At 44.1% G+C, this 109,230-nt stretch overlaps 2 protein-coding genes and 1 long non-coding RNA gene across 5 annotated transcripts; 2 read left to right on the top strand and 1 right to left on the bottom strand.

Annotated features, from left to right (window-relative positions):
* Positions 1 to 50,531: 50,531 nt before the first annotated feature.
* LOC118229645 (transcription factor IIIB 90 kDa subunit-like) lies at positions 50,532 to 107,506 on the bottom strand. Of its 2 annotated transcripts, none has more exons than XM_035421800.1 (19): positions 107,169 to 107,506; positions 106,373 to 106,584; positions 89,694 to 89,774; positions 86,098 to 86,271; positions 83,913 to 83,944; positions 81,625 to 81,697; positions 73,040 to 73,189; positions 71,507 to 71,600; positions 69,871 to 69,997; positions 69,607 to 69,643; positions 67,997 to 68,089; positions 64,476 to 64,712; positions 62,044 to 62,105; positions 60,996 to 61,077; positions 60,807 to 60,862; positions 59,562 to 59,836; positions 53,603 to 53,654; positions 52,311 to 52,494; positions 50,532 to 52,167 (listed from the first exon to the last, which is right to left on the bottom strand). In XM_035421800.1, the coding sequence occupies exons 2-19, from the start codon at positions 106,554 to 106,556 to the stop codon at positions 52,127 to 52,129; spliced, it is 2,034 nt and encodes a 677-aa protein (XP_035277691.1). In that variant the 5' UTR covers positions 106,557 to 106,584; positions 107,169 to 107,506; the 3' UTR covers positions 50,532 to 52,126. The 2 variants fall into 2 exon arrangements, with proteins under 2 accessions (XP_035277691.1, XP_035277689.1); XM_035421798.1 differs by having other exon boundaries at positions 107,180 to 107,498.
* LOC118229646 (BTB/POZ domain-containing protein 6-B-like) lies at positions 76,496 to 80,675 on the top strand. 2 transcript variants are annotated; one of them, XM_035421802.1, is made up of 5 exons: positions 76,496 to 76,681; positions 78,203 to 78,497; positions 78,640 to 78,730; positions 78,831 to 78,949; positions 79,235 to 80,675. In XM_035421802.1, the coding sequence occupies exons 2-5, from the start codon at positions 78,292 to 78,294 to the stop codon at positions 80,265 to 80,267; spliced, it is 1,449 nt and encodes a 482-aa protein (XP_035277693.1). In that variant the 5' UTR covers positions 76,496 to 76,681; positions 78,203 to 78,291; the 3' UTR covers positions 80,268 to 80,675. The 2 variants fall into 2 exon arrangements, with proteins under 2 accessions (XP_035277693.1, XP_035277692.1); XM_035421801.1 differs by lacking the exon at positions 76,496 to 76,681 and having other exon boundaries at positions 76,720 to 78,497.
* LOC118229647 lies at positions 99,242 to 99,728 on the top strand. The gene is made up of 3 exons (XR_004765708.1): positions 99,242 to 99,348; positions 99,452 to 99,569; positions 99,665 to 99,728. It is a non-coding gene; the product is annotated as an uncharacterized LOC118229647 (long non-coding RNA).
* Positions 107,507 to 109,230: the final 1,724 nt, after the last annotated feature.

Genomic DNA, 109,230 nt, shown 5'->3' with positions numbered 1-109,230 from the left:
TTTTGATGCCCTCAGTGCTGTTGACTTTAAACCTAAAATAGTTTGCTTAACAGTATGTGCCACTAGTCTAGTCAGAAGAGGTTCTTTGAAGTTTACTCATCTCCATTTCCATTTAGCTGGCTAGCAACAGCACCTATGAGAGGATGTTTTGCTTCTCGGTCATACTGTAAACTAATGACACTACCCTAATACAAAATTCTCTGTTTACAATGAATATGTGCAGTGTTGTTATGGTCACATTTCCTTCTACAACTCATAACCATAATGTTCTAGTACTATTTTCTTTTTACTGGATGACAGAAACTACATTATGTATTTAAAATGTTAAAACTTAATATTTATGTATATTTACACTGTAAAATGAGAATGACACATTCCAGAGTGGGACCAAATGTTATCTGTTTAGAGTTGAATTAACACAGTCAGTGTTGAATTAACACTGGACATTTTAGGCTTAGTTTCAAAACATGAGTTGATTAGTCAGACCAGTTAATATGCTAATCGGCATTGTAATGCACATGATATGTAATATTGATCTGTTTCAATTTATCACAGACGTTACCATAGTCAAGGGTACCACAGTTGTGCCCAATCTCTGATTCAAAGCTTAAGTTTTCTGAATTATAATCACTAGGATGTGTACGCAGAATTCTACATATTAGCACCGCTTATATTGTGTTAACATTGTATTCTGATATTTTTTCACTTAAACATCATAGATGTTTTATGACATTTTTTAACCTACACACCTGCTGTTGTTATCTAAGAATCCTTTTTCTCTCTGATGCTTTCTGCCTCACTGCCTATCTCACCGTGTACCTTCTGAGTGATGTTCTCTTTCAGCAGTCAATGGCTCATATGAATCATACTGTAAGTGTGCATTCCTTTCCCGAAAGGAAGTCTTTCTTTGAACCCTTCCGACATTCATGTTGATTTCCATTTGATTTTAACCCTAACCCTAACCCTAACCCCTTGCACATGCAATTCTGCCCGGGCAACTGTTCTCCCGTTATTTTCCCTGGGCCAGAAATAAAGTTGTATTGCAACAGTACCATCATTGCATGGCTGCAGCACCTCTTTCGAAACAGGGAGAAAAGGCAAACCTGTTGTTTCTAATAATAAAAAATAAATTATGAATAATAATAATAACAATAATAATAAAAATACTAATAATAATAATAATAATAAGAAGAAGAAGAAGAAGAATAATTCCCAGTGCAGTAATGGCTCTGGCTGGGGTGTGTGCAGGGGTTGTAGAGCGTTGGTTTGGGCATGGCGGTCTAAGCTGGGGCTCGGGGAGGTGATGTCACCTGGCTTGGATCGGTCCGCTCCCGTGCTAACAGCCCTATCTCTGCAGGCCAGCTTCCTGCCCTGGCCCTGACCTCCCCTGCCAAGCGCAGGCAGGATGAAGCAACTTTCGCTGCCAATCTCCGTGTAGGTAAACGCTGCCAGGCAAAACAATGCTACTGGTGGCCGGGGCCTCACCTCCCCGACGGCCGCATGCAGTGGGGGGGGTGGGCTGCCGAGCCTGATAAGCGCCAGAGAAACCCTGTGCACCCTCGTGTGCTCGCATGAGTGCTCGAGCAGGGAGTGCACTTACCATATGTGTGCGTTTGCATATGTGCATGTGGTAATGTGTGTGATTGCATGTGTATGCATGTGTGTGTGTGCATGTGTGAGGTTACGTGTCAATATGTATGTGTGAGTGTGTTTTTTGTGTATGTGTGTGTGTGTGTGTGTGAGCATTTTTTGTATATGTGTGTGTGTGCGTGTGTGGGTTTGTGTCTGTGTGTGCGTCTGCGTGCACATGTATGCACACGTGTAAGTGTGCTGAGGGTAAGTGATGAAGTAGTTAAAAGCTAAACATTATGGAGAGAAGAGTAACGATTAAGTACAATATCACCAGCAGGGGGCGCTAGTGGTAGTCCTTCCACCCCTTTGCTTTGTGCTGATAACTCCCATCTGGTCAGCTACCCCCGCTGGGACCCGGTCCAACCATATCTGCTTCTCATTGGTGCTGTCTGGGGGCGCGGGGGCCCTGACGACGTGCTAATCCCAGACCTCTGCGTGCTCTTCTGGGACTACCCGGCTCCCCTTGGCGTGGTCCGCGCCCACCAGCCAGGCACCACGGCCCGTAAAGGACTGGCTCCGTCATCCCCAATTACGCCGCAGCTCTCCTTGACACGGGCCAGGCCACTGGAGGGATGGGGTCGGGCTTAGCGACAGGCCGCAGCCAGAGCCGGAGCGTAGCCTCACCCTCTCGCCCCCCCCCCCCCCCAACCCCCCAACCCCAAAACTGTTCTTTCCACTGCAGGTTTATCTCCAGGGGTCAAGCGTTGGTCTCCAGGGCCGGGCTGTAGATGAGAGGGCCCAGCCTGGAGGAATGCACTTAAGGAGATGCCTGCAGTCTCTCTGGGGCCGTTCTCAGTGCCCAGGCCTGACAGTGTCTCCCCGGCCTGGTCTCCCTCCTCAGCACAGCCTTCACCCCGATGACCCAACACCGTCACCATTATCTCTCCGCCATGAAACATCAGAAAGACTTTTAGACTCTTTTCCTTAAAACGACAGCGATGCGACGGGCAGTGGGTAACGCGTGCTTGAGCGTTTCGCTTTTATTCACTTTTATTTAATTTCAGTATTTGAAAGCATTGTTGTGAGGGCACTAAAATTCTGACCACTGTCGTCACTGGAAGCCAACCTGGACACAGGGAAATCTCTCATGTCAAAGGAAAGGTCTGAAGCCATGCTAAATAGTTTAAAAGCCATCCTCAGAATCACAGTGTACTGTAGGTTACTAATAACAAAATGCTTCCACAGCATAGTGAATAGTTGCTTGTCCATCATATGATAAGTCCTTAAAAAGCATGGGATATGTGTGAAGTGAATGGCAGAGCTGTTTCATGAGCGGTATATTGGTGGGTGGGGTAGTATAGGAGACACAAAGACTGCTCCCATGTTTTAACCCGGAAGGCCTTCAGGACCACGGACAGCGGCAGCCCCCCCTACAGGCACACTTCTAGGGATGATCAGAACAGTAAGCAGCCCAGGTGTCAAATGATGTACCTTCTTCAGACTTGATATAAAGGTGCTCTTAATTGGGCAGAATTATTTTGTATGAATATGTTAATGAACATTATTATGTCATACATGCAGTGTTTAATATACATTTTAAAGTACATGGTGTACCAGTTCTGTATTTTCATTCAGCCCATGATGAATTGTTTTTTATTTATTTATTTGGCCTCCATTATATTATATTATTTTCCGTATATTCCGTATATTATTTTCACTGTACTTTACCATATATTTTATCGAACTAAACACGTCTGACATAGATCCATAGTAGGCTATTCAGTATCACGTCTGAACATGCTTCCATGTACTAGTAGCCTGTTGTGGGTGTTGGATAAAGGTTTCAACAATTAATAATTTTAGAGAGGTAAGGAACCTCAGCCAAAAACACAATGTCCTCAAGAATAAAGGTGAGAGAAGTGGGTGAGAGCATTGGGGTGGGCCTGGTGCCCTCTACAGGTGGGTATGGACAATGCAGCTGCTTGCGGATGAGGACAGCGACTGACCATCCAATCAACAAAACTCAGCCACTCCTCTTTGCAGGTAGGCTTTAAATAAAGGAAACCTGATAGGCACTGAGCTTGCATGTCACACAAATAGCCCCCAAAGCAGCGGACATCATTCCCAGATGAGGCCTCAGTAATGGAAGCAACTGCTATTCTGTCCCTTTTGTTTTCAGGAAGGGCTATTGTTGTTCTCCTAAAATGTTTATAGATGTGAACATAAAAACTCCCCACTATCACCACCACCACTCCACACACAATATGCATTTTCCCTTGTGTTGATATATATATAGCATATACTGTATTATATCAGCTAAACATTCTATCAGTCATTTTAATTTATGCATTTTTGTTGACTACACTGCACAATTGTGTATTTTACATTTCAAAAACAATCACGTAAGCACAACATATTTTTATAGTTTCTTTGCTATTAATTTTAATGCCGCAGTTATAATTAAGGTGTCTTTACATCTACAGTATAAGTTGAAAAGCGGGAGCTGCAAAGATGTGTAAATAGGCTTCTATAGGACCTGTGGCTTGCTGGAGTGGGGTGGGGGGGGGGGAGTGTAGTCCTGTTCTGTAGGTGGAGGCACTGCCAGCCAGACGGCAGTGGCATGGAGCCACTGAACTCTGATCCACCTTCATTTACCACGGGACAGCCCCCCCCCCCTCCCCCAGAACCCCATTGAGAAATGGCTATTTTAACGACACTGAAACCCAAAGCTAATTTCAATGTTTTGGATGTGGGGTCAGGATGGCCCGAGGGGGGGGGGGGGGGGGGGGGGGTTCTGTCTTACTTGCCTGTCTGTCATGCAGAGGGGTGTTCCAGATATCCGGAGGATTTCATTTCTGGACTTGGCGCTGCCCACAGGAGATAGGACATAAAGATAAGAAAAGCTTGAAGGGGTGGCCTGCCGAGAATGGCCTTCCAATAAAGTCCAACACACACACGCACATGGACACGCACACACACACACACACACATGCACATGGACACACACACACACACACGCACATGGACACACACACACACACACGCACATGGACACGCACACACATGCACATGGACACACACACACACACAGACATGCACATGGACACACACACACGGACACACACACACAAGCACATAGACACACACCCACTCGCTCTCCATCACACACACACACAAATCCCTGTGAATACGCTGAACTACCAATGACAGGGAGCTGTCGGTCCCTGCTTTGATTTCTGGCCCATCGCACGATCCCTGAACAAAGGGAGTCTACTCCTTCAATTAGGAGGACAAGAATAGAGCTATTTACATCTTATCTGAGGGTGCCGGGGGCAACAGGGTCAGGTGACACCCCGCCTCGTCCAATGACAGCAGGCCTCATTGCAGCTGGGGTCTTATAACTGCAGGGTAGGAGAGCTAATTAATGGGTTTTGTTGTGTTGTGGTATTTTAATGACGTGTTGTGCAGCAGCCTTTTCGAACCTCAGAACCCCTGCATGCACAAGATGAACCAAACTGAGGAGTTGCTTAGGAATAGCTGCTTTGGCATTTTTAATGATCATTTTATTTTCATTATTATTCTTTTTTTTTTTTTTACTGGAAAGCATTTACAGGACCATACAAATATGAACTGTGTACTTGTGTTTCACTGGTTATTCACTTTTTGAATGTCATAGATAGACAAGTTTCCCTTTTAGTCAAGGTAACTTGGTTTTTTCCTTGATTTAATTTGATGTATTTGCCTCAATGGCTGATTAGGAAGCATCATCCGCTCTGGCTCCTGGTAAGCTTAGTCACGTCCTTACGATAAACAGTTGGCTTTCTCGGAACCATCAGGCTCTGATTCATCTTTCGCCACTTCTGCTATACCACATCAACCTGGGTGTCTCCCTTAAAGCACGTGAGTTCTCTGAAATTGCGCTCAACTACGGCAACATCTCTTTGACGGGAACCACTGACTTTTCTCCTCTGGATGCAGCCAGATATAGGTTATTAGGTCAGCGTTACCTGAGCTGGTCAGATTTCACTTCAGAGGGGAATTGGCCACAGCTATCAGGGTGTAACATGGCTAAAAATACACAGCTGTTACCCCCCTACACTGTGCTTGAATGTGGGAGGGACAGATGCCGTCCCACCAGGGTAATGTTATCCGTCCTGTTGATCTGAATTCTAATGAGCGGGGAGATGATATTCTAGCCTAGCTCAGGCCAGCCTGGGACACTCTGGTAGTACATAAAAATGCAGTGGTGAATTTGCCTTCCAGAAAATTCTATTCATAATGCCCTTGCACTTGAATAAGGAGGGGCTTTGACGGACATTGTGACACATCCGTGCACTGGTGCCTGACCGGAACTATCCACGCGTGACTGATTCATCTGTCTTATTAATGCTGACCTCTATCCGTTGATTGATTGAAATGGAAAGGTCCATATCTCTGCCCGAAGAAATGTAAGCCAATCAGTGGATTTGCAGAGCTGGGATTGTGCTTTGGTGGGTAGAATCAAAGGTGCTGACTCATCCTCTGAATTTGCAAGCCGCATACCTGTGTTCAAATTCCAACACACCTCCCACAAGAAAATGTTCTGCTGCACCTACTTGTCAATGAAAGGTGGAGCATCCCTGTGGGCTGAGTAAGGACCGCTAGACAGGAACTCACTCACCACTGTCTGGGTGTTGTGGAGGGGTGTACGGTTGCTCTGCACATGGTGTGATCGACTCATTTAGGAGAAAACGGATCACTCGTGCTAGAGCCGGGGGGATCCGGTTTCCCAGAGACACATCCTCCCAACCTCCGGACGTAATCTCTCCTATCAGCCCCTGTCCCTGTCCAAAAAGGTCTTCCGTCTCAGCTTTTTCTTACGGGATGTGCGCTAAATGCATATGAGCACAGTTTTGTTGCGGAGCTTTAGGGCGCAGTCTTGGAAACTTTTTGGGTGTGAGGGAGTGGGTACAACGTTACTCTACCTGAGGTGAAGAATGGGTCCATTGTATGGAAGACACAGTGTACTTACCTCTGGACCTGCTCTGATTACCCAATCATGTTTTATTTAGAATGTCTCAGTGAATGATCAGTGCTAGGTTCTGTCCAATTCGTGCCACATGCAAGACTGTTTTCATACATGCTGTTACAGCAAGAGCTATTTAGAAAAGTGATTTTTTGTTTTTTACTGTTTTTAACCATTCAAGGAAACATCCTGATTCTTGCTTTTAATCATGGACTGGAATCATATATTGGTTTGAATAAATAACATCTCCAATGCTCTAGGTTATTCAGTAAAATATTGGTGTATGACAAACAGTACATTGTGTTGCAAATTTGTATGAAATGTGCTCTATAAATGAAGCCTGATTTATTGATGGATTGATATGTTTTTCAACAGAAATAATTTGTTGATTAAGTTGAAGTGGGATTCCTGACAGTGGTGTCTCCTGCCAGGATAGATTCCCATGCGCACATGATACCTTTTGCCTGACAGGATATTGCATCATCCAGACACAATGACATATCCTGTTACCCATAAACTAACGCACATGAGTGTTACCTGTGAATTGTGTTGGGCCTTCTGACACATCTTGAGTGCACTGACACAATCCAGAGGGTAAACCCTCACATTGGCATGCTCCAGCATGTTCTACACAGTTGGCACATTCCAGTATGTGTCCACCCATCAGTATGCTAGCCGACATGTTGCCTTTACCTGTATACTGATAAAATGTACTGTTGCTAACCTTTACAATGACACCCTCCAGTGTGTCCAGCTGTAGACAGACACATTCCAGTGTGTTAACTTACGCAGAAATGCAAACAACATACGCACAAACACAATCAAGCTTATTGACAGTTTCATTACATTACATTACATTACAGGCATTCAGCAGATGCAAACTCCAGTCTGTTAACCTCTGAACAGACACACTTCAGTCTGATAATTCCTGGACAGACACACTCTAGTCTGTTAACATCCACACAGACACTCTCCAGTCTGTTAACCTCCATACAGACACAGTCCAGTCTGTTAACCTCCACACAGACACTCTCCAGTCTGTTAACCTCCATACAGACACAGTCCAGTCTGTTGACCTCCGAACAGACACACTCTAGTCCGTTAATCTCTGAACAGGCACACTTCAGTCTGGTAACTCCTGGACAGACACACTTCAGTCTGTTATGCGACACGCAAACACTCTCCAGCATTGCACTTTCAGAAGCCCATCACACAGGACCTGGCTTGTCAGAAGGTTTACACAGAGAAGCAGAGGAAAGGAGCGTACTCGAGCGAGAGCTTGTCTGCGTGATCCAAAGGGAAGTGCAAGTGAGCGGGTCCCGGTAAATAATCTCCTCCCACTCCGCAAGGCGCTTTCTCTCAGGTAAAGCCTGGAGACGGGCAGGGTCAGGAGGCCACAGGTTCCTCTGCCAGGTGCGGTCTTGCCATCGCGCTCATGGGCGTGGTTATACGCTTGAACTGCGTCAAGAAGCACCCTAATGAATAAACAGAGGGTGTGGTTTAAACACAGGCTTGCTAAGCCACACCCTGAACAGGGGCTTCTGGGCTGCGTACAGACACAGCGTTTTACATAATTTGGCACATCTCCATTTGAGGTGCACTCCTGCTGGCATGGCAGAGGATGAGGATTTGGGGAAGGGGGGGGGGGGGCGGGGCTGTGCTCACAGAGTGTGTGGGCGGCACTGAATATGTTCTCTCCTGCAGTTTGAAAGAATGCACCAAGGCCTCCTTTTCAGTTGCGTGCATTTAGCGGAAATTGAATTCTTAACAAAAAGTGAAAAAATTGCGAGGTCCCATCCTGTTGTACACAAAGCTACTTTTTTTAATGTTCTTGGACTAACCTTGAAACAAGCCTGATTGCAAACAACTCCTGAAAACAGTACAGTAACATAGGTATAAGGAGATTTCACTGAAACTGAAATTCTTCCAGCTTCAGTGAGAGAGAATGTCCCTGTACCTCCCTATACCCTTAACTTTCACAGCACATGCAACACACAAACATACAACACAGTATGTAGTCATATTTCTCTCTCTGCACATACTGTGATGAAGAACATAACAGAGTTAACTATATACTATATGTGTTCATGAAAAAAAGATATGTAAAGCAAATGAAATATATATTTTTAATGACTTTTTGTTTATTTGATTTGTTGTATTTAGAATTTAGTTATCCACTATTGTGACATAATGTCGTACAGATTGAATGTCACGACTGCGTTGAAGAATAAAACGTATAAATAGCCTGTCCGAAGCTACTATGGTTTAGGAACTGTTTCCGGCAGCCACAGCGACACCAGCCGCTAAAAACGCCTGGCCTTCCAAGCAGGTCTGTTGTCTCTGGTAACCATGATGCCTCTAGGGCTGGCAGTCAGACATCTTTCAAGACGGTTGCACATCATAATTCCACCGGAAAATGGCTATGTGATTGGTTCCAAACGGTTCCAACCAACAGGAAGGAGATGACAAAACTTGTTTTGAAAAAGGCCATGCTGAGCTATTTATATGTATCCTTTTTTCACTCTCCTATTCTCTTGCAAAGGATTTAATTACAGGGTGATTTCTGTGGCTTATTTTTTTCCTACTGTGAATCACTCATTTGCTTGTTTTTTAATTGGTTCAGGTTAAGCACTGGGCCTCAGAATATTATCAGAGATCAATGAGGTGGAGGGATCAGGGCAAGAGAGAGAGAAGGCCAAGAGTAAACCATTCATTTAATGGGGTATTCATATCAGGTCTTAAATATGACAGCTGGGCTAGCATTCAAGCACCGAGAGGAAGCACTGCATCGAGGTTCACTGGAGGTGAACTCTAATGGCTGATACTGTGAGATGTATGGTGAATGGCAAAAGGTGAATGGTGAATGGTGAATAGCAAATGGGACCCACAAGGGCTCTGTGTGTTTTTTATTTATTATTTCACTTGGAACCTGTTTCCAATGCCAATGGGAAACCCAAGCAAAGGCATCAACTTCAAGGCAGAGTGCAGATAAACCAAGGAGACGCAGCCCATAATAGTTCAAAATGAAATATGTAAGCAATATGGCACAAAAGACAGCACTGTATCGTGAATACAGTCATGGCTACAGGGGTGTTAGGTACAATGCTATGCAGAGAGCCGGCAACCTCCTGTAGCCAAGTGCTGTATTGCTTTTACAGTTACAGCATATAAAAACAATTAATTGATGACAAAATATTATCTATTTTATAATATTATTTATAAGTAACGGTTTGTACCCAAAGAGTTTGATTAACCATTATTGTTTCAGATTTACAATCAAACTGTACAAACTGTAGAACCCGGTCTCTGTAAATCAGCATCCACCATCAAAACAACCTATTTTATATGTCAGAAAATCTGTCAGATGCTGAAATTTACACAACAGAAAATTTAATATGCCAAACAGCAGAAAACAGTTTTCATTTGCATTCCTCCCCTTTTATAATACATTGTTGCAAGGGTTCAGTACCTAAGTTATATTTCAGTGTATAGGTCCCCAGTCACCCCCTGCCACCACCGCCCCCCAGTAGTGGCGCTGTTTCACATTGACCTTCACGCTAACAGCTGAAGGGCTGTGGGTTCAATTTCCAGCAACATTATTATTATTATTATTATTATTATTATTATTATTATTATTATTACATTGATACTGCTTTGTAATCGTCAAACGACTGTGATGTTCAACATTTGAGAATTAGTAGTGCAGTGGTGACGGACAGATCCGCGAACACTGACAATGCACAGCACCATTTATGCTGTTTCATACGCTGAGATGTGTCCGACCTCATGAATCCCTGTAGTTGAGGCTCGTCCTGCAGCACCGCGCGTCAGTCCGGATGCCGGGGTTCTTGCTTTATAACTCGATTGCGGAAGGCCATTAATCGCGGATCGGGTTCCGCTTAAAGAGCCGCACTCCGATGGGAGGTGCTGCCTCACGCTCTGATTGGAGAGCTGGACCCGCGCGAGGATGGCACCACACGCTGGCGCCTGCATGTCTGCCGCTAGAGTGCACTGACCCTCTGCGGGTGGGCAACAGTGCCTCCTGGTGGCAGTGCCAGGGTGGATGAGCAGGCTTCACAAGGGGGTCCATTTCATTAATATGAGTGAAATTCAGGAAATCAACACACCTGTGATTATTATTATTATTATTATTATTATGCTATTATTGAAGTGCATTTCATTTTCACAGCACCTCACTGAGCTGAAACTCTTCAATGTGGGAGTGAGGCTTATGCACTAACTCTGTGCAGCCCCTGCCTGAGTGATGCACAGCAGCCATTTTGTACTGGGATGGGGTGGAGAGGAGGACTTTTATTCAATGGCCCCTCAGATAAATATAGGCTAAATATCAAATGTAGCTCCTGCAGGTGCATGCAGAGGGCACATATATGGGACTGCAGTTTGCAAACTGGGCTGGATGGTGCCGAAGAATGCTATCGTACATTAAGCAAGGATCCTAAATGAATTGCTTCAGTAGACATACAGCTATGAACGTTGGTAAAATGTAATTGATGCTAGTGACTCTGGATAAGGGATCCTACTGTGTCGCCACAATATTTAGTGGTGTAACAAGCGCCAAACACCGTATTTTAATTTAGTAAATGAAAAGTAGCCTCCCCTAAAATATGTAGCCTCCGCTATATATAAAAAGGGCTGTAATTCCTATACGAATGGCACAAGTTGGATGTAAATACCAACTGGGTCCCAATTTTGAAGCTGACAGTCATAGCCTCATATCCATTGCTTTATTTCAAATTCACTGTGCTAGACTACTGAGCCAAAACAACAATAACCGTGTCAATGTCCCAATACTTTTAACTTTTAACTATATGTAATTTGCGAAAATAATGGATTGAACTGGTAATCGGGAAACTCTGTAAGTGAGAAGTAGAGACAAATCAGAAGACTATGATGTCATATAACCGCGTGATGTGACAAACCAAAAAAAAAGCCTTAATTGCTTTCTGTCTGCACAGGCCTCCTCTATTTGTACTGATACAAAGGCTTAGTGGCAGCCGAATGTGGACTTGTTCAGGTCCCCCATGATGCTCTTCAGGAAGTTGTACAGACCTGGGTTTATGGGCAGCATGTGACCCTGATCTCCTAAATAAAACCTTCCTCTCTCCTGGACCCCACTGGGGTCAATAAGCCTCCTGTGGTGCAACGAGACAGTCAGAAGAGCACTTTCCTCCTCCTTCTCCTCACACACTCCTGTCCCATCAATGCTCCCCTGTCTGATCCAGTTGTATTCACCCCGCTCACTCTGAAAGGGGACTCTTGTTTGTGCCACTCGCTGAGGCTGGCAAACAGGAAATGTTCCGCCGGCGCGACAACATGGATTGAATTATGGGAAAATCGGGTTACCCTTCCGAGGGTCACGCTCGGGTCGCCCGTCTCACGACCCACCGTCGGGCCGGATCATAAGATCACTTATTTTGCTGCGTTGACATGACAGGGGTATCTGTTTTCAACCAATAAGCGATCAGTGATATCCTTTTAATCCATTTAATTACAGTTTCATTAGTTCCACATGATGATGTCACTTCCTGTTGCAACTGAGGTCTCATAGAAACATGTCCGACTGACTTGCACATGTTTTGGGTCCAGATTAACCTTGAAAGGGATTAGGATGCTGGATATGGAAATGTGGGCAAAACCTATGAATCTGTGAGATTAGGGGGTAATTCAGAAAGCCCCCCCTAGGGTCAGCTACAGTATTATGATAGATCGGAAAGTTTCCATCTTTTGAAAAGCAAACCACCTCATTGGCTCATCAAACGTGACAAATATAAAGCTAAGGTTTAGACAGTAGAAACCTGGCTTGAGTCAAAGCATTGCTGGATATTGGTTGAAAATATTTCCCACACTGATATCAGAAAGTATGTTCTTACATACAGAGTTGTCAATGCAGTGAAACGTTTACCGTGTCAGGCAGTAGAATCTGAGGCCACCGTACAGTTGGGCAGTTGAAGTCAATGCTGGATGCTCTTGGTAAATAACATGTTGAGATGAGCTAGACATTGAATGTTGCAATAAAATGTTGTATAATTCTAAAATCATGCTACTGAGATGCCTTGCCCTGGCAACAGCTCACATTCTTTTTTTGATGCATAAAAAGTTTGTTCTGATCCAGAATAGAAATGACCACAAGAGGGCACAACACCCCAGTATGAGTCTTTCATTACAAAGCATGCCGTTGACTCAGACATTACAAAGGACCAATACATTTGTTATTTTAAAGTAAAGCATTTCGAATGGTACTTTAAAATATTCTAGTTATTCTTTAGATCGCTCATGATTTATCATTGGAAATAACCTCAGACCTGACTTTTAAATATCAGTGCACTACAGAGCCATGTCCCATAATGCTACAACAATACTATTATTGTAATCATTTAAATATAATTTTTTAGCATTTATTTTTTATTATTACTTCCATCTATCCGGTGGAGTAATGTGGAGTGGGCAGGGTTGGAAATCATCCATCCAGGGTGGCTCTTTTGATGGTTTTTTGATCTTGTGCGCTTAATAATGTACTATGCCAGCTTTCACACATACATGCACACACACACACACACACGCACGCACACAAATACTCACGCACACACACACACACACACACACACACGATATGTATGAAAATTCCACAGTGCATTTTAATATGATTTAATCAGAGAAAATTGGAAAAGCTTATGTATCCCACTACTGTGATCATTAAATCTATTAGCTTTTCTGTCTGCTTTGTCTGTCCAGTAGATGGCAATATTATCACAGGTATCGTTGTTCTTTTGCTAAATTAAAAAGAAAAATGCTTTTTAATTTAAATGTTCCAAAATTGTTCAATGTCAAACAGCAGTTGAAATGGCCGTGTATATAAACAGTGCTGTATATAAACCCATTGCCACTACTTCAGCTTACAGTTAAGTGTTATTTGTAATTCTGCTCAATACTTTGCATTTGTTTATTCAGGAACAGTGCAGAGGATAGCACTGTTGCCGCACAGCAAGAATCTCACCCAATGCATGCTGGAAGAGGCTCCAGCCCCACCACAACTCCAACAAGGAATAATCGGGTTAGATAATGGATGGATGGATGGATGGATGGATGGATAGAAAGGTGTCTGCCAAATCGTAAGTTCAAGCTGCACCAGAGTTTCTCCATTCTAACCCTTTTTTATGTTGTTAAAGCTAATTTCACAATGGATAGCCCAATTTAATTTAAAAATAGGAGATCTATTTCTGTGCCTTAATCTGATGTGCACCGTTTTCCCTTAGTGGAGAATGCATTAAAACAGACTGCAAGAAGATATAATAGGATTTGCTGTATGGTGGTGCAACGTATTTCAGTTGCCCCAAGGCAACAGTGCTGCTTAATGGACGTGGCTCTAGTTTTTGCAGTGTGTTGTGATGTTCTGTGCTGGTGGCTACCCTCTTTAGATTCAGCATTCATCTGACAGAATAATTAGAATATATTTTTTAATGTTCCTTTTTAATGCTATAATGCCGTAACTTTTCCTAACCCTTTGAAAACCCAGAATACCACCAGCAATTAAAAATCACCAACCCCGTTGGATAATTAAACGTTGTACTTGATTAAACAACGGAATTAATTAAATTGCAATGGAGGCAAAGAGGTTTTAAAGCATCTGTCGATCACTGTAATTGCTCTCTGCCTTGTTTGAGTGAAGTATATAAACTGCAGGGGAGCTATACTGGTTTTGATGGGGGAGGGGTGTGCAGCCTTCCTATTGGCCCCGACAGTCGGGGGGAGGGGCCACCTGCAGATGCGGGGAGGTGAGCGATTGGCACCTCGCTCTCTCTGCTGCCGTCTCAGTGCCACGACTACCTAAGCGGGCATCTGCTCTTTAACACAGCATAAATCCAAGCCAAACCCATCCGCCGCGTAATTACCTATGCCAGTTACCGTCCGCCATCAATAAAGTACGACCCAGAGACGAGTCACATGACTCCAACGCACCACCGGGGGGCAGCGGCCCTCGTGAACAGGAGCATAAAATATTTATATCCCTTTATTCATAATTCAGGACTACAGGCTGCCTCTGGACCTGGCAGAGCCTGGCTTCATAATCACATTTGCAAGGCAAGCTGCCCGCCCTCCTCCCTTCCCTCCGCTGGGTGGTACACAGTGTTCCGGCCTTGCTGGAGAAAAGCATTTCTGAAACATCACTGCACACGGCCGGCCCGAGTGTGATTCACTCGGGACCAATTCAAGTTTGGTGCTCCACAGCCAATGGGGCCCCCCAGCAGCTCCTGAAATGTGGAAAATGACAGAAGGTCAAACCCCTCTCTTGTGTAGCGCTGACCACACGAGCGACAGGAAGTTAGGTCACATTCGGATTTTTAGGTGCCCCTAAACTGTAATGACATTCTTCCCACCTGAACAAATGCTTGAGTGTGTTCTGTGCAGACTGCGGCTTACATCAATTCAGCAGCTTGGAACACAGTGTTTTATCCCAAGAGATAATACCCTGGGAGAGAGCCAGCGCATTCATCAGTGTACTTTTGTCTGCATGTACTTGTGTCGCCTGCCTGTTGTCCACAGACAGAAGCTTAATAGACAGTTATGAAACAGACAAGTGGCTGGGTACTGTCCCTGTCAAATAATAAATGAATAAATGAAAGAGCCTGCAGGTCTTTACATGATCTCCTAATGTCAGCTTACCAAAAGCCCTGATAGCAGAGCCAAGCAAAGGGCTGGGCCTTGGTCTCAGCCATGGTAACTCTTTCTGTTGTCGCGGCGATGGATTGTTCACAAGACCAGTCTCCACCATGTTTTGTTACGATGGAGAAGTCTGGCGCTGTTTGGCTCAGACAGCCTGATATGAATGGTCATATCGTTATAGCAATAACAGAATGGCCCCGCCCCCTGCTTCTCCCTCAGCCAGTCCAGGTCAATAATAGTTTCTCTAAATGAAACCCTGCTGGCAGCTGACTAGCAGGTCTGGAGCCATTTTTCCTGTCTCTGTGACGGCCACCTACCGCTGCCCCCCATCGGCATCTGCACATATGGAAATGGCGGAGGCCAATTTTCTTGTTGCCCTCTTCCAGGACGAAAACATACAGGACAGACATGCAGCCAGCCTCCGTCTGACAAATCATCATGCTGACCAGAAAGACAGGGCATAACGTGGTATGGGAGCCAAGTATCTAATAGCGTTGCAACTCATTCGGATCTCGTGAACTAGCTGACCTGCCATACCAGGTGGAAAAGATGGCCCTCTGTCCCTGGGCCTGTACCCACAATCCATCAGTGACCACAAAGCCACTGAACCAGCACATAGCATAAACTGGAGAAGGAGTCAGTGAAGGTTTTTTATACAACTTCTACTCATTTCATCTGTTTCTGTGGCCCGGGGAATAAAAGGAGTGCCACGTGCGCCAGAGACAACAGGTCCCCCGTTCTGACCGATAAGCGACAGCGAGCCGGGGAGGACAGATCTCCGAACGGCACTCACGCGGACGGTAATGGAAGCAGCGAGCGGTTAATGAGAGCGGCCCCGCGGAGCGACGGAGTTCAGAGATACCGGCGAGCCTCTCGGAGATAAGCGGCGCCCCGCGAGGCGCCGGGAAACGACGCGCCTCGGATCGGGACGAACGGCGGGACGGGGAGATCAAAGGCGCTGGGGAACAGCGGGAGAGTAATTACCGTCCGATTCCCCGTTAATCCTGCTCCTGTTTTAAAAAAAGACGTCGGCGGCAACTGCCGATGATTAACTTTGGATTGCGAGGGGAGGGTATTATGGAGATGTCGCGCAGTTGCAGCGTTCTGGAGATTAGCTCTGCCCTTGACAAATTAGGTGAGATATCAGCCTGGACAGTATAATTGCGGTCTAGTGGTTAGGGCAATTGGCTGTGGATCTATGGGCAACGTGCCTGTTGTTGTATCCTTGACAAAAATGTTAACAAAATTATAGGGCTGTTTAAACGTGCTAATGAGCAGCATGTGATTCTATCAGCGAGCACTGATATATAAACAAAAATGTGCGTGTTGGTGTGTGTGTTAGTGTAAGCGTGCAAGAGAATATGTTTGTGTTTGTGTGTGTGTTAGTTCAAGTGGGCAAGAGAATATGTTTGTGTGTTGTGTGTGTGTGTGTGTGTTGGTGTAAGTGTGCAAGAGAATGTGTGTGTGTGTGTGTGTGTCAGTGTAAGTGTGCAAGAAAATATGTGTGTGTGTGTGTTAGTGTGAGTGTTGCAAGAGAATAAGGATGTGGTGTATGTGCTTAATCTCTGTGATTGTATTTTATGAGCACGCGGGTGTGTGTGTGAGAGAGTACATATGTGCTTAGTTATTAATATTCCGTTCAGTTCCCCATTGCAGCAGCGCTACAGTAAATGTCAGCGTGCACATACTGCACTGCATAGAGGACAGAGAGGACATAGGGGATGCGTCTCTGTGTGATGCATGATGGGACACAATGTTCAGGCTCAATAACAGGACCCTGGGCTGTGTACTGCCACCTCCTGGGGGGTGGGGCTTATTATAAATGGCTTTAATTACAAAGCTTGGCAAAGCATCAGAGTGTGAGGAGAAAGATCTGTCCACTTGCAGTGCGGTGGGGAACAGAGGATCGGGCTTTGGGTGGGGTCTCCAAAGCAGCATCTGCAGCAAGCAGCCGGTTGGTGGCCCTGTGTACGATATGACTCCTGCATATCCCTTATTAAGAGGCTGCAGCCTGGAGATAAACCTGCCACTGAAACACTAACGCTCCACAGAGGAAAGATAGACCAGCATTGTGAGAACTGCAGTGATAAAACCTGCGTGCTGCATACCACCTATTGACAGTACAAACATACAAACACACACACGCATGTACAGTACAGTATGTACACACACACACACAAACACACAAAATATGTATACCAATTCTACAGTACATTATAAACACACACGCATGCTTGCACACATGTATGGATACACTCTTCAAGAAACCAACACAGACGCACATATGCAAACACACACATACATGTACCCCCCTAATACACACAACCACACGTGCACACACACACACACACACACACACACGTACATGGTCATGCACCCACTCATGTACATGCACACTTACACACACACATACACACAGATCTCAAAGTGGTCTTAAGTGGACAACAGTTGTTATTATTTATTACCATCTACTGCATGCATTACCATTATGTTCTCTTCTTTTGTTGATGAATACATTGTGCTTTAATACCACATTTTCATTCTGGTGCTGAAGGGAACATTTCCAGCTCATAGCTGTTCTTCATCACTACCCACTCTGCTGAGGTTTGCCAATGCTAAACAATAATCAACTTCTTTTCACATGTAAGCAATGGCCAAAAGAAAGAGCTCTATATTAGAGCTACATACTACCTTTGTTAGGTATATTTGTGTAAAACAGGGGCGGCAGTGTAGCACAGTGAGTAAGGAACTGGGCTTGTAACCGAAAGGTCATAGGTTCGATTCCTGGGTAGGACACTGCCGTTGTACCCTTGAGCAAGGTACTTAACCTGAATTGCTTCAGTACATATCCAGCTGTATAAATGGATACAATGTAAAATGCTATGTAAAAGTTGTGTAAGTCGCTCTGGATAAGAGCGTCTGCTAAATGCCTGTAATGTAATGTAATGTAAAACCAGGCAGGGTAAATATGTGCTGGATATGCAGAAAATAGGAAGTATTTGTCTCAAATATCCATGTGCATTTTTTCCTCCTCAGCAAGCAGGTCAAGAGGCCATGATAAGGGTTGGAATTAGGGTTATGATTACAGTTATGCCTGTGCGATGAGCTCCACCCTGCAGCCATACCTCGCTCAACACAAATCTTGGGCTTTCCACCGGTTTATGCCCTCCATGAGTGAGGCAGTAATGCAGGATTTCTAGCTCACCTGCTGTCAAAACTCGACAATGTGCCAGAGAGTGGAACTATCCGCATCGTGGGTGTTAACTTTCATGAATGCATCCACTGATGTCCTATGTATATGCACAGTAAAATGTCCAGTGTTAAATCAACTCTTACAGAGTCAGACTTGTGTAAGCTCTGTTAGAGTTGAATTAGCAGTGGGTATTTTACTATTGATCAAACCAAAACTATGTTTTATGTGAAATATTTGCATTTGCCAAAAGCACATTTTGACAACTGCTAGTCCTGTATATGTATATGTCCCTGTATGTCCACTGTACTTCAAACATACATGTACTCACCACTGGGCAGACTGCTTAAGATTCAAACCTTCTCTCAAAGAGCCTCAGTGTGAGGGGAGTAGGTCTTTAAAGCAGGAAGGAAGGAGGGGTAAGATAAGAGAAACAGTGGGAAAGAAGGATGCAGTCCATTTTGAAAGTACATAAAACACTTCAGCAACTCGCTGTAAAATGTTGCACTGAGGGTGACTCACCATCAGTCTGACATCATCCCCTGCATCAGCTACAGCTGCCTTCCAGCAAGCCAAACCTCTGGTCTGCATTGGAGTTTAGGTGGAGGAATAGATTCATCTTCAGGCAGATTTACTTTGGGTCCTTTCCTTCATATAAAACTATAAGGTGTGTTGCCATGGAGACATCACTCCTGCGTCAATCAATCCCATCCGCTCAGCTGAGCCTGATCGGGGTTCACAGGCTTTTTCGTGCACAATTCTCTGCAGGTTATGCAACCTGGTGGAGACTCTGTCTGGAACAGAGTGACACAGTTCTCTTTCTCTCTTCCTGTAACTGCAGCTGACCCTTTTGCCTGTGCTTGACAATGGAGTGGTCCCTCCGAAGGTTGGGCCAAAGACCTTTCATGGCCAAAATGTAACTCTGAACTGATTGTCTCATTGAGACGACTCAGAACGGATTGAGCCCCTGCATCAGCTTCAGAAAGGGGATTCAGCTTTTGCCTGTGGTGCATGGGTGAGCTTCACAGTCCCGAATCTGACTGTGGCAGGGCGGACTACGGCCGATAAATACTCAGGGCAACACGCAGTTGGTAATGCACCTCCCAGGGTATGGAAGGGTTCAGTAGGCTTGTGGTCCCCTTTCATTGCTCTCTATCTACCCCGCTAATCTATCAGGCGCCTACATGCTAAAGCCACATATGAAAGGTCTTCCTCTGACTCCACTCTATGCAATCTTAGTTGTAGTCTGCGGTGTGAAAACCACCACTTGTTTTTGGAGGAGAACCATGGATGTCGACGGCATCCCGAGTGGGGTTTGCACATGTATGTGGCTGCAGTTGCAGGTACTTGGCCATTCTAAATTAGGGTGGAAATTGAACATGCTCACCCCCATGTTGGGTGTTTTTTATAAAAAATATAAATTAAAGAATGTCAAATTGCTTCAAAATGTCCATTTTAAATGCGCAACCTGTTCTATTATGCAACAAGTGAAAGAATAAATAAATAAATAAATAAATAAATAAATAAATAAATAAATAAATAAATAAATAAATAAATAAAGCAAGTTGTTTGCAACAGGTGCGAACTGTGAGAAGCAGGGACAGAAGTTTAAGTAAAAGAAGAAGTTCAGTCCCCTACATTTTGTTGTTAAATTTAATCACCATCACCATCTGTGCCTTCTTCCTTCATGGATAGACACTGATATTTGAAAATCTGCCCATAAGAAGGTACATCAATCTTGGGATCAACAGAATTTGTAATGATTTACAAATAGCGTCTGGCCTTCTGTGTTAAACCGGTAAACATTGTTTCAGCTATAACTCATTGATCCAAAGACATTTGGATATTTTGCTCCTATACCATTGTGCCATTTTGAATGAGTGACAGTGCTCATCATTGCCTGGAATAGAATCAAGTGGGAGGCATTCTGCTTCCAGACTGCAAATTCACTTTGGGTCACAAATTCTCACTGCTTCCGAAATGAGATCAGGAAAATGAGCTGTCTTGGCTGTATCTTTTTCAATTGATCAGGGTTGCAATATTCTGTGAACCTTTCTATACCTTCTTTGAATCAGTTAATATACTGGTTAACATGCTGAGAATGTATTGTTCGGTCTGCACTGTGAACTGTGCCAGTACTCAGTTTGAATTCGTCAGCGGCACGAGTTCATTGTCGGTTTCATGAATTTTGTCTTCCCAACTCTCAAACCGGAGCCTTGAATATAATCAGCCTGAAAATCGGCCTCGAATGCATTCGAACATTTCACAATGCCTTCTGCCACAAAGGAGGAATTCATGGTGCGTGGATAAAATGTTTTTTATCAAGACTCTGACCCCCTTGTGTAGCTTGGCAGTATAGCTCTTCAAAACAAAAACTGAGTGGAGATTAGGTAATGATGACAGTGATGGAAGCACAGTTGTTAACCAAGACAGTAAAATAGCTTTATTTGAAGCTATCGAACAGCTAACAAGAATTTGTGATCTGGTACAGAAAAGCACAGTTTTGTAGCACCATTCAAAAGTAACATTGATAAAGGCAGAATTTCAGCTAGTATGATTCAAAAATAGTTCTTGCAAAAAATCCTAAATATAATTAAATATGGGTATTCTTAATACATATAAAGTGTTGGTATATTGGCGACCGGGGGGCTGGGGATGGGGGGTGGGGGTCGGCGGGAAGGGGGGGGGGGGCGGGGGGGCGGTGGCGAGGGTGCTGGCTGGTGTGGGCTCAAGGAATTTCATGTTATGCATTCAAACGACAAAGCGCTTCTCATCACATTAATACCGCTAATTAAATCAACCGGCAGTAAACTACTTTGGAGAAATTCAACTCCTCGCTACACAAAACAATGCACAAAAAAATTATTCACGGCAGTCATTTTGGTGTCACCCCCCTCTGATGGTGTCACCCGGTGCGGTCGCCGCCCCCGCCAGCACCCCCTTAGTGATGCCTCTGTTGAGAGCCCAGATGGTCACTGTGGTGTGGGGATGGCTGGTGTAAGCAGCCACACCTGCCCTGGGTCAAGCTAATTAGACCTGGCCAATTGGATAATTGGTTAAGAATTAGATAATTGGCCAGGCTAATTGGACCCAGGAACAGGAGTGGCTGCACCTGTGCGTAGTGAGGTAATCACTGCGCACAGGTTAAATCTGCCATCCCCACCCACACCAGGGAGCTTCGGTCATGACTGGGTTACATCTGCTCACTTTGGCTGTTACCATCTTGCCAAACCCTCGTGAAATAAATCTGGACTGTTTGAACATCATCTCCCTGTGTCTCTGTGCTGGAGGGCCCCAAAGAAAGCCACTTCGGTGGCCTGTGGCAGGCGTGTTTGCCACAGTCACATGCTCTGGATCCGCAGTGCAAACCATGACTGGCCAACGAGTGGGCACCAAAAGTCTGGGCTACCAGGTCATTGTCCAAACAAGCACAAAACCGTCCAGACCCACGGCGCACCTGTACAAAGTGTGATGAGTAAAACTTGGCTAACTATATAGCTAGCTAGCTATGGCATGTCCTCACCTCTGTAACATTATTTTTTTGTGTCCATACATCTGTATCGGTGTTACGCGCTAACTAGGTTAACTAAAGTAAGCGAAACGCTAACATGTTAGTGTTAGCTAAAGTAATGTTAGGCGACCACAATTTGCCACGCATATGATTTGATCAAAAATGATTTAAAATTAAACAAAAAGGAAAAAAATAACATAACACTATATTTGCAAACGACCAGGTGCTTAGGGTGGTGTCATATTCCTTGGTCATTATGTGAACATGAAGTGCAATCATCAGATGCAATGACTCCCCTGAGATTGCTGCCATTACAAATCCACCAACATGTTAAGCAGCTGGCAACAGACAATGTTGGTTGAAGGCTTCCTTTGGCTGTCTCCATACGTTGGAAAAAGATCTTTGATTTTATGGAGTTGTTTTGCATCTCCACACACACACACACACACACACACATGCACACACACCCATACAAACACTGTATATAAATGCAGAAATATTACATCAACATGCAGCTATTGAAACAAATGCTGCCTAAAAGACAGATAGAGTTTTACACACAGTAACAGGCAACAATCTGTCATGAAGATTTTGTTTATGGAGGAGCAGATCATCTTTCCTAGCCCGTATTTTTCCATCAGGCAGTTCTGTATGAGTGAATGTGTGGGAAAAATAAACATCAAACCTTTCAGTTTTTTATTTTTTTCACACACCAATGCTTAGAGTTATTCCTAAGCACCAGCTGTGATGTGCTTGTGTGCTTGAATGTTCTTTTCTTTTCTGCATCCTCCTGGATGGGAAATGTAGAAAAAAAACACAGTGATAGAAGTCAATTCAGTACAGTAATTATCCAGGAAAAAACATTCCCTCAAGAAAAAAAATGTCATACATTTGTTTCTAATTTACACAAGACAAAGCAGTTTACAGATCTGGGGTCTTCCTTTGGTCATCCAGTCTAGGGGTCTAGGGCTAGGAGTATCACCTGATTATATTATCAGGCCTTCCTGGGGTTGCTCGGGATAGGTAAGAGAATAATACATCCACCTGTACTGACACTGACACTAATATCTGGTTCCCCCACTGACTTGTACTGCTTTCCTCACTCTCCGCATACACAAGAACAGATAATAAGTAGCGGATGATGGGAAATATCTGTTGTAGGGTGTTGTAAGGTCTCTCCTACTGAACTATAAAATGGAAATGATGAAAGCTGTCATATCAGTTACACTTTTCAACATACAGGTAAATCTCTCTTGATCAGAAGTAATGAATACATAATTTTTTCATAAGTTTCAGTCGAGTTAAATAAATGAATTATTTGGCAGATTAAAGGAGATAGAATATGCAAATGTATTAGTTCATCATGATCATTCTGTGTCTGTTCATGAAAATCTTTATATATTTATCTCATTTTTTCATATTCTTAGGTATAAATACATGAGAGAGAGACAGAGAGAGAGTGTGTGTGTGTGTGTCTTTATGTGATTGCGTATGTATTTTTGTGTTAATGTTCATGTGCTTGTCCAGAGAGATGAGGCAACCAAACAATTTTACAGTACAGTTTTCCATAGTGTGATCTCCCCTTGACTAACATTCAATCTGAATATTTCTCTTAATAGGGCTATCCATTCTGGAATGTGCCTCCTGTTCATATGTCACAGACCCATCCATCTCCTTGATTTCCATGGAATGCCCGGGAGCTGGGAGCACTGCCAACAGGATGGCGTGATAAGGCAGAGGAAGCAAAGACTTGATGGAGATTTTTTCTGGAACAATTCCTCTCCAGGAATTCTTGGAGAATATCATGGAAGTAACAGCATTTATAAGAGTGTGAAAAAAGGGTGTGAAATACTTATGCGTTGATGTTATTTTAAATGGCAGAATGGCCGATGGATACTGTCAATATGTATTATGTTTTGATAAACAGAAAGTGGGGAAATGGCTTATCAATGCACAAAGTGTAAAACTCTCACCATTTCATTAATGAGGAGATCATTTTGAAGTTGTAACTGTAATGGTTTGGGGAGGGAGGATATGACCGCACGCAAACAAATATTCAGAATATAAGAGGGGCTCTTTAAGTTGAACGGGGGGAGAGTGTTCAACCACTAGGTCTCGTGAGAGACAGGGAAAGGAAATAAACAAACAAAAAAAAAGTAAGATAAATGAACAGAAAATTCAACCTCACTCTGAGGTAAGGTAAGAAAGAAGCAAAACAAATGAGGCTGACTGATAGTGGCGTGAATCAAGTCACCAGAAACAGTATAACAGCTAACTCAAACTTTGCTCTAAACTATACCAACTTACCAAATCCTTCCCCTTCCCCTTCCCCTTCCCCTTCCCCTTCCCCTTCCCCTTCCCCTTCCCCTTCCCCTTCCCCTTCCCCTTCCCCTTCCCCTTCCCCTTCCCCTTCCATGCTAAGCACCTTACCGGCTCTTTGCGCAGTGAGAATTAGACGCAAAAGCAACAAGCTGTTCTTAGAGGGGAGTTATGTAGAATGACACCAGATGGAACTAATTGACCGTAATTAGGACTCCACCAATAAGCTCAGTAGTAGGAAGAATGCTGCACAGGTATCAACTGATTGATTGTAATTAGGACTCCACCAACAAGCGCCGTAGCAGGAAGAATGCTGCACATGCATCAACTGACTACTCGTGCTCGTTTGCTGAATAGCTCTCGAAATGAGTAGCCGAGTAGCCTGGATAGCACAAAGGAATACGAAACCATGACAATAACCATTTATAATATGAGTGATGGCTGCCTGAGTCAATCAGAAGTGGATGTATCTTGATTAGCAAGCTGATTTACAGATTTTGTGAACACACACATTTGAGGGACAACCCACCAGAGTAGTTAGCTATATCTTGACCATGTAATTAGGGTAAATACCAAAAACAACTAAATTAATTCCCCAATTAAAGATAAGTTAAGTGACTTTTACAATAAGAATTATCCTTGGGACAATCCACACATGTGTCTATGATACCTTTCCTGTGTCTGACTTTGAATGTTTCTAAGCAACCAGGCAGAGTTGAAGGTGTGACTCAGCACTTCCTCTTTGAGATGAGTGGTGCTGGCCTTTTCCATGCCACAGAGTTCCCAGGAGGTGGTACTGTATTAGCTCCGACTACTATTCAGCCACACGCTCTGTAGTGAAGTTTTAAAGCGTTGGGTACATTCACCACGGCCTTGGCTGTAGGACAAGAGAGTGGGACCTGCACATAGACAGCAGAGTGCCTCTATTTGCAGTGACCTCCAGAATTATTCACATCCTTAATAAAGATGAATAAAAAAGGCTGTATAAAATAAAGAGAAATACGCAAATGCATAATGAAATATATTGAATGCTCAACATTTGGGAAAATATACTTATATAAGTATATATATATATATATATATATATATATATATATTCTTATATATATTTGATTGTATAGTACAATTTCTCAGAGAGAAAGATTTAATTTAACAAGCAAAATTTTTTCCATAAAGACCTGTGTTTTCAGTACTTTTCACCCACGCCCATTGCAAGAATAATAATGCTTTGGTGAATGGTGAATAGTATAGTCTACAATGAAAAGAGAGTTTTTGACACTGGTGAACATATTGAGTGGATCTTTGACCATTCTGCCACACAGAATCGTGCAAGATTCAGCAGATCCTTCAATCTGTCCTAGTGGACTACACTCTTCAATTCAAACCACAAGTTGTTGATGGTTGAAGTCTGGAAACTGAGTTGACCACAGCAAAACAGTAATTCTGTGGTGAGGTTGCCATGTTTTGAGTAGTTTGCCTGTACCTCCCAATATTGTTCTAGGAATGTTGATTAATTATCAAAACCAAAAAAGTTCTCTGAAGGTTGAGTTCATCTCAATCTCAATATGAGTGCAGAAAACCAACTGCAGTTACCAAGACAGTCAGTTGAATATGCCTACTGTACATAATTTCAAATAAACAACCCACACAACCCAAACCCAATTTATCCAAGAACAAACCAACCTTAAGTTCATCATTCCACTGTGTTTATAAACAAATGCCTCCAGTTTATCAACTTAGTTTTTAAAAAGTAAGCACTTCTGTCTTGGGAACCAAATGAGAGGTGTTCTCAATTTATCATTCTCTGCATGTTCAGTTCATAGTTTTTCCCAGTGGAGGTTCTCCTTAAATTTCATTGTATGCTGATCTAGTTTTCAGGCAGTGGAACCAGGTGTTTGAGGAAGTTTAATTTACATCTCTCCAGGACATTCAGGTTACAAGTCAGTAAATTCCATTTCGGCAGCGCTGAGATTGATGTTTTTGATGTTTCTGAATAGTGATTACGACACTACAGTGGGATATAAGATTTATATTTTTGTGAAAAGCCATGTACACTGAAAGTTCATTCGCTCATCATTCGACCATTCTTTGACAAAAACATAAGAAAAGTAATACCTGAATGGGGGTAGATCCATAGATGCACCCATGCCACATTTTGTATGAATTGTTAGATTTTTATTTGTGAAGAAGCATTCATTGAAAAAAATTAAACAGCAGAATATTTACCCACATTTTGTGAGTCATGTTGTGAGGCAAATTTATTCCTCATGAGAGGGATCTGTGTGCTATATTTTGTGCCTCTAGGGCAAAGGAAGCACAGGGACTAGCCTTCTTGTCTTGTCTTCTAGCCTTATTGATATATTCTTGTCACCTAGCACAGGTGGCTGATATTCTATTCCCATCATTCTCATGCAATAACTGACAAACACTGCAGATTATAGGTTATGTATTAGGTTCACAAACATTTCCTGATTCAGAATAGTATGCAAAACTTACTGTAATGAAACCAATATGAAAACAAACACATTAGATGGAAGTCAGAGAAAATCTTATTCCAGATGTGTGAAATGGATTAGTGTAAACATGTATGATGATGCTGTTGCATATCCATATGTCAAATTTTGTTCCTTTTAATGTGTGATCGAAATAAACTATATTCATTCATTAATTAATTCATTCATTCAGACAAAAAGAACAGTTTGTAACACTCCATCACAACATCAGCGGATGAATGTGTTCTGGGAAACTTTTAAATAAAGAAACTGTCATGGCATGTAAAAGCTGAAACATTGGGATCTGTGGGAAATAGATCTATTCTACTGACTCAAATGAACTATTCTATGACTGTATATTTCAGGGTGGCTTCACATGACTTCTGAAAATATGCAGTGTATGAATATAAGTTGTCAGGCCGTGCTGTGAGAATTCTCTTTCACCAACCAATCAAATTCAGTCAATCAAAGCTACAGCCACTTACAGCGCTCGATTCTCAACTACATTTTTTTAGCTACTTGGGTGTTACTTGTATCGAGTGTGATGTTTTAAATGAATTCTCACATTTTCCATTAATACAGCCGGATATTTAGTGAACAGATCTTGCTCGGGCAGGCAGGCTTACAACAGGCAGCCAGGGAAAGTGCAATTACGTGTAATCATATTCTGTTGTGGCAGGAATAATAGACCAGTTATAAATAAATTATAAATATATGATGAGAATTCCCCTGAGGGATTCAATAAACTACACGTGCAATGTTTACATTTTTAGGTAAAGGCAGAAAAACAAGGAAAATTATGTATTATAAGCTCATATATCAACTGGAGATGTTTCTTACAGTGTTGGGTATTGAGGGTGCTGTGTCTTCACTCAGAGGGAATTACAAATAGGGTGGTGAAGTTTGATGGGTAATAAATAAAATTAGAGATGGTTTGTTTCTTGTGTGTTTTTTACTCTTTTGTGTTTGTATCTGAAGTACTGTTCATTGGACATCTGACTCTAGATAGATAGATAGATAGATAGATAGATAGACAGACAGACAGACAGACAGGTAGATAGATCTTTGCTTTATTAATCCCCTTAGAGGAAATCCTTTATTATTTGCTGCATTGATAAACAGAGGGAATTTTGGCAGATGTAACCTGTTACTGTATTATTTTGCTTATCATTGTAAAAAGTATGATTTGGTGAAACTGGAGTACCTCCCAGCCAGTACTTTCACTACAACCTTGAGTGAGTCTTTGAGTGGCCCTGTGATGTCACAGCAGGAGGCTCTGCATGTTTACTCCCTCTGTGAAAATATCCTGATGCTCCCCTGCCCTGTACAAATGTGCTGATACAGACTACAACTGCATTAATATTTCATATCATCATCCCCACAAACACTCCTGCCTCCTCAGGGTTCTCCCTCTCTGTCTCTCTCTCTCGCTCTTGCGTGAACTCAGTTCTCGCAATTATAATATTATTATTATTATTATTATTATTATTATTATTATTACTACTATTCATGTTTCCAGAAATGCATCAGCCACCACAATCCATAAAAAGAGAGAGAGAGAGAGGGAGAGAGAGAGAGAGAGAGAGAGAAAGAGAGAGAGAGAGAGAGAGAGAGAGAGAGAGAAAGAGAGAGAGAGAGAGAGAGAGAGAAAGAGAGATGACTCATTTTTCCACATAAGTCTTCCATTCTGAAATGACAATGTGATGAAATTAAAATTTGAAAACAGCATCCCATGTTTTGATATCTGCTTGAAAGAGAACTGGGTAATTGGGGGCAAGGGGGCTTATCAAAAGAAGACTTATGATGATAACTGAGTGCGCAACTAATGCAGTAGCAGTGGAAGGTGGAGGAATGTCAAACATGAGCTCATGAGAGAGGGGCATAATTAGGCAGTAAGAATACAGCACTAGCGACAGAGGGGAGTGTGGATGGAGTCCTGATTTGGCAGAGTCTGTCCTTATACACACACACCACTAATGTAACAGAAATAACTGGATTATTATTCAGAAATCAAAATCAAAATGCTAATCTAGTTTTAAAATGATTCTACATTGGATTCTGAGGGCTAGCCAGACCAACATGCCTCAGATTTTTGGATTTTTCAGCAAGCACAAGAACTGGAAATCAGAATCTGTGAACAATGGATGGGAAAATGAGTCTTTGTTAGCCTCATAATAGGTTGAACTAGCGTGCGTGATGACAATCACTGACTTGTATAGACCAATCAAAAGACTTCCTCAGCACAGCAAGCACAATGAAAGCTTCATGTTACACACTGATAACATGGTGGCCACCCTCTTGGAGAACCTCAGCAGTGGCGGATCAAACAGGAAATTGTTACACAATAGAAAGAGGAAGACATGGGTGTGGAGCTTCCTTGGCTTATCAAAAACTAGCTCACATAAACAACTCAAGGGATAGCTCCCAAACTGTACTTGCATACCCTGGACCTGATGGAGAATGTCAGGATCTTCAGCTCTTAGGCTTAAGTAGGCAGTATACTTCGTATGAAGTAGAACTTTTTGGGCAAAACGAAGCAATCAGAACAACTGACGAATAAAAAGACGCGGTGTTGTGTGTTCGTACAGTGCAGTGTGCGACGGCCTCCAGGGAGAACTTTTCGAAAAGTTCTTTCTTGATCTCCAACCTCCCCCTCTCAGCTATTGGTCCAAATATCACAGTTGGTTACGTCACGGTTGAGAATTCACATGCTAACCTACGGAGAGTCAACGCCAATCTCTCTTCTGTAGAGATGGGAAGTCTGTGAGTTCCCGCATGTTTGATGAATGGTGCTACTCATTTCAGCAAGTCATCAAAACGCCTAGCACACATTCGGAAATAAGAGAAAGTGGACCCCCTCGTCTAAACTTGCATTTGCCGAATGTACAGGCAAAACTCTCCATTCTCCGTCCTACTCTGATTTGGAGTGCAAACGTACCATCTCCTTCGCCTTTTTTCTTCTTTTGCATAGCTAGATAAACTAAAGCCATTTAAAATTTTTTGTTTTGTGTTGTGATCTCGAGTAGCCCTCTTTATACATCCATGGCGTAGCCGCGAGACGGAGGTCTGGTTGAGGTTCCAGCCCCGGTTAATAGCTGCCTCGTAATTATTCGTAATTATTCACGCCCCAGCGGCGTGGAGTGACTTTAAACGGTGCGGTGTTCTCACTGAGTATACCGACAACAGTGTTCGTGGACATGTTCGCCGGTGGTTCTCAATCCTGAAGTTCTTTCTTCTTACTGAGTATACTGCCAGCTTTACAGACTGGCTGCGAGAAATGGATAAGGTTCTTCTGAACTAAAAATGAGCAACCGCACTGCAATATGGCCCATGTCCCCTAAACCCAGTTCCCTCTCATGCCTGAACCACTTTGAGGGAGATGAACCCTGTTAAATCCATTGCTACAGACACCCACAGGGTACACACAGAAGCACATGCAGACATTCTCTCATAAATACACATGCACACGCACACACTTACTCCCGCACACACACACACACTCACATAAACACGTACAGGCACACACACACACACAGATGCTGCCGCTTAGCCCCTTGTGTGTTAATGCACCAGGGGGCAGCAGCACCTTTGACTCCCTGTCATTTTCACTCATCACTCCTTCAAGCCCTGGTGCGTGTTACAGCCAGGAGATTCCCCTTCAGTGGCTGTGCAAAGAACACTGGATTAACTGTGTCTCTCTTCCATTCTCTCTCTCTATTCAACTGCAGTTTGTTTCACTGGCATGACATTCAATATGTATATGCTTCTGGTGCCAAAGCACATGGTGAAAGAATGAAATACTGAAATTATAAATAACATGAGATAATAAATGACAAATCACACTATAATAATTGTAGAATTACAGTATAATAAAATGAAGTGAACACATATATTAGATTGGTTTTAATTTTGTTTTTGTATCACTAGCTCACTGCATGAAAAGCTCAATTTTCGGATCATTGAATGCCTGCAGACTTCACTGATTCTCAGCCATTTCTGGGGATATACAGCCTGTGAAGTTCCCATTCATATGTGTCAAAGATTGACGGGAATGGACAAAAGGCAGCCGGGGGCAGAGGGGGGGTGATGATGTGTGGAGTCGGGGGGGGGGGGGGGGGGTTGGGGGGTGGGGGGGTGGAGCACGGGGGCTCGGGGGCTGAGAACAAAGGACTGAGATTGCAGACCCATGCCATTGAACAAGGTGAAACCACGTCCTGTCTGGAATTTACTCACGGAAGCTGTCACAGCATTGGATGAAACAACAAACTTTAAAAAGAAAAATCGCTTGTGATTGGCAGATAGATGGAGCATTAGGTTGTTTGATTGGTTATGCAGGCTTATGATAAATCCCTCCCCAGGGGTTTTATGGTAAACCCCTCCCTTGCTATTAATTTCTCTATTGTATATAGATATATAATATCAGTTATGATTTGGTATTTATATAATATGAAATATGATTTTTATATTTATATATACACCCTTGTCATAAAGAAATACCAAAATGATTAAAATAAAAGCAATTCTATTGAAAAAATGAAAAAGCAGTCAGTCAAACAAACATTAAACAATGAGGTAAATGCAACAACAACACAACATACAATAGGCTGTTTTACACTTTTTTTAATACTTCTGCGTAGTCTGCATAGTCCACGTAGTTTGCGTTGTGCGGCACTCGCGACTGGCTACGTAATTAGATTTTGTTACTGACCGGCGTATGTGGGCACTGGTTGCCAACTACGCGCTATTAATTTAATTTTAATTGCTAACTACGCGCTTTTTACGTGTACTATGCAGAAGTGTAAAACAGCCTTTAGGCAGTAGGCATATGCACAGTGGACTGAGGCATAAACTCCAGTTTAAAATGTCTTGTGGCTGCCTCTGGGTCGTAACAAATAGGTGGCTTCCTGTCTGAAAATGTATCAGTGTGCATCACGCTGATGATGTGTGGAGTTGCACTTTGGCTGAGCGTCCAGCCTACTCTGGAGCTCAGCACACAAATCAGTCCGTTCCTGGCTCCGAAATGCTGGAGGCTTCACTTTTCACAGACAGCCCCTCAAAGAAGCCGTCCTCTTCATCAGACATCATGTCCAATATAATACCCCTCCCGAAGTCCAACTCCTGGGCCGTCAGTGCTGCCCGTCTTGCATCCAACAACTGCAAACATATATATGCACAATCAGAACTGTGCATAATACACACTTTAGTGTAACTTAAAAGTCAAGTAATATTGCCAAACCAAAAATCTTACCCTCACATGCCGTTTCCTCTTGGCCTCCTCCACATTCGCGCTATGTTTTCCTCTAGCAATCTGTTCCAATGCCAGCAATCGACTCTCAATTCCATGAAGTCTCCGGTCCACCCGCTCACCTAGCTCTGTCACCAACTGTGCAGTCTGTGCTGCTTGCCTGGAGAGCCCACTGATAGCAGTCAAAATCTGTTTACTAATGTTAAAACTGCTATCTGAGGGACTTGCTGGTATCCCGCGGGGTGTTTCATGAGCCACTCCACTACTTTGCTTCGCCTCCAGGGATCCGAATCGCAGGCCTCGTCCACATCCGTACATCATGTTAAAAATTCAAGCAGCAAAAATGTTAGAGAAATACATTTTGTGCCTCTGCTCCTTTGTTTATATAGTCGTATTTTGCGGGATTTTGCCTGTACCGTCATCTTGCATGTCATTGGCCGAGCGCCTGAACATGATGACGCAAATATCTTCATCGGTGACTTTGCTGGAGGAGCAAAGCATACATTACATTACAGGCATTTAGCAGACGCTCTTATCCAGAGCGACTTACACAACATAGCATTTTACATTGTATCCATTTATACAGCTGGATATATACTGAAGCAATTACGGTTAAGTACCTTTCTCAAGGGTACAACGGCAGTGTCCTTACCCGGGAATCGAACCTGCAACCTTTCGGTTACAAGCCCAGTTCCTTACCCACTGTGCTACACTCCGTCCATCTTTTCCTTGAGTCCAGTGAGTCTGATGCAATGGAAGGTGAACAAACCGATGTCTCTTGTTTTTTGATAAGCAAAAAATGGAAATTAGTTGTTTCCAGTTCGTACACTTTGGTATAAATGCAAAGTTGTGACAGTTTTCTTCCCTCATGACCGTTTAACATAACAGAAATAAGTTACATAAATATATGTTTTACCAGTGTGCAAATGTAATGAACTATGCTTGCATGTTACATAGAATGAATATGCGAATGAGGAAAATGAAAAGGGGGAAAGCCTGGCAGAGGAGCAGAGTGAAGGTCATTACAGGCCATCTGGATGATGAAGAGGGACAACCTCCGTGAAGTCGGCACCCCATGTGATCAGAACATGAATACAAATATTGTCATTCGTTTGTGCCGATTTGTGCCGTAAAAATCATAATTTGTGCTTATGGTTTTTGATATAATTCACATTATATTTTATGAGCTGTGATGTCACTTTCCACCACAGGCAACTCCAAATCGCTCCAAAGTAGTCTCGGTCATTTGTTCTACGTTTGTACTCATTTGTGCCGTTGAAAGAAACAAATGTGTTATTTTTATTCTTTAGATATTAAACATTACTTTTTCACCATCATTGTCCAAAACACTCCAAAGTAGTCTCGTTCGTTTGTGCTGTATTTGTTTTGTTAAGTGCCATTATGTTTACATTACATTACATTATATTACAGGCATTTGGCAGAGCATTTCACTCTTATCCAGAGTGACGTACAACAAAGTGTATAACCATAACCAGGAACAAGTGTGTCAAAAACCCTAGAGAGAAGTACCGTTCCAATTGCAAGGAACAACCGCATAGTTTGACCTGGACCCTGTAGGTTACACTGATTAACACTAACACAAACAAGAACAGCAACAACGCAGTCTATGCAAAAATACAAGGAGTAGTTAAGACATTAACCATTAACTAAGTCAACTACGAAACAGCTACCTAGTTTCAACCCTAAGCTTACAGCCTTACATTTAGAGATTACAGGGAGGTAGGGAGGGATGGGGAGAGGTGCAGCCTGAAGAGGTGAGTCTTCAGTTGTCGCTTGAAGTGGGTCAGGGTCTCAGCTGTTCTGATCTCCACGGGGAGGTCATTCCACCATCGTGGGGCCAGAACAGACAGGTGACGTGGTCGGGAAGCGCAAGTGCAAAGAGGGGGAGGTGCCAGGCGTCCTGAGGTAGCGGAACGGAGGGGACTGGCTGGCAAGTAGGATTTCAAGATCTTGTGGAGGTATGCTGGGGTTGATCCCTTGACTGCTTGGTATTCTAGGACCAATGTTTTAAATTTGATGCGAGCCATAACAGGCAGCCAGCGGAGGGTAGTGAGGAGGGGAGTGACGTGGGAGTTTCTGGGGAGGTTGAAGGCCAGATGAGCTGCAGCATTCTGAATGAGTTGCAGGGGTCTGATGGCAGATGCCGGTAGTCCAGCCAGAAGAGAGTTGTAGTAGTCCAGGCGGGATAGTACCATTGCTTGGACCAGGAGCTGGGTTGAGTAGGTGGTGAGAAAGGGGCGGATTCTCCGGATGTTGTACAGGAAAAATCTGCATGCCCAGCTTACCGCTGCAATGTTCTTGGAGAGGGACAACCTGTTGTCCATCACCACTCCGAGATTCTTGGCACAGGATGATGATGTTACTAAGGTGTCCCCTAGGGAAATGGAAAAATCAAGGAGGGGAGAGGTTAGAACAGGAATGAAGATTAGCTCCGTCTTTCCCGAGTTGAGCTTCAGGTGGTGATTGTCCATCTAGCTCTGGATGTCCCTCAGGCAAGCAGAGATGCGGGCCGGGACCTGTGTGTCCGATGGGGAGAAGGAGAGAAAGAGTTGTGTGTCGTCGGCATAACAGTTATAGGACAAGCCACGGGCAGAGATTACAGGGCCAAGGGATCTGATGTATAAGGAGAAGAGAAGGGGACTGAGGACTGAGCCCTAGGGAACTTCCATGGCGAGGGGACGAGGCAGCGATACTTTACCTGCCCAGGCAACCTGGAAGGAACGATCGGAGAGGTAGGACTCAATCCAGTCAAGGACTATGTCACAGATCCCTGTTGCTGCCGAGGAGGACAGGAGGATAAAGTGCTGCACAGTGTCGAAAGCAGCGGAGAGGTCTAGCAGAATCAGGACAGAAGAGAGGGAGGCTGCTCGTGCGGCATGAATTGACTCACTGACCGAGAGGAGTGCAGTCTCTGTCGAGTGGCCAGGCCTGAAGCCGGACTGGTGGGGGTTGAGCAGGTTATTCTGAGAGAAGAAAGCAAAGAATTGGTTAGATGCAGCTCGTTCAAGCGTTTTGGATAGAAGAGGAAGGAGAGATACCGGGCGGTAGTTCTGGATGACTGAGGGGTCTAGTGTGGGCTTCTTCAGCACTGTATTTAAATATGAAGCCTTTTATTATTAGCCATGACGTCATCTTCCACCCCAACAAGCTCCGAATTATATAAATATATATATATATATATATATATATATATATGTGTGTGGTGTGGGGATGGCTGGTTTAAGCAGCCACACCTGCCCTGGGTCAAGCTAATTAGACCTGGCCAATTGGATAATTGGTGAAGAATTAGATAATTGGCCAGGCTAATTGGACCCAGGAACAGGAGTGGCTGCACCTGTGCGTAGTGAGGTAATCACTGCGCACAGGTTAAATCTGCCATCCCCACCCACACCAGGCAGCTTCTGTCATGACAGGGTTAACATCTGCTCATTTGGCTATACCATCTTGCCAAACCCTCGTGGAATAAATGTGGACTGTTTTAACATCATCTCCCTGTGTCTCTGTGCTGGAGGGCCCCAAGGAAAGCCACTTCGGTGGCCTGTGGCAGGCGTGTTTGCCACAATATATATATATATATACTCACCGGCTACTTCATTAGGTGACAAGAGTGGCACCCGGTGTGGTCTTCTGCTGCTGTAGCCCATCTGCTTCAAGGTTTGACGTGGTGTGCCTTCAGAGATGCTCTTCTGCATACCTCGGTTGTAACGACTGGTTATTTGAGTTACTGTTGCCTTTCTGTCAGCTTGAACCAGTCTGGCCATTCTCCTCTGACCTCTGCCATCAACAAGGCATTTTCGCCCAGAGAACTGCCACTCATTGGATATTTTCTCTTTTTCGGACCATTCTCTGTAAACCCTAGAGATGGTTGTGCATGAAAATCCCAGTAGATCAGCAGTTTCTGAAATACTCAATCCAGCCGGTCTGGTACCAACAACCATGCCACGTTATATATATAGGGTGTTAACTACTAGCTCTACCATTCAGATAGGCTTTGCCAGCTATAGCTAACTTGATGATATGCAAAGTTTGAGGTAAAAAAAAACATTTAAAGAAGACAAAAGACATTTCTAGAAATAGACGAGAACTTACTTGTATGAATAGAATGATTTTATACAACTTGGATAAGTAATGTATCATCATTTGGAGCAATATGCTTTCGTGTGTGTTTATCTATGTATACCCACTATTCAAATATGTATCCCCCCAGAAAAATAACAATTTCCTTAAGGGGGGCTTTTAGCTATTCTAATTGGCATTTTTTGAATTGATTAAATGTAGAGGCAGCAAAGAGGAAAACTTAACTGGAGGAAATAAAAGGAATTACCCTTTAGTTAGATCAGCTACCCCAGCTCTCCTCTAATGCAAACATTGTCCTTCACACCCAGTCTCTGCCTTGTTTGAATTTGTATAGCCAACAGTGTGGTCATTTACATATGAAAGGCTTCCCTACAGAACTGAATTGGTGGGGGTGGCAATTGAAGTTTTCGACCATGGATAACTGCCAGGCATTCCAAGTCAACAGCAATCAACAACAATTCACGGAAGTTTTCAGATTTAAGGGAAAATTTCTGTGAACCCGTCGTTAACCTCAACTTCCACAGGAATACACAGTGCTGATTACTGTCGATTATCTCTCTTTTCATGCAGTAGAGATCTGTAATTGGGGGTCTCTATTTCTTGGGGGGGGGGTGGTGCAGGGTGTATCCTATCATATATGAGCAGACTGTGTGCTGCATTGGAGGGCCATCTACCAGTACGTTTTTCTGCGCAATATCCCTGTTGATGAGGGGACCTTAAATCACACACTCAAACAGGTTTTCTCAATCACTGATTCACTAAAACTGGTTCTCTGAGCAAAAAATCCCAAACCATTAAATCTGCTACCAAAAGAAAGACTATTTTCTCAAAACTATAACTGTTATTCACCTGTTGTCATACATGTTTCAGATATGTTGAACCCTTTGTACAAAACACTACACACAAATATGTTTATGAAGCAAAGTACCATATGCTCATTTGGGAAGAACTGGCATTCATTACAAGTCATCAAAACCTGAACTCAATTTGCACACAATTCTCTAGAAGCAAAATTGTTACCACACCAATCAGAACCTCAGGATGAATAAAAAGAGCCAGAGGTGAGTTAATATGGTTTGGAACAATGGACCCAAATGATGCTGAAAGACCTGAATTAAGAGGGAAAGTACAACTGAGAGGAGGCAGAAGAGGAAGAGGAAGGGCAAGGAGAACATTTGTATCTGATGAGACCCGTGCTACTGTAGTTGACCATGTCCTTGGACTGACAAATTGCACAGCTGGCTCACTGACAATCCTAGAGTCCACGATCTGTTTCTTATGCCCTTTTCCCTGTTCCTAAACCCCATCAAGGAGTGTTTCACAGCATGGCAGTGGAAGGTATATGAAAGAAATCCATATGAGTGGGCAGACGTTCTCCAGGCAATGGATGAGGTTTGTGGGGACATTGCCTTGGAGTCTTGCCAGAGGTGGATAAGGCAAACCAAGGGGCACTACCCCTACCACCAGGGCAGGGCTAACATTGCATGTGATTTAGGTTAAAACCTCTGGCCTGACCCAGCCCTGAGGCAGAATGCTGTAAATGTGAATTTGTCTTTCATTAACAATGTGTATTAGCCTTTATTTTAGTTCAATAGTTTGGAATTATTTTTTCTTTAATTAAATTTTTGCTTGTTTCCAAGACTTTTCTTGTCTGTTGGAAAATTTGAATAAATTTTTGAACTTCGACATTGCATGCTGTTTTACTGTAACATTTGCACATTTACATAATATATGTAGATTATAATAACATGTTGTTGCAAAAGATGGTTACTGATTCATTAACAGCTTTTGCAGTACTGTTTTCGATTTATCTCAACAGTGTGTAATGTATATTCAGTAATGTCTTTCAGTAATGAGTTATCTGAAGGCTTTGAAGAAAGATGTATTTAGATAGAAGAAGATTAGATGTTTTTGAGTAAAGTGTTTAATTTTGTCTTAGAAATCTTAAAGGTTTGGTCAAAACAGTGTGAATTGTGTGTGTGTGTGTGTGTGTGTGTTTATAATTTTTGGAATATGGAGTATCATCTCAGGAAAGGTGTGTAAGCAGTTGTGAAAAACTGTGTGTACTGTAATACATCTATTTGTGTGCCTTTCATTTTCTGTTCAGGCTTTGGTAAAGACAAAAAAAAACCTGAGGCTGGGTAAAAGGGGACACTAAGGAACCCCTGTGGAAGGATGAGACTTTTCTTCTCCAGCACCAAGAATGTCAGAGTCTCATGGGCATGAAATAACATTTCTGGTCAGAACGAGATAACATTTTCAGTGTTATCTTGTTATCACAAAAAGCCTGGTGTACACACGAGAGAGAGTTTCTGGTGCTCTCTTGTGTGCACAAGATAACATTTTCAATTATTTTGTAAAAAAAAAAGAAGTAATCGTGTCACTTCAGGGGCTGTAACAGATCTTTGCTTTTTTGGCATATGTATGCTACTCTCTTATGGGTTAAAGTTGTATTCCTCTTGGGAGAGAGTGCCCCAATCCACAACGAACAACAGTGGAGAATCTTTAATATAGCCAGACATTTGTAGAACAGGCCAGAGCGAAGGGAGAACATGCTTTAATGAGTCTCTAAAGTGATTGTACAGAACAAGGCTTGACGGACCTGATCAAGCCAACCACCAACCCTCAGTAAAATAATCCATTCTAATATCTTAACCCAATAGACACAAGTAAAATTCCTGCAGACTTCAGACAATTTCAAAAGAAACACCTATTTTCGTCAATATTTACAACTAAATATTTTTTCATTTGGTTGCATGTTTTTGGCTAGTACCATGTTTCAGTGAAAATGCAGTTGAGTATTTCAAATGTGTATTTGACCCAGACTTGCCAGTCATTGAGTTCACATTTCATCCCGTTATGGGGTTTGTGAAGCCTCACTCTGATCAGCATTGGCACTCTGAGGCAGGGTAGCACATGGAGAGAGCCACCCTGTGGGAGTAGGAGTGGGAGTCATGTGTGTTGCTTTTGTAGAAGGAATATGGCTTTTGTCTTCGAGTTTATGCTCAGTGGGAGGCCCAGTCGCTGCCGTTGTCCCTTGGAGCAAACAGACATTAAGCAGTACCGATTTTATAGTTTTGGGGGAGGGGGAGGGGGGGGGCACCATATTTTTTTTAGCTCTTGCTTATTCATCTCTGCCCATGGCTTCACCGTTATCAAAATGAAGATGGGCACTAATTAAGACAGCTGGGTCGTTCGTCTCTCCGTTTCTTCCCAAGGGGGCCTTTTCAATGATATATCACGGCATATTAAAAAGCGCAGGAGCGGCAATGGGAATTAACAAGAGAGCCCGGCTCTTCTAATGCCAGTAATAATGATAATGAGGCCTGTCTGGGATAGACTCAAGGTATTTCTGGGTGACATCATCAATCAGACTGCTGTCTGGTGATGAGGGCCCAAGGAGGTCCTGGGACAGGTGGAAGGGTCAAGCAGTTCCCATCTCACCCCCTTTATTTGGGTTCACGTGTGTCAGGTCTACCTTCAAAAATAGATCACAAATCCACACCGCACTTCCTAATTTGACATTGTTCCCTCTCTCTCCCTCGCTCTTTCTCTTCCCTTTTTTCTTCTTCTGTCTCATGTTCTTCCTCCTCTCTTTTCCTGTTTTTTCCCCTGTCTTCACCCACTTCTCTTTCTTGCTACAGACAGTCTTCATCTGGGCTCAGCTATGTATTAATTGCCTCAAAGTTACCTGAATCCTCCCTGTAGATGCAAATTAATATTTAAAGGCCTGTTTGGTTGTTGACTTTTGGTCAATGCTCAGGCTATTCAGTTGGCTTGTGGGTAGCCTCTTCAGTTTCATATGTACGCATATTACTATCGTAGTAATATGACATAGTTGTAGTATCATAGTAGACAATCCACACAAGACTTTTTTTATGCACAAGATGAAAAATCCCAGAATAAGACCTAGCAAAAACAGACAATTCTTCTTCTTCTCTTAAAACTGTGCATGTGCCCCCACATTCTGAGAGGAGAGGAAGAAAGATCAAAACAAGCTGTGGGTCTTTAATTATGTTTCATTCAGAGGGCATTATGTGTGAGTGTGATCAGATTGAAACCCTCTGTCTTCTTCTTGTTCTCACTCTCTGTGCATTTTCTTCACATTGACAAGAGGGTCATAGTGTTCCTGAAGCTTCTGCACATTTGGTTCTAGAACATTTTGTCTTCCAGGAGCCTCATTTACAGAACGGACTTACGATCAATTTTTATCTTAAGTATGACTTACGCAGAAAACCACTTATAAGTAGTTATCATCTGTGCTAGCATTATATAAGGGGAAATCGCTGATTGTAAGGCACGTTCAAGTGCCGTCAATTTTAAGTTAATTTGAGATTTATAGATCACAGGTGCGTAAGTTACAAATGGGCTTCTTAGAACCTGCATAAGCAAGGCTTTTTATGCTCAGTATCTTTCATGAATCGAACGTAAGCACACCGTCGGAAATGATCTTAAGACTAAGTTCAAGTATAGATCTAAGAACATTTTTATAAATGAGGCCCCAGGGCTGTGACATCCACCACTGACTGTACTGATGGTTGCATGGTCACAGGGCCACCTGACAAGGTGTGTGTTTGCACGTGTGTGTGTGTGTGTGTGTAGTGCAGGAAGTACAAATTGTCTGAGGTCAATCCCTCAGTATGGTGTGTGTTCAGTTCTCAGGTTGATTTCAGTAGTTCTTAGCACTGGCCCAAGATCAGGCAATTGACTTGGTTTGACCTCTAGCGATGCTGTATCACCCTGTATTGTCATTCCTCTTTAACCATGGGGGGGAGTGGACAAAGAAGTCTACCCACAAACTGATAATTATGCTTGTAAGACATTCACCCACATAATCGTGACCCGGCATCTAAAGGAACTGAGAACACCCTCTGTCAGAGAGACTTCTTACGATTTACTGAGGAATTAAACATAGCCTGTGACAGGCTAACAAGCATTTCAACTAATATCCGTGAGGAGGTGTGACATTACAGCGGAATCTGCCAGTGTATCGTGGGAGAACAAGAACAGCCGTCTCGTGTTTAAATAAGAGATTGAGGAGTAGTGTTTCAATCCAGCACAGTGACTCAACTGGCAGGGCTTTTGTTGAGAATCCCTTTGAATTTCAGGAAATCGGGGGACTGTGAGGATTTATAAAAAGTCCTTTTTTTCATGGTTTCAGCACGTCACTGCAGAGGCTTCCAAATTTGTCCATTAGAGTCATGCAGGGCGGGGACATATGTTTGTGTGTGGGTGTGCATAATGTGCATAATTTTGAGACCATTCTGTTTTGTTTTGTTCTGCCACCTACCTTGGTCAAATCTCAAATATTTCACTGAGACACTAAAGCAACCGACAAAAAGTCGCTGGCTTTCTCCTCCATGGTGTCACCTGACCAGATGGAAAAGGTGATCTAATTGGAGTTGGAGAAGAAAGCTCTTCAATCCACCTGTCCCCTCAAAATAATGCTGCTCACAGTGCTAAAGTTTGTGCCCATGGCACAAAACTGTAGCAAACACTGGTGCTAAGCCTTATTTTTATCTGTATCCCCGACTGTTCTCACTGTTCAATTATTTCACTTAACTTATTCACTGGGTATAAGCATGTTTGTGCATGTCTGTGTGTGCGTGCATGCATGCATTTGTGTGTGTGTGTGTGTGTGTGTGTATGCGGGACCAATGTAGGGGTTGGGTAGGAAGGGGGATCTTTTAGGTCACTGACATCATACAACCATCTTCCAGTTCTACTTAATTTACTCGCAACAACCTTAACAACAGAGTAATCTCTTCGGCAAGATTCTTCATGAAAAGGAGGTATGAAGCCCACAAACCCTCAGAGTACCTGCCTGTTGTGGCAGTTGAGGAGGTAATGGACGCCTTGCAAAGATGAGAAGGCTAAACTTAGTAATTTGAGTTCAGAAAGTTTTTTTTCTTACTATTCCAATTCTGCAATAAAATAGAGTGAAAACAGCTGTTTTGTTAAAGCAAACCATTCCCAGGAGTTTTCTATAATGTCTGGAGACACGGGCTGTTTGGTTTTGTAACAATAGGTGCAGACCCTTCAGATAAACCATGTGTGCACGCTGTGGCAGAGCCATAGCCATATCCCCCCCCCCCCCCATTACCCCCCCATAAGGCTCCTGAGCCATAAAATATGGGCACATGCAAGCTATGTCTACGCGTACACTACGTCTGACAAAAGGGACAGATGTCCTAATGGCTACCAGGCCCTGTTTCGGACCTGACAATGAATTTTAAGATAATCTTTATGAGGGGACGAGGGGCAGGGACCGCAGTTTTGTTTAATCTCCCTCCCCATAAGGTCTATGTCAAGAACTTTCACTAGGCCAGTGTGTACAATATCCTGCTCAGTCACAGCAATGTCCCACACTGCCATGTACAGAAGTCTCAGGTTCCCTACTCTTTCTTGGCCACAGTTGCATGGAAATTTCATGGTTCATAAAACACTCATCACCTATCAGGGAGAAGATTTCAAGAAATAAGTTGGGATGCCAATTGAGTTTCTGCCACTTAGCTTCAGTAATGTGTCATGCTGATTGACAGGCTTGTCACTGACCCATAGAATCCAAGAATCTCAGTCTTATATGTAGTCATCATCAGCTGTAGAGGTCATTGACTTCAGATGTCTTATTTAGCCTATCAGGCCTTTGAGATTACTGAGCTCACCAGGGCTCTCTTTGTTCTTAATGATGTTCCAAGCAGTTGATTTTGGTAAGCGTAAGGATTAGCCTATGTCTCATAATGGGTTCCTTGACATTCATTGGCAGAACTCTGGTCCTCATGTTGACAAGGCAATAAAAAGTCTTGATACTAAAAAAAGTCTAGATACTACAAACCGTGAAACCAAGGTGCATATTAATACCCTTCTATAAAAGCTGCACTTGAAGCACATGAAAGTCTTTGTCCCCAACATTATTGAGCTCACTGAATGGGGAAGACATGGTGAAGAGGTTTAGTTATTGCACAACCAAAAATTTTACTGGGGGATCTAAGCGTGATTGAAGTGTGACTTTGACCGTGGCATGATTGTTGGTGCCAGGCGTGGTGGTTCCAGCATCTCAGGAACATCTGCCCTCCTGTGTTTTTCACGCGCAACAGTCCAGTGAGCGGCAGTTTTGTGGGCTAAAACACCTTGTTAATGAGAGAGGTCAGAGGACAATGGGCAGACCCATTCAAGCTAACAGAAAGGCAACAAATTCTCAAATGACAGCTGTTAAACAATCATGCAATGACTACTGTGGACTAAACAAGATTATCATGAAGAACCAGTACTCGCTCCCTGTGATGTCATAAGCTTTCGAGCAGCTCACAGTGCCATCGTCTTTACCAAGCTGGACCTTCGCAATGCCTACAATGTGGTCTATTTACAATAGGGGCCGACTGAACGACAGCAATCAGCAACTCAACCAGCTACTATGAGTACCACGTGATCAAATCTGGCCTCACCAATTTTCCATGCACTGGTAAATAATGTACTCAGTGACATGATTGACTGTTTTGTTTTCGTCTACCTCGATGACATCTTTAACTTTTTGAGTTCCCCAAACAACACGTTCAGCATGTCAGTTGCAAAGACTGCTACAAAATCACCTTTATGTCAAGCTGGAGAGTTGTGAGTTTCACATCTCTAAAGCACACATACAGGCACCGTTGACTCCTGTTGCCACATTGACCGGCAGAGCATTTCAGCACCTTGGACAGCACCAGTGGGACCAGAAGCCACTTCAGCACCCCAGCTCCACACTCAAATCTGGACAGCTCTGCAAGGGCTAATTATTGAATCAGGCAGCCAATTATCTGAGGGTCAGAAAGACAGCTGAAGCCCGTTCAGATAATTAGCTGCCTCACTACAGAAAGCCTTCAGTTTCTCAGACTAGCAGTTCTTTTCACCAAAACAAATTCACTCTTTCTCCACTGCAGACAGTGAAGCCAACTTATCCCCTACCAGCCCCATCCCACCTCCCCTGCCCGCCCCACCCAATTACAACTGCTGGTTGCCTCTTCTGTGCCATGTCTCCATGGTCTTGTGTTACACATGAAACAACTTTTGTAGGAGCAATTAATGGAGATGGTCCTTCCCACAAATCCCCCAAATCCTTCCCACATATCCCCTGAATCCTACCCTTGCATCCCCTGAATCCTTCACTCGCATCCTCTGAATCACTTATTGGAGATCTTGCCATCAGGAAGAAGACTGAGGTCTCTATCCTTTAAAACAAAAAGCACAACAGCTAATATCTGTTTGCCTCATCAGTGACACAAATTCACTAATGTTTAATAGAATTTTCAGATTTAGTGGGCTCTAAAATGTATATATATTCTCTAATTTTAAGTAATTTATGTAAGTTCTATGAAATTTATGTATGGGCATTCTTACTACAATTTTCTTAATAGAATTTCTCATTTCTAATTTTTAATAACCATAATGTAATTTGGGAATCTAAATGAAATTTCTGTCATTTTATTACTTAATGTAATTTATGTAAATTGTTTTTTAATTTCTGTCGGCTAAGTTCCCCCTGGGAAAAATAAAGTTATTCTATCCTATATCTTTTTGGAATAAAATATTACTTCCTAAAGAAAATCTTTTTGTTTAACAAGTAATATTTTAGCATAAAAAATTTCAAAAGAAAAATAGCATTTTCCCAGTTTTTTGGCATAAACTATAACTTGTTACCTGCATTATTTAACAGCCTTTTTTGCTCATTTGAATAAAGATGGGTTCAGTAACTTGTGACACAGCTGTTTTGCTGAAGGTATCTGTTCCCATCCTAAAACGTATCACAGGGGCAATGATACCAATTCACCTCCCTCACACTGGAATGATTGCTTTTGGACGTACCGCCTGACAGCAAGTGCGTGTGTTAAATGTTGAGCAGGTCCGAGGCTTTTCCTCCAGCCTCAGCCTTAATTAGGCAAGAAGACACTGACGGGTGGAGAGGAGGAACTCGAGACTGCTGCCTGACAGTGTATTCCACGGTGACCGTCAGGAAGTCACATGCTTCACGGGTAAGCAACTCCCTCAGGTATAAGTGGCAAAGCACACGTTCAGTGGGATAATTAACAGGGCTTCGCCATTTAACTGAAACTGAAGTGGAGTATACGAGAGAAGACTGGTAAGACTATCTCAAACTCTTAATGGTTACAGGGCCACTTTATTTAGTCTTTCGGTGTCATCCTGAGGGCGTGTTTCAGCGTGGGAGCACCTTTTGTCAACACACTTGCAGAATACTGTCTTTATCTTGAGTGGGAGTACAAAAAAAAAACAATTCAAAATACAAACATTACACAGTGCTGCCAACTAACTTTTTTGGTTGGACTTTGGATTTTCATTTTGGGTTTACCCTTGGAATCAAGTTTATGTACTGTATGTTGCTCAGAGGTGTTGGAGCTCTATCACACCAGAAATTTGAACCTAAGACTTCCAGGTACAATGTACTGACCACACAGTAATGGTAGACTTAAGGTAAAATATGTAGTCCGTTTACCCCATGCTATCTGACCCCTGCTTGCCCACTTCAATTCCACTGGTATCACTGTAGTCTATGTACAGTATCAATGATCCAAGAAGCAGTTCTTTAGTTGGGGACAACTAAATAGTTGGGGGGATCTCATTGAAACAATTTTTTTGAAAGTGAAACGTCTCACAGAATGCTAATAAAATGCCACAAAATTATGTCAGTGTGACACGGCAGAGATAAAGACCCAGATTACTGGTTGACTTCTCCAGGCAGGGTGCTGCTGTTGTAACCTTGAGTAAAGTACCCTATTTGTGCCTGAAATCAAAGAAGCCAAAGCTGTTTCAGTGGATGATATGAATAATATACAGTATTCACTGTATGACTACCTCCAAGCTTATTTACAGTAAAAGAAACAACAGTACTGATCATATTGCCAAAATGCCAACAAATATATTATTTACCAGGCTTTGGGAGTCAAACACGATGCTTCCCTGAAACTGTGATTAAACACTACAACGCTGGTGTTTAATCACAGGCGAACCTTGGAACCTTCTAACTGCTAATTGTCCCTTTCGTGAGCTTGAAGGGTAATATGTGCACAATCTACTGTACCAGTCAAATACTGCTGAATAGTCACAACAGTAACAGAAACCAGACCTGATCCAGGAGGAGCCCTCAGCTCACTTTTTATTAAGATTCAAAATGAGCTTAAAAATGAGGCTGAATTGATTTCTCAGAGAAAGCCATTTCCATTTGGACTGTAAAGAAAGAAAGGTCCATGATTACTAACCATGGGCCTGATTTACTAAGACCTTTAGCATGTGACAAAACCTTTTAGTGCATGCAAAATGAATAACCAATCATTGGTTATGATGCTTGTTTTGCACCAATCATTGGTTGCTTTGTTAGTTTTGCATGTGCTGAAAGGTTTTGCACATGATAAAGGGCTTAGCAAATCAGGGCCCAGATGTGGATGTGGATTAATGTACAGTCATGGAGAAAAAAAACACAACAACAATGTCATATATAATGCTGTTTTTGGCACTGGATAGTAGTAGCAATGCAGTTCAATCCTTTGCACCATGGAGCACAGTATGGTTGAGATGTTAAGGCTGGGGTTCACTTCTATTTTTTTCATCCCCCTAAAGTGTCCCAACACTGACCGAGGACCACCAGCTCAAAGAACTGTCTGAACACCTTTACCTAACAGGCTGGACAGCACTGGCTATTTAACAAACTAGTACATGGAAGCATATCTAAAATGGGACACTGTATAGCCTACAGTGGATTTATTTCAGTGCAATGTACAATAAAATATATACTGTACATTATATATACATTATGGTGATTACCAATGACATAATAACAATATTACTGCTATTGCTGACGCAGCCTTGAAGAAATACCTGAATTACTTCAGTAATAGCTGCATAAACACACAATGGGAACTGAGAACAAGACATCAGGGAGTGCATTAGGCATAAGAGCAGGGGGCTCTGCCAAGCACTTTTGTTGAAAAATGGGCGGCTACTGCACATCCCACGCCTTAATAGTCAATAAGCGATGGCAGTAAGGGGGCGTTAAGCTGCATTAAAAAAAACTCACACGATCTGCCCACACAAGTTAAAAGAGTCTCTGCAGAATTTCCGAATGCAAACCCATAATAAAAAAAAAACAGAAAAGGATTCAAGATTAACGGTTGCCTTGACAGCAAGCGGCAGAGCGAGATCCACGAACAGCGGCCGGCCCTCGTTTCCGTGACGAGCGCGGCTCTGTTTCGACACGCGCGATTTGCATCCGCTTGCGAGGCGCTCCGCGGCGTTCTTTCTGCGCGAGTCGCGCCCTCCAAAAGAGACTCCGCCCAGGACCAAACAGGCTGCGCGGATGCGACAGACCGGTCCAGGTCGCTGGAACGAGACAGGAGGAAAGCACATTTCCATACCCGTCGTCTAAAGCAGGAGCCTAATTAGCATGCGGGCGCGCGACGCGGCGCTGGGTCTCAGCCGCCCCCGCGCGCTCCGCCTCCCTCCGAGCGGTTTGCCGATGACCGATAGCGAGCGCTGAAGGTTGGCGCCCGGCCTTCAGGAGCCGCTTCTGAGGCGCTCGATCATCGCGCCGCGTTTATCGCTCTTTATAAAGCCCGCCTCCGCGCCGCGGTGCCCGGCGCCAGTGAATAACCGCTACCCCCCCCCCCCGTTCCCCCTCCCCTCCCCTCCCCTCCTCCCCCCACGGCCACCCCCCCTCCGCCCTCCTCTTGGGCAGAGCAGAGCAGAGCTTAACGAGCTGCAGAGTGCCCAGATCATAAGCGTGCCGAGAGCCGTCCGTCCGCCTTTTAGCGTCGAGCGCTCGCGGCGGCGGCTCGCAGAGGCGGTTTGTCATTAACGCCGCGACGCCCCTCCCGCGCCGGCCTCCGGGCGCCGCGGCACACTCGCAGGGCTTGGAGGGCGTACTCGTGAGCGGCGAGCGGCTTCTGTAATTCTGTCGAGGTCAGCCCCGCGCTGTAATCTCTGAGAGATGACCGCTCTCCTTTTGAGAGAGCTACGCCGTGCGCTCCACGGATCGCCGCCCGTCACTTAGCGGACAGAAGAGGCGCTACGAGTCGCCGCTGCGGTGAAACGAGAGCTGAGGAGTCCGAGACACCTGTGGCTTCTGGGGCTGCTGTGTGACCTCTGACCTCTGGCCTGCAGCGTGATCCATGACCTTTGATCATGGAGCACTGGAGCTGGGTCTGCTGTACGACCCCTGACACTGTAACCTGTCTAAATACACCTCTGTGCCCCATCCACGAGGCTGAGGCAGGGAACATGGATTTGGGGGTGCGAATCGGGGGGGGGGGTGCTAGCAGACCACAGCCTTCGCATCTCCTATAAATCTGGCCTCAGGGGAATTTTCGAGTTTCTTTAGCCACTTGCCCTTATGGCTTTGCATTGACTTCAGTTTTGAACCACAACTGCTTCAAACCCTATATTGCTCTAGAGATGATAATCCCCCTCCTGCCACCTGACCCCCCCTTCCCCGCATCCAGACAAGTTTGCAAAATTCCTTCACTAATATAAATAATGACTGAAGCTGGTTCCTGGTACTTAGAATTTTCAAAATTTGGCTAACGTTCAGGGTCCGGCAGATTGTACATACCCCAAAGATGGCCCTTTCGAAGCCTCAAAGTTCAGGAGCAATGATTGAGTCAAAATGTCTGGCATCACCCTTTAAACTGAATTTTATTGTCAGGAACCAGCTGAATGAGTGTAGCGAGTTCTAACGCAGCTCCCTCACAACCCAGGACACAGAGGAACAATAATGGATTGCATTTATATAATGTCTTTTCTGTCACTCTCTAAAAGTGCATTACAGCAAAGGGGTGAAGCTCATCTCAACCACCACCTACGTGTAACACCCACCTGGGTGAGACACGGCAGCCATTTTGTGCCAGAACACTAATCACGTATCAGCTGATCATGATCTACTACACAGTCTCATCGAATGAAAAACAACATGCTGGGGGTGGCTCGGGGGCTTTACACAATGTGTGCATTGTGAAGTCGGGATCAACTTTTCTGTTGCACTGCGCTACTTTTTTGAACAGGTGTGGTGTCAGTGTTCTATTTCCCACGAGGGACACCAGAGAATCACTCAATTTGTCACGCAAGACCAGAAAGACCAGTCATACCAGCCAACTGTATCTTAGCGCGCACGTTAACCGTGTGCTCACTGGTGAGTCTTAAAAGCTATTCGTGCAACTTTCACAGATACAAATATTACAGAAAGCACAAATATGATGTACAATATTACACACGTGAAAGGCAACAGCTGATATGTTTGGAAATATTACAGCAGGCCCTTCAGCTTATGTGAGAAATAGATTTTCTCGCGTTTGGGATTGCAAATTATATTATGAAGCGTACCCTCGATTGACAAGCTGTGCTCTCATAAGACTGCGGCAGAGGAGTCCTCCCCCCCGCCCCGCCCTTGCAGAGGACCCGCTGCTGCAGCATGCCGGGGGTTTGGGACAAGGCAGCGACCGGTGGACACTGCACTCGGGACCAGAGCCCCCCAGCAACGGGCGGCCGCGTCACTGAAACACCTCCGGCCGTACGTCCCCCCGGATACCCGCCCCCGCCCCCTCCGGATGACGGACGCCTCTCTCCCCGTCTCCGCGGCGGCGATTATGTCATCGTTTTTGTGACGGGCTGTTTGCGGTGTCACGCCGCTCCTTGAACGGGGAGATCCGCGAGTGTAACAGTGCTCAGAAACGGGTTTTCTTCCGACGTTGTGAAAGAATAAACGAGAGATGTTGTTTTACCGCTTTCTCCTGCGATGTTTCATTTTCTTTTAAGGGGAGGCTGGAGGGCGGTTAGCCCTACCCGGAGAACTTTATCACGTAAGAATCTGCAGGATAATCTTTGGAGGGTGACAGCAGTTGTCCATCATGCGCCTCTCTCTCTCTCTCTCTCTCTCTCTTTCTCTTTATTTCTGGGAGCCGCCCTCACAGTTCACTTCCACCGTGCTCCCATTTTATCCCTAATGTTTGCACTTCATCAAAACGAATCACTCCAATGAAGCAGCAAAACAAACGACCAGAAACCGGCTGTGTTTGTGTGTGTATGAAAACGAGTGTGACCCTGCATGTGTGAGAGAGTGAGAGATAAAGATACAGACATACACGCAGTATCCCATAACCCTCACAAAAAAGCTCAACAATATTCATTTCAAAAGTGCAGTAAAAAAACCCGCAACAAAATTGCATTATGGGGCTAAAATCACTCCCTTATTTCCCATCAAACCCAGGAAAGCAGTGAGAGAGCGTGAAGAATACAATTCCCAAAACGTGCAATGGAGGGCCCTTGCTAATAAACAGGAAGTGGACGAAATGCAGGGGATACCCAGGCCAGTGGGCGGAGCGGCCTACTCCATCGAGATATACAAGAACACACACAAAGAAAGACACACCCCAACGAGACTGCTTGGAATGGAACTTTACTAAAAATGCCATTGGTGGACGTCGCCGACAGCAGGCTGGCCGCCCAATCGGAACGGAAGGAATGGGCTGGTGTGCGGCCAATCCCGCTGCACAGTCAAAGCGTGGGGTCATTAAAATATGTACAATCATGCATTTGTTCATCGTCTTAAAAATCAGATTATTTAAAACAGAGGAGAATGCTCCTGCTGAGATAAGGAAACGGATAAAATGCCCATTGAAATTTTGGAATGTTCCAGAAGAAACTAAACACATAAATACAAAAAACATACAATCCTAAAACAGTACAGCCAAAGATATTAACATGTACATTGGTATATACAGGATACTTGTTTTGCAAACAACCCTTTTTTTGTAGTCCTTCAATCTGTACATATTGAAATACATACCCAATGCCAAAAAATGTACATACAGGATGTCTCACTTCTGTAGTTAAATAGGAAATAGAAGAATATGGGGGAAAAAACCACACAAATCCATTAAAGCTAAGAGAGCTAGCTATGTTCTGGAGCTTAAAGGCATATGAATCATGCAGAAACCAGGATTAAACAGATGCCCTGTTATTGGTCAGACTTCATGATTTAAAGCTCTGTTTCGAGCAGCTACACTGCTTTGGGAATTAATTTGCTGGATGCCTTTGGAGCTGCCGTTGATACTGTGTGCGTTCGGGGGTTTACAGCAATGGATCTTAAACTGTAGTCCTGGACGGCTGCACTGTCTGCAGGTTGACATCATTTAATTTCAATCAGCAGCTAATTGATGCTGTGGATGCAAGGTGTGTTGAGAGAGAGACAGAGAGCGAGAGAGAGAGAGAGAGAATCCTACTGTAATTATCTACAGAAAAGCCACAGAAAAGCACTTAAGTTGTTGCACACAATGAAAACCACCAGTCACTCCAAAGTCCTCCAGGATTTGAGTTTCAGATCCCTGGTCTAGAGTCTTACCCGTAAGGCGTGCCAATTGCACTTCACATACAGAAATAATGAGTTAGCAGTCTAGTGATGCAATAGGGCTGTACACCTTGTCTTGAAAGGTGGGAGGGTGGCCAGAGGCCTACTTCCAGCTAAAGCCCTACCTATCCTAGAAAACTAGATGTGGTGAACAAAGAACAATCTAGTGACAAGTCAAAAATACAATCTCAGCCTCACCATAGGGTGAGCAAATCAGCTTATAATTCCCCCTTCCCCTTCCTGTTCACAGGCATTTTGAACAGCCCTGGAGAAGAGCTCACTAATGTCCGTCTGGGCTGTGAATGAGACCACCAGGGCGTGGTCAGTGCTGACACTTTCACACAGCGGCTGTAGGGAGTGTTCACAGTGACTGCTCAGAGAACTCTAATGAGCCGGCTAGCGGCACGGCTGTTATAACTGGTCTCTTTGTTGCCCGTGTCATCCAGAAGCTGGTGTTGATTGGTATGTTTAGACCCCTCCCCCGAGCTGCTCCGCCCCTTCACAGGCCCCTTCCCTGGGCTCACTGAGCCTCCCATCTCCTCCAGCAGTGACTCCCGCTCCCTGAGGACCAGGGGGGAAGCCAGGTCAGTGCGTCGCAGAGGGCCGGTACAGGGACACGGCCGACCGCTACAGCCCCTCCTCTTCCTCGTCCACTTCATGCCCGTAATCTGAGAGCGGGAGGGAGACAGAGATGTCAATGTCACTGTACCGTGTGTGCATGCGCATGCGCTTGTGTGTGTATGCATGTGCGTGCATGTGTGTGAGTATGTGTGCGCGTGTGTATTGCGTGTGTGTGATTTTCCCCACTTACCATTGTTCCCCAGTAGCTCCATGGCGCTGACACAGGGCTCCTCAGCCTCCTCTTCCTCCTCCTCTGCCTCCTCCTCGTACACCACCGGCCCGGTCTCCACCACCACTGTTACCGAGGGGCCAGCGGGCACAGGCACGGGCGCGGGCTCGGGAGCGGGCGTGGGCGGGGGGCTGGCGAGGGCGGCCTGGTGGAGCAGATGGTGGCGGGGCGTGAGATGGCGGTTTTGTACGCCCCCCGTACGCCCCTGCGCACACAGACACAGGCCGGCTTCCTTCTGACCCCACTGCTGGCTGACCTCTGACCTCTGCACTGGCTGCTTGGTAACCTCAACCCAAGCTCAAAGGGGCTGTGTCCGAGTCAGCCTCCTAACTACTGTGTCCTCAAAATATGTAATGTCTACTAAGCATACTGCGTACTGTCTAGCGATTACTTTCTACTATGTGATGGGAAGTACGCGAAAAATATCCTCCATTCCACGTACTGTGGAAGTGTCGTAAGACATTCTGCCCAAGCACAACCACGCACACGTGTCACTGGTGTTGTTGAAGGAAAACGTCAGCGAAGCTGTGCCTCAATTATACAGCAAAGCTGCTTGTCATATTTATGGGACCAAAATGGTTGTTTACTTCCTGAAAAGTGTGCTCCCGTATATAGTCAGCGAAACCCCGGAAATAAGTAACCCAGGTATTTTAAGTACACTACATTTAGAGAAAATTTCACCTACTTAACAACTTTTTCATCCAGTGTACTCAACAAGTATACTCAATAGCAGGCAATTGCGCTGATTTGGACACGGCCCAGGACACTGGTTCAGTGCATTATTCATTTACCATTTGTATGCTGTAAATGAACTGAGCAGCACAACACAAGCAGGGCACAAATTCAGTAATTATCACTAAGTACTTAGTACAGATAATGCTCACAGCCACCGTTTATGGGCATTACACTGACAGAACAAGCTGCAGAGGTAGAATACACCTAACTCATGACTCCCACTCAAAATTCTGTTGCATAACCAGTGTTTCCAGACACCATTAGCACTATCAGGAAATTGCTCTCTGGTTATAAAAAGCAGAACATCCATCAAGCCTTCCAGACTTTAATTGCTGCTGGTAATTTCACGTTTCTCTAGGACCCCCTCTCTCATTAATCGTTTTTGTAATGCCTGGTGACTTTTATGATTGCTGTTATTATTTTGTGTTTCTCAGTACAGTATGCCATGCATTAAATACCTAATATTTACAGCTCTAATCATACATGTTGGACATTAAGGTATTGTGACTGGGTCTCACCTGTTCCACAGCGAGCTTCTTATTGGCTTGGGCGGATATCAATGGGCGGAGTCTGAAAGAGAATGGGCGGAGCAATAATCATCTGAGGTGAAAGGGAGAGAGAACATCACTTCTTGGGTCTTGCAGCACACAGCCAGTTCTGTCTTTTGAATGAAGAGTGTGATCCCAATGTCAAAACAACTTATGCACCCCAGTCTAAATATCAGAAATACATTTAGTCCAAGACCATGTTTTGCAGGCAAAAAAAAGGCCCTGCAACTCCTGAAGCACTCCGCCGACATTTCCAACAAGGTCGCCAGTTGACGAGTAACAGGACTTTCCATTTTAACCATTTGAAGAGTTGGGTTTTTGGAATGTTTTTTCAAAATTCAAAAGTCAGTGTTCTAGAACTCCATGACTTTCAGTTACTGGTAGTGATAGCTACTTCACCATAGAATGTCCAGGTAAGAACATTCTAATCACATATTTGTGATCTCACACCTCAAAGGGTCAAACGTTAATTAATTCTAAAAACATACACCGAAGCGTTCAGAAAATGAACTGAGCGACACTCGTGATCTGGTGGTCGTACGGTAAAGCTGCCCGACTGCTTGGGCCTCCAGTGGTGATGAAGATGAGGGGATTCATGAGCGCTGTGAAGGACAGACCAGCTGTGTACTGTAAATCAGCTACGTGAATCGTTCTCACCAGCAAGGCACCCTCACTACATAAAATGAGAGTCACTGACAACATGAAAACATCCAGACGCTGGTGAAGGTCAGTGGCTGAAACGTCCGTTGTTTGGTCGTTTAGAGTTTTGAGCATTATGGACAATAAATACATTAATAAATGAAATCTCTGCTGAAGCCTCCTCTTTGAATTGTTTCTATTTGTCTTTCAGATTTTTCCACTTGTTTGATCACATTAGATCGACGCACCTGGTTTCTGCTTCAGATCTAAGTGGGTAAAGACAATGGCGCAGACTTTCTCTACAGGGTAACATGAAAGCGGACAACATGAATAAACTGTTTCAAGTTTCAAGGTCTCGCCTCCTGTCGCTGGTGTATGGCACGTTAACACACGCAGCATGCACACACACACACACACGCGCGCTCACGCGCATAAATGCACGGACGTATGCGCTCACGCGGGCTCACAGACGCGGTCGCAGTACTCAGGGAGCGTCTAACCATCGGCCAACACAGAGGACTCTCTTTCAGTGCCTTTCAGAAAAAAAGTCTTTTAATTACTCTACTAGGGAGGGCTTCACACGCACAACTCCCTCAGACACAGACATTTGCCAGAGCTCATTAGACAACGCATCCACCATCCGCCAATCGCCATCTGCCGCCGCCAAAGTCCGTCGCGCCGGGATACGAACGGCTTCCCGCGCCGCGCCAATTACCGCCGCCGACGCCTCCGACGCCGCCGCGGGCCCCGCCGAAGATGGAATCATCTCGGAGGCGTGTCTCCGTGAAACCGGCGGCGGCGGCCCGGCGGCGGCCCAGCGCCGGACCGGCGGGGCGTGACTAATGCGCTCGCTGGCTAATGGGGCGGGAAGGATGGAGACCAGCGCTCCACGTACCCTTTCTGAAGGACGCTAGCGCCGCTGCCGCTAACGCAGATACGGACCGCGGTGAGAGAGAAAACCTGTGAGATCCACATTTTGAGCTGGGTTTGAATGGTGCTGCGCTTGGGTGTCGAGGACCCCAGGGCCGACGCCCAAGTCCAACGGCCTTTTTCTTCAGAGGCTTCCCTCTCTCCCCCCTACATTACCCCTACACCATAGAAGAACAGCATTAAAGAATTTAATTACAATCGGACTCGCATCGCCTAAAAAATCAGCTACACAAACGGGTTATAAATGGCAGGCATTTATACACGCATTATGGCATGTATACTCTTTGAAGGTCTTCCAACAGTTTTCCAAATTTGGACAGAAAAGGTGGCATTTAGACATGCGTGCACTCACTGGAATCTACAATGCAGTACAATGACAGACACAAATACATCCTACAACACCCCCCCCTCACCCCCCCACACACACACAGACTGTATACATGCACTCACATGGATACAAACACTGCATACACACACACACACACACACACTCTTCTCACCCCATACCAGACCTTGGCACCAGTACTCACAGAAGCCCATTCAGAGTGTCCTGGACACTGGTGCTTGCCCTGGATACACAGTGACCAACCAAAGCCAGGCACAAACAAACAGGCACAAAATTACACAACACTGACACAAAATTACCAAACCCTGTCACAATTACAGCAAACACCGGCGCAAACAGAATCAAATACAGACACCACTAAATACTGACATAAAATCACCTGAAACTGGTAAATATCTACCAGAAGCTGACAGAAGCGTACAAAACGTAAACCGTTACTTTTGTTATTTCTTTACCAGTCCTCTTGAAAAACTTAAATTTAATAGGGGGAAACACTGGTTTCCTATGCTTCGCTATGGTGCTCCAGGAAACGAATGGCCCATCACTCATTTCGGAGGTGGTGCGTACGATGCACGGAGGTACACGTGTACGCAGGGACAACTACGCCGGAGGTCCCCTAGAGTGGCAGGCTAGAGCAGGAGACCATCGTATGCGGCGTAACCGCGACCGTCTCACTCGAACGGGCAGCTCGGCCGCGGCCGAGGGGAGAGAGCTGCCGCGCGGCGTGAAAGCGGCTCCGTCTCCCAGTAGCCCCCGGGGCTACGATGTCACACACCGGAGCCCTGATGTGAAGTGACGTGCAGCCTGTCACACAGACATTTACTGCAAGGAAGGAAGGGGGTGGGGGGGGGGGCGCGTTGTGCCCCTGTGATTCAGAGGGGAGGGGGGCGGGGGACGGTTACCGTGACGCGCCGAGGATGGTAAATGGACTGCATTTACATAGCGCTTTTATCCAAAGCGCTTTACAATTGATGCCTCTCATTCACCCATTCACACACACACACATTCACACACCAACGGTGAAAGGCTGCCATGCAAGGTACCAATCAGCTCGTTGGGAGCAATTATGGGTTAGGTGTCTTGCTCAGGGACACTTCGACACGGCCAGGGCGGGGGATCGAACCAGCAACCCTCCGACTGCCAGACAACCACACCCGTGCTGCAGGGTCCAGGGGGCTGAAGGGGCCCAGCCTTTGTTAGCGTGGAGCAGCGGGGTGGTGGGAGGGGACCAACCCGCACCCTCGAAATAAGTCAATGAAAAAGCTAGCGGAGCTAGCATAAGCCAGCTTGTCATCTATCACAGACAACAAGCAGGAGAGATCCAGGGCGTGTGCTCCTCCCAAGACACACATTCCCTGCAACCAGGGCTTAGTCTTCCTGCACTAAAACACAGAATGTAACCGGGGACAAACCCGAAGGCTAATAGACGAAAGATTAGCAAAAGCGTAACTGAATAATTTGTACCGCATCCTCTTATCACGGCAAATTTTCCTATGGCTAACTGCTCCTTCCAAAAGACATAATGAAAATACTTAACTACAAACTGCTATGCTTGTTTACTGATATGAATAATCAGAATGGTAATATGAAAATGAGATAATACTCAGTATATTGAGAGCGTAATTAATCAGGATGAAGGCAGGGTAAAACAAAGGAAGCTGTGGCATGGTATTTATGTGAGCCCATGGCAGGCAGGTGGTGCAGGAGCTGGGGGCTCGTAACACTAATGGAGCTGTTATACAGCAGCAGAAGAGAGAGGCACACAGCCCAAACCTGAACAAGGCAACACACGCTATACCACACGTACGCACTTTATGTACCACACACACACACACATTATGTATCACACAAACACACGCGCACACACACACACGTATCTCACACACACACTACACCACATACGCACGAGCGCACACACACACACACACACACACTCACACACACATGCACATACGCACACAGGTTTGACAGCTTGTTCCAGGGCAGCTGAGTATTAGAAACCTGCTCTTTTCTGGAAACTGGGATGTACACTGGAATTCCTTAGAACACTCTCTTTGTTAGAATGTACAGAGTCCAGAAAGGCAGAACAGTCTAGAAGGGAGAAAGAGGAACACAAAGAAGGGTGGAGGAGGGGCATTTTTTTCTTTTGGAGGGCTGCTTTACTGCCTGTACTGATAGGAGGGAACACAGCGTGTTGACCGTGTGGGGGTTCAGACAGCTGCAGGCCAGTGATCATACAACCTTGCAAAGCTCAGGAGAACTAACCACGTGACCCTATAAGGGCCAAGAGTGAAAACCAGCTTGTTCGCTTTTTTGGTACCAAATTACATGCAACAAAGCTACTATGCAAATGAGACCTGCTAACGATGCTGAAATTGGCTGCAATTAGCAGGTTCGCTAATTACGCAAAACTATTCAAAAACTATTCCTAATGAACGGGAACGGCAAGCCTTTAGCTGGCTGGCACCTGTTTTTCCATTGAGAACGTAATCGTCCTAATTCCCGCCGGTCCGTTAGCGAAGCGCGAACCCTTTGAATGCGGATGGCGTCCTGGCGGCGCGCGGTACTGCTTTGGCCGCCAGCCGCGCGGCGGTAAATCGATGGCGCCGCACGGCTCTGGCTCTCTACGGGGAGATAAGGGCAGCGAGGAGCTCTAATGGGGAGTTAAATGGAGAGGAAGGCAACTCGCAGCGTGCGCTTCCCCACATCACAGGGACAGAGCCCCCGCTGCACACACCCCGCCCCCCCTCCCTCCACGCACCTCTGTTGATGCAGTAGCCTGTCCCACAGATTTGGAAATGGGGGGGGACTCCCCTGGGACAGGCGGGCGGGCGGGCGCTGAGTGTCGGCTAGCCGCGGTAAAAAGTGCCGATCGTCTCTGAAAGAGCGGGGGTGGAAACCCCACATCCATGAGACCCCCCCCCCCCCCCTCCCTCTCCCCCCCGGCCCCAAAGCTGCAAGGAACACTTAATCCCGATAAAGCCCTTTCCCAGAAGCCTCTGCTCAGCGGGAGCCAGAGCCTGATAGCACTGCGGAGCGGCTAGCCGCCGCACACCCTCGGCTGTAGGAAACAGGTTTTTCCTATAACAGCAATCTCCCAATATTATCCCTTCTTTCCCCGCCTTGGGTTGTTCCACAGCCTGTCTGGCCTACTCTTGAGCACCCCAAGATTCATAAAACACTCACCAATATCACCGCCCTCTAAAAACAGCATCCTCCAAGCCCCGCCTGGTTTCTTTGACCTCCCACAAGTGAACAGTCATGCTCAGTGGACACAGTGTAGTATAACGGTCAAGGAGATGTCCTCATAACCTAAAGACTGCAGGTTCGATTTCCAGACACTGCGGTTGCACCCTTGAGCAAGGTACTTAACCTGCGTTGCTTTGGCATGTACCCCGCTGTGTAAGTCAGTGGTTCCCAAACGCAGTCCTGGTGCACCACTGCGTGCGCTGGTTTTTGTTTCAACCACAACCACAAAAGCTGCTCATTTTCTTTAATTAGGCACTTTTCATGTTCAGAGGGATTACTTACCCTCTTAAGCCACATTGTGTCAGAAATAGCTATGCATGCCATGAAGAATTTCATTTCCGTGTTCATATTGTGCTATGTTCAAATTATGGGATTGGATTGCAACTGTGGTTGGAAGAAAAAGCCAGCATACACAGGGGTGCCCCAGGACCCAGGACCAAAAAAAACATTTGCTAAATGCCTGTAATGTAATACAATGTGTATGATACTATGATTCTTATCCAAGTCTCCATATTAATGAGTATTTACATCAAGTGTGTCCAGTCTTACCAGAAAAGAGCTGGTGTGGGTGAAGTGTGGGTTTTTGTTGCAGCCCAGCACTATGACACCTGACCAGTTAACTAATCATGGTCTTCAATCAAGACCTCAATAAGTAGAATCAGGTGCGTTAGGGCTGGGCTAAAACAAGAACCCGCACCCTCACCGGCCCTTTTCAGATAAGACCGGACACCCCCCTGATTTACATTGTCCGGGCCCCGCGCCCACCTCTTGGCCATGCTGCTGACGTGGGCGGCCAGGCTGCGGTTGGTGCTGGTCCGTTTCCTGCGGCCGGGGAGCCGCTTGCCCCCCGCGGCCCTGGGGGCGGGGCTCGCGCCGCTGACCCCGCCCCCGCCCCCGCCGCCGCTGCCCTTGCTGTTGAGGTCGCGCAGCACGTCGTAGTTGATCTTGCTGGAGATCTTCTTCTGCTCCAGCATCTTCTCGATGGCCTCGCCCGCCGTGCTGGCGTGGATTGGCTCCCGCCTCCGACCCGACTTCTTGGGCTGGGCGGGGTGGGGGGGGGAGACGGGGGTCAGCTCGGCCACAAAGCTTCAGTCGATCATGCCTCCCCCAAACCCAGTTACGCTGTAGGATTCCTAACACTATCCCAGGCATACTGTACACATAGCAGATCTTCATTATGAATTATACTAGTATGAACATTTTTGGATGTTATTCCTCTTAAATTAAACATTGCTATTCAAGGTGTTTTTTGTTCTCCATCCATTTTGATAAGGTGATCAAATATAAGCATACGAACCATGAACTATCACTTCATGAGAGCCATGGGGGTCAAAGGGACCATGAGTTTAGACTGGACCCTGCGTGTAAAGGTAACTGTGTCAGCAGAGTGGACTGTGTGGTCTCTGTTTTGTCAATGCAGCTCATTTGACCAATGGCAGGAGAGCCAGCTGCATCAGTACCGAATGTGTAATTAGTCAGACAACTGACAGAATATAAGAGTCACACCCCTAAACACCTACACGAATGTCACCAAATGCAATCACTTTCCAAGACCTTGTACTGTTACTCAAGACAAAGAGAAACACATTATACATCACAACGGGATTGTTTTCTGAATGACACGGCAGCATGTAGAAGAGATTCGGCCAATGACACAGGCCCAGAGGGGGGCAACCCGGCTTCAAAGAGTAAAAAGACTGACCATGTATTTGCTCCAACAACATGCACTAAACCAGCTGATTACAATAATTAGTTCTCCTGTCATGCTGAAGAGCTATGCTAATTAGAATCAGCTGGTTTAGTGCATGGTGGTGGAGCAAATACATGGTCAGGCTTTTTACTCCTTGAAGCTGGGTTACCCACCTCTGCACGGGCCCAAAGAATTACAGAGAGGATGGGTGAGTGTGAAGCCTTATGCCTACGAGATATGCTTAGGCTAAGAGAGAGGAGCTGTGTGTCTGTAGTGGAGGAGCGACTGAGAGCCTTCACAGACCCTGAGCGGGATTGTACCTTCTGTTCCTTGTAGATTCCCAGCTCCTTTTCTTTTGCTATCCTTTCTTCCTTCTCTGCAGAGAACGGGGGCAGACAGGTTCAAACGCTCTGTGACTTTTAAAAAAATGAACAGAAAGCCAGGGGGGGGGAACCAAAGGCATAAATATGCAACGTGTTCGCTGTGGGAAACGGCCGGTCGCTCTGTACCTCTCTGTTCTTTCAGATATTCCTCGTTCTGCTTCATCCACAGCTCCGTCTTAATCTTCACCTCTTTGTCGTTCAGAATATACTGCGGCGAGAGAACACAGAGGCGTCGCCTCATTACCGCCTCAATGCCTGGGCGTACATCACTCGAGCTTGGGGACACCGGAATGCTCGGTGATGAGGACAGCCATTTTGCCCGCTGCCTAGAGCAGTGGTTCTCAAGCTCGGTCCTGGGGGACCCCTGTGTATGCTGGTATTCCCTCCAACCACCACCGCAATCCCAGAATTTTGGCAAGCCTTTAATCACGATATTCATGTTTTAAGGGATTATTTACCCTCTTAAGCCACATTACGCAAGAAACAGCTATGCATGCCATGAAGAAGAAAGTCCCATGTTCACCTTGCGCTATATTGCAAACATAAAGAAAATTAAAAATTTAACTCTCTCCAGGGCCGACCCCAGGCATAAACACTCTATGCGGTTGTTTAGGGCCACAGCCGCCAGGGGGGGCCACACGAACTGTAGAGGGGGCCACATGATATGGAGCTGTGCCCGGCCCTGACTCTCTCCATATTAAAGACTCACATGAATAAAAAAACTAGCTCCTAATGACAGTGAGCCAAACCTGCATTGTTCTAACACAGCTATTTCAGAAATACTGTAATGTGGTTAAAGAGGGCAGATAATTCCACAAAATGAGAAAAGCGTAATTAAGAAATATTAACGGCTTATTGAAAACTCCATAATGCTGGCTGAAGTGATGAGAAACAAGCCACAGGAACTCAATTAGGACTGGGATTAGGGTCATTCATATTCCCCACACATACACCGCTTCTATTTGACTGTTTTTATTCATTTTGGGAGGCAGGCTCTTCCCAGAAAGAAGAAATTAAATGATGTAGGATTGTGGTCAATTTGGATTTAGTTGTATTTTTGATATACTGACAAACTATTAAGAGCTTGTGTAGACGACTATAATGTTTTTTGTAACTGTACTACTATTGTATTAGCATGTGACACAGTTATTTCCCACTGAAAGTGTAGACTCACCCTCTCGATCTCCTCTTCATCGATGCCATCCAGGTTCAGCTCTCCATTTTCAGAATTTTCTTCTATGAAATAAAATGGGAAGAGATTACTGTGTCAGTGAACCCTGACTCTTTTTTCCCCCAGAAACTTACGCAGCCATTGGGTGCGGCACAGGCATTTTTTCCAGGCAGGCAGGCGGTTTACCTGTGGAACATGAACTTGTCTGGCTATAGGCTATTTTAGGATATAAAATGTGAATGAAGCTTACTTCACATGGATCTTTACATAAAGCTAGACCTGTAAATCCCACCAGTGCACCATCATCATTATCGTCACCATAATTGGCAGCTGGGCAAGTGCACAGATTCCTCAGAGGGAGGACCTCTTTTTGAGCAGTGCCCATCTCTTTAAAGGAGCAACCACTCATGGCGTGTGGACCCCAAAGGGCCGGTGGAGCAGCTGTCTGATTACATCATCGCAAGGTCAGGTGACCCCAGACTCCCACCCCAGCTCCTGGTACCGATCGGGCAAGATTTGCTTAATTCATAATTCATGCTGTATTTATGATTTATTCCCATCCATTGTGAATGAATCGCACCCAGAGGGCCAATTCAACTCTTCTGTGACCTGCGTCAGATCCAGGTGGTCTCTGCTCTCCGAGGCAGGCCCCAATCCAAGCGAGACGCGTTCCCTGGGAGCACTCTCAGTTCGGAGTGAGCCTAGGAATCAGTGGAAAGTCAAAGCAGGCTAATGGCTAGCTAGTCCTACTAAAGGCGGATCTGCCACGGCGATGAGACAGGCCTGCCATTACGACTGGGCATTCCAAATTGAGATTAAATCTGGGAAAAAAACTGGATGAACAAGGATAAACTCCTTGGTCCCAAAACCATACCTCACGTGAAAACAACCATGAAACTCTGTCTAAGCATGCGCAATTTGCGATAAGGGCTCTGGCCAACGTTTCAGGCAAGCTTAGACCCTGGGGCTGCAATGGGGCAAAGATATTTTTGTTTCTTAGTTTTTTTTTTTCATATGATGACAGTTTCCCATCCTGGATTGAACCACCTCAAAGCCTCAAGGTGCTATCAGGGCAGCTGAAAAAAGCAGTGTGATGAAAGATAACACCTTCAGATTTAATTATGATTAGACCTTGTCACATGCTATTTAAGGAATCAGCTTTTGAAAGAAAAATAAACAAAGACTGTTAGATTTCAAAGTTTTCCTAAGGGTATTGACACATAGGGATCATATAAGTGTGAGCTGTTTCAAACAGAGAAACAGATCTTTTTTTTAAACAAGCGTCAGGTGAAGACGGGTCACTGGAAAAGACACTCCCGAATCACTCTCAGTCTCCAGGGAAACACGTCTAGAACTGATGCTGGGACAACAAGTAGGATAAGCCTAGCCGCCAGAAACCCCTAAAATATGCTGTTCTGAAATGCGTCAGATCGTCTGGGAGAGCCCCGCCCACTTCAGTTTGTGCTTACTGCACATCTCTATCACACCCACAGTGCAAACATACAATACACATGTGTATTCACACACGAGCGTGCACACACACACACAAACTCACGCACACACACACACACACACACCAGAGAGGAGGCAGTGCTGATACCCATGCTGTTTATAAGGAGAGGGAAGGCCAGTGAAAGGCTGTACAATAACCCAACCACTATCCACAGCGCAAAATGTCTGACATGCCCATAAGCTACATGTCCATTAGATTTCTATGGGAATGCCCAGAACAGTGGTTTTCCAGCAAGAAGAGCAAAGGTTAAAGGTCACCATGAGTGTGTGCATGAGTGTGTCCCAGCTGTATGATCAGAAACTCACAGATGCTTAAACAAAAACCTTTCCCACGCATGAATAAATCCTTCAAAAATAGGGGCTTTCTTTCAGTGGACATGGCAATTAATATGCGATTACTCAGACCACACGCATCCTTAGGGAGCCTAAAATTATCCTTCAAGTTCTATGGAGTGGGTGGGAAGTACAAAGCACAAGGCTGACTTTAGAATACTTGGAACAATCAGTCAAACCATACGGATTCGTTTCCATACAGAAACAGCATTATTTATCTGTTCAGCATATGCCCCGTTCTGGGCAGAATCACATTTAGCGCACAGTAGCATGATGTCTGTTCAATAATTAAACCTGTAAAAAAAAAGTCAACCAAAACACAGACTGTAAAGAAATTGACGTTTAATTATTGCGTTAGGTGGCGCAAATCTAATTTCCCCCCCCGTGTCATGCCAATCTCCACTTCCTCTGTAAAGACACATTAGCTTAAGACAGGACAGAACGTTCTAAGGTCTGTACATAAGTCTGTATTCAGTATCTGTAACTGCAACCCTGTATAATCCATAGCCGATGTGCACTGTAGACGTTTGTTCTGTGCTGTATGCTCTGTGCCCTTTTGCCATGTCTGGATGAGCTGCGCAACATCTCACCGTCCTCCTTCTCCCGATCGATGCACTCCCGAAGAGTCTCCGTGAGACCCAGGCTGGCGGCAGTTGGCAGGGGGCCCAGCAGGGGGAGCTCTTTGGGCAGCGGTGGTTCCGAGGTCGCCTCCTCTGCTTTCCCCGGGAGCACCGTGCTGAGGAACTCCCGGTTGAGGTGTTTTGCCGCAGCCTCCAGCTCCTCGTCCTCCTGCTCCTCGTCGGCGAGTTCGTCGTGGCAGTCTGGGGCTGAGGCGAGAGGGACAACGCGGGTCAGAGCCTCCCGGGAGGCGCTTCCATAGCAACGGCTACCAAGGGAAGCACAACTGGACTCAACTGAGGAAAAGGGGCACTTTCACCCACCCAAAGCTCTACTTTTATATCTCACTTGTAACCCATGTAAAATGCATTTTCCTTTCTTTTCTGTCACTAAAAGTCTATGCACTGCTCACACCCACCTCCCCAAATCCCTTGTGGGTCTTTTTCAGGAAACCTGGTAGGAGAGTACCTTTCATAAAAACTCTGAATGTAATAAAAATTATGTTTAAAGTGACATGTTACTGTAAGTCATTCGTAAGTTTTAAAAGATTAAGATTTGTAGGGCTTAATATGTTGTAAATGCCCTCAACTATGGAAAAAAAAAACCACACACTACAACATTACAGTTATTTTTAAAAACCGAAGCCTTTAATAGAAATTTTGGCCAAAGGAGATTGGCCAATGGCCATTATTTCAGACACGCAAAGCACTTTTTGTAGATGACGTAAAATGGTTGCACTGGAAGTTAACTCAGTTGCGGTTTTTAGTAGTGAAAAATATCAATACAATGCCACAGAATTTGTGTGTGATGTGATACACAGCATATCTGTGAATAAGTCGGATTCAATAGCTAAACCTCTTAGTATATCAGCATATATTATCATCCAGATGTAAATATTGAAATCACTGAAAATCTTAATGTGTATATAGATCAGTGGTACCCAACCCTATTCCTGGAAATCTATCATCCAGTATGTTTTCATTTCAACCCTAATTTACCACACCTGACTCTACCAATTAGCAGCTCAATAAGATCTCAAGCAATTAAATGAGGTGTGCTTTGTTAGGCTTGGAATGAAAAGCTACAGAATGGTAGATCTCCAGGAACAGACCTGGATACCACTGATATAGATAATGGTTGTTCAGGCCTGATAGTTGATATGTACATTTTAAGAAGCAGTTTCAGTTTCAGTTGGAAACCAACATGGTGCAATTTGATTTTGTTACATGGAAAATATTATGCCTGAAGGTGATTACAATTATTTGTATACAAATATTACCTGTTGTTAGAAGCAGAAGTAAACTACCATGTTTTTAGAGGTATTCAGTAGCAAAGCTAGATTACCCCCTGACATTATTTGGTTTGGTTTCTTTATAAAGAGGCTAAAACTATGAATATTTTTATAAGAATGTAACAATGTAACTATACACAGGAACATTTCTGCCTCCCTGACCACGGGACTGACCCTCACAGTCACATTCTCCATTAGCGATTTAACCGGCTTAAACATTAAAGCAGTAATCAATGTCTTATCTATCCATGTTTTATTGACCGCTCCAACACCACAAGTCAATCAAATATTTGTTTGTCCAAAATAATACACCAATCACGTTACAGTGATCACACATGGGATTCCATTGCATCAGTGACTTTGTGAGCATAAAAACTCACCAAAACCCTAACAACTTTTGGCTCTGGGGGCTCTGAGGGTTACACTAGGGTCTTAGAAACCTCTGGATTCAGAGCACATTTTACTCCCGAGAGCATTCAACAAAAATATTATAGGGTATAAAAACTGGTGATAAAAAAAAGAGAATGAAATCCCCCCTCGTATTTCCTAAGATAACAAGTTCAATTTTAATACCCCACTATTTGCCCAGAGTTTTGCTCAACCTTTATTTTAAGATGGGGGATCAGTCAATACACTTCCAGTTTTTCTCCATATTGGCAAATTTAAAAAAAAAAAGTTTTTTTTTTTAACATTAATATTCTGTCCAGAACCCCCTCGCTGTGCTGATGTGATTGTAAATGGCACCAAGCTGGACACAGTTTGACAGACTGATTGCTTGAATGATTTGTGCGCACGAAACCCAAAGGAGACATTTACGGTCGAAAGGACAACGTGAAAAGCGAGCGGTTCTCCAGGTGACATTTCACATCGGCTTAATTTCGCCCGTTACCGCGAGTGATTAAACGACTCGTCAAAACTGACCCGCAATCAGCCGGGCCTCCGCAAGAAATCTTTCAGCGTGCGGCAGCCGAAGCCTGCACAACTTCCGCAGCTGAGAGAAATCAAAATGATCGTTCAACAGAGACGATCCGGAAGCGTGCAATATCGCTCTTTCTACCAAGCCGTTTCCAGTGGTTATCTCAGAAACCAGCCAACTGAAGTTAGAGATAAGTGCAAGTGCTCTGAACTAAACTTCTCTGGCAAAATGTCCTACGTTTAATTTTCTGTTGATTTAAAAGTACCAAAGAACTAAAAGCAAAACTAAAATATGGTCCACTGAAGATAATAGTTCCGATCCTGTTTTTCAGGATGAACAAGCTTGATGATTTTATTCCATGACCAGTGGAACCTGATTCCTATTGCTTTGTTTTACTTCAGTTATGTTGAATGTGATTGGTAGCATTTCCTTTGTGTACTTCACATTAAAGAAACATAACATTGTTTTAATTGTGACAAAGCGACTGAAGATTGGCGTAAAATCAATCCCATTTGTACTGCCATTGCAAAAACAATTTCACATGAATTGCACAAAGGCTGAATTATTGGACATAGTAAGACCTGCAATTTTGATGCTAATTGGAGATCGTTACTTAAAATGGCATGCTTATTTATTGTGCAAAACTAGAAAACATGTTCAGGTGATCAAACAAAGGCAATTACTCTGTAATTCGCTGCTGCCGTCTGTCAGTTATTACAAAAAAAAGTTAATCTCAAGGTCCAAAATTCACACTGTATTTTCATACCCCAATACAGTGGTACTAGGTATTTTCATACTCTCGTACAGTGGTAACCAACCCTGCTCCTGGAGATCTAACATCCTGTAGGTTTTCATTCCAACCCTAATTTGGCACACCCGATTCTACTAATTAGCAGCTGAGTGAGATCTCTAGCTGTTGAATGAGGCATGCTTTGTTAGGGTTGGAGTGAAAACCTACAGGAGGGTAGATCTCCAAGAACAGGGTTGGTTACCACTGCTCTAGTATGATCTGAGTAAACAACAGTAAATGAATACTCCATAGGTGGTGAACTGAATCTACATCCAGCCTATCATCAATCTCAAGCTCTTGACAGAGATGTATGGCTATGTATAGGGGTACGGTTCTTAACTACAACCAACCAATGTAACAATGACCTTAGCACCTGCGTGATAAAAAGGTAGCTATTTTGCGCAATACCAATCATAATAAGGAATACTCCGTTTCACCACTGTTATAAAATACAAGTCACTGTCACATCCATGAAAGACACACATGCAGGCTGTACCTTCTCTGGCATACGCCGCGTAGATCCCCCTCAGTTTGGGCCTGCTGTTCTCCAGCTCCGTCTCAATCTCATCCTGGTAACAGCTGATCTCACCTGCAGGCCAAAGCAAAACACAACATATGTGTGCTTCAAAATATACAATACAGTGAGCTCCATAATGCTTGGGGCATTTTCTTTTTTCTTGATTTGAGTCTGCACTCCACAAATCTTGATTTCTAATCAAACAATGACCACGTGGTTAAGGTGCAGATTCTCAAACTTTGTTAAAGGGCACTTTCATACATTTTGGTTTCACCATGTAGAAATTATAGCACATTTATACAGTATGTAGCCCCTCCCCATTTCTGTACACTTCAGAGTCCATTCTGCTGCTACTGTCACCTGTGACAGTCATACCGTACATGCCCAAACCATAACCATAACCATGTTTCACAAATGGGGGGGGGGGGTGCTTTAGATCTTGGACAGTTCCTTTTGGCTTCCACAATTTTCTCTTGCCATCACTCTGATACAAGTGAATCTTGGTCTCATGTCCACAAGACCTTTTTTCCAGAACTCTGCAGGCTCTTTTAGGTACTTAACAAACTGTAACCTGGTCATCCTGTTTTTGCAGCTAACTAGTGGTTTGCATCTTGCATTGTAGCCTCTGCAGTCCTGTTTGGGATGTATTCTATGGACAGCACCTGTTTCCGATCTGTTGGACAGATCCCAAGCATTATAGTGCCCAGGAATGGGGGGACTGTGTATAAAAAGCGGTGAAACCAAAATGTATAAAAGCACCCTTAAAAAAAGGCAAGAATCTGCACGTTAACACATGTGAATTGTGAATGTGAATTTATCACAAATATAAAACTGTGGAGTACAGAGACAAATCAAGACAAAATATGTCTTTGTACCAAACATTATGGAGCTCACTGTATATCTATCATGACATTCACAATAAATGTTGAAAATGTTCACAAAAAAGAAAATAACAAACATATTGTCTGATTCATACATTCTGTATTCAGATATAAAAAATGTACTGTTAATTTTAGATTTTTTGAAAACACCAATTTTTTCACTATATGCCAGTGCGCTGCAATAAAATGCTGTTCTTCAGGATAATTGTTGAGAGCCTTGTTAGCACTGTGATTGCTCTTAATGTAAATTGTTAAGAATGGTATACACTACAATTACTGACTAAAGCAAGTTTTTTTTATTTTTGTTCATTTATAGTATAGCAGGATGTTGAGATTCCTACTCTCTTCTGTTCATGCCATATGAATTCCATATATATGCCATTACAGTTTGTACATTGTTTAGGTTATCAGTTTTCCATATTAACTAACATTTAAAAAATAAACAATGAAAGTCTAACAGCTAAAGACTCAGCAGTAATAATTGAGAATGTAAACGTGAATTTGAAATCCAGTAGTTCTTACAGAAAACCTTTTCTCATACAGATACTTAGTTAAAAATTACCCGTATTTATTCAGAATGTGATTTTTTAAACATAGCCTTCGTGTATAAGTGCTTTAATGTGAAAACTTCACTCAAGTATTTGAGTGTGATTTCATGAGTAGTCTTGACTAATATGCACAGCCCCCGAAGATTTATAAAAAGATTACCTTGAACTTCATCAAGCTTGGCCAATTCTTGCTCAAGCTAAAGAGAAAGGAAAAAAGTCAATATTAAATTACAGAGGAAGGGACACAAGCATTGTTTCATCACCCATGAAATTGCCAACACCCACTGTGATGTTTGCTGTTTTGCTTATTGAGAGCCAACATGAAAATATTCAGTTAGAGTTGGACTGATTAGACGAGTGCGGTTCTCCCGACCTCCTGTTGTGGTCAGATAGCGGTGTGAGACGCCTGAACCCAGTGGCCCACCTGCTGCAGCTTCAGCTTCTTCTGCCCAGCGGTAAACGCTGGCGGGTCACATTCCTGCTCAAGGTCTACTTTCATGAACTCATCGATGGTCAGCTGACTGGTGGGCGTGTCTTCAAACTCTGTCAACCTGCCCAATGATAGTGAATAGGGAAGGAGTCAGTTGTGTACGGTGGGATGTCTTGCACCATAATACATTTTGCCTTCTGCCTCTTGGGGTCTAGAGCTCTTAAAATGAAAATTTGTCATCCATTTTCCAGTTTCCTCAATTATTAACCTGACAATTCTTTTCGAAATGGAAGCACTTCTTTCTATATAAAAACACTGTGCACTTCAAATAAACACTGCACTTCATATTAAAACAGTGTTTTCTGTAAAAATACATTGTGCAGTTCACATAACTACACTGTGCACTTCATTTAAAAAACACTGCTTGATCTCAGTTAAATCATTGCCCTCTGAATAAATATTCTGTGCACACACAAAAGCACCGTGCACCCTATACAGAAACACTGTGTGCTCTAATTAAAGCACCAGCGCTAACTTCCAGCATTGAGCCCCTCATTTGTACGCTGCCGCTTGTGCTATACGCCCCTTTGAAATTGCATGGATCGTTTTGGTCGCGGTCTGACTGTAACACCCCCGCTACCGATGCGGAGACACTCGGCGAAATCTGACGCCGCTGCCGAGGGCAGACTCTTCAGCCACCAGAGAGATGGAAGCCCGCTGCTTTGGCGGCCGTGGCGGGATGGCCTGAGTCTTGACCGGGAGCCGCGAAAAAGGGAGATTTTAGAGGGGGAAATCGGACCGGTACTGTCCCTCGCTAGAGACCATGCAGCCCGGACACTGGAATAACCCGCTGCTTTAATATCAGGCTGCGTTTCAGGGTATTGCAAGTCACTGACCTTTACATCGAGTGAATCAGTGGAAGAAGGCACACAGAATGGCATAGAAAAACCAGATTATTTTAATATTACTAAATCCTCAAATACAAGGCAAGATAAAACCAAACCATACTGCGTTTACTAATGCAAGTCTGAAATTTGATGCGTGCTGACTGGAAGAATTATTTAGAAGCACATCTACTAACTGGGATTAATTAGTGCGCTTCTACATTTTTCAACTTAACAACATGTGGGCTCCTTGGAAAAAACTTTAGTGTAGAGCCCGGTAAAGGACTAGATAAAGTGATTAAACTGCACTTGTTAACATTTCTGCAGTGGACCAGCTTTACTCCTGGAGGGCACAGGGTCTGCTGGTTTCCACATGTATCTAGCTCTTAACTGATCAAATAAGGCAGCTCAGCAAACAGATAACCCACCTCGCCTGGGCCCAGTTTCACAAAGCAGGAGTTAGCAGGATAAAACCCTGAGTAAAACCAAGAACCCTCCCAAATATGGAACATGGACTGAAGTAAAAAGAGCTGTCCCACGTTTAACTCAGCCCAGTTATCCAGCTAACACAGTAATCCTGCTTCGTGAAATACCACCCTGGTGTCTGGGATCTGAAGGTGAAAACAAAAACCAGGAGACACCGTGGTTCTCCAGGGCCAGGGGTGAGGACCACCCTACATGCACCAACAGAAGGTGTACAGTTTTGGGCCGGGGTTACGCCCCACCCACTGCTGGGGCAGACTCACCTCTTCCTCAGCGTGGCCTCGCACACCTTCACCACGCCGATGACGTCCTTCACCGTGCGGCGGAAATCGTGCATGCGGGCGGCGACCAGTAAGGCTGAGGACGCGCGGAACAGGAGACAAAACTTTACAGGCTGTCATTCCGTCTTAATAGGGGGTCTTCGTAGCTACTCCCTCCAACATCCAAAACACCACCACAAATAGACCAGACCGCTAACCTAGCATGAGATAATATTTCACTTCGACTTCACTTCCATTTCTATGGTATTTCTATTCTTTTATTTATATTCTCCATGACATTCAAAAGCCTTCCACATCTTTCTGGAAGCCACATTCAAAAGAGTTTTGTGTTAGGAACTATGAACAGGGCATATTACTCATGTGAAAAGAGTCTATAGCTTACACAGAGTATGGAGGAGCATTCAGCTAAATTGTGTGGGAGTGTTACATCTTATAATCTGGTGAACATTCTTTGTGATGTGTAACAATAGGTAGTGTGAAAAAAATCAAACTATTTTTTGCCAAGGGCAGCCATTGAATGTTCCGCGTTTGAAGAAGCAAGTCATTATTCATCACTGTGTCTCTCTCTTATGTACCTGTGATTGTCTCCAGATCTTCCTGTCTCTCTGACATACTTAGGCAATGATAAAACAAGCACAGCTGTCATGACCAATGACTTCCTCTTGACTGTGTTTAATTCTCTGTAATCTTGTGTTTGGTTGATTGACTCAAGCTTCTTTGTTAATGAGCAGGTGTTACCGTACTGTAGGATACGGCTACCCAAGGGGGCTTTTGGGTTTGCTCGCAAACATGCCCCCATCCCCCCATGACGTCACCCCGAAAATATCCACTTTGCAATGGAGTGACCTCATCTAAACTTCTCCCCTCTTCTCTTCTCTAAAGGCTATAAATGATTAATGATGAATAATTAATTATTCAGATATTGCAGCGAGGATACTGCTGAAAACTGAAACCAAGGGCTAAACCGCACTCAGGAAGTTCATCATTCTTATCCTGGTCCAACAGCTTCCGCAAAATCTGTGGCAGCTTGAATTCTCTGCATTGGACTCACTCACCTATCTACTGTAAAAAACTGCATTCTTTGACAGCGTGAGACTGCTATAGCTACACTACATCTGCAAATGAAAACAAATGGAACTTCCTCAATATCAATTGTACACCTAGCAATATTGGAATGGTTTTACTTTTTTTTTTTCTTTTTACTTGGCTGGTGAAAACTTTCTTTTTACCACAAATTATCTTCCATTTTCAAAACAATACAGGCTTAGGGTGGTGTGAAATTAGCTGAATGGCTGCAGTTATTCTTTATGTGGTATCACTGCATTACGGTGGCTCACAACTGAAGTCACTCGTGGTGATCACATGGTATCACTGGCTATTCCAGGCAGTAATACATGGATGCCAATAAATGTTACAGATAATTAATTTATCCTCATATTACTGACTGTGAGAAGGGAGGCCACACCCTCTACACCAGCCATGCTAGTTTAAGCACATTTGGCGACGGAGGCGTACCCGCCCCGCACAGCCCGGACGGCCGGCGGCCCGTGTGCATCCAGTCCCTCTTCATCCTCTGCAGCAGCCGCAGCGCTGTCATGGAGACCTCATGGTTCTTCTCCCCAAACTCCAGCATGTGGGCAAAGCGGGGTATGTAGAGGCAAGGGTCTGGAGAGAGGGCAAAGTAAGGGCAGTGGGTCAAAACCATGGAGCAGAGGACCCCACAACTCTCAAAACCAGACTCAGGACTGCCGAGAGAAATTCCAGGGGGCGGGACAAAATTACGATTGTATTATTCCCTTCCTGTACTGTCATTTCGACCCCGGGCTCTGTAGCAGTATAAAACGGAAAATATACAACTTTTATTTTTTTATCTCTGATTTCTTGTGGGTTATTCTGGTGGCACACATAAATGACGTCATAACCTTTCAACATAACATGAGGGTTAAACATATAAAGAATATACAATGATGCAAGCACTAATTTTTAGATGTTTCTGTCCCTACATCTTGGACAGGAAGTGCTTCACTTTAATCCAGGGGTACTGAAGTCAAATCCTGGAGGGCCCCAGTAAGTAATTGGTGAGTTTCTGCATTTACAGTAAGTGCTTAACAAGTGTTTCATTGGCTAAGAGTTGACACTCCTTAGTGGCCAACCCTGTTCTGGAGAGAACAGTTACCCTGTGTGGACTTCAGAATATAAACAGAAACACAGACTTATATGCAAATACGACACTGTGACAGAAGGTGCCTGAAAGAGCTCTAGATAATTTTGTGAACCAAGCTTGTGGATGTTCCATGAAGGGTCAAGTGTAACCTTGCTTTAATTCTGTTTCTTAATTTGCATGATTTTTTTTTTTTACTCTTTTCATTTTCTTTTCACAAACAATAAATAACAAATAAAAATGAGTAGATGTGTCTGTGCCTCACACTGCATTACATTTCTAAAAAATGTGCAAGAAAATACATAGGTTTAATTAATTAGCTGAACCAATTATGCCAGAAATCTAGATTAGAACAAAAACCAAAATAGATGCAGACCTTCAGAGAAGTGGTCAACTTGACAGGTCTGAGTCAGGGCATATATTATACAGAAAACCTTTAAAGAGAGTCTCTCTTTGAAATAGCACATCTAGTGTACATAACAGTTTTAGGGAATCAGACAGAGTGGCATTCAGGAATTTCTTCTTGCTTCGGCAATATTCTTACCACTGAGTATTTTTCATCTCTGTAACCAATTAACTGAGTTGTTTTTTTTCCCCTCTTTTTTAAATACTGAGACTGTGTTCAATGTGAACATCATAAGTACGTGGCCACGAAGGCATGAAACCACAATCACTAAGGGACAGGTTTGCACACTGCTGGCCACAGCCAATTTAAACCATACTGCCGCCCCAGAAAAAGAATTAGGCCGGCATCTCAAACAGGCAGCCAGCAGCAAGAGTCCAGCAGATGACAGGCTGCTACACAGCCTTCGATACAGCCCCTTCCAAAATGTTCCTTCACGAGACACATTATCCAATTAGTGTAGCTAATTGTGATATAAATACTCCATTGCCTGGCACTCTCGTGCCCCGCATCCTCTCGTGTGCAACACGCAGCTTCAATCCAGTTTGGCAGATTTCAGCTGCATATGCTGTTTGCCACCTACATCACATTTTTAGTGGAAGACTGACGATTGATGATGATTCCAAAGACTTCACTGTACTTGGGTGTCCCCTTAATTCATTAAAGGAAAAGGAGGGAACCAACATATTTTAAAGTTCAAGTAGACTGAATCATAAACCGCAGGTCCTCAATAATAATAATAATAATAATAATATTAATAACAATAATAAAGGATTTTTGTAATATGAAAAACAACATAAAGTTAACTATTTGGAGCTATTACTATTTTACTCCTGCCAGTATTCATTGAGCTTGCAATATCACCTGATAATATGTGTTGATGGACAAGCCATTAAGGGGCCTCCTAACCACCTTCTGCATATGGCCCTATAATAGACAATACCACCACTGCTAAAAAAAAACTATGGTTTAGTCAAATGTTTTAACATACACTACATGGCCAAAGGTATGTGGACACTTCACATCCAAAATCTCATCCAAAATTATCGGCATTAATATGGAGTTGGTCCACTCTTTTCTGCTATAACAACCTCAACTCTTCTGGGAAGGCTTTACTAGGCTTTACTATACTAGATGTTTGAGCATTGCTGCAGGGATTTGCTTCCATTCAGCCAGAAGGACATTAGTGAGGACGGGCACTAATTGGGTGACATGGCCTGGCTTGGTTTCCAATTGATCCCAAAGGTGTTGGATGAGGTTGAGGTCAGGGCTCTATGTAGGCCAGTCAAGTTCTTCCTCACCATTCTTGACAAAACCATTTCTATATAGCCCTCGCTGTGTGCCCAGGGGCATTGTCATGCTGAAACAGGAAAGGGCTTTCCCCCAAACTGTTGGGGAAGCACAGAATCGTCTAGAATGTGATGAATGCTGTAGTATTAAGATTTGCATTTACTTGAACGAAGGCAATGAAAGTCTTAGCCCAAGCAATGAAAAACAGCCCCAGACATGGGATGTCCACATACTTTTGGTTACATAGTGTGATATAGTATATAACCCCAATATTAAAAATATCTTATATACGATAGTGTAGTATAATGGGTAAGGAGTTGGTCTTATAACCTAAAGGTCATATGTTCGATTCCCTGGTAGGACACTATTGTTGTACCCTTGAGCAAGATACTTAACCTGCATAGTATACATCCAGCTGTACAAATGGATGCAATGTAAATGATATGTAAAAAAACAGTTGTGTAAGTCGCTCTGGATAAGAACATCTGCTAAATACACGTATTGTAGCGGGCGACATAGCTCAGGAGGTAAGAGTGGCTGTCTGGCAGTCGGAGGGTTGCCAGTTCGATCCCCGCCCTGGGCGTGTCAAAGTGTCCCTGAGCAAGACACCTAACCCCTAACTGCTCTGGTGAATGAGAGGCATCAATTGTAAAGTGCTTTGGATAAAAGTGCTATATAAATGCAGTCCATTTACCATGCACTGTAATGTAATACACTACACTTAAAACATGATAGCCTCTCCATACAATACAGACTAATATGTGATGGTCCACACACAATCTGGACAGAAACTATACTGATGTACCCTTCTTGAATAGTTTTTCCTTTGATGTGTTGTACCTTCTAATGAAAAGCGGACGTGTTTCCCTATTGTCGTTTTTCTCCGCCTTCCCCACAAGCCGTTCACGAGCAGCGTGGTATTTGGACAATGTAAATATAAATCTTTCCGATCGTTGGGAAAGTATTTCGATTTGATGGTGACGAAATTATAAGAGGAATACTTTGTCCTTTAATAGTTCATCGCATGATGATGGGCTAACATTTATCTGACTGTAGCCTACTTTCAGTAACATTAAAACGCTACCAGCGGACTGTCCAACACATCTCAGATCCATTCCGATCTGAGGCACCGGAGCCCTCTGTTGGAAAGCAGGAAGACCGGTCTAGTAACAGGATACTGTGTTAGCCCAACCCCCTCCATTCCCAGTCTCCGGATTTAATATGGCTTCTGGCTCCGATGACGCTACAAGAGACAAAACTTGACTGCTTTTTCAGATAATAGGACACCACTTAACTCAATAAGGTAACACCTTACATACTATGCTCCTCCAACTTAGTGTCTCTATTTGCAATAAAATACCGATAAAAAAACAGCATGGCATACATTTAATTCGACTGCTCAACTGCACGGGAGCGAGGGACGCGTCTAGCTAGCTAGGCTACGTGTGAGATGCGATCTATTATGTTATGTATGCTACTTCATTTTGTTTGTAATGCATGCTACGTTGCCGATCTGGTAAATAGTCACACATTCTGCTGATATTTAAAAGGAAACACGGGACCAATAAGACAATATAGGCCGACGCGTCATTTAGTTAATTAAGATACATAGCATTGGCGTCTTAATAAAGGCACCTTTCCGCAACGTTAGTTGTTTTCTTCCAGAAACCCAGCTAGCTAACGTTGGCTAATTATAAACGGCCAGTCGAGACAACAGCTTCCGTCCCAGACCCGTGCTTACAAAGCAGTAAAGTACACTGCAACGTTTCTCGTCCTGTGTTATTTGACGTGGCTCAAACAGTATATCATAGAGTGGTGTATAAAGATATGAACCTGTTCCGTGACATTGTTTATTGTGAATTGAATCATGTTTCATTATTCTCAAATAAACTTCCCTCTGGTCGTTCTTCCCAGAAGCAGCGTTACGTTTTGCACAGATTTCCGTGGAGATTTCGTTTCCCCCCTCAGTACCATGAACAACCAAAAAACCCTGTCAATGCAATTTTTTGTTTGTGTAACCGTACTTGAAACACTCCATTGCTGGAGGTTGTATGTACATTTTGGCCTCCCTGGGGTCGGCAATATTTTCGTCGTATTTGTGATTATTAAGAGAAGGACGGCCTAGCTGGGGGAGGCGCCTCGGGCTGCGACGTCAAAAGCATCTGATTTGGTGACAGCGAAATGGGCGTGCATGTCTTCTACAAAAAAGTAAAGTACTAGGCAGTCGTCACAGAAGGAAAGAAAACGATGCACGTTAGTTACTGGAGTACCCACATAGTATTCGGAGGACCACAGTCCAGTCCCTCTTACGCCTAGTTTTTAAATTATTAGTAAAGCCCGCGTCGCAGGCTCACGATTGCATTCGGTACAAATTAATCGCTGTCATATTCTGATGTTCCGCAAAGACAGCATTTATTTTTTAGAACCACGCGTATTAAAATCGACATTGTTGTATGGAATACACTAGCACTTTTAAACAGGATGACATGAGAAAGAAAAAATATATATTCGTTTGGTGGCTGGGATAATTCTGATGGACGCATACCATTGATGCCGGCTTTTAAATTGTCCCGGGTTTCGTAAATGGTTGCCTGTCGTAGGATGCTGCTGGGGCTCGCCTTTCAGTGCGCACGCGACATTATGTAACGGGAATCGCAGTCGTTTTCAAACCTGCATTTACTTGGAGCTGATACTGAATCTATCATCATCCTTAACGTTTCTCTTCCAAAGCTGCTTCCTCTGTTCTATTTGCTGATGCCCACAGCTGCAGATTGCCTGTATGGGCGGATCATGAGGTGTTTGACTTTTTTCCTTCTGCTTCCAGAAAACTTGAAAAAGGCTAAAAAGAGTGGGAGACACTCCGGCAAGCTGCCAGTATGTTATGAGATCGTGACTTTAGCCTTGGAGAAGAAAATGGCCGCAGAACTATACCCTGTCAGTACACAGACTAATATCCCGAATAGCAACGGTATTGTAGTGACGGCTGCCAGCAAGAAGAGCATCGTCCAAGTCACCCAGACGATAACCACTGTTACTGCCGCCACGACTCAACAGAATATCAAAAACAACAACGTCGAGACTACTAGCTGGCAGACTTCTCACCCAACACTGCGAGAGAGGTAGAATTCTTCTTAGCTAGTAATTTTCCCATTTGTTGTTGTTAATTTTGAGCATAATTTTCAGGATGTTGCCTCTACCTGTGCACACCACATCCTGATTGAATGCCATGATAATAATAGTTTTAACTTGTCTCATTTCCAGGAATGCTTTAATGTTTAACAACGAACTCATGGCCGATGTTCATTTTATTGTGGGTCCTCCAGGCGAATCACAAAAAGTACCTGCCCACAAGGTAAGCTAAACTGCTGTTTGTTTTTAATCCATTGTGTCTGTGGGGGGGAAAAAAACACCAGCCGCCATTGAGCTGATGTAATTTCTCATCTTTTTTTCAGTATGTTTTGGCGGTTGGCAGTTCTGTTTTTGGTGCAATGTTTTATGGAGACCTTGCAGAGGGAGAGTCAGAAATTCACATCCCGGATGTGGAGCCTGCTGCTTTTTTAATTCTGCTAAAGTAAGTCCCCTGTCCAGGTTGGTAACTGTTGCATTGGCAATCAGTAATAGGTTATTATGAATTTACTGTTACCACATCAAAAAGCCTTGCCATACATTTTTCTACAAGGGTTTCTGACTGCAACTGGACTTGGAGGCCTACCAACACATGTCCTTTACTAAGATGGTGTTAGTAATCAAGATTGTTCACTGCAAGTTGTCAAAAAGACCCATAAAGTAGTCATAGCCAGAATGACCAATGCTTGTTTTCTGTTTTCATGTTCAAATGCTTGTCCCCTCCCCCCAGATACATGTACAGCGATGAGATAGAACTGGAAGCAGACACAGTGTTGGCCACTTTGTACGCCGCCAAGAAGTACATTGTACCGGCCCTGGCAAAGGCGTGCGTTAACTTCCTGGAGACGAGCCTGGAGGCGAAGAACGCCTGCGTGCTGCTGTCCCAGAGCCGGCTGTTCGAGGAACCCGAGCTCACCCAGCGCTGCTGGGAGGTGATCGACGCCCAGGCGGAGCTGGCCCTGCTGTCCGAGGGCTTCTGCGAGATCGACCGGCCCACGCTCGAGATCATCCTGACGCGGGAGACCCTCAACATCAAGGAGGCGGTGGTGTTCGAGGCCGTGCTCAGCTGGGCGGTGGCCGAGTGCAAGAGGAGGGGCCTGGCGCCCTCCTCCCGGAACAAGAGGAGCGTGCTGGGCAAGGCGCTCTACCTGGTCCGCGTCCCCTCCATGACGCTGCAGGAGTTCGCCGACGGGGCGGCCCAGTCGGACATCCTGACGCTGGAGGAGACGCACAAGATCTTCCTGTGGTACACGGCGGCCAACAAGCCGGACCTGGGCTTCCCGCTGGGCCGGCGGAAGGGCCTGTCGCCGCAGCGCTGCCACCGGTTCCAGTCCTCGGCCTACCGCAGCAACCAGTGGCGGTACCGGGGCCGCTGCGACAGCATCCAGTTCGCGGTGGACCGGCGCATCTTCATCGCCGGGCTGGGCCTGTACGGGTCGAGCGGCGGGAAGGCGGAATACAGTGTCTGCATTGAGCTCAAGCGGCAGGGGGCCGTCCTTGCGCAGAACCTGACCAAGTTCGTCTCGGACGGGTCCAGCAGCACCTTCTCGGTGTGGTTCGAGCACCCGGTCCAGGTGGAGCAGGACACTTTCTACACCGTCAGCGCCGTCCTGGACGGGAACGAGCTCAGCTACTTTGGGCAGGAGGGCATGACGGAGGTGCAGTGCGGGAAGGTGACCTTTCAGTTCCAGTGCTCCTCGGACAGCACCAACGGGACCGGGGTGCAGGGGGGACAGATCCCCGAACTGGTCTTCTACGCGTGAGATTGCACGCGGGGCATTTTGAGCGCACCCCCGTCACTGCTGTCATGGAAACTTGGGAAAAAAAAACCCAAACAAGACGCTGTCTTCTTAGCAGTGAGGAGGCTACGTAAAACACTCAAAATGCCTGCTAAATGTTTGACAGACTTGACGCGAAGGAATGCTTTACCGCTGTATTTATTTGAAAATAAACTAATCTGAGTTAATTACCGAGGCAACAGCATGCCACCCCGTGTAAAAATGAAAAGGCTGTACTGCACTTCCTGCGGGTAACGCCCATTACTGCTTTGTGATCTGTACATATGTGATGACGGTTCCTTTTCGGCCTGAGGCCGGTGGACAGATTTGGTGTTCTGTGTTTGGGGGGGCAGCTCGCCAACCCGCAAACCATAAAAAAAGGTTTTTATGTGACCCGCGTGCTTATCGCTCGTTATTCTCAGATGCGTGGCTGTAGGAGGGGGGGGGGGGGGGGATCCGCATCCTGTCGTCTGACACTGCGGCTAGCGATCAGAGGGACGGTACTCGTGGGGCGGCTTCTGCGCCGTAGCGGTGGGAGCAACCGAGCCGATTACAGATCGCTGACGAGGCGTTTGAATGCAGGGGAGGTCCTGATCAATTATGCATCGAAATAGCACACAAGTAAACCTGGTTAGAGGATGGAAATGCCACTCGGCAGCCGTCTAAATTGAACATAAATGGTGCAGAGGACAGTCTCATCAGCTGTGAATTAAGACTTTTTACAGGTTTGTACTCTGGGTCATAGCTGGATGGTATTTCCTTGGCCTCATTTTAACTTGCACAGTAAGAAACCCTTTCTTTCAAGATAGTAAGCAATGATCTGATGAGTCCTATAGTTAGTTATAAATATATAGCATTTTAAACAAGTGATACAGCACCCTCTAGGTACATCAGAGAGCTACTGTTCAGGGCAGCTTGATAGGGTTTACCTTCCTCTGACAGCGAATTATTCTCACCTTTCCCCCCCCCCAACAGCTCAATGTCCTACTTGTAATTTTCTCGTAGGTCTTTAGGTTATTTGTCCAAGCAGCCCAGAGAAAATGTCATGTTACGCTAACTGATCTTCTTTGTTAGACCTTGTCTGGAAGAGTGTGCGGCTCTGGAATATTTTAGACCTGGACTCTGAACGCTGGCTAAAGCTGTTAAAGCTGCAGGGGATGCTGGTTTTTTGTCACTTGGCACTTAATTGATTACACAGTTAACACAACTGGTTCTTTTGTTGGAACTGACTTCAAGGCAAAAAAACTAAACCCAGCAGGTCGTGTTCCTCTGTATGACCTGGGTTGGGGACCCCCTCTGTATTTGTTAGTATGTGCAGAGGCAGCAGGCGGGAGGAGATTACCTATGGCAGGGGCGTTGATGCACAGCTCTCTGGCCAGTAGGAGGAAGGTTCTGCCCAGGATGTAGACATTCACCTGCGGAGGGGAGGAGGGGAGTGCATGTTAGGGGGTAGAACCCAGGGCTGGACTGGGATTTGGGATCTGTGCCAGAAAACCAGAAGGGCACATGGGGTCTTTGAGCTCCAAAATAAATTAGGATCATCTATTTCAGGATGAAGGTGGCACTTTCAAAGTGCCACTCACAAACTCGACTGCTGAGGGTGCTGTGTGTTTCGTCACGCCCTTTCACTGACCCAGTGTGACCCCAGGGTGGGAGTCTGACCTGGAAGCAGAGGTGTCACGCCCTGGTCAACCCTTCTGTACGGGGGGTGAATTGGGGCCGTGACCTTTCGGTGCAGAAGGATTTGCTGGTACCGGCAGAGGCAGGCAATGCTGCGGCTACCCTAACATGGCGGCCGTGCGTCGGGCCTGCCCCGCCTCGGCCGTCTGCCGTCCACCTCGCGCCGGCAACCCTGCGCTCGACCGCCGTAACGGCAAGGCCTGCCGCTGACTTCAGCCAGCAGGGTCGCCAGGCAACTACCTGTTTAAAAACCACATAGCGTAGAGTCCTGGTTTCACGTTAACATTTCTGCCAAGGAGCACATGTGCTCGTGAGTAAAAAAATTTAGGAGCGCACCAATGCATCCCAATTTATTATTTTTCCAGTTGGCACACATCAGTTTTCATGAGCAAACGCTCCTAAAATGGGAGCGCTGTAGAGCCTGGAAAATGGCTACTGTGCGTATTGACTTTTGGCTGCTCTGCCCTTGAGCGTACCGCTATCTCTGTTTAGAGCAAGGCCGTCGCCTGGATGTGCTGCCCACGGCTGCAGCGCGGTGTGTAAGAGAGCGTTATGGAGGGTGAAGGCTGGGTGTGGCCCTGTTTCCAGAGGGTTCACGGGAGATTTATGACCTTGGTAAAGCGTGGGTCCGAGAACTGCGCGCGTATGGGGGGGGGGGCTGCTCCAAGGACAGCTGGGGGTGCAAAATAAGATCCAAGCTCCACACCAGCTGTCTCACTGAGGTATTCCTCTGCTAAGTTATGCAGGATAAAACTGCAGACAAGCGTAGAATTAATTTAGTGTCCTTATTGCTGTCCTCACATTAGCTCGCTGTAAAAGGCAGATCAGGCTTTGTGGAACCAGTATATCATGTTACAGGTGTAGAGTGTCTATTTTAATTTATTTTAATGCATCTGAAGTGAAGCCATGCCAAACATTTGTCCCTGTTTATGTGAAATTCTTGAAAATAGAGGGTGCAGTTCTTATTCTGTTCTCTTGTTATACAAGCTGTGGAGTCAGCAGCGTCTCTGAACACATTACCTCAAAGTGTCATGCGCCATATATCCTGTTTTCTTACACGCAAGAGTGTAATGTAAGAATGTTCTTAGCTTGCATTCAACTTGTGCTGCCAAAGGAACACAAGCGAATCCAGTGTAAGAATGTTCAGACTTCTGATCATGTTCCCACTGCAGCAGCCCCAGGCACAGATCTTAGAATCAACAGTGATAGTCATGGACAAAATACCGCGTTCATATCGAGGGATGTATCTTGATATAAGGAGAATGCTGGAACACTCTTTGTCAGTAAAACAAAGGCTTAAACTATAACTGATCAGCTCACAATGGAACTGGGGATCTAGTTAATACTTGCTTTTCACAGTGTGCTAGGCTTTGAACAGACCGCAGAAACTTAATTTCACTCTGGTTGTGAACAACATTTTGTACCTAAATTGCACAACAGACATGGGGAGACCACACCTTTGGAATTAATTAAGTAACCAAAGGGATGACGAAATAGAAGAACTACATACAGGTGGTGCGAGAGTGAGGCTTCACGAACCATGAGTGATTCTTTTCTTCCATGGCATTTTGCAGGCGAGACTTGTGATGCAAACAGGTGCAAAGACCAAGTGCAGCAATTCCCCTGAGGGGGAAAGTATAGTCCCAAGAAGCAGCGAGTGCTAGAAGTGCGGACTCGTTTGACGATTTGGCAAGTGTCGACTACTCTACGGAAACATTAAACTAAGTTTCCAAACGAGCACACAACTAGCCTAATGAGCATTAAACTACATAAAACAAACAACATCAAAGAATCGAGGACTCTTAAGTACACTTAATTTGGTATTTAAGCTAGGTAAATAAGAAAACGAGGGTCGGGGTGATTGCTCAGAATTTCTGAATGCAGTGTCTCAATTGGGGGAAAGGCAGCTTCTGAATGTGTTGGCGAGCTTTATGGCTAAAGGCAACTTACCTGCAAGAGATCACTCAGGTCCAGGAGCATATCTACTAGCTGGTTAAGGGGAAAACAACAGGTGAAATTGTGAGGCACTGACTATGGGCTCAATGGTGTGCATCTGTTCCTGTTTCAGTCTCACGTGATATTAATAATCCCGGTTATGTGCATACTCCTTTAAGTGTGCCATTTAATGTCCTGAGGACATGCAGGTGGTCTTTAGCACACAGCACTAGCTCACCCTCACAAGTAGCAGTATAGCACACAGCACTAGCTCACCCTCACAAGTAGCTACTGCTACTATGTGCACTTGTGAAATCTACATAACATGTATATGACAAAATATATGCATTACTGATGCGTATTATTCATAAACTGTAATGCATATTTTATAATTATGTAGTTTTACTATGGGATGCATATACTGTAAGCAGCAATAATGTTTACGAATATCTGGTTAATTTCTGAATCACAGAAATAGTTTATTCATATTTATAAGATGCACCTTAATTGTTGAGGGTGGAGAGGCATGTGAGAATGAGATCTCAGGACTGAAGCTGGCGTTGGAGTGTGAGCCTGTGAGGACTCTTCAACCCCAAAGTCCAATCAAAATTATCACACAAAATCCTTGTCATTTCATTGGACTTAATGGTGACTCAAAAACTATAAAATAACAAGAATACTAAAAAGTGCAGCACTGTTAGGGTTGTCAGATTTGAGTAGGGGCCAATGACAAGATTTGGGATTTTAAAAGGAGGTATGGGAGACAAACTGTGAGAATTATGGATGTCAATTAACCCGGGGTTGATTGAGTTTTTTTTTTTTTGGGGGGGGGGATTAATTCAGGCATCTGGAAACACTGAGCATGGTTGTTCCCATGGTAGTCTGGGCCCTGCTGTGCTGTTTAATTTGCCTGCCGTGGAGCCTGGCATGGAGACTGATGATGTAACCCTTTGCTGTGTTGTGGTGTAGCAAGTAAATGGGTACTGAACAGGCACTGACTTTATTGCCTGTGCCCTCTAGTGCCTTCACTGGGGATTGCTAATGCAGGAGCTACTTTCTCAGTCAGTTGGGGAGTAAGTCAGTGTGGTTGGGCGTGAATGGCTCCTAGGCCTTCTTTCTCCAGCAGCAGCCAATAGAAATACAGATTTTTTTTTTGGCCTGGGTTTCTACTGTAGAATTAGTTAGGCCCTCGTCCCCCACCATTAGTGCACCCATTCCATCAGCCGCTGTCACGTACAGAGGGACTCATCCACGTGCTGCCATAAGGGATTTATACCTCTTCATCACCACGTATTGGAATAACCACCACCATAAATGTGATCCGGATTAAACTGCAGACAACGGGTATTAAAAGTAACTGCGACAATGAGGGTATTAATAAAAGCCTGTGAGTCACTCCGTCTTAAGCCCTCATTGCGGCAGACTCGTTTATCCCGAGAGCCGCGTGAGGTGGTGCGGTGACGGCAACGGCAGACTGCTCTGCCAGAGCCGGATGATTCCGCCCCAGCTCGACCTGAGAGACCAGGGTTCTGGTGCAATTATTGTGACTTTCCTGCTCAGAGTGGAACCTTCACCCTGGGTGACTTGGCATGCCTGGCATTAAAAACACCCCGAGAACCTGAGCACTGTTTGAGCGCTCGCGGGTAATTTTATTAATAAAATTCATCGCCGCGCTTCGAACCGCGGAGGTCAGCGTCGGCGAAGGCGACCGGCGGCTGAAACGTGGCCGCGAATCCCATTAAGGGGGATCGCTCTCCGTGCGCTACTGTGAAGCAGTGTGGCCGTCTCTTCTTCTCTGTGCTTCTGCTCTTCTCCCTCAGTGGTGGTGAAGGTCGATGGCAGGTGGGAACACTTTATCCGACTGGTGGCAGTTCTGTTTTTCCCCCTTGCCTAGACGCGCCTCTACTTCTGCTGGGCTGACTTACCTGAGGATCTTGCGGCATGGTGCACCCTGGAGACTGTGGCGCAAGTTCCATTGTTTTTTTCATGACTACATATTTTGAAGGCATGACTTAATATGAGAAAGCTTTATATTCTGGATTAAACATTGAAACAGTCTGGATTTAAATACAGTCAGTACTGCGTGACAGTGTGTATAGTTCACAACATGGCTCACTCTGGTTTATGTGTCTGTGTTGGCTGCACTTGGAACGATCGTGTCACGTCGCCGTGGCAGCACGTGGGCGGGGCGTAAGGATACGAGGCGTGCCCTCCGTCCGGCAGACCAGGTAAAGGCAGGCGGCGATCACGTGGGCCATCTTCCGGCCCCGTGTCAGGTGCTTGCTCACTGCCATCTTGAAGAAGTTGAAAGCCGTGTCCAGGCAGTGCTGGTTCAGCTGCAGCTGGTTGCCCAGGTTATGGATCTGCCGTTTCCCTGGAGACAGGCACACGCTGAGATAAGCGATTTCGCACACCTGGGCGTTTCGAGCGGTGCGGAGAGAACGTTCCGTCCTCTGACAGGGATTCAAAATTTGAACGGACAGACAGCTGTGGCCTGACCATGTGAAGCGGAACCATGAAGCCTTCACACACACACACACACACACACACACACAGGCTCTCTCTTGTAAATCACGCCGCATTGCTCACTGTCCACTAGCCTCCAAGTGAGGCACTTTTTTAAGCACTCTCCAAAAAGCAAAATGTGTGAAAAGTACACATCCAACCCATAAGGAATACATTTTCCCAACATGTGTCACTAGTGTGTGTGTCAGCAATCTGTGTCCAAATATACAGTGACACAGTGATTACTGCTACGCTCATGTACTTTTGCAAATGTTCTAAAAGATTCTGTAAGATGGCAGTCCATAAAACATTCCATAACACATAACTGAAATGCATAAGACTTCACACTTTTAACACTCAGCTGTCATTTTAATGGTGACTGCCACTATAGTTCATCATTCAGAGTGCCTGTCTCTGTTTTCTCCAGCAGAAAGCTGTCCTGGTTGTGTAATGCACTTACAACTACATACAAATACATATTTTATATATAAAAGAACTGTTTTATCAATGGTGGCAGTGTAATGTAATGGTTAGAGAACTTGTTTTAAGTTGTAGTTACAAATCTTAAGTAGGGCACTGCCATTGCATTCCTAAGCAATTCCTGTGTGTTACTCTGGAAACTTTATTTTTATTTCAATCCCTTTATTTAACCATATATTCCAACTGAAAGTTACTTCTCACCTGCGGTTACAACATATAAATGAGGGAATCTGATAAGCAAATAAAAATTGCAGTCATTTTTAGTTATTGACCTGTCATGCTTAACGCGTTTCCTCAGGGCTGAGGGCAAAGCACAAAAGCCGAACTCCGTGAAGCATGGTCTGGCTTTTAGCAACACCAAAATTGCCCCTCAGAAAAAAGCTCTTAAGAGGGTAATCCCTCAGGTTTGCAACCGTTAGTGTGGCCTTGCGTTGCAAATGCCCGCCGGTGGTTAATCCCGTCATGATTTCTGGGGGGGATTATGCAGCCCGCTGCGTTACATAACTGGGTTGGCGGTAGGGGGATCCCACAGAGCACGGCCTTGGGTCCCTCCTCTCCTCAGACTCTGGATGGTAATGGCCGACAGTGGTGCTTTGCTTGCACTGAACCGGTAAGTCCCAGCTGTATAACACGAATGCAGGGCGTCGGCCATGTTAAAGGGCAGCAACACCGCCCTGCGACTCTAGGGTTGGATGGAGGGCCTCCTCCTGGAAGAGGTGCTGGGAGGGTTCATGTCCCTGTCCAATGATAGTGCTGTAGAAGACAGCTGGATCATTGATGAATTACTAATGAGGATGGTGTGGTTCCTGGGGCCCTGGCCCTTGTTTGGATCCAGGCATACCCAGATCAAGGATTACCCACTCAGCCCATCAGATGGTCTCTAGCATGACCTGACCACCATTAGCACTGGCATGTTCAGGTTTTGATATCATAAGAAACATTGGTACTTAAAATCCCACTTATTTATCTAGGTGAAGCACCTGACAACTCATATGTCTATGGTTTTTATACAGTCTATGGATGGTCTGGTTTAAGTGCCTTTAATCTTTGAAACATTTTATTTCTGGCAGTGTCACAATGTGGGCAAGCACCAAGACAAACCATCTATTGAAATGACGGCAATAAAATCACTTCACTGCCATCAATAAAGTGAAGTCGTCTTCTTGTTCTTTTTGAGGATGGCTGTTCAGTGATTAAAAGAGAGAACAGAGAACAATCACAGTTCAAAGTTTGCAACTACCTTGGAAGCTCCTGAAAAGCTGGTCAGAGACAGAGAATAGAGAATGACATCATCTCTTAATTCCAGCCCAAAACAATACAAACGTACCTGTGTTCCTTCGAGAGCCAGACAGACTGTGTACATTTTAGCAGCTCGTGCATGCATGAATTTTTTTTATTTGCATATATAGGCTATATATGCATTTGTGATGTATTTTCACTTACGCATGCACACCAATGGCTGACTCCGGGAAGTTGTTGCTCCTATTATCAGCCCACGTCCTACTCATCAACTATTCAGTGGCATGGAGGTGACTAGGGTCAAGCCCTGTTTGGATATTTGACACTGACTAGCTGGTGGGGGTGTAGGGCGAGAGTGGTTTGAAACAGGTGCTTCATGCAGCAGAAACCAGGAAGTACTCCAAGCAACCCTGGTCCTGGTGAGCTGCAGGGTCTTCTGTTATTTGTAATTGCTCAGAACGTGGGATAACTGATATAAAATTGAAGTAAAGATGTTGGTTCCTCAGTTCTCACACCTCACCAGGGTTCTTGGGTCTATATTGGCTTTAATGCGAAGAAAAGGCTTGGCAGACTATATTGTAAGCATTGTCTTGGATCTATATTGGCTTTAAGGTGAAGATTAGGCTTAGCAGACTCTTCAGGTCAAAATCAGGACCAGGGTCGAAAGCCTCGTCCCAACCAGGCACACAAAACCCCTATTATTAAATCAAACCAGCCTTCACAATCAGCCATGCTTCTTCCTTCATCAAGGGTTTTACGATACAATTTTCAAGGACTATTCATAGAGTTTAGACTAGTATCCATAATTGTATAATAATATCATTAGTAGACTAGTTTTCAAGGACCTTATTTGTAGTTCAACAGTCAAAAAAACAAGTAAAAAAAAGTTGAGTGGAAATATTTGGTGTTGGTTCTCCATGGACTGCTGTCACCCAGGTTACGTGATCACATGCGTCCCGCTGCAGTGGGAAACTGGCTCTCGGAACCTGCCAATCATTTTGGTCATGCTGTTCCACACGCTGCTTTTGCAGGTCCCAACAGGGCCTAGCTATCTGCAGCTGGCATCGCCCCGCCGTGACGGGGATTGTGGGTAACTGCTGCGGCCTTATCCCCAGCACTGTGAAGATGCCAAAATCACAACGGGGCTTCCAGACCGCCTGAGAAGTCATTTCTTACAAATTCAAGGCTCAGCACATGTACACACAGACAGACATATGCACTGACTACATGTGAATTTCACACTACAGCTTTCAATTTTGAAGTTTCCACTGTCAAAAATAAATAAATGACCCTCCTGGAATTCAATTTACAGAATTTAACCTGTACCTGCTTTGAAATATTAGTCCATTATTCATTTTCTTATTATGTGCTTCTATGCATGGCAATACACGCATTATATTTTACATTTTATCTACTCCATAATCCTGGATATTTATGAAAGCAATTCTCTCCCCATGAATGTGAGGTATGAAATGTTCTGAAAGTGTAGAACGCCATCCTGCGACGGCTTTGTGAGGTCACAGCTTGGACCGATGCGGGTGTGGTCGCTCAGTGCCAATGGGAAGCACTCACCGTTCTGCAGCGTCTGGGCCCGAGACTCCTTTCCCAAGCTGGTGTGGAACCCACTCCCCAAGGCTGGGGCCTTCCCTGTACCTGTAGAAGTACGGTATGGAAGAGATCATTTACATTGCAATGCATTTCGGTATACCACGCTACATCAGAGCATATCACATCACAACATATTACATCACACTGCATCACAATACCTCATTATAGGGTATACCTCATCAGATACCCTGGTGGAGGCATGTAATGTTGACACACTGGTACCACCATTACCCATGGCAACTTGCATGCATATACAATATAACATTATTAAGCACTTCATTATCCATTTACATACATTCACCAGTGCAGTTCAGATAGACTAGCTTGCTCAATGGCTACCTTTACAGGTACTGAACCCACAACCTTCTGGTAGTAAGTCAAGGTGCTCAACTTGAAAATTTTATCCTGCCAATGAACACAACTCAACTGCCTGTCTACAGCTATAACATTGCATGTTTCCCTTCCCCAAAGGAGCAGCCAATGGGCACAGCTGGGCGTCTCCCACAGGAGTTGGCCAATAAGAACAGCCACACTGGCACACAATATCATAACCTGTGTGTTTTAACTCAGACAAATCAGACACCCTGGAATCTATGAGGACCAGAACTTGACACAAATGAATATTCCAAACTTTCTCAGCCCATGGTCCACTTAAGCAAACACATTTTCATGTTTCTAACGACATATATTCAAAAGTTTTTTGAACATGCTATAACAACTGCATGCACCCTGCAATGAGTACAGTACAGACGCAATATTTGGGTTAATGTCAATGAAAAGCATGTCAATAACAGCAAGTCCTGTTTCATATAACATCTCTTGACCTCTCAACTCCTTCCACAACCCACCAGTAGATCCCAACCCGATTTATTAGCTACTGATAAAAATTACCCAAAGGTATAGGCACAATAAAACATTAAAATTCAGGAATTACAAAGGGAATTTGCACCACCTGGTGAACAAAAAGATGAACCACAATTCAAGACCATACAATCCCTGCTTAGCAGTAATGAACATGCGTGTAATACTTGTCTACCCCCTGCTGGTTAGTCAGAAACACTGCAAAGCACAAGAACTGAGTTTGAGCAGTGGTTTCCTAACCCCTCTTCAGGTATTCCTAGCTTGATTCACTAATCAAGCCCTTCATTGGAACACATCAAATATCTGTATCCTGGCTGGGGGGTATGGAGAGGTTTGGGAACCATTGAGACTGTTCACTTCTGCCTTTGGTGAGCCATGGGGTGTGCATGGGATTATGCTATCACTCAGCAATCAATGAATCAATTAAGCAGTTGATTACAGTTAACTTACCTCACCTGTTTTTTGGGACTGACTTGATTTCAAATTATTATGTGGAAACACAGACCTGCAACCCTGCAGCTCTCCAAGGCCAGGAGTGAAACCAATCTAATCCCTAAGGCAGGGCTGTCGAACCCTTTTCCTGGAGATCTACAGTCCTGTAGCTTTTCACTCCAACCCTAACAAAACACACTTCATTCAACAGCTAGCGATCACATTAAGTAGCTTAATTAGTAGAGTCAGGGGTACCAAATTAGGGTTGAAATGAAAACCTACAGGATGGCAGTTCTCCAGGAACAGGGTTAGGCCTAGATCAGGGGTGTCCAATCCTGTCAGAAAAGGGCCGGTGTGACTGCAGGTTTATGTTTTAGCCCAGGACTAGGACACCTGATTCAGCAAATGAATTAAACATGGTCTTCAATCACAACCTTAATAAGTAGACTCTGATGTCTTAGCGCTAAGGCTGAAACAAAAACCTGCACCCACAAACTGGCCCTTTTTGGATTGGGCACCCACTTAGATACCCAAATCTGGAGCTCAAGGCAATAGTACTTTTGGTTTTTATTCAAATCAGGGGTTCATTTACACCTGGGACACCAGGTGAATGGACTTCCTGGTCAATCAGTGACATTAATCAATCAACTAACGATCAGGTAAGAAAGAAAACAAGTAGTACAAAAAAAAAACCCCAGTATGTATGCCTTAAGGCTGGGGTGCGCAACAAGGGCCAATCTGTTTTAGGATTTAGTGCCAACTTGGGCACTTAATTATTTAATTAGCTCAATCATATTTTGATCTGATATTTGTATAAGCACCAGCTACAGCAGCATAAAGCAAGTGTATTCTAAAGATTTTACTGAGCTGAAGTACACGACTGAACCAGTGTAGTTTGTAGAGCTGTCAGAAAACAAAAAGGAAATCGACTGGAACTAAAACCAGCGTGCAAACCGGCCCTCCAGGACTGGAGTTGTACACCCCTGCCTATGGGCTTCACTCAGGTGTAACCATTTAGCAGTGGCTTTGCTAAGTTGGTAGTACACTACAGAGAACAAAATGACACAGGATATGTATTTTCAACCAATTAGCCCCTATTGCTTTGGTAACAAAACAGTCTGCATTATCACCAGACTTCTGGGACCCAGCAATTGGCAGATAATTAGCACCAAGAGGAATAAGGGATACAATTTCTTATCCAATCATCCACTTAAATCAATCAATGAGGAAAGAGGACTGGGCAAAGATCAGACATTCGCAGATCAAATAACTCTTACTGCAAACGGAAATCAAACTAAATGTTTCATTTTGTGCAGGTTAATATTTCATGGGGTCACGGAGCATGAAGTAATCTTATTTCTGCCATGATTAAATATTTTCAGTCCACAGTTTCCATGGTTTTCTGCCATCCCTAATTGGTCCATTGTAATTTGTGAAATGACTATAGTTCTAGCCAATAAGGACAGGGATTTTTAAAATCAGGTGTTTCCTGGCCTGCTGTTCTCAATTCCCCAGTTTGTTGTCTGTTAGATTCTGTGCCTAGCTTGTGGATACGATAGCAGGATGCCTGTGAATTTAAATTTTCATGTAGGGTGAGTTAAACTCCATTGCCATGGTCCAAATTTAATTGGTTGGAATATTGTTTTAATCTTTTAATGTGTAAGATCACAACTAAGTGTTTCAAATGTTCTTACCTGAACATTCTAATGCTGATGTAGCTCACTACTGACAAATGAAAGCAATGGAGTTCTAGAACCCAACAACATAGAATTTTGAAAAAACAAGGGTTAAATTTCATGTGCGTACTGGGAATTTCCACTAGGCAGTCCACAGAAAAGTGTCCTGATTTTCAACCTTTCTTTTGTCCTGCAGAGTTCTGTTGCTAAGCTCCCTGTTACTTCCCCTTGTAGATTATGCTACTGCTCAGAGAGGTAGGTGTTGAAGTATTTTGTGCCTCACGTATGCAAGCTTTTATTGCATTTCAAGTACATATTGGTCAATAAATTTCAAGTTATATGATTATTATTATTTAAATAAATACTGCACTTCATGTACAATGGGGAAACTTAGCCTGCATATGCAGCTTTTTTCAAAAGGAATAAAAACATTAGGATATTAAGGAATTTATTGAGCTATAGATCAGCCATGACTGCTTTTATTTTCATTGTTAAACAAGCAGACTCCTATTTGGAAAAACTCAAGACCATCCCACATATCCTGGAAGGTCCAGCCTCCTTCAATGGCCGACTGTTGAGGCTAACCTTGTCATTCCATTCCCCCTACCACCCTTCTTTTCAGGAGCCATTGTGTCAGAGTGTCGGGATCGATACTTGCTGATTTCTGTAGACCAGAAGATTACGACCAAACCGCTCCGCATCGAGGCTATAGGTGAGCATTTGCCTCGGCTCCGTGTCAGTCATTGTGGCACGTAACACTGGCCCAGCCTTGACCACGAGAATCCCCCGTATGGGAATTTCAGGTGCTTTCATATGGCAGATGTTACAGACTACCCAAATTCAAGCTTCAATTTGTCAGTAATGCCTAAACCATTATAAATACAATGAACTGTCCTTTTATATTCAGGATTATTGGTTTTTATGAATTCCTACTGCAGATTTCTCTGACTTGAGCTATATTTTACCATGCATTTCATTTTATTTATTCATCAGTACTATAACTCATAGCAGGGTTCTGAAACCCTGGTTCTGGAGAGCTGCATGGTCAGCTGGTTTTTGTTTTCACCTACATTTCAGCAACCAATTCAGTATCTGGAGACCCAGGGGCCTGTATCACTAAACAGGATTACTGTGTTAGCTGGATAACTGCAATGAGTAAAACCTGAAACGGCTCTTTTTTTTTACTTCAGTCCATGTTCCAGATTTGGGAGGGCTCTGGGATTTACTCTGAAGTAATCCTGCTTTGTGATACAGGCCTCAGAATGGTTAAGTGTTACTCAGCAGTGGATTGACCAAATAAAACTACCAGACCCTGTGAGGATAGGACCAGGGTTGCAGACTCCTTTTTATAAACCTTTCAGAGACCCTTGATAGAACTGTATGCGTGTTATTGGTTCTGATTTGTGTTCTTGCAATCAATGTACATGACCTGTCATTTTGTTACACTTATCTGCACAGTTGTTACTGAGTACTTTGGCTGCTTAATAAACTGCTGCCAGGGATAAAGATTTTATGAATTTACTGACTGATCGAAACCGGCTGGTCATGCATTGAAATCCCACGTGAGATGGTGTCACTTTATGCTCGGACTAAAGACCCATGCTGAGCTTACACTCTATTTTTTTACTAGCCTCAGATCATGGATTCCTTCACACTAATCCAGCTAACAACTAATTTAGCAAATAGCCTTGCTAGTGCAATGACCATGACACTAAACCATCTGATTAGCGTGTGTGTGCGTGCACTCGTATGTACACAAAGGTCTGGGTATGTATAGTAAATGTGAGCGCGTGCACCAGTGTAAGCGTGTGCCACACTTTGAATTTTATGAAACCTTGTGTCCCCAGATGCTACTGGTGTGTATCCAATTGATGGGAAGTATGCAGTGACATGTGGTTACACACGCAGCGCGTTCAGCATGGACGGCTACATCGCGCTCCGAGCCTCTTACTACTCCTGCCACACAGAGAACCAGGTGACATGCAGTTCCTGGAAGAAAAAAAAAAACCCTGAGCTAGTATTGGTGAATGTGACACGCTCTCCCTCTTTTCCCCAGAACGACCAGCTATTCACCTTCAAGTTCAATATCATGTCCACTGACGACCTGGGCAAAGAGGCCGTCCACCACGTGGCCAAAACCTGCTCTCTCCCCCTGCCCTGGTCAGATAGGGAGGTCACCTGCGAGGAGAACTACATGGAGGTACTGTGGGTGTGTCCTCTGACTGGGGAGGAACGTTGAAGGTTATGCGAGTATTGCTGTAGTGTGCCATTCCAAATAATGTGAAGGATGTTGATGGGAAGGGCCTAAAGCAGAGGTGTCAAACTGCAGTCCTGGAGGGCCATGGTGTCTGCTGGTTTTTCGGTATGTTTCATTGTGAATGATTGGCTAAAGGCTCCACACACGTTGTTCTCAAGGCCTGAATTGGCTGCTGATTGAAAGCCACACAAAACCACAAATACCTGTACCCGCCCCATGTGAAAATAGTATGCTGAAGTTTACCTGAAGTATACAATTTTTTTTACTTGAACTAATTGCACTTCAAGTATTCTTATCAAGTAGGCTTGATACACAATTTATTCAAATGGGGCTGTAGCCTTTCAGAACTGGAGTTTCACACCCCTGGTCCAAATCTTTCATTTGGACATCCGCATTGGGAAGAAATGCAGGTAAGGAAGCAATGTTCCCATGTGCTCTGAATTGCTATTTATAATTGCTATGAAGACAGGATGGCAATTTCACCTAAACATGAAAGCTCTGTGCATTACATGGCAGTATGTTATTGTAAATGCACCTCTCTACTCACTGACTGTCCTGTGTTCTAGGTAACAGTATGGAGAGATGCGCACTGCACACCCAATGGGCCCTCCAAAAATGCATGGGACTCAACTCTTTCTGCAGTAAGTCACAAGCCAATTTAACCCCATTTAGTAATGGGAGAAGCTAGGTTTTTGAATCTTAAACAATTCAAAACTGTTTCAAAGTTCCATCCTGATATTACACCATGATAAAATATGATTAAACTTCTCTGGTCATCGTCAATTGACTGGTGCATCGTGTGAAGTAGGACTGCCACTAAATAACACATCAACATATATCAACATAATCCTGGATAAAACTATGGTAGAACCAAGCAGATAGCTAATCTCAAATGTTCTTTCAATATGCTGTAGAGAGCATCTAGGGACAACTACAGAAAATAGAACTCTAGAAAACCTACACCCCTACAATTAGCAGTTGCAACTGGTACCCTGGTGAAGTGGTCTGATTAAACCTAGTGAGTAGTAAACAGCATGTCATGTGTAAGAGTCCCAAAACTCTTGGGGGTTTTTTTTTTTTTTTTTTAACATTTCTCTTCCTTCCTTAGAACTTGATCATGAGTGCCCTCAAAACTTCGTTTTATTGGGCAGTGATATTACACCCATTAATTTTTAAGTAGGCCAATGTGTGAGGCAGTTCTAAGACTGGATAGGGACATGTGAGTAACAAGTTGTTCAGATGCGGGACTGTACATATGTAGGATAAAATAACTTGCTGTGTATTCTAAACCTTCTACAGACATTCATAACCACTGACTAATCATTCAACTCTACACTAGTTGTACACACAGGACTTTTGCAAATGTTTGGCCACTTACAAAGAGACATGTTTTTAAAAATTGCCCTAAAACAAAAGCCTGCACCCACACTGGTTCTTCTTAAGTTAGGAGATGCCTGATTATGTGCTAATACAAACCGCTCCAGAAGAAAGCAGGGAAAGTTGCTGAGGTGCTGTGCTCCATAGATAGCTATATTTTACTGAGATGCATCAAAGTTCTGCTCTTTCCCTCCAGGCCCAAGCATCTATGGTCTCTGGGTGGCATCTAATGTTCCTAGAGGATGGACAGGAAAGGACCATGTCCGTTGCTGATGCCCATGCACTCGGGTATGGGGTGGGCGCTACTGCGAACCGGGTTGTGTTCCGCTCGGCCTACCTGCAGCGTCACTCTAACATTTCGAAGGCAAGTACAGCTATGGTGCCTTTATTTTTATTTTATTTTTATTGTATTATGATTATAATTGTGTGAATATTGGTTAACATGTGACACTTGCATCAAAATGCTAATGACTGAGTTTAATGAAAGCGTGATGTGTTTGAATGTCTAATGCTGTGTGGTCACAAAATGGAACACTACAACCTGAACACGACTGGTCTCCATAATCGGTAGTTTTGTGCAACTTGATGAAACTGATTTTTAATAATGCATATAATAAAAAGGGACTCAAGAGCATTTACAACTTTCAATGATGTTCATTTACACTTCACTGAAATTGTTTTTGCATTAATCTAATTCAAAGAATTTGTTCTGTGCCAAATAAGTGCACTGTATTGTAGAAAGTGGAAGTATTTGAACATAAATACCGTAGAAGTGATTTACTTTTATCTCAGTTGATGGCCCTCACAAAGCTGATTTTATGAATGCTAATCGTATTCATGCTCCTAAGAACTATTCTCCCAGATTACAACTTTGTGTCCCTTTCAGGTTGATGATATATCAGTGGTGGAGATCCACACAACTATGTTCTTCAGGCAGAAATGGATGGTAAAAATGGTGGATATATCTGCTGCCTGCACAATAAGTAAGTGCTCTTCCTGTAGTTCGGCCATCCTAAATGCTCCTTAACTCATCTGGTCTGCTTGATGCTGTACACTGAGCCACTAGCAGAATTTGCTCCTCCAGTTTTGCCAAGCTCAAGACTGAAGCAGGGAAGAGCCTTGACTTACTATGGTGCTTGGAAAGCTTTGAAATGAACAGCCTTATATGACTAAATTCAAAGCCAAGTTATCAAATTTACTTGCCTAACATGCAGCATGTTCAAATTTAACTGTATGCATTGTACCTCTATTGTCTTGTTTTACATGCCTGTCTTCATTTTATTATGTTTACATTTATTTTATCAACTGCTGGAACTAGTCCTCACCTATTTTAGATTGGCCTCAATTGTTAGAGGTTTCAGTGTTGGCGGTTTTAATGTCCTTGTGTTTTTTTGTAAAAGGGGGAGAAATGGTATGGCACAGCAACAGAGGGAAGTACCATGGTTAGTGGACTAGAGTCAGTGGCCATACCTGGGAACACTAAGCTAGCAACTTCCCATTTCTGCTAGCTTAGTTTCCCAGGTATGGCCACTGGCACTACTCCACTAACCATTGTACTTAACTTCTGAATTGCAAATTACCCACTTGTAATAATGGATAATGTGTAAAATGCTGGCTCTAAAAATTCAGGTAAGGTAAACACAGAATACTGAAATGAAGCATTGGTTGACGTTCATGCTGCCACTGGTTTTGCAGATCCCAGTGATTTTGATGATGAGACACTGAGGGTATTCTGGGAGATTCCAACGGTCATGACGCCGCTAGTATATGATCGCTCAGAGTTTGTGAGCAAGCATGTTAGCATGGGTGTGGAGGGCACGCTTCTAGATGAGAACACATGGAAAGCGAGGGGCTACTTGATGGACATCAGAGGGCCGACGACACATTTGAGCATCCCCTTTGGTGCAGAAGGGGGCTACAGAAGGGTAAGACTGTCCAATACTCCTGATTCTGATGACATGTCCTAAGCCAGTGGTACTCAGTGTTGTTGGAAGGAGCCGTTGTCTATGATGGCTTTTGCTTGAATTTGAATTGAGTGACCAGTTTATGCTCAAGACACCAGGTGAGGTGACATTAGAATATGTTTAACCGGCTCTTGTAAAGGATGAATTAGGCACTAAGTAACAATCCCAGTAGACTCCATTGCTTTCCATGACCAAGGTTGATCACCCCTGCTCTTGACATTGGGTTTATCTCTTACAGTATACAAGTAGATGCTGATAAATACTTAAAATGGTCTTGAAATGAGAAGTCCTGTTCAAAAACTGCACTAAAGTGATGCCACTGCACAAAATTAACCAAGGGATTTTGGTTACCTTTTTGCCAGAGCCATGTCCTTAACAATACCTATAACGATTTCTACATCATCTACCTCTACTATGAGCATCTTTTCATGGATGGTGTCCTTGAAACTAGGCATCGTATACCCAGGGCATGTTCAACTCCACTACTGCCCCAGTATCCTTTCACAATTGACCGTAAGTGTCCTTTTTAATAACCAGTTCCATAAACAGGGATGACTGTTTCACAGATGAACATTTAGTGTGTGTAAAATTCTAAGTATAGAATGCCCACCCCCACCCCAAAAAAACTATCAACATAAATCTGTTAGTGCTAATGAACTGAAATATACACACTAGATCATTCATCCTACATAATGCTACAAATTCCTCTCCTCAGTGAAGAATACTGCACTGCAATTATAAACTTATTGAATTATGTAGTGTGTCTCTCATAAAATTCCATTCACCTTGTCACCTGATGGATCAAATCAGTATGTTCTGACACCAAACCATATTTTACTACAGAAACTGTCCTTGGAGAATTTGTATTCACTGTGTACCTGGGCAATTTCCCTTCGGATGTGGAACTGGTTGCAGTGAGACTCAATACAGAGACCTTCTCGGTATCCGAAGCGTTTCAGAGTGGTTACACCATCTCAGAGATCCCTCACCTTAACGGAACCCATGCCTATATTATCAAGGTCCCTTTCGAAGACCGCATTGTCCCTAGGATGGTATGCATTTACTTGAATGAGTGATCAGACTAGAAGTTTTTGAAGAATCAATTTATATCAACCACTTGTTTGCACAATGATGATCAGGTTTCATTTTCAACAGTACCTGGGAGAAGGATTGCTGCAGTACTCACTGGACATAAATTACACTCTGAACATCATTCCCCAGCAAGAACCTTACTATCACCTTGCTTCTGTTGTGGCTCTCATTAAGGATGCCTGTAAGATTCCTCAACTCTTATTCTGAGCACAGTTGTGATACCTGCTTTTAAATTCAACTGATGTATTGACGCTTGCCAATTGCCATATCCTCCAGTTCCACCAGACTTCACAGCAGTCTGCACAGAAAGGAGCATAATCTTCAAGGTGGCTCATCAAAACCTGGGACATGTGTGGGAGGTCACTATTGGGAATTACCCACTGACACCTCAGTTGGCAGCAAAGCGTGGCTACATCCTGCAGAACAACAGCCAGAGCTTGACCCTGGAGGTGCCAGTCTTCAGAATTGGCTACATATATGAGGTAAGGGTAGGGCTGTGAAGTTGTCTTTAGCAAGCTTCTGAACCTAAGCCAAAGACCCACTGGACAAATGGGAGTACATGGTTTCTTTGACACACCTTTATTAAAATTTAACATGATGCACTTGGAATGTAAAAGGCCCAAAATGATTTTACATACAGTACACTAGCCAGTCCTGTAGTTCGTGATTAGCTGAAGGGGAATAATCCTAGCTAACACAATGTCCTCACAACGTTACTGATGGAAAAATGACCTTCTTTATGCAATTATTGTATGTCTCTGAGTAAAAGCGTCTGCCAAATAAATGTACTGTAATGTTACTGAATTGTTTTGCCAGTGTTCTAACATTGACACTACATGGCAGCAATATTGAGAATATTTTGTCAGCTGGGATGTGTGTTTTCACACATTTTGCAATCCATCTCCAGCTCTCCAGAACCATCATCAATGCCCCTGACCCACATTTCATTGGGAGAGAAATATGATACTCCCTCTGTCAACTGTGTTGTATTGTAGTGCAGGTGCCTAATTATGCCAGCCCTAAATCTTCCATTTCTGTCTAGGAGATTACCCTGAACCATTTCTTTGGCACCTTTGAAGTTCTCACAAGGGATGCTAAGACGTTGGACATCCAAAAGTCGACTGCTAAGCGCTGCCTCTTCAACACTCATGAACTCATAGGTAATTTCTAAAGATCATAAGAAGTCCTGAGGGTTGTTTTAATCAGCAATTCCCTCCTCTCAGCATTAAAAGGGTACTAGTCTCTAAGCTTGTTAAACAATCATCCCATTCTGGAACATAAACCTCAAATTCTCATCTATATACCTCTAGTAGAGCTTGTAAGCATGTGAACTGAAGTAAATGTGTACTGGATATCACACCATACAATTTTGGACAGACAATGCACCTAATTAAATCTGAAAGGAAAATATTTATATACTTTCTTGTGTTCAAAAGTGTACTGCTTGGCTAAATTAATCATCTGGCTGAAAGAACCTTAGTTTAGTCGGCTGTTAGGATTGAGTTCAGCTGAAGTATAAAGATTCTAATATTCACATTTAACCATCAAATGTGTGACCATTTACTCATTTGAGTTACGGTAGTTGGTGAACTTGTGGAAATTGAACTGTAAACCATGACCACTGGAGACATTCACTAATAGATATCCTAGGCATTTTTACTGCTGCATTGCTTTATTTGTTGTGGAGGAGCTGGGAGTACAACATAACCAGAAAAATTACTGGATATATTATGTGAAAGAAATTGGCGTCAAATAAGGCTTTTAGCCATCACTTGACAGAGGATGTGTCTTTTGGTGTGGTCTACATTGCATTTTGTCCAAAAGAATTTGTGTCAATTGGGTCACAGTGAACCAGCTGAATATTGTTGCACTCTTATTTCTAATTGTTTGGAGGCTTTGCACTGATTGGAGTTGCATCCATGGTTCACTTTGGCTCTTCCTTTTAACTGCATCATATTTGGGCCGATAACTGATTGTGCACCTGTGCTATTTAACTTAATATTGGCAGGTTAACATACCTACGCTGACATCTTGAGGGTTGAAATACATGCCTCGGTTTACATTGAGGCATTGTTTCTATGGGCCTGAGTAATATTCTATGCCATATGTAGAACTGGTATAGTTCATAGTTTTAGAACTGGTATCAAAGTTTGGATGATGAAAGGGGGCTCTTGCCATTTTAGTGTGTTCTACCGATGGAGTGATGACAGTGGTGGCCAGCCTTGCAGCAGCCATTCCACCTGTGGCGCCAAGCAGCACCACTCTCCTGGACAAGAACTGCAAGCCTTGGGAAGTTAACACCAACCGAGTTCTCTTTGTATTTGGTGTGAATACATGTGGCACCAGAGTGCTGGTACGTCAATTTTATTTTTATTTTTTAGAAACATGACTGAGGATGAACATTGTTGAATGCAGCATTGTATCAAGTCTGTTTTCCAAAGTACCTCTAACTCAACTTTTGCTGCACCACAAGTTTAGAGAAACATGATTGCACTGTAACTTTGGAGTTTCAAAATCAGCTGAGTCGCAGAAAATCTGTTTTGTGTTATTGCTGTTCAGAACAACAACGAACCAAAATCAACTGGCAATGCATCAATGGGTTTAGGTAATGCACAATTTTATAATCCTATAGGTGACGTTTCAATTATCTTCAATAGGATGAGTTGAGCACATTGCGAACAAGACTTGTTCTACTTGCAAAAAAAATACCAAAAGTGTTAATAACCAACTCATGGTAAACTGAACGCAACTCAGGAATATTCTGCCTAGTTCCAATTTAGCTTCTGACAGGGTGAGGTTTTTTCTCCCCAAACCAAAGCTTGCTTTGTCTTTCAGGCTGACGATCGCTACATAGTCTATGAAAATGAGATCGTCTCTCACCGGCAGTTTGAACCAGAGGAGGCACCCAAGATCACCAGGGACTCTGTATTCAGGTAGTTAATATTCACCCTGAATGGGTTTTGAGTTGCCTGATGTGTGAATGATGGTGGATATTGGCTGAACTATCTCAGTAACTGGCCCCTTTCAGCAATGAAGAGTCTATTTTTGGAAAAATTATTAAAGTAGAAGGGGGGGAAAAAAAAAAAACTAGTGGCCCCATGTTAAGATGTTTAGATCATATGCTGATCATGTGCATTCTTCTCATATAGGCTTACAGTACAGTGCTTCTATGAAGTCAACTCGACCAACAGACTGTTTGTGGATAAGATGTTCAAGTCTGAGACACCTGGCTTTGGCTCCATTAAAGTGGAGGGGAGTTCACCCAAAGAATGTAAGAACATAACCCTAGGCAAGCTTTAAAAAGACATACCATTTATTCACTGTACGAGTGTAGCTGAAGACATGCACTTTTATGTTCTCTTGTAGATGGAAAGGTGCATGAATCCACCCCCATCCACTCTGACACAGCTTCCTATCTCTCTAGTAGTTATAGTGCTTCCCACAGTGGTAGTGGAGTTTACCAGAGTGGAAGTCGCCCAAATGGTTATTCAGCTTCTCAAGTTTACACTGCTAATGTGGTTGCTGAGAACCACAGTGGTAGCCGTTCTCAACAAGCCCCAAACAATGTCCAACCAAGTCTCAATAGAACTCCTGGAGTTAAAAATGTCCCAGGTCACTATGGCACTAGTGAGGGCAGCAGTACTACTCAACGTGTCTCTAGTCAATACATAGCTCCTCAAACAGGAACCACCAAACGTGAACCCAGCAGCATTCATTCAACTGCAACCTCTAGTCCCTATAGCTCTGATCAAAGCAGAAGCCATCCAAACAGGCATTCAGCTTCCCAAGTTCATTTTAACAATGTGGTTCCTAGCACCCAAACAGCCACTAATGGTGTCCAACCAAACCTTAGTAGTTATGGAGCAGCTGGCATTCAAAATATCCCCAGTCACTATGGCAATAGTGAAGGCGGCAGTACTAATCAACATGTCTCTAGTCACTACATAGCCCCTCGCACAAGAAACGGCCAACGTTATCCCAGCAGCATCTATTCAACCTCAACTTCTAAACCCTACAAGACTGATCTGAACAAAGGGCATCCAAACTGGTATTCAGCTTCCCAAATTCATTCTACCAATGTGGTTCAAAGCACCCAATCAACTTCTAACCGTGTCCAACCAACCCTCAGTAGCTCTGGAACTGTTAGCATTCAAACTGCTTCTGGTCACCATGGAACTAGCAAGGGCAGCAGCACTACCAAACACGTCTTTAGTCGCTATACAGCTCCCAATGCAGGAACTACACAATATGGACTCGGCAGCATCCATTCAACCTCTAGTCCCTATGGCGCTGCGCAGATTGAAAACCCTCTACACGGGTATTCCGCTTCCCAAGGTCATGTTAATAATGTAGTTTCCAACACTCAAGAAGGCAGCCGCACTGGACATGTCCTCAGAATTGGCTATGGACTTGGAAGCACATTTGTCCCTGGTCACAATAGCGACAACAGCGTTATCCAGCATGAAAGCACCCAGCATACCTCTAGCAATGACCAATCTGTTCCTGCCCAAAATGGACTTACTCAAAGCACAAGTGCTCTCAGCAGCCAAGAACGTCCACAGGACAGCAGATACTACTCCAGTGGCATGAAGGCTGTCTCCAGTCTCAGTGGAGGAATCTCAGTTTCTTCCAAGGTCAACTGTACTTCCAAGAGTTCAAAAGCTGGACCAAGCAAATTTATACAGGTTCAAAGAGATTCTCGTCATGGTTATAGAACACATGCACAGCGAGCCATCAAGAGAGGTAATGGTGCAACCCCAACATCATAGAATCTCCGAGATATTTCACAAATAACCAACATACTATTTCACAGGTCAAGATGACTCCTGAGTGGAAAATGTGCCCTCATACTTTTAAGGTAAACCCCAAGTGGACATCGCTGCACTGACTTCAGTCTTGTTTCTAACTGTGGTTCTTTGCTCCCCAAGGTTACAGTACTTCAACCTGAAATTTGTCCCTCTGGCTCTGGAACTGTGAAAGTGGTTAACCTTAAATGCTTGAATAAATTTGCGATCTCCATTCACAAATTAAGTCAATGGTTCAAATTTATTTTGTTGATGGGACTGGGCTGATTCTAATTATGGAATGCAAGCAATACCATGTTTTTCCATAGTATTCTGAAAATGTCTTGTAATAGCAAGCAACTTTCCAATTACCTTTTTAATGTTGCATGACTTGCCTCTTAAAAGGTAAGCCTTCAGTGCTGAAGTATTTTTATTTATGAATTGCTCTATACAGTACACATGCAATATAGTTGTGCATTTGAAGGAAATGGTTTTGACCATCAAAACCATCAAAATATACACAATCTGCTTTATTCAAAGGATGGTTACACATGCATCCAAATTTGGTGATGCGTGTGTAACCAAAATATTAGTACATCAATTTGCACACTACTCTTGCTCTCCTGTCTAATTCAGTTTAATTGTGCACATGCATGACAACATTTCATTCCACAACAGATATGGAAACCAGAACTATGGCATGTCCTTGTCTTCATTTGTGACTAAACATATCCCAGGGAATACAAAACATTTGCCCTATACACTATAAATGAAAAGGCCTAGTGGTTTCTGCTTGGTATTCCCTGTGTTCATATTCTGGAAGGTTCACATTTAAAATGTAATTACTGTAGCCATTCACTGGGAGGGTTTTCTCTCCATGGTTTTTTTTTTTGACATTTCAGTTTTTGTTGTATGTTTGCACCCACACAGTTTGTGTGAAGGATATTAAATATGTCAGAGAAGCCTTGGACTTGCTAGATTTACAATTACTGCTATTGGGCATTTTGGGGGTTTGTGGACCAAGCAAGAAAATGCCTTAAAGTAATTTGAAGAAAAACACTTCAGAAGCTCAAAAGTAGCCTGTATAGTGATTATGTGTATATTACCTGAGTATTAAAAAAATGACTTAATATTTTTGGTACGGATCATGCAACTTCAGACTGCTGTGCATAAGTAGCAGCATAATACAAACAACTTGTTTATCGCTTTGAATAATAATAACCCCTCTAAATATGTGGTTGAAACTAAAGCCACTGTTGATCCTGGTCCCTCCAGGACTGCGTTTGGGAACCAGTGTGATAATGTATTTGTCCTAGAAATTGTGGCTGGGGTTTAACTACTGTAAATCCACCCTTGTCTGCATGTAGGGGATCACAAATCTTGCTCTCCTGCAAAGGAATCTTAACTTGGTAAAAGTAGGATGAATTGGGTTCTTCAAGTCTAGTACAGAGTTGACCAACCTATTCCTGAATCTACCGCCCTGTACGTTTTAATTTAAATGCAAATTTGGCACACCTGATTCTTCTAATTAGCAAGATCTCTAGCTGTTGAATGGCGTGTACCTGGTTTACTATATGAATCAGATGAGTTTTGGACAACACATTTGTTCTACGAATTGTGGCTGGTTTTTATCCCCTGATTTGGTAAAGGTGCCACCTTTGCCTGATTTTTCAGTCAGGATGAGAAGTTCCAGGATCTCACTTACTGCTCCACACTCAAGTGACCTCAAATGATTAGCTCCCTTGACATTAGCAAAACAAGCCTGTACACAAGCAGTAAGCTATAGCGTATGGTCAAAAATGCATTTGCATTTTTGTTGAGACCAAAATTGTTTTGGTACTAATCTGACCACAACACCTGGTTCCACTCAAAGTTCAGTATTGGAAACTTCAATGAAACAGGGTGCTAGTGAGATGAGAGCAAAAAAATGCTTTTTGGCCAGGCACATCAGTGGTAGGTGTGGCATCTAATGAAGAATGCTTCATTTGAAGGACGTCATTCCTATAGGGCGAGAGGGTGGTGGATCTTCAATGTCATGGGGCTGTAAGATCGTTACGTACAGCCTTCTGATTAATTAACCAGACGGTACACCATAGGGAGGTCATCTGATCTTGAAAATGTAGCCAGGAATCGTGTTGACTGTGGGTTAGAATTAAAGGCATTTACCAACATTTTATCGGCGAGTTGTTCTGTTGCTCACCATCTGAAGAGACGAACTGTCCCACGGCTGAGGATCCGCCCCCACTGTTCTCCACGAATTGCACCTCTGATACTATGATGTTGTCCTCTAACACGGAACCGCAGCCCATGCAAACTGCACTGCCCCGGGCCTGGTCGATGTCTATATCCGTGCCGCCGCAGCTCTTGCACTGACGAGAGCTCATGGTGACAGTTTAGTTACTTCAGGCCGCGCTGCAAGTCATCATAAAGGGAAAGGAGAGGGGGCGGTGTTACTAAGTGCATTCAGCAAAAATTATAATAAATGAAAATTGGCATGTCTGTCGAACATCTGTTCCCTTTGTCGCGCAATAGTCTACCTCGGTGGCATTCAGATATGGACTGTTTGTACGTGACGAATAGAAACTGGTTACACACGTGAAATGTGTTCTTTTTTCAATGAGAACTTCGACCGTTACCCTACCCACGACGTCTTGTCAAGTAGTTATTTAAGTTATCAAGGGTTTTTACATGTCTGGTGGTGACAGGATAATCCTGCTTGCAATTAAACTTGGGAAGCAGGATGACACCAGTTCGGGCAACTGTTATTTACCGAGTTTGGTTAACCTTATCCAAGACACGGAAACAACCGGCAGTTAGACTAGACTAAGCATTTCACTGTGTTGAATCTAGCCTAATCGCCGTTTGTTCAGCGGTTGCTACTTTGCTATTTAGCGAAATATATTCTTAAGACTTTACGATAGTCATTTAGGCAACAACGATTGATTGATTTTGCAATACTGTGAAGCCCTCATAATGGCTTGCGAGGGTAAACTTATCTATTACTTACTGAAAGAGTGAGATATACCCTTCAGGGTAAGAAAGGCCAAAACAACTTTGTTTAGCCGCTATGAAGCGGCTATGGTCGCGTAGCTCCAGGAATAAACTCCCTGGGTCTGTTCCGCTTCTCTTGGGCTTTTGGGCATATATAGATTATGCCATTTAAAATCGGGTTTCTGTTTTTCCTTATTGGTGATACCGTATGCACTGGTATATAGTATACAATTCAGATACGATACCGTTAATATTTTTAATACAATGCCTCATCTCTCCTCGCATTTCGAACAGAACTGGATGAAGCCAAAGACATCGATTGAATAGGGGGACGCTTTGAAACGTATTTATTATCGGTGAGTCAATTAATAAACTGGTGAAGTCGTACAGGGTATAATACATATAAATCAAGTAAACATTGAGTGTTGTACTCTAATATAACTCCATATGGTTGAGTTTCAAATCTGCTTGGTAAACACTTCACAATCGCCCCCTATTTTGACCGGCGCGTTTGGTAGGTAGTCTAACTACGATTCTGAAATCAGCTGACCGGGGTTTGAAAACACAGGAAGTGTACATGGCTGGTGCAACGGCACAGACTGCTGTACCTGCACTGCCTACTAGGGTAAATATCCAGTTCCGTCACCATTGTGGCATACAGACCTCTTTGGATAGAACCAAGCGGCCAAAACCAGACTTCGTTTTTGAAGCTCATTTCCTGGTGTTGTAGTTCCTGGTTGCTCACTAGCGCCACTACGGATGGCTCCAGTATAGGTGTTTTCATATCCGGTTTCCATGTAAGTCTACGGTACAAATGCGATCAAAATACAAAGTCAATAATTTTTTCTCACAAGAACAAATAGTCATAATAGGTGTATTTTATTCGTCTTATGACTGTCCATGGGTCGATTTCATGATTTATTGCGTCATTTGGGCACAGTGTCAATATTTGTTCTGGACCAATGAGGTACAGCTTGCGTCACTTCCGGATTACTGCAGAGGACTGAGCTACAGTAGGGGCTACAATCTGTGGTCACCGGGGTGGGAGGTGGCGTCTCTTGGCCTTGACATTGCGGCTCCGACCACGTTCCACCTGTGCGAAGTCAGAAAATGCAGGCATCCCATTTTGTAGTGGTTTCATTATAGCGTGTGCTATTTACAGCTGCACTAGACGACCATAAAATAATCCTCCTCTGAAGTTTTGCGTTAGCCGAGTCATTTTTACTATTTCTTTAGCCCACTTAACCGAATAATTAGTTGACAGAAAGCGTAATCAGCTAACGCTTATTTGCTATATGTGGTAGTCCAGTAGCCTATGCTAAAACAGTTCGCAACTTCGGCTACCAAGCCATTTGACTAGCTAGCTAACCCTAACCGGCAAATATTCCATCTGTCAAACGTGTTTGACGGCTTGTCAGTCGTGTACATTCCGTAAATGTCGACCTGGGCTAGGCTGCACGAATGTGACAAAGCTAGAAGCTAGCAAGAAAATAATAATAATTAGAAATTCAATGTACCTTATTTTTGTCTTTATGCAACAGGTGGAAAACTTTCTCTTCAAAGTGCGTTGTCATATTTACACGCCTGTAGATCAGTTATTAAAATACTTGGTAGATTTGTTAATCACCGCTGACAGTGTTAATTTTTATTCGGTAAAAAGTGACATGCGAACGATCGGTCAGCTAGCGTCACCCAGCAAGTAAACACCACAAACGGCGATGGAGTAGTAGCAGTTAATGGCTCATTAACTGACTGTGGCGAAAACCTACGACGATAACTTGCTTGGTTGACAGCAGGTCTACCAGACAGTTATATGAAAATTAGCCTAGTCAAATCACCAGTAGTCTACACATCTGATTGATTGACCATCAGATCAGTGCAGTCGATGTTCTTCCCCTGTAGTTCATATTGCTAATGCGTGAGCTAACCACGGATAGCTTACCTAGCTCACTGGCAAGCTGATATGCTAGCTAAGCATATTCGTTTTGCCGAGAAACATAAACTGAAGATAACTGAACATAATTGTATTATTAATGTCATACATATAACATGATTACATGACACAGT

The sequence above is a fragment of the Anguilla anguilla genome, chromosome 6 (genome assembly GCF_013347855.1).
Source record: "Anguilla anguilla isolate fAngAng1 chromosome 6, fAngAng1.pri, whole genome shotgun sequence".
Classification (NCBI taxonomy): Eukaryota; Metazoa; Chordata; class Actinopteri; order Anguilliformes; family Anguillidae; genus Anguilla; species Anguilla anguilla.
Note: the sequence above shows the minus strand (reverse complement) of the source record. Positions and strands in the feature narration are given on the sequence as shown.

Excerpts from the sequence above, each read along its gene's own strand:
- LOC118229646 (XM_035421801.1), top strand. The coding sequence starts at position 78,133 with ATGCCCACAGCTGCAGATTGCCTGTATGGGCGGATCATGAGGTGTTTG. Across the intron at positions 78,498-78,639 it reads CACCCAACACTGCGAGAGAG|GAATGCTTTAATGTTTAACA; the intron begins GTAGAATTCTTC and ends TCTCATTTCCAG. Across the intron at positions 78,731-78,830 it reads AAAAAGTACCTGCCCACAAG|TATGTTTTGGCGGTTGGCAG; the intron begins GTAAGCTAAACT and ends TCTTTTTTTCAG.
- LOC118229645 (XM_035421800.1), bottom strand. The coding sequence starts at position 106,556 with ATGAGCTCTCGTCAGTGCAAGAGCTGCGGCGGCACGGATATAGACATC. Across the intron at positions 81,698-83,912 it reads ACCTGAGTGATCTCTTGCAG|GTGAATGTCTACATCCTGGG; the intron begins GTAAGTTGCCTT and ends TCCCCTCCGCAG. Across the intron at positions 69,998-71,506 it reads GAGGCCACGCTGAGGAAGAG|GTTGACAGAGTTTGAAGACA; the intron begins GTGAGTCTGCCC and ends ATCATTGGGCAG.